Source organism: Ylistrum balloti, unplaced genomic scaffold (assembly GCF_031769215.1).
Source record: "Ylistrum balloti isolate Yb309-2 unplaced genomic scaffold, AGI_CSIRO_Ybal_v1 Utg370124, whole genome shotgun sequence".
In the NCBI taxonomy this organism is placed as follows: domain Eukaryota; kingdom Metazoa; phylum Mollusca; class Bivalvia; order Pectinida; family Pectinidae; genus Ylistrum; species Ylistrum balloti.
Window position 1 is genome coordinate 1131323 of NW_026782139.1, and position 136178 is coordinate 1267500.

Genomic DNA, 136178 nt, shown 5'->3' on the forward strand with positions numbered 1-136178 from the left:
TTGACCAATTATAATTATGTTACATCGATATGCTTGGTTTATAAATCTAATTATATTTCATAAAATTTTAATTTAAACACTTCGAGCTGCTGCTGTTCTGTTTCATTCTTTTATATCAGCTACTTTTCTCGATATTTTCCTACAACAAAAACCAAATGGACAATTTTCCACCAAGCTTTACTGTAAGTGTGATGATTGCAATTTCCCTATGGTGAATTTTCCATTTCTGAATAGCAACATTCCGATATACCCAAACTTTGGTGCTAATATGTTGCAATTAACTCGATACTGAAGAGCATGTCATCATTATAATGATTCATCTGCAAGAAATCGGTCAACAAATATACCAGACAATGCAGGTTGATGAACAATATGGAGATATTTTGCAGTCATTATGACGGTGTTATTGAGAAGAAATGGAAAACACTGGACGTATTTGAGCTTCGTAAGTTTGCCTGTTTGTTCCCGTTTCATTTCAAAGCGTGACATTGCTTACTTGGATTATTTACGTGACGGGTGTCGTCGATGGAGCAAAGGTCGCTTACTCGTCCGAAATAACCCGTTCTTGTAATCTTTCTAGTGTTTTGGTGCAAATCTTTCTTTTGTTTATATTTAGACAACGTTTTGTTGAATATAGATTTTGATAATAATTCTGTTCACATGCTGGCATTTCTTGGTTGTTTTTTTAAACTTCTATTTGAGGTTAATGTTGGTTGTTCTTACTTGAGATTCCTTACTTCGTGTTTTTGGAAAGCACATATTTTAGCCTATGCTAAATTCTTTAGATTTATTTTCGCACCATGCCGAGAAAAAGGTTCGCTCAAGTCACTGATATAGTGATATTGTGATGTCATAAATACTTGAGGCGGCAAGCAAGAACTCAAGGAGGGATGGAGTTCCAGTTTAAAATGCATAGGCAAAACAAAACATTTTTAGCGCTTCTGGTCCGACGGGCCAGGAAAACTTATTCCCTGACGCGGCGTCCGTAATCCGTCCGTCCAGCTTCAACTTGTCCATTTAAACAACATCTTCTCAACAACTAGCAAACCTAAAGCCATGGTCTTTGGCTGGTATGTTGCTGAAATGAAGACTGACAAAGTATGCGAAAGGCGATGACCTTGATCCATGTTCAAGGTCATAGGGAGTAAATATGCTAAAACCTTAAAACGACAGCTTCTGACTACCAAAAGGTGCCGAAGCATCGTATTTGTCTGTAAGGTTGTTAAAATGATACCTGAAAATATTTGTGAAAGGAAATGACTCATATTAAAGGTCACAAGGATCGAATTTCTGGAGACCTATAAAAAAACTTCCTTTGTCCAAGAAACAGGACATTTAATTAACTAGTAATTTTTTGGTCAGAGCTCAACAATTTCTTAAAAAGAGACTGAATTTGATTATAATCCTGGTGATAACTGCCACCGTTCAGAGTTGACAATCAGAAGCTATTTGTTATGAAAATTGGTTTGAATTGATTGGATGTGCTCTCTTGGAATGCCGAAAATGCACATGTCAATATATTTGTGATATTAACACCGATTCTATATTTTATGAACATTATATACAAGGCAAGCGATGCAGACCTATTGGGCCTCTTGTTATTTGAATGATAATAAATGTCAATTAAGTTTAATGCATGAGCATGCAAATGTTATTTAAACGACAATTACATTTGTTTTCATTCAAAATGAATTCGTCAGTCACATTCACATTCCAAAATGTTTTCCAATAATCTTACAAGCGTCCACTGTGATAGCCCCTTTGTTCGCCTCTTCTACAGTAGCAATTTAATTTTAATTGGGAAAACGGTTGAATGGTGACACCTGGGTGTGAATACCTGATGATGAATATCATATAAAAGTCAAAACATCCAAGTTGCAAGTCTAGTTACTGCGTGTCTTGTTCCGTTAACGTTTGTAAACAAATGTTATTTTAACTATTTGTAAGGCCACATGAGCCTTTAAATCTCTCCTTCGGTATTGTATACTACAAGCAATGTAATTCGCCGTTCTTGAAGAATACGACGCAGTAATGTCACAAATTATAAAAACTGTAACATCATACCATTTTGAAGCATGAAGACAGAGATAACACTTGCCGCATCATTTTTTCTATTCACCTGGAAACTTCAAAAAAAAAGTGGAATGATTAATGTTTTATATCATTGCATACGTAACGATATCAGGTGTAATAATTGGCCGGCGAAAATGTGTCCGGTCCCGTATATTGTAAGAATAATCCCGTCCTCATACTCAGTCTTATCAGAAACAGGATGGCGAATATAGAATCAATTGAGCGAGCTTATTTTGTCGTAGATATCCATACCATAAAGTACATAGAAATCGCCAAACTAAGTGGTATTATATGGCGAATACCGTAGCATAACATATAAGATATATATTTCGTTTATATTATCATTATCTCATGGAAACATTATATTCTATCGAAAAACGCACAAAACACACAGTCACTAAAGGAATAAAACGTTCCCGGGGGCGCCCTGCTCCTTAATAACGCTAACCAATATTATGACGTCACAACATATATGTTTACACAGGCATGACCTAACCCATATTCTCGTTTAAGTCCAACAAAACCCCTTATACTGTAAACGGTTATTAGCATGCTTATATCATGACATCAGAAAGAAATGTTATAAGTTTGACACAATCTGGGAAGCACAGAGTACTAATTTTTTGACATCTAGGCTTGGGGACAGAACCCATATTTTTTCTCACTGAGGCAGGGCATCTTGTAGTTCCGCGCAACTTGGATATCTGTTATTTAGCCCATCATCGGAAGTCTTTGTGATATTTGATAGTTTGTTATCAGCATTTTATAAAACCCACAGGATGAACCATGTTAAAAATCTATGTTCACAGTCCTTATTCCTATGTTTGGTTTAACAATACGAGAATGACGGCGGTCATCAGATAAGATTCATCACTACTAAGGTGATGAAACTGAAAATCTATATTTATATATCTAAGGTGCCTCTTGGAAGTATTTTGGGATGAATCGATTAAAAAGGCCGACACGCGTCCATCATTGATTTTAACATGTTCACAGTGGTAATTTGTTCTTGCCACAGATATTTCTAAACAAGACGGATCTTTCTCGGATGTAGACTCTCATGTGCATATTTGCTTCCATGGGATTCTGGGACCAATTTAAATATGAACATGCCTGATAGGGAAATCTTTGATTTCGAAAGCTAACGATTGTTATTGCAATATCTCTAAATGATTCGGTATTGATAAAAAGTTAGTGGATGTTTTATTCTCAAGCTTTATAGCGCGGTTTGTTTTTGTCCTTAGTTGTGCATCTTTGATTTTTGTGACTGATAAGCAAGGTAAAATGGTTGGCATTTTGTCTTGTAATTTCATAATTAGTGTTTGTTAGTTCCTTAATAGTGCTGAATAAACCATACTCAAATTTTCTAAGTAGGTTCAAAATATTCCCTCATAGTGCATATCTGTTATTGTGATTGATGTTCGGGAATATAAAGTGATCTACAGGCGACAATCTTGAAATGTTCTGCAACAAGGTCATTATTTCTATTTCTCAGAAAAGTCGTTGAACTATTTGTTTTTTTTTTCTAATTTCATTTGTAGGTTATTTATGGTGCATTTACGCCCATTTCGAGATTTGTCGGAAAGGTAACATTGCCAACAAGTAAACATGCTGTTTCATGCTGTTTTGAAGGTTGTTTCATCGAATTCCCTACGTTCCAGCAAAAAGGTAGTTAAGCTCGAAAGTATGTTTCGTTTATATATGTATCTAATGATCGTTATCGCAACAATGTTTCCCTTGTGTTATAACAATGAGACAAATAAGAGGAAAGAAGAGAAAAAAATCCAAGCAAACAGAGCAGTAACGGATATACGTTTCTGTCCCCTTTCCACAGTTCAGTTCAATTGAAAATCTAATGTAATTTGTAAGTTCATTGTAAAGAAACGATAATCTGAGGTTTTCAATTTTGAAAAATCCTCCCGGTATTTTGTGTGTAAACAAGGGATGAATTGAACCAATGATTTTTATAGTTTGACGTCACGGTTGTCAGGGTTGTCTCAAAAATTGAAGTCATGTATAAATGTTACATATTTCTGTCAGTGCAGCTAATGCATCTGCTTTCAGCATGTCATTGTGTAGTGGTAATTATATATATGTTCGATTCCCAGACTAGGTACTGGCAGCTGACTAATATAACCTCTTGACTGTTTAGAACCATAGAATAAAAAAACATGTTGTTTAAGATACGCATTAAATAGATAATAATGTTCTCTGTATAGGCACTTGTTCTTTTAAACATTTCATGCGTAAACATGTTTACTGTTATTTACAATGACACTTTAGTGCCTGTAGAAACATGCATCATTTGCCATGCTTTTAGGTCTGCCTGAGTCAGCGACATTTAAGTTTGTTTGTTTGAATGGTATAGTTTCTTACGGTCAATGAATAAAAGTCAAGTTTACTATCGTTACCTATCAGTCAAACCAAAGTGCAGAACATAGAACCAATACTTAAAATGGTATAACAGTATCTAGTAAAACGAAACAATCCTTATATTCTCTGATAGGTTGAAAAATGTTTGGAAATAAATGCACGGAAAGAGAGAGAGAGAGGGAGAGCAATCAGACTAGGAAGACCCAATCCTGCAGGGGATCCAAACAGTCGCCTGCTACGGAACATGCAGTAGAATACAGCAAACCCCTTTCTAGGATTATTCGATGACCTATAAACAGGATTAGGCGCGCCGTAAGACAAGTAATGGGATACTTCAAACATATTTTCCCCTCGCTTTCATAGGTAAAGTTAAGGGGAATTCCAAGTTATTCGAGGTGATAATGTCACAATTTCAACTGAGAAAGTTAATAGTGAATCCAACAGGTACATTTACATCTACATCAATTAAGCGCGAATTTGGTGCTAAACTATTTCCTCTTTATACCAAATATTGCTAGAAATTGATGTTACGGAAATCAGCTCATTTTGTGTTGAAAGATATATAGATAATCTAAAAATAGATTCCAAATTCTTGTATTCAGTGTCATATAATGCAGTACAAAGAAATCAAAGTGTAAAAAAAGAAAGAAAGAAAAAAAATGTTTCAACGTTCCCACGGTAAAAACGAAAGATGATTCCTTCGGTGTTGCTTGTCAAGCTATCAACTGCTTAAGTCATAAACACACATGTATAATGACAAAATACAGTGACTTACAGGTCATCTTGAAAAGTTCACTTATAAACGGATTAAAAAGGAAAATTAAGGCCGTTTTTTTTTGTATTGGAAAAAAATAACGAATGTACAGACACACACACACACACACACACTCACACACACACACACCCACCCACACACACACACACACACACCCACACACACACACACACACATTTATATATATATCTATATCGCAATTACAACAATTTTTAAGGGTAAATCAGACAACATGGAAAGGTTTGCAGCAATGATCTATTAGAGGAACTGTGCACTTTCCATCCGGTCTTACCACCAAAGCCCTTTTTGCAATAAAGTGGCGATTAACAGGCATTAAACACACGCCAGCTTAGTGTTATAGCATCGTGGTGCATCATTTTGGCATATGTCACCTTTTCCAATTAGCAACAGATTGCGTCATGATCCTGGCTATATCAAGTGTGCTATAAAACAGCGTCAAAAAGCTATTTTGCGTCGATATCATAAATCACACCCAGTTCATGTAACTGAAATGAGGTGTACTGATACGATCATTGGTTGAAATCTTCTAACAGCCATAATTTTAAAGTGAAACATTTTGGCAATATTTCAAAATGGCTTTTAACTCTTAGAAAAAAATGACTTGATGCTCGAAATCACATCAATTGGTGTTTTCGGTTGCAGTAGATGGTTCAATCGTGCACTTGCAAGGATATACAACGGATTCTTTTGACAATCATGTCCTTAAAAAGTAACACAGCAAGGGATAATTTTACAAAAAAAAAAAAAATGTATGTATCTGTGTTGTTTTCTAGTTTAGTTTTGTATATAGGTGAGATGTTGATCCACTTCAACATTTATTATTCGGGTTTGTAGACAAAGAAAAGGACCCTTGAATAACACATCTGACACACATCAAGACATAAACAATACACTTAACCAAACAATTCAGCAAATTTCAAAATAATGTCAAGAATCAAATTGTGTATTCTGGCGAATTGAAATGTGACATGTAGGTTGACGTAAACCTCGGGGACTGCAGTCAATTAACCACGTCTGTCAACCTGTTACCTTGAAGAGTTCGGCACGCAAGTTACGTACAAAAGTCATTAAAACATTGCTCAAAATTGTTCCGATACTTCACCTTTGCGTGAATGCACAATGATCGATTCGACAGAGGTAATTCATATAGACTTCACGTTTTGGTTTCAATGTAACCTACTACCATACCGACATAACCTTGGCAGTTGTGGGGACGTTTAGCCAGAAACAAACGGGTTATACTAATGAATGGTAGGATAAGTGATCGAAATAAGGTTTTGTGTGAGAATTACATTACATCTGCTGGTTCGATTTCGTAGTTAACCAATTTCGAGAGTTTTAGTGATCTTGAAATATATTTATAGCGCTGCTTTTAAAAGGCTTAGCTAAGTTAGTGACAATTGATCAATAAAAATTTCAAGGAAGCACTGACGTAACATGGATTGTCATTTGTAATGGGGTCATTCAGTCAAGCTAGAAAAAATCAGTTCCGCCATCAGACTATTTCGTCAGTCGATGCTCATAGCTGGTTTTAAAAACATGTGACGCATCCCTGTTCGTGTTTACTGGAGGTCTGCAACAAAACATTTGGTATTGCTTATAGTTAAATCTTGGAATTAACTATTAAATATTTGAAAGCTACAACCAATACTGGCCTAGCTATCGAGCAAGGCAAAGGAATAATCGCACCCTGTTTCTTGATAGTTTATGAATGACTATCATCTCAGAAAATCGGTCATTAGCGTCATTGGATGATGAGTAAATTCATTTGGGTGATGCAGTGTAGTAATCCATTTGAATCTGAAAAAGTATTATCTTTCCTCCTGCAGATTGTGTTATATCCATTATGTACTCTAGATCACACCTCGTTTATTTTAAACTAACTCAGGTTTACCTAAAGCTAATTTAAAAAAAAGTTGTGTGTATTAACTACGTTACGTTTATCTACCTTTTGTTTTCTCTGAGAATACGATTAGACCTTAAAATTGTAACATAATATCTGATGTCAGGTCTTATTCAACAATACGCAGAACTATACTACTGAGCTGATCTCTCTATATATAGGTTTTTTTTGTCAAGTCGATAACTGCAGGTATAGGCAATCGTTGAGGAAGTTTTTTTTCTTACCTCGTAACGTTTTATTTACGTACTCCTGGCGGCTCGCAGTATTGCAATAAACTGAACAACCAACATAATAAAAACAAAATAGACTATTGAAATGGGCCAAGATTGGACCCAAGATAAAATGTCTGACAGCCACTGAATGGCCAGGAAATAATAAAGATATAGACCAGATATGTATCCTGATAGATTGTAATCATATATATATAATGCCGAAAATACTTTTGGTCAGTCTAATTGAGTTTTTGTTCAAACTTATGTTTAATATAAGTAACAGGTGGAACATTAAGAATCTTTAGAATATTTACTGCGAAATGAATCAAATTTCAAATATATATATGTACGTTTGTTATAGAACATAATGACAATATATAAATTTTATACTCTAGATCATTACACTGAGGCGTATGTTAAGTCAACTGCTTTGATGTCTCTAAATTACATGGGTAGTATCGTTGAGTGTAAATAATATATCTCTAAGCAGTTACTTGCTAATGATTGAATAAGATAAGTAAATATAGCCATTACATATTATCAATTATCCCTTCCAATTATATAAAGTAACGCGTATCTATTCGGTAAAAGGTAAAAACGTGTATCCGTGTACTTACTCGGTATTTTCAGCATATGATTACTGTTATGTTTCTTATTATTCTCCCGTTTACAGCATTTGATACAAGAGATAACCACATTCTTAAAGTGTGGGAACTTTCGCTGGTCGTAAGTTCAGATTATGGAACCATTGTATGATACACGTTCCCAGTGTGACCGTTAAAAAACTTCGAATTGCGATTTCCATCTACATTCCTGACCTGACGAATAGTACACTAATTCATATACAAGAGATGTATCAGAAAAGTGTTCAATAAGCTGTTAACCTCTGTAAAGAAATGTTTCAGCGACACATTTGAGAGTGGAATATTTAACATCTAGAGAAAAAAACATTAAAATGAGTGGCTATTATGTTTTCTGTACAAACAAGTATGCAGTACATCCTGTGATAACGGTTAGTAAGCATACATAGTTTGATTCCGTACTTTGTCTGGGTAGAGAGTCTGTAAGTAGACACTGATGTGTTTCACACGGACGGACAGTCAGAGCGACATCTAAAGGGCGTTACCCAATATGTAGCGGGGCATAGGATCCCTTATCAACAATTAAAGTTTAAAAAAATCCACAAGTCTATTTAAGTCCGAACAATCAATCTTGATATAATTATAAGAAAATTGCTGAAATTGTTCTTTGTAAAACGTAGCTTTACACGAATCCCTCTCGGTTTAGTCTACAAGTAGAACACGTACGCAATAGGCTCAAGTTCACATACAAGTCTTAGAGTTTGTGGCAAACAGATGTGTTAGTTCATTTTGATTAAATGGTAAAACATAGGAGTAAGGCAGTTATATATTGTTTGGCAGTGGAGTAAGTACTGCCTTATCGACTTTTTCATATCTGCTAAATTCAACATGATTGAAATACATTTTATTGAAACTATGCAAACATGTTCGTAGAGTTCCTAAATATACGTCGAAATGTAAAGACAACTCATTTGGTTACAATACACAAACTAATGATAATAAAGTCAAGCTGAGCGTTAAATGGAAAGTACTTACATGTACTTCCTTTTTTAAGTTGAAGGTCTCGGCTATTGGACAGAGCCAAAAGCCTTCCTAACAGGGACGACGGTTCAACTTAGGCGTAAAAGAAAGAAAGTGTCATTGAAGACATTAGGATAAAGGGCTATTTAATATGAAAGGGGCCTTATTTGATATATACCCGATTAGAAACTGATTAGCCAAGTTTTCAATTAGAGCATATCATTCACCGAATAAGCACAACCCTGCATGACAACACCGGAATTTTAACATTTTCCAACATAGATTTATTATCTTAGTTCATAATATAGAATACAGTACACATCCTCGTGTCATAAAATAACACAATAAAATATCAACATGTCAACATAATCAGTATCCAAACTCAAAGTCTTGGGCAGAAAATTATTAAAACGATGCTTTACAATGACAGTCATGAAAAAGTATAAGGACAATGCAAGGAAAGTGGCACCACCGTCAAAATTGTCTGCGCTTCATTAGGTTTGATATCTAGTTGCTTTCTGGTTCCAATAGAAGTTAAACACAGATCGCAGAATACACGATAACATGACAGACGATGTTGGTTGAAATGTAGATGCATGGCAATTAGTAAAAAATCCATTCTAAGTTTTATTCGAACTTTCATGCCGAATTTGCTTTTTGTGTTTGTTGACAGAGTTAGCGTTATAATTAAAATGCCATTCATTTAAAGGGATCCGACATAGGGAAACCTGTATATAACTTAACATGAGAGTCGCTCCGGAGAATTCACAACTGTTGTACAGAAGGTGCCGTCATTGAATGATCATATTGCAACAACGTATTCTGATGAATGCGTTAGTGATCAGCGGGCAGAGGAACATCATAAACTCATGAAGCGTGTTGCATTTGTGAAAGGAGACAAACTGTAGTATAAATCTTCAATGAAGTCATTGTTCATTTAACCTTACCTCTTGAGCCTTAATACATCAGAGCAGTAGCGTTAGGAAGATTTACCTATTAAAGCATTGACGAGAGGAAATGCGGGAACTGGTTAACCCAACCATGGTAATGAAGCATTCCCGTCCTTAACAACACCACATGATTTTTTTTCTTTTTTTTTTTGTGCCGCGCTAATGCCTTGTCTGTCTAATTACACCAGAATAAAGTATAATGTCAGCCTTTTGATTATTCATAACTAGGCTACTCTTCTAGACTACCACGAGGTAAAGGGATCACACTAGAGGCCGAGGAGACATACTGTGAGAGGCTTGTTTTGCTTTCAGACACATCATCATTACTAATGTCATGATTACAAAAAACAATGCATTCTGGTTACGAGAATAGCAGAACCACATGCTGTAATCATGTAACCGATTTCAGTTTAAGTGTCAACATTGCCTTTGTTTTGTTTAACAGTTATACATGTATTCATTCCGTCACATTAATGGCATTATCGTAAAAATCCTATATCAGGATTCTGTGTGTGTCAATTCCGCTATCTAAGACGTTCTGTCAAGTGATTTTTTGAAATTATTGTTCAGGTTAGAGAGGAATATGTTTTGAAACTACGAAATCTTTGACCATTTATTCGGTGAAATAGATTTCTTTTCTGAAATATTATACCGAAATTTGCTTGAGTTCTGTATTAAAACAATTCAATCACTGTTTTTCATTAAATACAACATCTCAGCTCAACTGAGTGTCAAATGAAAAATTGTCATTAGCTTAAAGATTTGTAATCATCCTTAATTGCAACCTATTATGATAATTTCTCAGCAAAATGCGAGATATACCTTTTTTTGCATGTATTTTATAAGATATAATGATATTATTCCGTCTACATTCACCAAGCTATTTTAAACATCCTTATTATAATCCCTGTTTAGTTTGTGTTTTTCCCTTGACGTCTTTCTCTTGCAGTTCACATTTGTTTCAAGCGAAGTTGTTCATTCTTTTCAGTCTGATCAACCAAACTGCTAGCTGTCCTTAATGATACAATCATGTCAGCTATGAAAATGATTTGCATTCCGTTCAGTTTGTCTCTATAAATAGCACAGACTTGCCTCTGTTATTTTGCATCTTTGTTCGCCACTGAAAGACACTAGAAAAATATTGTAACTGTCACCGTAAAGACTCTCCTTTTAGTTGCATTATATGTCTTATTTATAGCATATTTTATTATCAGATGTGTCGTTTCCTCCCCCTTGCCCATTAGAGATAACATTTTGAAATTCAACATATCATTAATCATTTGATATATATAAGCACGTCATCCACAAAGGCCGTAACTCCAAACTGAGTTTAAGTTTTAAGATAAGGGTAAAATTCCTAAAACCAAAACCGGTAGAAGATTTAAGTGTGACGTTTCGATGACTATATGGTCCCCTTCATCAGACAAATGACCACTGTGAGTCATGCTGGCACTGACGTATGTAGCGTGCGAGATGGTACTATATAAGATCATCATATCTCTATGCAGAATGTACAGTTAAGATTTTGAAACTTTGAAAAATGATAAACACAGAAAATTGCAATGTTTCTATAAACCAACAGAAGAAAATACCATGATAGTCGATTAGTTGCAGTAAACATTATATTTACAGTCTGCACTCTCGCTTTGCTTATTAACAGTTGTAAATGTAGATATTGAAAGTGTCTCATCAATTGCCTTACCACAAGGGGTTATAAAAAACAGAATACAAATCAGTTCAGTTACCGACAATGACTGCTACACTGAGACTCATGAAAAAGTATAAGGAGAAAGGCCAAGAGTAAGCGCCATGTAAACCTTGGTCATTTCAAGTAATTAACGTCACGTTCTCAAATAAAAACAAGGTATATAACAACAGACCCAACTGGCAAGTTAACAAGCACCAAATACGCTCAGCGTCATATTACACCAGGAAGTAGGCTATTTCTCAATGAGATCACTATGGTGACCATAAAACTTCCCCATAATTGCCATCAACCGACATCCTTTGAACCCCTGTGTTATGAGTTTGTTCGTCAGCTGACGACTTCATGCACGGAAATCGTGATAATGAGAATGTGAGAATGTGAACACCATAGGTTGGAGATGCATGGATATTGCTATCCAGAAATTCAAGATCCACAGTAGGGAAATTGAAATCATCACGTTTATCATATAGCTTGGTGGAAAACTTTCAATGTTAGTTTCGATGTAGGAAAAGATTGAGATATGCAGCTGATGAAGCAGAATCTGTCTTTGATTTACTATCCTGGGGATATATACGAAGGACATAAACAATTTTTTGTTAAAGACAAGACGTCATCAATACATCTGAACTTAAAAATCAAACGGCTTTGCGAGGTCTTTGCGACCCGTTTTGTATAAATTCAACCTCGTATGAAAACAAAAACAAGCCAGGCAAATGAGGGGAGAAGTCAGTTCTTATAGGAATGCCAATGGTCTATTGGAAGATATTACCACTCGACAAAGAAATTGTCAACCTAAAATTCACAAAATACGCTTCAGTATAGTTCACAACCTTAAACTGTAAAGAGGGCTGCATATTTTACTACATCTAATGATGAATTATGAGTAAATATAACCCAGGTCAATACTAGTCGCAATATACCACTCGGCAAGGGGTCCCGGGTTTGATTCCTAGCGGATGCATAGAAATACATAATGACCTTTGATACCTTGAAACTACAGTTTTAAATGGGTTTCGTCGCCTATAGGAAACAAAGACTTAATGATGGAATGAACCGCTATTGTAATCTAAGTAAATACAGACTGACAAAATCGAAATGTGTGCAATTGAACGGAAAGCAGTAGATGGCACCACATGGGCATTATTGACGACGTCACGACAACAAAATTGAATTGATGTTTTGGTTACTATTTGCAGATATATCATGCATAACTCTCTAAAATTTAGAAACATAAGCAAACACCGCGCATCAGATTTCAATTAATGACAAAACCTGTAGAGGTTGATGCATACAGACATTGTCGTCTAATAACATCATCTAGAGACTAAACATTCTGCTTGTAAATACATCTATAGGCACTATAAAATAATTACAAGTAAAACAGATATATCGAGAAATATTTCACTTTCAATTATCAACTCTTTCAGCGTCTTTATGGGTAATTTGTTCATATGTGAAACTTTTTTGGCGGAACATTTAACACGTCGCGAAATATCAAAGCAATGTGTGCTGATAATGATTTTACAAAATTTACAAGCACATAAAATTTATTCAATTTAGTTAAACAAATTAAAAAAAAAAATAATAATGAGTTCATTGTTCCTAACATGGGAACATAATAAACACAGCTTACGCATTTTGGAGTCGCAAAGACATAACTAGATTTAACACATTTTGACTATGGAAGGTGTTTTAGTGGCGTACCTTGTGTACAATCTTCTAGGGTATAGGTGCACTTCATATCACCTTAGGAAGTTATGCGAAACCAAACAAACCATTTTGATGCAAGGCAAGTTACAAAAACAGATGCAAATGACACATTTCAATACAAATTTAAGATAAGATACAGTAGAGTCGGCTGATAAATTGTATTTATTCTACGGGTGTGTTGTCTTTATAGGACTCATTAGTAAAGCTAAGGACAGAAAGCTGAAACCTAGGGGGCAACTAAAGAAAAGCATAATTACTTCATGTATTTTTAAAAAGGTAACTTCCATATATTTGATATTACTTGAACGTCTTTTGCAACGTTTCACCATTCCAATGAGTTAAGTCATGGCATGCAGATAACTGCAAACCTTGGGGACTAAGACTCCTTAAATATGGTACCGTTACAATGTCGGCTTTAGCTCTGCAATTTCACAAGGAGGCTAACGCGAACATATGGCGGCCTCCCACATAAGCATGCATTCACCTCGCATGGAGTAATTCCTGAGATGATTATAGCCAATGATTAGGCAATTTTAAAATCATATAAACTGATGAACAAACTTGAGTCGCAAAAAGAAGAAACAACGTCCGTTTAAGGAAGAAAACTCTATCATAGCACAAACAAAAATACACAATACTCAACATTCAAACCGGTGTAAAAAGACATTATAATATCTCTTGCACAGCTTATCATTATTAAACCAGTGTGCGCATGCTGCTGCGACATTTTCGGACACACTAAATGACTCACGCAGCTTAATTAATCACTATTTGTTATTACTTAGCATTTAATCTAATGGCGTTAATATTTGAAGATCAACACATGTAACAACTGTCTAGATTCCTAGCAAAAATACCCGTCAAAGGCTAGAAATGGCATAATCTAGTAAGTTGAATGGTATATCGGACTGGCATCGCCTTAAGAAGCCAACAAGTGGAGGTTCAAAAGTGAAACTAACTAACCACTAAGTGAAAACCCGGACATTTTATACCTATCAAAATCCGCTTCATACATATTAAAATGTTTTAAAACTACACATTTTCGAAACCAAAATAAATGTTAATTTCTTTCATATATTTTAACTATATATCTATACCCACAGAGGCAACAATGTTTTACCAAATCTCAATTTTGGTAGGTACTCTACCAACGTAAAACAGAATACTGGTCATTCCCGGTATCAGTTCTAGACCCTATTCTCTTTCATGAACGACGTTTCTGATTTTTAAAGTCCTTATGACATGGCCCAACATTCGTCTATTGAACTTCTAGTAATAGACGATTGAGTTTGATCAAATTTTGTCACAGGCATTCTTTGAGGAAGGAAAATCAATTTTGTATAAATGGAAAGTTTTAGGTGGGCACAATAGGGGAAGTCAACGATAGGATTTTGTCGAAATATGGCCAGAACGATTTTCGGTTAAGAAAAAGACAAAACTGTTTCCTCTTTGGGTCTAAGGGTCGAGGCCATAAAGGGATTATTTGAAAGCTATATTCTGTAGGAATGACAAGAATTTCTGAATGGTTTGGTTAGAACATTTTTTTTCTATATAAACTGAGTGATTGTATCGCAGATGCAGAATTTTCTTCAGAGTAAGGAAACAGGGCATTGTGGCAAACATATAATTTCCATAATAACGTCTTTCTAAATATTAAAAATATGCAGCGTGGATTCATCATTGTGTGAAATTACTAAACGTCTTGTCAACAGGTAAGGCAAGTACGGTCTGAAATGGAGAGGATGTATAATTGAATAAATAAAGGAGACGTTGATAATTCAGAACTTTGGGACCTTAAAAAGTATCTACACGCTGCAGAATATTTCTTTATTATGAAAAATGAACAAGGGATATTCTAATGCCTTACAAGGCTCGGTGTAAACAATGCTCATCAAAGTACACATAACATTGGTGGAGTGATAGCTCGACGTTTAGATGTAGGTCTAGATCTCATTCATTAAAGGTACTGTTGAATCTCACGATACTTTATTTTCCGTTTTCCCAAGGACCTGACATTGAGCTGTAGGACTCGATAACAACACATCGAACAGAGATGACAAGAACACGATTGTTCGTACTGAAAGTAATGTGATTCTAGAGAATTCATCGAGACACCCGCAATAAAACCAAGTAATTAGTAAGTCGAGAAAAGTCTCAAATTACGCAGGGAAATTCGATCGTTACCGCCTCGGGAGAATGCTGTCACAAAAACAAAACTAGATAGGGATATTTTAGACACAAATCTTCATTCTTCTGAAGTAAACCACAAGACACGCTTTCAAAGCGGCCGTTTTCTTAGGATTGTGTTAATTCCTTTCCATGTGAAAGTCAAATAACAAAACAAATGTTTGAAGATATCGTTCCTAACCGCCTGTGTTTAGTATGAAATGTATTTGAACATACGTTACAAACGATCAATTACTGGATTAAAAGAACAGAAACAACAACGTTCTCTAGCCTCTTGATACCCAATATAAATAGTTAGGGACCGATAAAACATCAAAATGATACAGAAAGATCTGGAAATTTAGCGAACTCTTGTTTCCATCACCTTACATTTCCTTCAATTACCCCTTTGGTATATTGTCATAGCGCAGTCAGCAAAAGTTTTGAACTGATATAGATTATATAGCGGATATCTAATCGTGTCTTCAGTAAAAACAAAGATATTTCACATGCGTGCCTGTGCTGTGCACTCGTGAAAGATTAAAAATCATTAGAAAAAAAGTTTGATACTGGATTTTGTTTTCATATCAGAAAAGAGTACATCCTTCAAATCCTGCAAAAAATCAAAACTACGTTGTGCCGATATCAAATTTGACATGGATGCTTTCGCGATATCTTCAAGAAAAGAAATATATATTTATATTAAACATTTTTGAATAGCCTCGTGTGGGTTCCTTGTTCCAAACAACCTGCCACTACAATAGATTAGACAATTTACAGCAGCAAACATACCAGATATTTTACATTTTGGGACCAATGTCACGATCAGCATTGCATAAAACTGGATCTTTTATATTCAGTTATCTTGCTTGGGGTAAACATCCTTTGAAGAGATAAGATCATATGTAGACGTTGATTTTCGATTCATGAACCAAAAAGTATCAATTTAACGGCTTGAATTTGTCGCTATTATGGAACGGTACCTGTTAGTGCGAAAATAAAACAAATAAGGTCTTGAATTTTCTACGAAAACGAAAACTTGGCAAAAAATCATAGAAAGTCACCTGTCTGTTCATTTGTTCTGTTAGTTTTTATTCTTTGGAAAACAATTCTAATGTGTCCTACCAGTCACATTATTACTACTTTTGTCCTCGACACGTGACACTGGAAAAGGGTACAATAGATTTTTCGTCTGCCTGTCCTATAGGATTTTTCAAACTTTGGTTTTGTCATACCTACATACTCCCAAAATAGCCATTTCCTGAAAATAATACTTTAGTTTCTTACATAATAAAACAGTTTTCTTCCTAATCCCTTTATCTCGCATGATATTACAACAGACGTCTTCTGATAGGCGGACAACGGAGAGCCAAAGGATATGTAGACTCTATTCCACTGCATAATGCTATACCCACTTCAACTGGAAACGTCTTTCAAGTTGCCACCCAGGTTGTCATTCAAAGAAAATACTTGCGTTAATTTCCTTTAAGTATTTGCCTGACCTATTTTCAAATTACAGATTGTAGAAAAAGGTATAAATTCAGTCTGGATAGACTATAACCCCAAAATCGGCAGATCATAACAAAGTTTGATATTTAAACTTTTGTAATAATTCGTCATGAAATGAGATCCCTTTCATATTGCTAATCGAATTGATTAATGTGACCAAAATATCGTCTTCTGTTTTCCACAAATCACTTATATTTAGCGTGGAATTCACTTTCGCGTTACTACGCGATGTCAGTCCATCGCAAATTGCAGTCGTAAAGTCCTGGTATATATGACCATATTCGCAAACTTATAGTCATTTTTAACGTTCGCGAAATCATGTATTCGCGAATGTGTCTGAAAAGGTAACGTCACTTTATAAAGTATCCCCGGAATCGAAGTGTTTTACAGTATCTTTATGACATTTTTGTCTTCGGAGCGACATTAAAATGCTTTTGAGATATAGATTATTTCACAAAGGGCTCCAATTGTATTAGCGATTGCTGTCCCTCCATTTCGCTTGTTTAATCTTTCAAAGTGACACGAGTTCTGATGGATTATGATGAAATGTCGACTTAAGCTGTCGAGTTAGGATGGATTTGAGAAAAGCCCTTGAGAGAAAAGTCTATTTTAGATTGTGATGTCTCACTTGGTATCAATCATCTTCTAAATGCGACAAGATGTTAAGCAATTTGTGGTAATCTCCACGCCATGAATGAATTAGTTGAGAAGAAAATGGGATGATGATTGTACAATTAACGATAAGCTCTTTACAAATTTGAACAATATCATGTGGCGAGATTTAAATGTCGTAAATATTGAGACAGGACAACAAGAGAAGTCGAAGATACTTTAAATGGGAAAATTTTAAATACATGCAAAAATCTGTTTCTCCATTTTAAGAGTCATACATCACAGCTACCATTATGCCAACTCTTTATATGCAGGTAAATTTAACTGTGTAAATGTTAAATCCACATTGATGTTAAAATCAACAAGCTTTTTTAATTCTTCATAATTAGAAAAAAATTCTGACAATGGTGAATAAAAATGTGACATGAAAGCTTAAATATATATGTATGAGCGATGCAGGCCCTTTGAACATCTTCCTCACACAAAGACATCGAGAAAAATACCAACATGTCATTATTATCCAAAATCATATCAACTAAGGCAAAATATGAACAAAAGAAATATATCCACGGAGATTCCCGAAAAAAAGTACAAGGAGAAAAAGACCAGGTGTTCCAAAAGAGTAAGATATATCGACGACACTTGCCATTTAAATATCGGCCAATCCAAATATGTAATATCACGTTCTCAAATACAGTAGGGTAAAACATCATCAAAAGAAAGATTTAAATGGGGAACCTGTAGAAAAAGAGTAAAACGAGGTGGTCTGCACGAGTAAGCATCCATTCGCTTTATTGACGACATCTACCACTTAAATCGTGGTCAATTTGAAGAAAAGGTTTCGGTTTCCAAATTAAGAATAGTACAAACAATATTTGAAATATGGGTATACTAACGAGCATCCAACACGCCCAACTACCTATCCCACAAGACAGCAGTATATTCCCTATGTACAAGAAACATCTCCTCTGGCCTCTTGCTGTAGACCTCAGCCTTTCTCCGTTATGGAACGAAACCTACCTCAAGAATAAAAATCGTTTATCTAGATATTATAAGCAGAGAAGTCATTAACAAACGTATATGCATTGATGTTAGAGAAGATGGGATAAAGGTCAAAATGTGACAATTAGTGCGGTATAGCAGCATATTTACTTCAATTATTATTCCTTACCAAAAGGGAGAAAATCGCTTGGGTTGATGGCTAGGAGGCCATTAAAAGGCGTAAATATATCCTAGTTAACGGCAAGAAAGAATAAAGGTTTCAATCTGACAATCATTCCAGAGATTTACTTCAGTTGATATTCCTCGACAAATGGAACACAGGCGAATTAATTGTATTCAGAAATTATAGTATCGTGATGTTTGTTGAACTGTACACGAGTGCAATTCATTCGAATAACGGTTGGGTTCAGAATATACACATGAACATAGAGGAGTTCCGAAATAATCTGATAAATAAAAAAGACGATTTTTTTTTATCTGTGGGGGCTAGTGCACCTCCCTATCTAGATTTTGACTTTGGATCAATTTGAATTTTCCTCAGTCGTCTCCCAGGCTTCAAAATCCAAGCCCTTGTTGTCACTTTCGAGTCTTAGACGGACGAAACATCTGTACAATGCATTAAATTCCTTGTTTGGTTCTACCGCCAGTGTTATTTTCTTTAGTGGTGTTTGTACAATCTTTGTACAGACTTTGAACGCATTTTCCATTAAGGACACCTTTGACAGGAAATGCGTCCATTATATTGGGAGAAGAAATGACCGGATACTGTTTCAAAATCGTGACTATACCATTTATTTTTTATTATACGTCTATATATTTAATGGACAAATGATGAAGTAAACAGACGAGCATTTGATTCAGAATATAACCATTCCAACAGCTGATGTCATGAAAACTGTATTTATTTATGAAGGGGATAGAGATGTCGTTCTTCCGGTATCGACAACGTACTGATAAATCATTTCCAGAATGTCTGTTCTTTCTTTCTGTTAATCGGTTTCCACTACGGGCGTCCCTCTTAACACCTGACAAACGATTTTATACTGCTATCATATTGGAATTAAATTGTCGTCCTCACCAGATCAGATCCCATTGGCAAGGGAATTATGTATATCATTAAACAGCTGACTGACAAGCACGACTGTCAATAATTCGCTTATTTCAGAGCGGATAATTAACTGAAAACTGTTAAATATGTTTGTAAAGTGTACTTTTTGAGGAAAACATAGTCGTGCAGAAATGCACTCTGAACCATAACTAACAGAATAAGACAAGGAGGCATCGCGAAAAAAATGCTTATTTTAACCTCAAAGATGTTAATGTTGACAAATGCTGATAAAGATGGCACTGATAAAGAAAAGACATCACATTTCTTAATTAATTGAAATATTATAACATGTATTGATTTTTTCTTTCTTTTTTTTCTTTTTTTAGGGAGGGGGGGAGGTTGAGTTTTTAATCATCACGACACTTCATTTAATGATATATTATTGTACTTAATATCAGTGGGGAAAATATTTCATGTACCTTGCATAAAGGAAATTTAATTTGGAGAACTCATGAAACACTGAATGGTGTTAGTAGACAAGCATCTAAAATGGATTAACTTCTAAAGAAAACAAGTAACTGTATTAATGGTACGTTATGCAGGGCAAGGCAATTGTTGTTTTTATCTCAGTGAATTCCAACTCCAGACATCTAAATGTGTGCCATGTGGTCTTTCTTACCATTGGAGCGATAAAACCAAGCGAAGGTCAGTTTAATCATGCCTTATTAAAAATGGTAAAAGATGTGTATTTAACATTCACATCTATATTATATATCCAGAACAGCAATGGAAGTACATTTCAACCACATCCACCGCCATACTAACACATATCAATGTCATCTAAAAAAAAGCCTTTAACACACTTTAAATCATCGTTCAACTTTTCTTCCATCGCACTGGATGCAGTTCCGCGGAAACTGTATTCGTCAATAATTTGAATTTTCATCAAAAGACTTTCTAGGAATCTTAATCAGTGGGATAATTCAGAAAAAAACCTGTCTGGAATATTTGCATATACACTCTTATGTCTTGGGTTTTATGTTATCGCCCGACTGATAACAAATGAAGGCTGTATTTCATCATGGTTTTCCATTACTTTACGTATGTTATATACGTGACTTTCGATTTAAGACCTGTCAAGATGTTAGAACTTTTAAAATGTCTGCTAAAATGCGCCCCCTTAAGGAACGCATACGTAAGTATATTCGTCTGGTCAGTCATTTAATTACGTAGTTTATTTGAAGGTAGACACTAGTTCAGCTATATAGTCAAAACCAAAATAATCAACTGATGTTGTGCAACAGATGCTCTCATCCAGTATATTAGGTAAAATGACAAGGGATTATATCAATATACCACGTAAATCAATCAAGTTGCTAATGGAAATGTTGAAACGTATTGAACGTTAGTGAAGATGATTAAACGAGTCTGCCCTTATATCGCAGGTTTTTTTTTATGCAAATGTCCGACTCGAACAAACAAAGTTTGCGTCTTAAACAGTTTATTTAGGCAATATATTTTATCAATATACACAGATAATGAAATTGTCTCGCACGTGCGTAATGATATTACATGAATTATGGACTGCTATGTTACGTCATCGTATTACACACTAAACTTGAATTTTGCGCGGTAAAATATCTCTTTAGAGTTTTCTTTGACATTCTTTGTCATTTAAATAGAATAAAAGTTGGAATTTCATAAAGCAAATTAATTAGAATTATTTGAGAAATATTAGGATGTTGATGTTTCTTTGCTGTGGTAACAGAGAGTCTAAGACATCAAGCTGTTCCATGGTGGTAGGTTTCTTAGAAATGAAGATTGTTCAGAGATTTAAATAAGATACAGGAAATTGAATCTATAAACTAAACTGCATCATACAGCTATTTGATCCTTCTAGGACTCATCACTGATGGACTTAAAGATTAGACGAAGGAGGCGATTAAGGAAGAACATCATACCGCTGTTTGATCCTTCTAGGACTAATCACTGATGCTACGGACTTAAAGATTAAACGAAGGAGGCGACTAAGGAAGAACATCATACAGCTGTTTGATCCTTCTAGGACTCATCACTGATGCTACGGGCTTAAAGATTAAACGAAGGAGGCGACTAAGGAAGAACATCATACCGCTGTTTGATCCTTCTAGGACTCATCACTGATGAACTTAAAAATTAGACGAAGGAGGCGACTAAGGGAGAACATCATACCGCTGTTTGATCCTTCTAGGACTCATCACTGATGGACTTAAAGATTAGACGAAGGAGGCGACTAAGGGAGAACATCATACCGCTGTTTGATCCTTCTAGGACTCATCACTGATGGACTTAAAGATTAGACGAAGGAGGCGACTAAGGAAGAACATCATACAGCTGTTTGATCCTTCTAGGACTCATCACTGATGCTACGGACTTAAAGATTAAACGAAGGAGGCGACTAAGGAAGAACATCATACCGCTGTTTGATCCTTCTAGGACTCATCACTGATGGACTTAAAGATTAAACGAAGGAGGCGACTAAGGAAGAACATCACACAGATGTTTGATCCTTCTAGGACTCATCACTGATGCTACGGACTTAAAGATTAAACGAAGGAGGCGACTAAGGAAGAACATCATACCGCTGTTTGATCCTTCTAGGACTCATCACTGATGCTACGGACTTAAAGATTAAACGAAGGAGGCGACTAAGGAAGAACATCATACAGCTGTTTGATCCTTCTAGGACTAATCACTGATGCTACGGACTAAAAGATTAAACGAAGGAGGCGACTAAGGAAGAACATCATACAGCTGTTTGATCCTTCTAGGACTCATCACTGATGCTACGGACTTAAAGATTAAACGAAGGAGGCGACTAAGGAAGAACGGAGTGATCGAAAGAAATGACAAAATGTCTCGATAGGGAGAGGCACCAGCACAATAATTGTATGAATGTTGTAATTTCCATGAATCTGATAATTTTAGAACGTCAAGTACATGTACATCTTCTGAACCGTGAATTTTTTTCGTTATTTTGTGTCTGTTGTAAACTTTAAGATAGATAAAATCCCAGTGGTTTTTAAGGTAAGAAAAAATAAATTGCTAGTAAAACATTTTACTTTCTACTTTGTTTAGGTTATTGAAGAAAACTACAACTGAACAAAAGAAGCGGTTAATCTTTAAATAGCCGCTGTGTCGTGTACACTGTTTTCTATCATTTCCAATACAGCTATTCAATATTAAGGTTATAGCTTCATGTTTAGTTTCGGTTAACGGTCAAAACCAAGAAATTCACCGAAGTACCTTTCACAGTTAATTTAATAATCTACGTCAAGAGAAATATGTATTTACCAATATGAGGCATACAATCGGCTTGCAGTATGGTGACCCAGAGAGAAAAAATAAAGCATCACATCGATGTCCTAAGTGTTAAAATGGGGGTCTAGATATAGAAGCAAGGTTTAAAATATACACATGTACTTAAATAATGAAATTTACTTAATTTTAGGGAAAGTGCACCTACCCATCTACTTTATGACATTTCTTTCGAGATCACTTTGATGTTCTTCAGTCGCCTCCCAGGTTATCAATTAAGGCGTTTAGCATCACTGACGAGTTCTACCAGGACGGAACAGCTATATGAAGCAGTTTACTTCTTTGTTTGGCTCTACTGTGTCTTGTCTTAATTTGTCTTTAAAAGTGCTATTCACTCGTATGTGTTTTGTACAATCAATGTCATTTCGTTGTCACCTTCCTAGAACACGGAATGATAATCTCGATTTTGCGCAGTGAATGGTAAAGGGCACGTGAATCGCCTGTCAACATCATGCGCTGTTTATATTACTAACGATCCCAATTCGGTATGGAATATTTCACTTACTCAAAATTCAGAATAACTTTTAAAAAAGACTTGGATCATAGGCAAGCATTTTGGAAACCAATAACAAGTATGACTCTGTTAGTAGTATCAGTAATTAGTGTACTCGTAACATTTCAGACTCTGCAGAATGAATAACAGAAACCCCGTTTCTACAATCAGAGTTGTATAAACATGACTTTCCAATCCAGCTGCGGAAGACTAGTTGGCGACATTAATACAATCGCTTAATCTTATCTATTGACATCTAATGGGTGTGTCCCCATTATTTCAGACTCTGTCAGGTATTAAACATAAAAAAAGTATAATATATGGGTAGATGTCGTAACCCAGATATAGCAAATGTGATAAATGTGGTGATTCTAAAATAAATTGGTGTTTGATGATGAAGGATATGAAATAAAATCCGAAATTGGTTTTGTAGACTGTTTGGCAATAAAAAAAAATAAGACAAATTAGGACTTGGACGATATGATTACCGGTGCAACGCTAGTTTGATACGTTTAAAGAGAGGTAGACAGGGTTACACACCGTGAAATTTCTGTCATTCCCAGTTGAGTATGCAAAGGTCGATTCTTTAGTTTGATTTGGTAAAAATGGTTTACGAATATTTCTGAAAAAAAAACTAATATTGAGAAATGAAAATTAAACGACAAACTAGAGTAGTTATGAGCAAATAGCGATCCTGAGGGTAACAGCTTAATTGGTGATCATAAATGTCATTTTAAAATAAAAAGTTTTCGTAAAAAAGGACTCGACCCTGAATTAATTCGTTTTGCCTGCGTATAGCTTTACAATTCAGAGAGTGACGAGTGGTGTGCCTCGGCCAAAAGGGGTACATATGTGACAAGTCCGGATCCTCACCAGTTAGGTATCCCATGTAACAAACACAGCTTTTAGAATTTACCCGTGTATATATTTTTTTTACAAAATGATATAAACATGTGAGTAATACAGACGTAATGAAAATGAAATGTCCTTCCTGAGAGTAAGAGATTTTAGATGATTTCTTGTCGAGCAAAGAGTGACAACCATTTAATGTTTACATAAACAATGTATATATAATGAGTGTTCACTAAGGTTCGTCACTTGTTACCTGTACACTTTGTAAACAAAACACTAAAATTACGAGTGTATATAACTATTCAGTCGGTATTTACATCGATCCACATGTGTTCAATTTATAGATTAATGGTTTTATTTGGAAATAGTCTAAGATGTACCCATAACATGGACAGCTTTCCACCAAGATAAACGTGATGATTTGTCTATTTTGAATTTTCCATTTCTGAATAGCAATATCCTTGCATCCCCAACCTATGGTGTTTACATATCGCAGTTGGTTCAATATGCACGGACAAAACTTTTTTAGCGATATGAATCTAGACGTGTTTGATGCTCGTTAGTTTGTCAGCTGGTTGCGTTGTGTGATATGAAGCTAGACGTGTTTGATGCTCGTTAGTTTGTCTGCTGGTTGCGTTATTTTATACCTTGTTCTCATTTGAGAACGTGACGTAACTTACACGGATTAATCATTATTTACATTGTGGCTTTCGGTGATGAAGTACACTACGTTTATTCTTTCGCAACACGTGGTCCTATTTTCCTTGTACTTTTTCCCATTGAGTTTCCATTTAAAACCGACAACTGTATATGTTCCTGTGAACATTTATTGCTAGCAATACAAAACTTATTCTTATTCACTCACCAATGCCTTAATCCAAATTTGGACAGAATCCTGGCATGTCTACAGAGGAACAGAATTTGAAACAGTTGTCACTATTTCATTTATTGTACCCCATCTCAGGAGGCAGAGACCAAGCGTTTGTGCAAAACTGATTTTCATTCTTCGGAGCATGCTTCAGACTACATTGGGAGAAAATCCTGGAGGAAGAAATTTTGAAAACTTGCGATTTTTTTCTCCTGGATGAAGAAATTCGCCAGTTATACAAAACGTATGTCTTTGCACAACACACCAAAGGCCATCAGTGTGTAATATTTGAGAATAACTCTTTCACTGCTTCTCGAGAATTAGTCTCAAAGACATACAAACTATGACTTCCTCTAAGCATTCTTGTTTCTTGATCAATTCCAGAATTTAAATACCACTAGTAAGGGTAAAGAAAACATTAAAGAGACTCATCTAGTATCTCTCTTGCAATAACAAAAATGTATGATTCAAAAGTCATTTTGCTTTTAAAACCGACTCCAAATGAACAAGGACTATGTGTAACCTTGAAATTTGATAAAATATGGCAGCCTTTTAGCTTTTTAGTGACAAAATTAAGAGGGTAATATATAGGATCAAGGAAAAATTCCATCTGATACACAAAAAAAGATGTAATTAAAGCGGCAGGAAGTAAAGTTGTGTACTTAATATACAGTCGATGGCGCAACGAGTTTTAATTAAAACGCAGATCTCGTAATTTACTTTGAAATAATGATATATAGGGAAAGCAAGGATAAATGCATTTCAACAAATATATTGAACGACTCTCTACAGGTTTTATGTGCGCACGCATTCACAGTCTCCCTTTGGGAAATTCGGGGAACCATGCTTATGCAGATACATAATTCATATAATTTTTAAACATGAAATAAACTATTTGTCTACGCCGATTATTGACAGTGTTCAGAAACATGCTAATGAATCCGAATAACTGACTGTAGCTACAGTCCCATGAAAGTAGATGTCAGAATATAAATTTGTCCTTGTTTAAAGAAACCATTACGAATACAAGCGAGAATTATGATTCTGCATTTAAATCAGAAAAAAAATTTTAAATAAGATTGACGAGGACAGCGTTGTCAAATGTTTTACTACTGAAACATTTCATAGTACAGTATAACATTTAGACACTTTACTGAACGGATGAGAGGGGCACTGTCGGACGCTTCTATAATGCTACCATACTGAAATATCAAAACCTTGACACGAAAGCAGGTCACCCACCAGGTCGCACTATATTTTTATCTTTTCAGTGTGGCGTTGGAGAACAATCGATTCTTAGCGACAAACATAGATTAGTTCTTTGATAAAGAATCACACAATTTCCGCTTAGAAATATAAGAGTAATTATTTCAACCTTTCGAAACATTTAGGTTATTTAAAGATAGTGTCTACTTGAACTCAATGATATCCTTATAGTGCTTTCTCACTAAAAATGTGTCGCAGACGCATTAGGCATAACATCCCTTGTGGTCACGTATAACGAGACCGGAATAGGCTATATTCAGTAATGATACTGAACATAAAGCCAGGACCGGCCGTAAATTGAGATACATGAATAAAACTTCGAAAAGCGGCAATTACTATTATCAGAACAGTTTAATCGAAACGCGATTCAAAACAACCGGACTTACGAATGAGAGATCACTGACTGTACCAACAAGAGGTCAGCAAGGACTGCATCCCGTTAGCATCATGTAACACTAGCAATCAAAGTGTTTCCAAAGATAACCTTTGAAACTAGCATATAATTGTGTATGATTGCGGTGCTTATTCCGTATGCCAATGTTATACAATTTATGACGTCAGGGTTTTATAATGAAACGACGGCATATAGTCATAGATTACATTGTGACGTCAATATTCAGCCCATAGATACGAGATGACATCATGTCTTTGCCGGGTTTTTATCTGTGTATTGGAAAGACTTGAAATTTCAGTCGATTGCATCCATTGTGGCAACACCCCTTGGGGCCCCTGCGGATCAGCCATGGTCAACATGTGCATACCATCCACCTGCCTCCTTCTCATACTGTTATAGAAACAAGAGGAAAATGTAATGAAATTTACATTCACAAAAAATATTGAAATTAAAGTCAATATGACCTGATTAGTCGCCAGGGTCAGGCAAGGGTTACAAAGGTCATACTAGGGTTATGAGCAAAAATATTCATATATGACCTCTAGGATCTTCACCCCAAGAGAGCATGGTGGTCATAGGAGTGCCTTTTTTACTTTCTTTTTGAAAGGGTTAGGGGATAGTGGGTAGCATACTTATAAGATGAGTCTACTTAAACCAAGGGCAGCCGAGGTTGGTCGAGATGTCAATTTACTACAATTACCGTGTAATTCGACCATTCCTGCAAAAATTGCATTTAGCTTTAGTTTTACATTGTAGTACTTGCATTATCGTCACAAATGACATCACAGAATGCAATAAAATAATAAAAAACACCAAAATATACTGACGTGTAAGTTGTTGCAGACTACGCTCGGCAATTGAAAGAAAAGTATGTCATTGGAATGTCAACATTGCCAAAATGCAGCTTTTTATGAATATATTATGATGAGGCGACGGCTTGGAAGAAGCAGTAACTATCATGAGTAAGGTTAGGAAATACAGTAACCCAAGGGATCATGAAGTCACCGATGATGCTTGATTGGCTCTTTAGCAACGTGGTATTTTTCGTTCTTTCTTCTTATTTGCTCTGAATTGTGTTGTATGTACATGTGGACCAATCAAATGGTGATTCAATAAAAAAGGAAATCCAAATGTATGATCAAATAGATTCAACAATATTAGTGAACATCCGAAAAAGTCCACTCTGCAATTTCATTTTCAGATTGGCGGCAAAAATGAGCATGAGGAGTTCAAAATAAAGAAAAAACTTGACAAACGAAAAATGATAACAATTCATAAAATCCTTTGTGAAAAATAGAGATGACAAACGTTATCACCTCCTGGTGACAAGTCTTGTTAACATCCATATAACTAAGGATAAAAGAAAATATTCTTAAGACATTTAAGTGACACCATTCATACAGAGTTAATAACACTATCAAAACTCACGGTTGATGGCATCAGTCATGCCACCAATAATACCTAAGGAAAACACTGGAAAATGTTTCCATGATGTTTTCTTGGTTACAAACGCAAAGCTCTCAGCATCTCTGACCATTATTTGGTCCTACTCTGAATGGTATTGAAAGGCACTATTCAAATGTATGTCTGTCGGTCTTTTAAACAATCGTTTTACACGAGAAGAACTAAACTCCACGATCTAATCTTCAGTATGTGAATAAAATTATCCGTAAATATGTGTAATTCTTGAACGCGCTATAGTTCCAACAGTAGGGCCATTTGTCAATAGCAGTATGTATCTCTTTCAGGTAAAGCGAAGCAAACAGATATTTTGAACCGCCTATAAAGAAATGTGGTCGTGCTCCAGGACAAAGCTATCCAGGTTTGACCCAATCACTACTAGCATTTACGATGTCTCGTTTTGTTCTTGTCATATTGTGCTGTAATATATATATAGTTGGTTTGGAGAGACAACAGAGTAACACACATTGAGAAGTATGGTGCAGTAGGTAAGATAGATTTTTCATCTTTGTTCGACATGCAGAATCCTGCATCTGGTGTAATGCAAAGAAATGCAATAACATAGCTTTACCATCAGATGTAAGTCGTTTTCTTTGCGCTATTCATAATATCACAATCATCTCCTCAATGATCTTTTTCTCTCTGATAATTGGAAATAAGTTCGGTTAATATGGTGTGTATTGTTCAAAACTGCGATCTTCTATCATTATCTGTTGTATACTATTTGCAATCGTTTGCTGTAAAATGTATACTTCGGAACATAATCATACAAACGAACCACTTCTCTGGACATTTAAAATCGCTGAATATCGGATGAATCCGACTTGGTTCATAATCAGCAATACCCTACTGGCTGATATTAATTCTACCATTATATCCTTGATTCGGGCACAGAAGTGCTAACGAGAATCATTGACGAACGGAAGGACATTCAACCTTTCGGCATTAGCCGTTATTCGCCATGATTAAATTCATATTGTTAACAAAACACTCTTATTGATTTAAGAACATTACCCTATGAAAACGAAGCAATATATCTTTCCCTTGAAACTAATCAATTATTGAGGTCCCACTGCATCATAAACTATGTCGATGTGTTAGTTTACTCTCCTTGAGATGGAGATCTGAGTAAAATCAAACGCTACCGAATCTCCTACATTTTGTTATTCAAAATGAACTTCTCGTCAAATGTTTAAACATACTCAATCATGCTTGATTGAACGAACGCTTTCCTAAACCAGAATATCATATCAGCTTTTTTCAGAGCATATCTCTCTAATGTCTTGAGAGCTGATATTGTGAATGCAATGTGCGATCCCCCGTCACCATACTTCAAAGCAACATACATTCGTAAACAGCGTATTAGTACAGTCCAAAAATCTTTTTTCGTCTCTTCTTGATTTCAGAATATTTTATTGTCTTGGTGGTATTGACAATAGGAATTGGGCAACAGGCAGAGCCTATGAAAGCCCTCTCCTTACACTGCATAAACAAGTATACAGACACATCAATCAAAATTAAAGATAACAGATAATAATAATATTAGGAATAAGAATGTAGAAGATAGATTCAAATGGATGATTATATAACCGAAATGCAAAATAGGCATCACCATCATTTTTATTATTGAGTTCCAGAACAGTAACATAAACTAAAAAATACAAATTAGGTATCACAAGATATTACAAGACTGGGTCAAAATTTGTCCATTTGTGGTGGGACAGGCTGCAGGTTCAAACAGTCCATTTGCACACAATCCTGAGCTGAGTCCCTAAAATGGACAGGCGGACCCACATTTAAGACATCAAATACAAATGAAAGATAGAAAAGATAGAAGTATAGAATGGGATGTACATTTGCTAAAACTGGCGACCAGTGTCAGTTATGAATCTCTGAACTATATCAAGAATAAAGCATCAAGTATAGGAGAACCTTTAAGAAATGTATCTATTGTAGGAGGCATAGAATCACTAAGGTCAGAAAGGGAATTAAAGAGGAGTTGTCTCTGGTTAGTAAAGAAGGGACAGTGGAAAAAGAAGTGAATACAATTTTCAACTGGGTGGCCACAGTTACAGGCAGGGTTATCTTTAAGGTGGGAATTGAATAAATCAAAATTCAGATTACTTGCAGAGTTTCTTCTCTTCTTGCTCATCTTGAATATGCAAATGGAGAATTGTTTGCGATCTAGTAGGCCATAAGCAGAGGCAAAACGAGCAAAAAATAACTAGAAAAAAACAAAGACCCTTCAGTCATAATTAATGCAGCTAATTCGTTTGGTCTATGCTTTTGGTATATGAGCAATAAACGATTGGATTATTTTATCAAACAATAAAACACTCTTGAACAGGGCATACAGCCTAACTGTACAGGAATTCTAACTTTACAATTAACAAAATAATTACTGGAATAAATCATCTTATCCGTGCGGCGTCCGTCAATTTAGAATAAAAAAAGGCTACTATATTTTGGTGATGAAAGGATTTTAGGCAAACGTTGGAAATAGAGAAAAATCTTTAAAGCGCTTCTCCCTTAGGAATGCTTGAATGCTTTCCCAATATGGTCGGAAGTATTAATGAGTGAAAGGAAAAACGCAGGTTTAAGAGTGAAAGGGAATAGGGTTCATATGAACTGTAGCTCTCGGTCAATATGGGCAGGGCCCATTATGGGAAATCGACCATTCTTTTCAAAATCCTTTATTTTCTGTCGTGAATGCCTAAATTCTGTTCTAATTTGGTCTAATGTATGCTTGGCTGAAGGAGACAAAGATTGTATAACGACGGGTTTCGTCGGAGGGAGTGCCCAATAGGAGAAATTGCGCAAATTCTGTAAAATCCGTCTTCTGTTGAAATTACTCAATTTTTGTCGTATATTTGATATGAAGCAATTTTGGGTGAAGATACATTTCCTTGAGTTGCAATAATGTTATTTCAGCAAACCGATACAGCTCCTATGAGTCTCTTATGTTAAGTTAAAAGGCGGGTAAATGGGAACCATGACAAATAAAAGTATTGATTTTACCAGAACACTGTAGTATGACACCCCATCCGGCCATTTTATACCGACAACGGGACAAACAGTCATTACCTCAAACTTGAAGCTGAAAGTTAAGCAGAAAGTGGCAATAGGTTAGGTATCATAATCATTAACCTACTTGCTTTGACAGATTACGTGTCTTCTTTATGTTCTATAGTTAGTCGATATACTGTCTTTTGTGGTTCATCGTTGTTTTGATAATGAAAATCAAGTGTGACTTTTTGCCATTTTTTTCCAGTAGAAAATGTAATTTACCAGGTCAGTTGAAATAAGTCTTTCAGTGTGTCTCAAAGGGAAACTTAGACCATAAAGTTTGCCGTTTCCTAGTGATCCGCAATTCAATTATCGAACAAAGTTCTAATGCATACGACCGTAATTTCTAGGGAGACATAAAAATAAGTAATTATTCTATCGCCAGTCAATTTTGTATTTCGACACATAAATGCCTGATTCTGAAGCTTTCATGACATAAAGTTGTTGCAGTTGTCTGATTCTATTAGCAAGCTTAAACAAGTATTGATGCATTTGCAAAAAATGCCAGGTATGGGAATTTCAGCTACAGACCAACAACTACATACAGTTTGACGTTACATAAACAACATAGTTATATAACCATTAAGTACACTTACCGCAGTAGTTAGTCGATGTACATTGACTGCGTTGGACTTCATGAGAACAATACATTTCCCAACAGAAAATAACTAATGATGAAGAATGCAAAATACAGCCACATAATCTAATAAGACAACCAATTTGAAATAAAGGGCTGCTCTAATCATCCTTGAAGTATTTTTTTTGCTACTGCGGTAGAAGTACTGGATAGGTGAGTATAAAAAATAGACATATAGACACATGGAACGTCGTAGGATATCATAGTTTACCGGGAAATGTTTGCTACCGTTTATCTGAGAAGACATACATATACTTGACGTTCTTCTAATTTTTTTTCAGATATATGGAAACCTACTTATTTATGAGGCTAGTACATCTCCCTATATACATTTTGACATTTCTGTCGATCACTTTGAAATTTCGTTAGTTGCCTCCATGTTTAACAGTTTAGCCCATAGCATCACTGACGAGTCCTAAAAAGACAAAACAGCTGTATGAGGAAGTTTGATACATTGCTTGACTCCACTGTATCTTAATTTGACAATGTAGTGAATGTTTCACTCTAACATATGAATTGACACGTGTCTTGAATAAAAGATACACGAATGAAGCTTAAAACATGTTCATAATGTTCATATTCAAATTCAAAGAGTAATTAGTACCCAGTACGTGATAATGTCTTATTTGAAGCAACTAGTATGCATTTGGTCAAACTTGCATTCACAATAATTATATTTTCGTCTTAACATTTAATAAATGATGTTGAAGCTGTAATTCATTATTTTCTATTGATACACCTAGTGTAGATAAATTAGAGTTATCTGAAAACATGTCAGTCTTGGATTTCACACGCAGAGGTAAGTCATTAATAACAAGAATACCTCAGTTGCAACAATATTCATGAACTATTGTATTGGAATGAGGACAATGAAATGGCAAAAACGAATCAAGATGTCAAGTGCTACATGATAAAAGAAAAAAACTTCTGTCAAAATCACCAATGAACACGACACAATTACATTTTCATTATATGATTGAATGAAAAACTGTTCGCAAGAACCCTATTCCATATGTAACAAGACCGACAAAATATCCCATAACTGTACAGGGAAGTCACAGAAAGGCCAGGTCCAGTGTGTTCCTTCCAAGGATATGCAGGCCGCTGCCATGTTTGAAGGGTTATGATCATGCGAAAGTTAAGGAAATTGATACTACATAGACCAATGTACTGACAACTTCATGAGAACGTCCAGTAAGCTATGTTATGCCAATGATGAAAGGGCACGTTGCTGATCGTCCTTGGTGGTGCTTAGAAACACTGGCTGAGGAACAGCTATCCGGAATTGTCTTGTATTTGATGAAGAGTTGATTGGTGCGATGCAGACCTGTGTATTGACTAATGGTGATAAACTCTCTGTTCATATTGATGAATTATTGATGGATTTTCCTATTTCACAAGAACTATATCTGCTTAATGTATAAATAGCCACGTATATGACTTAATATAAGGAAACAGTCCTAGAGTTAGACACGCCAACGATCCATACTCAGACTGGAAACCGGCGGAAGTGATACAAGCAGTTCAGACAAGGGCCCAAGCAAAGAAGAATACGCTCATATGCCGGTTGTTTACATATCCTTACCACTCTATGTGCAATGTTTAGTAGAATGATTCAATACAACGAAGAAGGGAATGATGCGGAAGATATGTGCTAAGCGTCCTAGAGTCTTAGATACGCGCCATTTGAGTTGCTATACGGTAGGACAGTCAGGGGACCAATAATGATCCCCAGAGGGCTTTGGACTAAGAGGTTCCTGACCCAAGTACGAAGATCACCTATTAGTATGTGGTAGACCTCAAGGATAAATTAGAAGAAACGTGCCAGCTTGCCAAAGATCAACAAAAAGGCAAGAGCTCTAGATGAATCCTGGACAGAAGGGTTTTGGTTCTTCTACCGATCAAGAAAAAAAATGCAATCGAGAACGACCATACGTAATCAAAGAGGTATTGTCAGTCATTTGCGTTGCCATGGTATCAGACGAGGAAAAGAATGGCGAAGATTTGCCTCCAGGGTATTTTGTCACCAATCCTCCACCGACACAGGACAGAAGCAGCGATGATATCACAATATCAGATGTACTGACACTAGATTTAGAAACAGATGTGAAGTCGATGTTGGTGAACTCTGATGAAGTATTATTCATTGATGTTCTAGGAACTAGATAAGATGTTACGAGTAGGTGTCATCGAGCCGTCGGAGTCGTCATATGCGGCACCTGTTTTGATTGTACGGAAGAAGGACGGGACATGCTGATTTTGTATCGATTTACGCCAACTGAAACCGCGTTACGATCTTTGAAGCCGAACCGATTCCCAATGCATCTGATATCTTTGCTAGAAACCCTGGTCTCTCGTCTAAATTTGGGTAAAAGGTATTAGCAAGTACCGATGTCAGAATCTGCCTATGAGAAAAAGATTTACCACACCATTCGGACTTTCAGTTTTCAGTAATGCTATTTGAACTTATAAATGCACCAGCAAAGTTTTGCCGCATTTTGAGAAAACGTCTTACAGGAATGGTCGGGGTTGAAAACATCATAGACGATGTTTTTGTCTACTGAAGCTTTTAGGGATTTCTTCACTCGTCTGCGGAAGGCATGTCTTAAAGCCAGGCCTACAAAATGTGCACTTGGCAATGAAACTCTTGAGTATCTTTGACACATTGTTGGAGACAAGCGGCAATTGCCCAATCCAGATAAAATAAAGGCTATCTTGAGCGTTCCAAGACCTGAGACAAAGAAGCGAGTGCGTTCAATCATGGTCATGGTTGGATGTTATAGGAAATTTATTCCTGATCTTGCCGTAATATCTGACCTTTAACAGACCTAACGAAAAAGGACCAACCACAAAAGATTATCTGGGGAAAAACACAGGAGATAGCGCTTGAAACGCTAAAAAAATCGTTTCTTCAAGGCCTATTCTGCAGTTGCAAAGTTAAGAAGGCGACTTTATTCTACCGAAGGATGCCTCTGACTACGGCCTTGGTGCAGTACTCCTTTAGGAAGAAGCGAGAGATCATCTCCCAATCACTTACACCTGTAGGAAACTCAAGGTTGCTGAAACTGCCCATGCTGCAGTAGAAAAGGAGTGCGTGGATGTCGTATCGGGAATGCTCAAATTCCAACAACATCTAAATGGACATCAATTTTGTTCTTGAGACATACCACCAACCTCTGTTGTACCTAAATTAGTTCATGGGTACAAATTCTCGTCCAATGAGATGGGCATTGTTATTACAATCTTACAGATTCACCATCAGAGCAATTCAAGGTGGGGATAACGTAGGAGTGGACTGTTTGAGTAGACTGTAATTGTGAAGATATGTGTTGGACAATACGCATGTCATATGATGGAGCAACCTATGAGATGTACTATGAAATAAAATTTGTTCCTCAGTTTTATTTCTCGAGGCCGGGACATGTGTCATATACCGGTCGAAAGCGCATCTGTGGTTTTATTGTAAGTTTGTTTTGTGTTAATTTATCTCATTTGAATTACGCGCCGTTTCGCGCCTGAATTTTAAGAGGTGTTGGCCGTGGGTAATACACAAGGAGAAAAGTAAACGAGCAGGCATCTTGATGAGTTTACGCATTTGCAATACCAAGAATGCTTCCAGGAGCGAGAAAATACAGTCACGGTTAGTTAGAATATTATTATCAATATGACATTCTTCACGGCCTGTTAACACATGAAAGGTGATTAGGGCCATCAACCGGTAAAACACACAACGATCCAAAAACGAAACATCAAACAAACCAAAAGACAAATGCTAAAAATCTCAAATAGGTATATCATCAAAAAAGATCAAAATGGCAAGTCACAGTCCATGACCAACATCCCTCAGATAAATCAGAATATCACAAATCTCAAAAGTTTCAAAAAAGGTCCACGGACCTGTAACGCTACGATGAAAAGAGCAGATTGAAGGTCAATGCAGTCAAACAAACAATGTTCAACAGTGAATGGCTTATCACGTCACATTCACCAAGGACCACCTTCGCCCCTCAACACACATAAATGTGTGCATGCATGGCCTATCCGAAGATGGCCAAGGACAACCTGGTATCGGTGGTTGTCTCCAAAGCACGGAGCGCATTCACCGATGATAGGTCCCACGGAGTGTAACTCATTACTGGTATACTGATTCTATTCATCCCGCCACTGAGCAGTCAAAACCTGTTTAATAAAAGGTTCAAAATCAGTAAAATGAAGTTCAAAAACAAAAGTTGGCAGCGATCCGCCCACTTCATTGCCTGGCAATCCCATGTGCCCAGGAATCCAGAAAAAAACAATATGAAAGTTAAAGGCAAGTTCATGAAACAGCACTCATGCAATACGAAGGAAAACAGTTTTGACGTTTCCACCCTGCTTGCCCGAATACATTTAAGGGCAAGGCAGACAGCTCGCGCCTCCGCCGAGAACACTGAGGCGCTACGTGGCAGCCGGCATCCATAGGCCTCATCTTGCTCAAACACGGCCGCAGCAACCTCATCATTATTCTCAGAACCATCTATTCACAAACGCAGAAATGCTTTCTATTTCAACTGCGATTTTAAGAAGGACGGACGTAAGGTGAAACTGCCCTATTTAATCACTTCATGAAGTGAAAAGTCAACTTCAGGTTAATCCAAGAGCCAAGGTGGAACTTACATCGCTCCAAATGACTGAACCCGGTCAACATCAACACTTGTGCCCTGCAAAAGAGCGGAAATTCTAACACCGTATGGTTTAACGGTCCTTGGTTTGAATGTTTTTATTTCAGATACAGGTTGTTTGCACATTCATTAATTCCTCTGAATTATTTCTGATTTACTGACATATTTCATTCAGAAATATAAATACTGGTTTGAATAAGGGGTTTCATTTGCTTCAAGAAACAAATTCATTTCCAAAAAAATATATATAACATTGCTTTTTATATCCATGAAAGTGTGGGACTATATTTCCGCGATGAGCAACAAAATTTTACAATTTTACAAGGCACAATTCAGCGTTACGTAAATGCGAGGGAAAAAGTACCGAACAGACTTTAATGGTTTCGATAGTCTGATTTTTCAGTAAGTGTGGCTGTGTTAAAAGTGAGGCCGTTGACAGACATACTAGCAAGACTTTGATAAGCCACGTTTGTCTTTCTGTCTCGAGCCAAAATGCAGCTTATCTTAAGACTGACCATGCATTCTCTATATATCGCAACCTCCCACAAACAAAGAAGGTAGCATATGAATTTACTCCTATACATAGCCGGGCAGCACTTAAATGACCATGAATATTGCAAGAGCATTAAAAAATACAAACATAAAGAAAAACATACAACAATATACAAAATAACTGGCCAATATTTTCAATATTTAAAATACATGACAGTAGAAACGAAACAGTGATGGAATCAACGTCTGAGGGCAACATTATTATCAGGCCTCAGTCATTCTATAGTGGTTGCATTGAAATATAGTAGAAACATCCGGATATTGTAGGATCAATCTGTCTGATGGTGCTTCCCCAAAATTGTTAATTACGGAAGTGGCAAGGTTGACTCAAGTTTTTGTCGTTATTGCTGCAATTACACATTCTTCAGTGATGTTTCCTTAGCCAGGATATTTGATAGGGAAATTGCCTTGTTTAGACAGGTTTCAGGAAAGAACAACAAATTTCATGTAGACCTCGCGCTTACAATCCATCTTTTTTTTTCTCTTAAAAAAATAGTTGTTTTTCCTTCTTTTCTCCTCCTGAATCTGGTTTCTGTTCGGACTTACATGTCATTTTTTTTTCAGGATAACTGACAAGTATTAAATATAAATCAATTTAAAAAAAAAACAAGAGCGAAATTGTATTTTCAAATACGAACAATTGATGATGAAACTGGATATTTATTCTATACATTCATTGACAAGATGCTATTAATGTTTAATACAAATTATTGATATGCATATCTAATTAATAAGCCATGTTCGTGATATCATGTATTAAAACCACTTGTCACCGTGGTTTCATGGTAATATGAGGATTTATTTTTACACATTCCAACCACTTTTTAACCATATCTTTGATTATGAAAACACTTTAAATTTTGAATTTAACAAACATTTTATAGACAGCCACGATCCGCATTTTACTATTATAGAAATATGTATTCCCGTTTTCTGTAATAGAATTCTGCAAATCAATAAAAAGAATATCTTTGTTGGGGTTTGCTCTTGATTATATAAGATTTGAATATTCCTCTTAGGAAATGCCAATAAAAATGGACAAATCAAAGATAGTCACAACTGGTGTCATTGTGTTTGTCTTATCAGTCCCAAAATCAAAGGGTCACAACAAGGGAGCAATGGAAACCTTCATGTAAAAGAAAATAAGATGTACATTTCCACAAATAATGGAAACAGTTTTTTTTTAAATTTGGACTGACGATTTGAATTGCTCACCAATTTCCCGCCTAAATATGTTTTTCCTTCTGCATTACCATTTCCTGTGCAGTGTAACTTAAACGATTTCCTTCATGCATTGAACTTTTCTTCAATGGATATGTCATCAATAAAATAAACAGGTATGCCTATTAGATGTTATTATTATCATTATTACTATCTAAACGACCCATCAACACATAAAAGGTCATAAGGGGCCATCAACTAATGAAATACACAGCAATCCAAGAAGGAAATAACATCAAAGAAACTAACAGGTAAAAGACAAATGCCAAAAATTTTAAATCGATATATTATCACAAAAGATTAAAATGGTATGTCATAGTCTTTTATATATTCCAACATCTCTCAGATAATCTAATATCTTATAAATCTCAACAGTTTCAAAAATGGGCTTTTTTATGTACGTAAACAAAGTTTTTCACGTCAACTAGATCGAGATAAAATGCGACAATTATTAACGTTGCTTTAAAACATTCCTGTTAACCCTCTTTATTCTTGAAATGCTGATTTGGCTTTCCTAGGAAAAACGAAAATAATGGTCCCAATAGATAACTCAAACGAGGACAATTAGTTGGGTTTTGCTTGGCATGAGTGTATGAGAGGCGGTTATTCATCAGACGTTAATGGTCGAAGATATTGACACATTTTGTATTAGTTTGAATCATAAAGTTATATATTATGAACACTAATACGAACTCCAGCTTACAACCAGTAAAACCACATTTTCTGCCTTGTCATTTGTCGTAATTATGCTATTGATATATTTAATTTAAAGTTAACATGTTTTTGTAAAATAATACTGTTAACGGTACTGCAACTTCTGTTTTCATATTGAACAAAGTGGCCGTTATATATTTGTATGTGTTTGGTTGAAATTTAATAATGAACACTTTGTTTATTTAGAAATTGGATGTTTCTACGAAAAGCAATACGGATTCTAAACGGTCTTCATTCTTCTCATTAGTCGATATCTCAAACAATGACCGAATACATTCAAAATGTGCATGTTTATGCGTTATACGACTTCGAACCTGACCTTTGCGATCATTTCTTATCCGAAGGGAAGTTAGTAGTATTAGTATTTTAAAACTATCATACTGCCAGGCGGCTTTAACATGCAACCAGATACAGATCCACATAATCACAAAAAGGCAAAATGGGACTTAATCTGAACACAATTACACCACCGTTCTGCAAAAAACAAAGTTAGCGATACAGGTCCTATTGGCTTTCCTGGTCTCGAAATCACTGAACACTAAGCGAGCTTCAATCTGCTTCACTCTTCACATACACATACACATAAAAATAAAAATGAAACTGCAAGGTTATGACCAATCATTGGAAACGATATTCCCTCAGCTGATGTAGCTCATTCAACCACAAAGTGCCTGTCTTCAATTCAACAAGCAAATCCATCCAAGTCACTAGCATATTGGTCTGGCATTCTAAATAAGTCCGTGGATCAAATATCGACTCCGACATTTCTACGGATAAGAAAAGGGGTATAGACTTCATATACATGTACTTCTTTGTCTCATTTACAAAGTAATTAAAGAATGCAGTTTCTGGTTCGCCCAAATAAATGTTTTAAAGTGTAGTGGAACTCTTGTGATCGTATATATAGTTCACCCCTCGTTCCGCATAATGTCGAGTAGCCAGACGCATTAAGCATTGACCTGACGTCTGAGCAACGTTTGTCAATTACACGTGCTGGGAAATCTTTTAACAGCCGAATGCTTTTCGTATTGTGTTGCATTTTTAAGAAACAATTTTGTATATCTTTTTTCTCTAGACAGTAAAAGCGTTATAAAAAAAGAGAAAAACAAATGTTATCCATTCTGAAAGTAATAATTCTTGTAATGCATTTACAGAGATTTTTTTTTCGTTTCCTTTATTTCAGCGTCTCACAGTAGCATGACACCCAGGCATGCTATAGCTTAAACAGGTACCAATACATAATGCTGATATGCGTGTTCTCTTGGAGGAGTGTCTTATTCTTGAGCACTCTTTATTAGGTCATGTGCCAATAAAGCACCGTTAGATAGGGTAAGCCTTTTATTATCACTTTGCGAATTAGTTTTAAGCCATAATCATGTTTTTAAAACGATGCTAGCATTAATACACGTGTGTCATACGATGTCGTAAGAATTTAACTTCTTTCCTTTTGCATGACCCTATGAGACAACTTAACTTCGGATTTTACTTTTTATTCGCCTTTTTTTAAAGACCATTTCCCCTGATATCTCTCTTGACATCACTTGACCTTTGATAAACGCGCAAAGTTATTGAAACGGTATCCTGCTGGTTGCAAAGCATTGAATGGGATTAACACATGTTCCTGTGATCCCATTGCCATTATACTAAGGCTATTGTTGGCATTTCAGTGTGATAACACTTTCAAGTCGAGGTCTCATTATCTGTTGATAATCTTGTCTTTAAATTCTGAAATTTATAAATATCGCTCGGGCCTAGGATTGATAAATAGGACTGGTTGCCCTGTGTCTGTTACTCGTAGCTGGACCTTTCAGTTATTATTTGTTTCTTGTGACTATAGCTACTGAATGAACTTTAACACGCAAAGATACAAAAAATATAAACAAATAATTTCATATTTAAATACAGTTACATGAGTGCATGTAAAAAATAATACCTTCCCCCATCCAGATTAGATTGGCTGTAAATGACAAAATATGATAGATTTGTTGGTGAAATATACATATGATTTAAATACCTTCTTTAAAGGTTCAGAATATACACCGTGCTTGATCTTCGTAGAAAGTCTTTTTAGTTGTAGATCCGTACCTGATGTTTCGATCTTCCTCATTCATTTCCTGTAATAAGTTAGGTCCTTTGCATCACTGAGGAATTCCGTGATGTAGTGAAATTCGTATGGTTCTATTTAAAAAAAGATTATTATTATCATTATTCTATAGTATCCTACTCTGATTTTTTATCGCAAGGTGCTATTCACATCTGTCTTTAACTCCATCTTGCAACAAACAATAATTCTAAAACGTTTCCGTTTTAAATATATGAAATAACTCCACCATTGTATTTATAACGCACGAATTTACTACCACATGGCTTAGGTTACACGTTTGTTTCTTTCTTTAATTTGAACACTACTCTTATACAGAAATTTAAAATTTGTTGCATTCTGGTAATAAACACTCAATAGCAATTTAGTATTTTAAACACTTTGGCGTTATTGTTTTATACAGATGAGAAACCTTGTCTAATTTTGATAAACTACAAGGAAATCTCATTTTTCTTGCTACACTTATCATCGATAAAGTTTTCACACCAACTCCTGACCATGCGTGCTTCTGTACAAAAATGGCTGACTGCTTCTGTGTCATTGACTTTATAATATCACCAACTTACAGACATTAAAGATTACCATAAAACATGTACGTCCTCGTGAATCGGCGGCAATGAGGTTTGATACACAAGTATTACATCTTATCTATCGCACATGACGGCTTTGAGTTTGTTTTTGTAAAGGAGTACTGATATGTTTACGGTATAATAATTCAAATACAAAGTTGCAAGAAAGACACGGAGACCTCAGAAAACGTACAAGGATAATAAGGCCATATGTCACAGAAAAGAAAGGTCGTTTGCTTCATCAAGCATGTAAGTCTTCTCATTACAAGTAGATAGTGTCACATTTCCAAATGAGGACAAGATAAAGAAATTAAGGAACCACCACTGATAATAAAGAGAATGGAACCACTGAAACAATCGTCAAACGTTAAGGACATCTTCCAGGTGTATGCAAGGTGAGTAAATTATAAGTGCGTGTTTGGAAAGTTTTGCTGTGATCCTGCAAGCTTCTTATGATGGTTCAGAACCGAGGCCGACTCTATAGTGTATCCACACCAAAGCATACTGACATAGGTTTCCAGCAGGACACCTTACTCGGTTATTTTACACTGATAATGTCGTTACACTATCATAATGCCGAACGTTAAGCAATGAGAAATTATAAAGATCCCAAGTTTAATGGCTTCTTACGAAAGGCAATGAATGCAGCATGAGTGATGTTTACACTCTATTAATGAGATCGAGGTTGATAAGGCCCGCTTATATGACTAAATGTATGCATTGCTTGTGCAGGTTAATGATCACCACGTACACAGAATATACTGTCAAAGCAGATTAATGTGACCTGCAGGTAATTCGAGGTAATACCTTCACTACAACTTCATTCAACTGAATGTCAGGAGTGACACCATGATTGGGAAATAAAGCAATAAATGAAACAGCACACAAGAAAAGAAAGGAAAAGACAGACATTCAAGGTCAAATAATCTTCGATACTCCAGAGGTTACCATCACTTTTGTTCTCTGCGACCCTGGCAAAATTGAAGGTTCCTGGTGCGAGACACCTTGTGGACAAGAAGAAAAGGCTAGATGATCCTTGGGTGTATATCAAACGAAGTTCGAGGTCGTGGAACGGTACGTTGTAATGGCTTTGAAGCTGTGTGTTTCTCCTTTGTAAACTTCAAAGAAGCGTATCAGTCTGCGAGTGATCAGTATTTTCTCCTGGTGCCCGCTCTAGACCAATTAAATACTTCGTTTGTGATTAATCCCATCGAGGATGGGTTCAAATAAATCTTAGTCGAGCAGCTAAGCTGAGAGGACCTGTGAACTGTAGCAGGTGTTCCTTAGAAACACTAAAGCGAACATAATGTACATGTACTTTTCAGGTATTCAAAAACCAGCTTACCTTGCGAGAACTGCTTAGTATACACACGGAGCCTGAGTTAACCCAACGTTTTTCAACACCTATTATATACAACCCGACATTTTAATTCCATATGCAGATTGCGAACGGAATAATTCGTTACCAGGAATACCAAATTGATTGATCGACTTAATTTCTATGCACCCGAATTTCAGAAATGTGTTAAATATTGTATTTAAAAACAAGAAAAACGACAAGATTTTACTATATTAAAGCATGTACACAATTTGTACATGTCGTTAGGATAGACAATATTCAGAAATTCGGAACCAATTTGAAGCTGTAGGCTGTTGGAAGAATATCAGTCTTATTCTTGATCTATTGAACTTCTACGTTTGAATTCGGCGATCCCTACAGTAACGGGATCGTTATGGTAACTGAATTTATTCAATAACATATGTGTAGAACATGATTCCACTCCACCACTGAGTCACGTCAAAAGTGTATGATTTACAGGACATTGAATTTACAAGCAATATATAGGAATGTTCTTGTATAGATATCGGCGTTTTTCTACTGGCATAACAGGTTGACTCCAATCTACATGGCGTACATTATTATTACAAGTGCGTCGCTACTCACAACCAAATGCATATATCATAGTACATATACGTAAAAGTATGTTAATATCATATCTATAGTCGCCAATCTGTAACTTAAAAATACACCTCCATGTAAATTCTATTAATATCCCGTCTTGTCAAAATCTCTGAATATAATTGAAACAACCGTGTTTGATTAACCGATCGCAGACTAAAGTGTGAGTATGAGAAATTCGAACGAATTGTCTCTTTCATCGTTTAGCTCGTTAGAATAACAAAACACTAATCTCGTTACAATGAAAATGAAAACATCAAGCCTACATTGGTGAGTTCCTTCCTTTCCATACAGCTAATGCATATCCGCCAAACTTCAACTACGAATCCAATGTCGCATTATATGTTCCAGTTTCCTCTCTAACAACCACCGGTAGAGCAGCTTAAGTCTCTCAATTGACAACACAGCTATAGCTAGGTCACCTAAATGTCTTATTATCGATGACTTACGAGAATGTTGTCACCCGCCCTTGACCACAGAATATTTTATCTTTAGCAGTCAATGTCCGAAGTCTCGGAGACGAAAAGCAAGATTTAAGGTTGACACAGGACGAACTACAACTACAAACGACGGTATTGAGTGTCAACATGTAGGTCATTTCCGTTTTGGAAAACTACGGAAAAAACAGTGAAGAGCAAGAGTGAAATCTAAAGTTGCAGGTCTACAACAAATCAGCACGCATGAAAGTGCTGGTTCCGATTTCGCGACTCAGAATCAGCACACGTACTTGTACAAAGTATAAGTGTAGTCTCTGAATCACTTGTAACGTATATCATTGCTTGTCGACACGACAGTGATACTAAACATTTCTTTAAACACAGAAAAAAGTTTACCTAACAGTTGCTCTGTCGTCCACCTCTGTTTCGTATTATGTAAATTTTGTGCAATAAAATCACCCTGGAAATAATTTATTGAAAACAAGTACACTTAGATTTTGTATGTTCAAGCTGGAGAAGAACTTTTTTAAGTAAATAGATGTGACTTTTCATGATAACATATTTTCTGTTAATAAGTCACAATTGTTAATGTAATTCACAAGGCTCCGCTCCTTCCGATGCAAATGTGACTGACCTACGCGATAAGCCATTCTATAACTGAGTGTTCTGATATGTATGGTTTGTGGGCGCTGGTTTTGCTTGTGACATCACTGTTGACCTGTTGATAGTCGCTCAATACGATTCTAGCACATATAGCCAAAGTCAAAACGCCTATAAAATTCCATATTTTCTAATTTTTCGTGGGAGGAATGTACTTTTTTCGAATTTGGGTATTTGATCAGTAAGTAAAACATTTCCCATCATGTGTTTAATGACGTAATACCCAGGTCGATAGTATTCAGATAAAATTGTCTCCTAGGATATCCTAATTGTAATTATCATTTACCAATTAATCCTTGACGTAATGCATGTACCAGGACAGGTAAGTCATAACAGGGTCTATTATGTATTCCTCGTCATGACAAGATATAATTGAAATCTAGCTAAATTCTTAAAAAGGAAATATCGATTTTAAGTTTGACATCTCAACTAATGCATCTAAATCATACAATTATTTTCTGATTTGTAAGAACCTACAATGCCTTGTCATTTCAATTACCGAATAAAAAACGATAAACGGTTCGACACAAATACACGTTTAATATTTGTATTAAAAGCTGAAACAACCTACAGGGGATTTAGCGCATGTTCGTGATAAAATTGAAATTTACAATATGTACTGGAATGTCGAAAGAAAAGAAATCATTTTAATGAGCGGCAAGATCGGACCACCGAATGTTATTTATAAAAGAGTAGTTAATTGAAGACGATACAAGTTTGCTTGTTAATATTGATGATAATCACGGAATCAGCTCCTAAGTGTATATTTCCATGTGTCGTGATGTTCACAAGGAAGGAGACTTACAAATCAATTATTAGGTCATCTGGTGAAGTGTTCAGTTGTCAGACTGCTCAGATGAATATGGCAGGATTCATGCTCTAATTGGCTTATGTTGAATGTGGAGTATGGCTACTATAAGGTAACGTCGACATACTTCCCTTTCAGATATGTTCACACTGAAACATATGAAAACTGAAAGAGCGCGATACACATCAACATGCTTACCATGGGAGATCCTCCCAACTAGGTCACCAGTAACGTCATGTGACCAGAATGCTGATTGAAATTTTGACAAATAGGCAGAGGCTACTTTGAAGGCATGATAGGGAACAGGTATACCGGAACACCCGCACGTACCCGCTTTGCTTTCAAAATTATTCCATAAAACGTTTAGTTTGTGTTGGAGAAAAAGTTCAAAATGTCTTATGTTCTTTAAGGGATAGCAACGGCACATGAACACAATCGACCATTTTTACTTATTTCAGGGAATAGGGGAGATAAACATCTACTGTTTGTTTCACAGGGATAATGAAATTGTTTTTGTTCAAACGCTTTCGATGTTTTTGCTCGTGGATTTAGATATAACTATTTACATTTTGAGGATCATTTTGACCAAGTTATCGAAAACGTGTCCCTATCTCTCACCTATTTTGTGCATTATGTAAACTATGCAGCATCAAAATCACCTCAGTGATAATATATTTTAAAATTCATATATATAGATGTTGTTAGTTCAAGCTTGAATATGACTGGATGATAAGAATATCCTATGAAGCAAAGATAGCCTATCATAATTCTTTATGATTTAGTATGTTTATGTTTAGATAACGAACCTACCATACTGGCACACTGTCTAATAAAAATAACTCTGAATCCCAAGTATTATGGTCTCGTGATCAGTTTGGTAGAAGACAGGGCCTGGACAAAAACATATAATCTCATTAAGGTTAATCAGTATCATAAGCTATTAAGCTACTATGATTATTAGCACTGTACGAGATAGGGCCCTAAATAACGTTTTTGCTTTGAAGTAGGTCACAATGACCTACTTTTGATATGCGATACATTGTCTCACCAAAATGAACCCATACCCATGAATGAAGTTCCAATAATTGGTAGTGCAGTAGATAGGGCCTAGACAAGATAGCGGAAGGAGGGACGGGAACAATGCAAAACTAAAGTTTCCCCCAGTTCTCGGTAGGGGACAAATATGTAGTGTACTTTTGGTATTTATATGAATGTGTAACATTTACACCTTATCAAGAATGATGGAGTAAATATTCAACTCATATCACAATTAAATATTTGTTTACCTATAGGTAAATTCTTACTTTGAAAATGCTGGTGTTTGTGTAGGTCTTTGTGATGGTTAGATGTAGATAACAAAGATACGTTTTCATCCTACATGATTATTTTGTATATTGTATACACTACACCATTGTTATAAGGTGTGTGCCAATCGTAAAATAACAAATTACATGCATTGCTGTTTAAATCCGACACAGTAATGTAAAGCATGAGGTGATAAACACGGTGCCCCCACCCCCTTTGCTAATTCAACAGAGGTAAAACGAATATCCCATGGCACCCTTTACTATCATACGAAGGAGGCATTAAGTAAATCGACACTGTAGGTATGATTATGATAAGCCAATCATATTCGTCCATTTCTAAAAATCTTCCCTTGCAAGAAAAACCATTATCGGAAACTTTCCACTTCAAAGAAGGACTATAATCAGAAATTCTTCAAAGGAAGATGTTTTGATGAAATTTCCTGTGGGAAAACTTTACAAGCAAACTCACTACACTAGGTTTTATTTTCTAGATTGAAATATCAAAGTTTGAAATATTGTCATAAACATTGTTGGTAATATCCTTGTTATCGTTCGCGGGGGATATTAGTTTGGGCTAAGTGCATCCGTTTGAGGGATTTTTTTTTTTCTGTGCTACAACTTGAAAACCATTCCATTCAACTTCCCACAAATTGTTGCATATATTAAGTTAATGCCTTGAGCTATTGATGACATTTTATCTGTTTTATTTGCCCATTCCGATTCGGGGAAGAAATATATGTGAAACTAAATTTAACGTGTCATGGTTCATTTACGAACGTCTTTCAAGTTCTCCACTAAGGAAGCATCAATTATTTATAAAGTAGTAGAAAAACGGCATTATTTTTATTTATGTTTAATTTGATGAACATGTGTTATTCGTTTTTGATTGAGGTAAATTTGAGTTGATATTGGGGATATTGGGTCAATATCCTCGCAGCAGCAAGAATCATGTGACGGGTTTCATGAGGAATACCACAAGTGGAAAACATAAGACAGAAAGAAAGAGCGAGATGGTAATGAAAGGTGGTTATTAATCTCCAAAGTGTTGCAATGGGAGTAGAAGATCTATTTGGTCTCTTTAATGCCCCATTAGTACAAGAGAATTTGTACAGATGTAATAAGAATATCCCGATGGTAGGCGCCAACATCCCTGTAGGACGTGATTCTGAAATGTTGATAACAAGAAAAATTAAGAACGGATGTCAGGCAACGTACTTGACCAGCCCAACATCTGATAATGGGGAGCTAAACAGGTTGTAGCGCAGATGTAAAATTTGACACCAATTATAGAAAAATCTATATCTTTAATTCGGATCGTTTGACCATTACTCTGCCATGTTACTGCTGACTGCTATATAATTATAAGTACTCTTTTAAGATTATTATCAAGAGAAACGAACTATTGTTATTATTTTTTGTTTTGCTTTTTAATTAATACTCTTGGGTGTATGTGCTGTTGCCTCCAAATAGCACTAATGGACAACTTTGATTTATCGACGACGGAAACATAATTCCCTTTTCAAGGTTTCGTGAACGTACTACTTGGATGTTGTCGCCACAGGGAATAGGCTGTGTCCTTAGAAATGACAGGACATGTTTCGGAGTATTAGCATTATCTGGAGTGTACCGACACTTTTGCAGATTCCAGTAGATTTATGTATATTATGTATATTCTCGCTTCCACGTCTCTTTGAAATATCTAAATTGACGATAGAAATCTAGATTATTGTAAAGCCGCTCATCCCAAGATATAACAATTCATAACCACGATTTGTTTTAAGTATACGCTTCTAATTTTGTCTTTTTGATATGCTTCTTTGCTTTATTTTCTATGATCATTTCCGTGTTTTCCTTTGTTCGATGTTACATTTAAAGCTTTTTATTCGTCATTATCTTTTTGTGGTCGTAATGACTTTGTCAGTGATAAGCTAATAAGACTATAATATAAATTGTTAATGTTTCATAAGAATCATATAGGGAATAGAGTTAATCAAAACCGCAGAAGCAAATATTTACTCTGATACCATGATTTGGATATGAGGTAGAAATCAGTTTTGGGGTTAGACGAAAAGGGGAAAATACACATCGGGATGTTGTCCTTTAATTACCCTGGTTGTTGAAAGGACGTTAAACAATCATACCCAACCCGAAACCTAGCTGCATCGAAGGTATATTAAAGGAACAAATACCACAAAGCAGGATATATATGCATTTAGTAATATTATTTTCTTTATTTATTTTGTGTTTGTGTCTTCATTTGACAACTGCTTCAAGACTTTCTTATTGCTCGCTATTGTTTTTAAAATGATTCTCAAGTACAGACAATCTGACGCTGTTCTCATTACGCTAACGGCTTGAGTAAATATTATAGTTATTGTAATACATCTTTATGTCGTTTTCGCGTTGTTTAATTCCCATCTCGGCTCTCCATGACATTACATTGATTTGCAATGTTCGCATCCCAAAAGCAGTTATTTTCATAGCATATGGTGTCCACGAATTAATGACCCCCTTTTATCCGCATTTATAACGTCATTAAATTACAACGTTTTAACCTGGAATTGATTGAATGTTTGTTAAGCATTTCTTGGTGCATGTGACCTTTTTGTTGTTTATGGCGATATTAATATAATGATGATAATGAAATTGCGTCTCAAGCATGCTTGGGTATAGGTAAATCGGACTAGGTATCAGTACATAGTTTCTCAATACATGTGATAATAAGGGATGTCATCACATGTTCCCCCACAGGCATTGTCAGTAAAATAATGTAAAACGTCTTGCTTTGTCCCGTTCAAATCTGTTCCGTCTCCTACTGACTTTAACTCGTAGAGTGGCTTAGAATAAAAACAAAACATAGCAAATTTATAAAGAAACATGTGGTGGTGGTGGGGGACACTTTCGATCCAAACGCTATTATACATTCAAGGTCGTGATCATATAAACGATACTAAAACAATAATAAAATAACAAAATATGATAGTTTAATTGTGTTTGCCTATTCACCGTCATTATTGAACTGACTGTTGAGAGTTGATAACATTGATATCAGAAAGCAGTAGAAGGTTATCGATAGACAGCAAGAAACTTCATTCACATTCATAGACGTAATGTCCTTTGGGGAAAAACTTATATGTCTTTTCAGTAAATAACATCTCCCAAACATTGAACGTGCAGCGGCTACGGTAATCAGATTAGAAGGCTGTTCTAGTTCGATACCAGTGGTCATTGTCTTGAAATGAACTCTGGCACATATATATAGAGGTCCTAATAAACCTTAGTCTAGTGTCCGTATTCTAGCTGGCTATTAACTGTTAACAAAGCAAATGTGAGTCAGATACTCTTCGACAGTGAACGTAATTAAACGGTATCACAAGCTACCTATATAATATTTATGATTGATCTCATATTTTCCCTTCGCACTTGAAACACATTTTTAGTCATAGATATGTTCTGTCACGTTTCTACAACAAAAAATAAATCACGCCCGGTCTTTAGTTATTTACTTATATTGCCAGATTTTCATTCTCCGAGCGGTCATTTTGTTCAGTGTTATCATAACCTATTTAAAATTGTTTCTTAGCATTTCACTTAGAATAAAATACACTTCGGCTTCAGAATAAAAGACGAAAACCGACATGTTAAAATTTCCGTATTTCTATCTCACGAAACTGAATAAGGTTTGGAGGGACCACAGATGTCTTGGTTTTGATAAGTACATTGTAATATAACTCTTTTATACATTTTGTTTCCGAGTGTATTGTATTTCATGGGCATATCGGCTCAAAAAAGGATGTTTGTTAATGCTTACATCTTACAATCAAAGGACTTACAAGTAGATCATTGAAAAGGTACAGGAATAAGTCTTAACAGCAATTTTAAGTCTAAACGTTTTGAAAATATATCTAATTAACATCAGACGTGCTTATTTTGTCTTATTTGTTTTCATTTCAGATCTACCAAAATGAGGTCAAGTACCAATTGTTATTACACATCAGAGATTAAATATATGTGCGATTGTACAAGTTTCACCTGAATTGGGAAAAAACCCTTTTACATCGGCTACGAAGAATTGCATGGAAACGAAACCCAATTTCAAGTATTTTGCATCTCAAAACTGTAGAATAGTCTATGCCTTTCAGGTATGCTTGTTTAGGCAAAATTATCCTATAATGACCAGTTTAAAGAATTTGGATATATACCTGGAGCATGGAGACGATTCTCCTGAACATGCATTCCACAATTTATGCATCTGAATGTATTGAACTATATATAGTTGCTAAGACAAAGTCAACGAAAAGATCAATGAAGAAAATTCAAACAAATGAACTGGGTTTGTTAATTACTGATTTTGTGAAGAAGAGGGTCAGGTTTTCCTATGGACAATAAAGACTTCAGTTTGTTGTTGGAGATACCAATATGCGTTGCGCGAAAAAACTATATAGATTGTACAAAATATGCATAAGTAAATGGAACCTATAACTAACAAATATTTATAATAATAATAGCCACTCAATTAGTTAATACAACTGCTTTATATATCTAAATAGGGAGACGTGCTACCCCCTACATCCAATACATGTCACAATGTGTGTATACAGTTGGTATGATCATTTCAAAATAACACCGACTACATAAAGTATGTTCTAACCCGAGACGCTACTGGAACGAGTTAAAACGCACGGGGACCAAGATTTCACCAATGGTGTCTACTACCAACAATCTTAAAGATGTCGAAAGACACACAGATAAATAGCAGCTTTAGATGAAACGTCCAGGTTATCTACAATGGAGTTAAACAATAAATTAAAATACAACATCAAGCTGTTTCGTCCTTTTAGGAAATGCCAATGATGTTAAGGGTCTAAACATATAAAGCCTTGCCGAAGGATCATGGGAAATAGTCGTAAATCTAACGTTTTAGTTAAGTCAATCCAACATGGAGTCTTTTTATAACGTTATCGAAGATAGGGCTCAGACTGTTTAGATCGTTTCCTGATGTGAGGAAGGAAGACACTGAAAAAAATGCAACGTGATTGCAAGTAATGTTTAATTCTAAGTGAAAAAAACATTCTGGAAGTTTTTTTCTGAATAACTTTTTTGCAACCATTTGTTCAATTTGTGGATGGAAATTAAAGCCATTAAGATACAATACAGAACACTGAACTTTGTGATTTTCGGTACCGAGTGTATACAAAGAACACTATATCGACACGAATGATGAACAACTCTAAAACGTTAAATCCAAGATTTTGTGGACAATATTATACAGTTTTCATAATAACGCTATAACCCCCAGATTTCGTTAGGCCAGACTGTATAAAGAAGGAGTGCTACGATATTGATAAGCACACATCACTTATTAAATCTAAAAGGATACATAGTTGTTTTGGGCAATGAAATTGTGTTACTTTTATTTGTATTGTAAACTTGACTCTTAGCAGGTTATGCAGTATATTTGTAAACTGGTTTCACCACTTAAAATTCATAGTTCATCGCCATTTCGCGTGTCCGTGGGAACAACACTTTCGTTCACGTTATTTCGAAACCTATCTGTTGTTTCTTCTTTCAAGACACTGAATCATTAAGTTTATTTCAGTAAAAGATATATATATATATATTACTAACGATTATCCAAATTGAAGGAATGAAACACTTGCTCAAAAACTATAGCAATAGTAATTTCAAATATTGATATCCGTGTGTGAGGAAATGTTAGTATATAATTTGAAGTCACTACGACGTTTGCTATAAATAGTGTTGAGGATTATATTTATATGGACGTCATGCGTTCAGCCTCTGATCCTGTCCTACATGATTACTTCAATAAATTGTCAATGGACGACAAGTCATATAGGATTGATCGTAAGGCTTAGCGAAATGCCTTGTATAACAACATAGCTTACACAGAGGTTAAATGATAACATAAAATTGCTTGCTATGTATCCCGTCTGGAGAACCAAATGAACGACCGTCTAAAAGCGGCAGGATTCGTCTTCTTTGAAACTGGCGCCATAAATTAATAGCCTTTCACAAAGTAAATGAATATGGACATCGGTCGTAGCGCTTTCAATATAATCGAAATACGCTCTGTTGCAATAACTGTCTAGTTGCATTTGCTGAAATGATGTATTTGAAATCGACACGCATTAAGCAAACAAGCTAAGAATTAATAACCAGGTATTTTCATAAATTTCATTAGATTCCAGATCTCAGCTAAAGTCATTTAACCCACAATTAGAATATTTCACTGCAGATCTGGGCATGTTATCGTTTTCTTATGGGCGTTTTAAATATTACTTTACACAATTTATACGGAGAAAATGGCTTTTGTATCAGTATAATTCGCTAAGTAAAGCTCTGAGATATCAACAAAATAAAACTGGTCGTAATTTCGAGATGCCTTTATCATCAAAAAACAATTATAGAATTAATGTAATTTCACTGCACAGTTTTAATGTGAAATATCCATATACTGTTTTATGGATATCATCAATTTAGGTTTAATGGATACTAACAATATATAGTTTTAAATACTAACAATATGATGTTTTAATTGATAATATCATTATACAGTTTTAATATGTATAAGCATTATACAGTTTGAAAAGATACTTTCAAAAAACAGTTCATGGATATTATCAATGAAATTATAAAGGATACTAACAATATTCGATTTACAGTTTCAATATATACAAAATTACTCAGGTTACCCTACGTAAAATATCTTGAAGAAATCTTATTGAAATAGAATGCAACTAAATGGAATATCATGCTACCGTGTACTAGTTGTGACATTCCAATGGGATTGAACAGTGAAAGTGTCCTTCAAAGGCCCCATCCTCCACTGGCATTGTCTTCATATGACTCTGTTGGTTTAAAAATTTGTTTTAAAACTATACTCATTTACGAACGGCATTTCCGGTGCATGTGAGATAAGTACACGTTTGTAGGTTTACACCGACATGAACCCAGAAAACGTGCCTCCATATAATAACATACACGTTGCATTGAAAGAGCATTGAAATTATACCATTTTAATCGTTCACACAACAAACCATTGTCTCAGTAATTACCATCTGTTAGAATATATCGTTTTACCATAGATTACTCGGTTATCCCGCCATGTTAGATCCTAGTGTTGTCTTTAGATAAAAATAATGCGTGTACTATATACATCTTTGAGGCGTTCAAACATGATTGGTAGGTGCTCCATCACACCAGGAAGTCTGCCGTTCTTTTTATGTTTTAAATTATATAATCCACGTGTTAAACGAAATTACAACCCAACTCATTTCCAAGTTTATGATATGGAGAGGTGACTTGTGTATATGTAGGTCCTCTTGTCACAACGAGTATTGAAAACTTCATACATCTCTTGTTTCATGTCAAACTAAAGAATTTATTTGACAATCATATTTGAATCTCAAAAAATATGTGTTCCTGATGATTAATCGTCTTCAGCCGTGTAAAAACATATTTGCATTCTTTTAAGGGTCCATAATTATACCATTCTATATACTGCTATGCATGAGGTCGTGAAAATATGAGAGCGACAATATTACCTCAATTTTGCAATTTTAAACCGATCACAGATTAAAAATGCTTAAAATGCCAAAGTTGAAAAATTGTGTAAAAGGCAACCTGTACTTTATTTAAACTAAAACTGTGAATGCTGGTCAGGCTATTGGGAAATTACATAGCAGTCATTGTCCTCCAAATGAATCATGGAATAGCGGCGGAACATGCAGCTAACAATTAGCCATGATTTCAAATATCTAAAACAAAATAAGACTGCATTGTCTTTTTTAGCATACATAAAACGTTTTGAAACCATTGAAATATCTCTATATATAAACCAATACGCGCTATGGGATCTACAAAGTATATCAATACGTCAGAGGAGTAATTTAGTCTCATGATGATGTTGGGAGAGTAATTGATTTGCTAAATATCAAAACTGTCATACAAAGACGATAGACAGACTATCACAAAATATATATGGAACAGAAACGTCAGGGGATACAGATAACCATTTCATGGTCTGCACGATCGTGAAGATATTACATTGTACGATTGAGCGTGAGTGTATTGATATGACACATGGTATAGCTCCGTCTATCATATATAGTGCTTGGAAAGATGGCATCATGAGCTTAGATCAGGCAGAGACTACGCCGACGGATGAATGACACTTAACTCTGTCACATTATTCTACGGGAAGCCGTAGGGGTAATAAGAAATATGTAGGTGATATACATTCAATTACAATAGTTTCTTTGTTAATCATATCACAAAACGCCTGCAATCTCCGATTATATTTGAAATTATTGAAATAAGTGTACCAATACGTCTCACTGATGAGAATGAAGATGATAGGATAGGGTTTAAGAACTGCTGTGAAGCAGATAATATATTTATATTTAGATATGTCCGAAGTCATTTCAGTGATGCATCTCACTCAATTCAGTAATGTATAGATAAACAAATAATGCAATTTCTTATCTAGAAGGTATGGATGTAAAAATATTTTACACTGTACATGTGTTCATTTTATTCCTCAGTGAATATTGTAAATGGTGCCCTTCAAATAAGCTTTTGTCAACCGTAGATTCTTATAAATAAGTGAACTATTAGTGAGTGAAAACAATGAGTACAACAATGGTAATATATATAGTGACTTGGTCACAAGTATGCAGGAAATCACTAATTAGCGACATTCTCGTCTCTCCCGTGTGACAAACACAATGTAATGGGCATGTAGTAGGTCATATCATTATGTCGACTACAAGAGTCTATTGTGCTGCGCCAAATTCATAATTTCCATTGAATTAATCGGGGAAATTGCTTAACTCATAAAGAAATTAAACAGGAGTATCCTGACGCGGGAGGGCTATAATTTTAACTTACGTTTGGACTCAACCGCTATTAAGAACACCTTTAATTGCTTTAGTATTAAGCGAGTGTGAAACTGCTTGTATACCGTAAGTGAGCTGCCGTTTTAAACGCCATATAAAGCTAGCATTATAAAAGCATCTCTATTCAATAAAGTATTATTGTATTTAAGAAATTGGCATTTAATTATTATCTGTATGTCCAGTTCTATAAAAATAATTATCAATTAACTTTGATAAAAAGAGGCCCGATGGGTCTTCATTGCTTACATGTTTGTTAATTGACATTAAGTCGTGTAACATTTAAAGATGAATGAACAAGTTTCCACAAACTGTTAAGAATTAACAGTTTACCTCGTGATGTTGAAAGTTTTACACGGTTCTGCAGCTGAACAGACTTGGAAGCCATCACATCAGCATGTTATTGGTGCAATTTCAATACCTAAGGTTTTCTGGTTATACAGAAGAAGTTATATATAGTTATAAGTCGATATAGCATTAAGATGGGGACTCTGGGTGGATAGAAAATACGAAAGAATGAACATTGACTTCACTAGATAGTATCGTCAAAAAGGTTTCAATTTTAATGTTTCGGTCAGCAGTACGGGGTCAATCGTCACTATAAATAAATATGTACAATGCATCTATTTACAATAAGATGGAGAAGCTAAAGGCCATGTATCAGTATCCTGGGCCTTTTGTTTATTAAGAACTCCTTTTAATTTTTAACACATATGACAATGTAACCTTGAAAGTGTGTCAAGGTCAATCATTTGAACAAATGTTGTAGGCCTTCATCCTACAAAGCCACAGGCCATATATCAGTATCCTGGGCGTTTTGGTTATTGGTAAGAAGGTCTTTCAATATTTTAATGCATTTGGCCATTGAGACCTTGAGAGTGGGCCATGGTCATTCATTTGAATAAAGTTGGTAGCACTTTACCTTAGCATGTCACAGGTCCAACATCAGTACTCTGTGCCTTTTAGTGAATGGCAAATGAGTTGCTAGGAAATGTTCATTCATTTGACCCATGTGACCTTGAAAGTTAGTCAATATCATTCATTTGATCAAACTTGGTAGTACTGCTTCCTAGCATACCACAGGATCAATATCAGTACTCTAGGCCTTTCCCAGTATGATATAGGCCCAATATCATAACCCCTGATATTTCCTTTACTGAAGAAGTAAGTTGAAGGTTTTTAATACATTTGACACCCGTGACTTTGAAAACGGGTCAAGGTAATTCAATTAAAGAAATTGGCAGCACTTTACCCTAGCATGTCACAGGTCTAATATCAGTACCCTGGGGGTTTTGGTCATTGAGAAGAAATGTTTTAACACATTTTACTCTTCTGACATTGAAAGTAAGCCAAGTTCTTTCATTTGAACAATTTTGGTAGCCCTTCACCCAAGCATGCTGTATGCCTAATATCAATACCCTCGGGCTTTTCGGTTATTGAAAAGATGTCGTTGAAAGATTTGAATATATTTTACCCCTGTGACCTAGACAGCGGGTCAATGTCATTCATTAATACAAACTTGATAGCCCTCCATCCCAACATGTTACAGGCCCAATATCGGTATCCTGAGCCTTTCCGTTATTGGAAAGAAGTTGTTTGAAGTGAAAAGTTGACGCCAGACGAACCTCAGAAGGACGGACGTCGAACACCACACCACCTGCGGGCCAAGGAGTGAATAATTATCAGAGAAACTATATTGATCTTACCCTATCGCTCTATTTTATGAGTAACATTGCGAATACCGTCTGCTATTCCTACGAGACGCGGAATATAGATAACATTTGTCCCTTACATGAATATTATATCTTAAATTGTCCTCATTAGCTAGATAACTTTCGAATGTAAAAATAGGGAAAGGAACACTATAAGGACATTTCAATAGCTGTAATTATCAAAATACCGGATTTGCAATGTGTGAGAAAAAGGAACTTTTTTTTAAAGAATGGACGTGTGAAGAGAATTTGATTGACTGAGAGGAATCATGTGACCTGGTGAGAAAGGTAAAAAAGGGAGCGTGAATGACATTCCTGTCATATAATCTTTATATCACAAAATCTGGGAGAAAACTCTTAGTTCTAGGTGCAGTAGAAACTCGTTGTCTCGAAATCGCTTGAGTCGGGCCATCGTACATACAATATACATACTTAATCACTGGCGAATAATTACCAATTTAATTATCAATTTAAAAGTTGACTTCTTAATACCTGTTGTAATGACATGAACTATTATAATAACTGCTCCCTATATAATATCTAAGTAAGGGATGCTCCCCAACAATTTCCGCTTCCGCCATAGTCAGCATGGCTACCACACATGTAAATGACCATCAGACAGAATACAGTCATATCAGTCTTTAAAACGGACTTGTTGAGTTATTGCATGGTGTCAGAAGTAACAGTAAATGTCCAACGTCAAGGATGAGTGATTATTTTCCTGCGCCGAAGCCATTTTCCTTAGATGGGAACATTTCAGAAAGTTGGAAGCGCTGGCTACAACAATATGAGCTATACATGTGTGCCACTGAGAAGGATAAGAAATCTGAGAAACTACAATGTGCCACTCTATTATCGCTGGCAGGAGAGCAAGTTATAGAGCTGGTAGGTACATTTAACTTCGGAGAGGAGGAAAAGGATAAGATAGAACCTTTGAAACAGAAACTTTCTGAATACTGCATTCCGAAAAAGAATGAAACATATGAGAGACATGTGTTTAATAGCAGGGTACAGAAATCCGGAGAAACATTTGATCAATTTCTAACAGAGCTCAAAGTTCTTTCAAAAGATTGTGGTTTCGGGAATCTGAAGGAAGGTCTGATTCGAGATAGAATTATAGAAGGGATCGGCAAAGATCAAACCCGGGCACGCCTGTTAAGGGAACGCGAGCTGAATCTGGATAAATGCATTGATTTATGTAGAGCCGCGGAAAGAACTGACGTACAAATGAAAGGTATCGTGTCAGAAAACACTACTGAAAAGAAATCCGTAGATTTGATAAAGAAACAGTCTCAAAAGAATCCCAACCAGAGTTCATACAAAGGAAAAGGCCCACGAGTCCCGAAACATAATACATCTCGATGTCAGAAATGTGGAATGGATCATAAAGGAAGTCCATGTCCAGCTAAGGAAAAAACTTGTTATAAATGTGGTAAAACAGGACATTACCAGAAACTGTGTAGGACAAGAACCAATTTTAACAACAACAATTTGAAAACGAAACCAAAACACCAACAGAAAGTACACTCAGTCGAGACAGATCAACAATTCTTTGTAGATGCAGTACATGACAGCAACAAAACTGATGATTCATGGATAGTTAACATTGATGTCAATGGATGTGCTATACCGATGAAGCTCGACACAGGCTCAGATGTCAACATTATGGGTATTGCAGATTTTAATAGGATCAACAAGCAATGTCATAAAATTAGACTTCACCAGTCAACAGTTAAATTGACAGCCTACAATGGAGGATCTGTCCCAACCAAGGGACAATGTGTACTGGACATAAAATACAAAGGTTTTACAAAGAAAGCGCTGTTTGTCATTGCTAGCAGTGTTGTTAAACCTATCCTAGGTAGAAAGCAGTGTGACAGTATGGGACTTGTCAAACGGGTACTGATGGTGGAAAAGGAGGACAGTGTAAAATCACCAGATATTTTCACAGAGTACAAAGATTTATTTGAAGGGCTAGGATGTCTTGCCGACAAAGTAAAGATTAAGTTAAAACCTGATGCAGAACCAGTAGTGGAACCCTGCAGAAAGGTACCATTTGCACTCCACGACCAGTTGAAACAGGAGTTAGACAGGATGGAGGAACTACAGGTTATAAAACCTATTGAGGAGCCAACTGAATTTGTAAATTCCATGGTAATTGTACATAAAAGCAATGGAAAGTTGCGTGTTTGCCTGGACCCCAGAAACTTGAATAGGGCTATATGTAGAGAACATTTCAAGTTACCCACTCGTGAAGAAATTATGGCGAAGTTTGCTGGTGCAACAGTCTTTTCAAAGCTTGATGCATCAAGCGGATTTTGGCAACTACAACTGGAGGAAAAAAGTTCCAAATTATGTGCCTTTAATACTCCATATGGTCGATATCGGTTTCTTCGTTTACCATTCGGAATCTCCAGTGCACCAGAGATCTTCCATAGAACTATACACCTTTTGTATGAGAACATGAGGGGCGTGGATACATCCATGGACGATATCATAGTATGGGGAGTTGATCAGGCAGACCATGACAGAAACTTGCGAAACGTGTTAGATAAAACGCGAGAAGCTGGGTTAAAACTACAGCGTGAGAAATGTGAAATTTCTGTGCCCGAGCTAACATTTCTTGGAGATAGAGTTACAAAGAACGGTGTTAAGCCTGACCTCGAAAAGGTCAAAGCTATTCAAGACATGGAAAACCCCAAGTGCAAAAACGATATTCAACATTTCCTAGGGATGATCAACTACTTAGCGCGTTTTATAAGAGACTTGTCAACGCATACAGCACTCTTGAGAGGTGTGCTAGATAAGAAAAACTGTTGGGAATGGACAGATGTTCATCAGAAATCGTTTGAGAATTTGAAAGAAATTGTCTCAAACAGTCCAGTACTTCAGTACTACGACCCCACAAAGTTGATCAGGATTTCTGCAGACGCAAGTCAGAAAGGACTTCTACAAAAGCACAACACCGAGTGGCTCCCTGTTGCGTATGCATCACGGGCATTGACGGACACAGAATCACGATATGCATCGATCGAGCGGGAAGCATTGGCGGTTGTCTATGCATGTGAAAGGTTCCACCAGTATGTGTACTGAGCAAAGTTTGAGGTCGAAACAGACCACAAACCACTATTAGCGATTTTTACAAAAGGTTTAAATGATTGTCCGCCCAGGATACAACGATTCCGACTACGGGTACAAAAATATGACGTAACCTTATTACATACACCAGGAAAGTATATGTACACTGCGGACACGTTGTCGCGAGCTCCAGTTCATGGTGAACAGTCCACAACCGAGAATGACGTTGAGGTATATGTTGATGGAGTCATGGCAAATATTCAAGTCGCAGATCGTAAACTTGAAGAGATACGTGTACAAACACAAAAAGATACAGTGCTCATTAGCTTAAAAAACACCATTATGGATGGATGGCCAGAGAGTCGCAGTGACTGTTCTTATGAGATACGACCATTTTGGAACTATAGAGATGAACTGTCAGTGATTAAAGGGATAGTATTCAAGGGATCCAGAGTGGTAATTCCTAAAAATCTCAGGAAAGACATGTTACAGAAAATACATGCTGGACATTTAGGCATGAGCAAATGTAAACAAAGAGCACGCGAAGTGTTATTTTGGCCTAGCATGACTGAGGACATAGAGAATTTGGTGAAAATTTGTGAACCATGTCAAGTTCACCAGAACAAACAGATGGCTGAACCATTGTTGTCACACCCGATACCGTCAAGACCATGGCAGAAAGTCTCAACAGACTTGTTTGAACTGGATAGAACCCCATATATTGTTGTCGTAGATGCCTTTTCTGGCTACCCTGAGGTGGTACAACTAACCAATCAAACCTCAACAGCGGTGATCCAAGTCATGAAGACTACTTTTGCTAGATACGGCATACCTGAACAGGTAATGAGTGATAATGGCCCTTGCTATAGTAGCAAGGAGTTTCTTAAATTTGCGGAGGAATGGGATTTTCAGCACGTGACTAGCAGTCCAGGATATCCGAAATCCAATGGTATGGCTGAACGAGCAGTCCAAACTATGAAATCCATTATTCGCAAATGTAAACAAACCAACCAAGATCCACACCTAGGATTATTGGCATACAGAACAACACCTATGGAGAATGGATTATCTCCTGCTGAGATGTTAATGGGTAGACAACTCCGCTGTAATTTGCCCATTGCAACTGGAAAACTAAACAAACCCGAAGACCACTATGTCATGTCGTGGAAAGAAAGACAGAGAAAAACACAGAAGTATTATCACGATCGGGTTGCAGTTAAAACGCTTGAACCACTCACAGAAAATACAAAGGTTCGACTTTGTGAACTAGGAGAAAGGAACTGGAGAAAATATGGAACTGTGATTGGTCCGGCAGGACCAAGGTCCTACAAGGTTAAGTTGAATGACAGAACAGCGAGACGAAATAGAAAGGATCTACGTGTAACAGATCCTAACCTTGAACGCGAACTTGATGTGGAACGTGAACCTGATGTTGAACGCGAACCGGAATTTGAAGTTGACTGCAAACCAGAACTTAACCCAGAGCCAGAACTCGGCAATAGTGACATTGAGACGAGTAACATGTACAAAACACGCAGCGGTCGTGTCATTAAAGCCCCCAAAAGGCTGATTGAGGCCTAAAGGAACTTGCCTTGTGTTATAAGACTGTATATATGTTAATGTTTTAGTAGTTGACTAGATAAGATAAATAACACAGAATACAATGGTGTAAAATGAACAATTTTAATTCAATTTGAATCATTTAAAATATTCATCATCTAGTCATATGTGAGCTTAACTAGTCAGTTTATATTGAGTTATTGTTAAAGTAGTTAAACCATGTTAGTTATTGTACATCTATTGACTGATTGGTGGCCATGTTTGATATTGTTAATAACATAGATCTTAACTTGAAAAAAGGGAGATGTAATGACATGAACTATTATAATAACTGCTCCCTATATAATATCTAAGTAAGGGATGCTCCCCAACAATTTCCGCTTCCGCCATAGTCAGCATGGCTACCACACATGTAAATGACCATCAGACAGAATACAGTCATATCAGTCTTTAAAACGGACTTGTTGAGTTATTGCACCTGTTACTATCATGCTTTAGCTTGTTCGCGTGCATCTTCAGGAAGAATGCTGTATATGTGATTGATCAGTTAGGGTATTGTACACGTGTGCGGGACGGAACGACGTGAATACAAATGTATTTGATTGGAGATGTTGCGAGGAATAAACAATAAAAGGAGAAAGTAGAAATAAATCTATTTGTGTATTTACTGTCATTTCAAATAACAGATTTAAACTACGCTGTTTGCGTGCTTTCGTAGCCCTACTTTGTTCAACCGTAAACTGATTTCGTCAAACTTATACCCTTCGTTTGTGTCGAAATTCGGATACGTCGAAATATTTTCCAAGGTTCCTTGAATTTCGAGATAACGAGTTTCGACTGTATGTTGATAAAGTTGTGTAGCTCTGTAATTGTTTCATGATGTTGATTTATTATTACATAATATATTACATATATATTATTTATATATATATATTATCAATATTAGGGAGTCAAGGATACTTAGTACTAAAGTAAACTATGACAGAGTATAACCAGTACAATTCAGGATATAGTAACTGTTACTGATATTTCTATATAAGGAATTATATAGTGTTCTTATTCTTTCATGATCTTTTCAGTCGATAAACAATTATATATACGGAGTACATGAATGCCTCCCACCACACTGATTTCTGACAGTATGAGTGATGATTGGCGATTGGCAATATCCCTGTTATACACAACATTATCAAATAATAGAACTACACAACGTGCGCACAGATGTGTGATAGGTTATTTCGTCCAATTTTCCTATCCTGCAAATACAGTGTGTATATCTTGTAACGTGTGCGATTTCACAAATTTACTTCCTGGTTATCGCAGTCAAGAGGTAACTTAGAGGTGCTAGATGCCTTCGGTAGAATACTCCAGTATGATAGCATTATTAAATTGGCTCTATTTCCGCACGTTCAGAAGGAAGCATACTTGAACATATTACAGCCTCCCAAAATCACACACGTTCACCATGTACTCTCAACGCATGCAGTGGAATGACGTCTTTTAAAGACAATTTCATTTTTTAGGACGCCAAGGGATATAAAGTAAAACCAAACGTTTGCATGGTACAAGTGACATAAATGTGAACACGCCTTTCACTAAGGCCGCAGCAAGTTTTTTTTTTTAACAATAAATTTCCAAGGGATACTAGCAATCAGTTTTACACGAAATGGATGAAGTAGACTGCATTAAGATTGTCAATGAGGCTATGTTTGAGCTGCCCTATCTGAACCAACGACAGACATGCCCAAAGAGATTATTTCATAATTATTTCGTGAAATTATTTCAACCTTTCGATGGTTTTTTATGTTGAACTTTGTATGCCTTCGTTTATAAACGATAAAGGTGTGTCTGCATGAAAAGGAACGTGTGATTTAATAATCATATTGTAAAAGGATTAATAGATGCGTAAACATTTATACTTCCGGATTTAAAAAAATCTTGTTTGGACGAACGCTCGACACTAAATAGAAAACTGACCTGTCGCCAAAAAAACAAGAATATAACGACATGTCAGCAACATATTAATTCAAACTCAAAAACGATGAAACGAAAGATAAATATAGAAAGAAAGAAGCATTCATGCAGAGACCAATGGAAAGTCTAGGAAAACAAGATTTTTTTAAATCCGGAAGTATAAATGTTTACGCATCAGTCATAAAACCACGTGGAATGTTGGGAGGACTAATCACAGTAGTAAGGATGAACAGAAGATACGAAAACCCTTCATGTACATTGTCATTTACGATTATTATATTCTATTACCATACCAGCTGGTACATACTACTTGTACTGCAGCCACGACTTAACTCTCGACAATACAGCTGTAGTTTCCCTCTTTATGCTGTAAGAAACGGCTAATGCCGGAACACACTGCCAAATTGGGAATAGTGGTGTACTTAAAATGATTGTGCTTTCGCGGTTTTTATATTTCAGATAACTGTTCACTCGTTAGCAGTTAGGGAAAAATAAGCGTGTTACATCTGCATGCAATTTCCATTCAAATGGAAGCGTTTTTGACAGTTGAAGCGATCATAGGAACTTACCAAAATTTGTTATTCTTTTGGTTTTACATAGAATATACCTTGAACGATCTGTTGTGCTAGACTACATCTTTTTACCGTCTGCCTTACTTGAAATATTTCTACTTTATCTTGAGTTAAGTAGCCTCCATATCTTCGAAGACTTTAGGTCGTCTAAACCATTCTACTGAAAATGTTTGACGACCTCTGTTTTTGTTGTAAGCTTTCAGGGTATAGTTAGTTATTACGTTGCCAGTGTAACGCGAGAGGGTTAATTATGTAACCATTTCAAGGTTACAACACTAATAGATGATGCCACTTTGAAGAGAAACTCTTGATTTTACGATGTCTGCCAGTCGTTAACAAATATTACACACATAAAAGGTCCTATAATTGATAATTGCGGGATCCTCGAAGTTACATTAGCCCATTATGAGTTTTCTCTATTCACTTTTTAGCTCTTGCCTATCAAACAAGATGAGATCCATAAAATTATTTGATATAAGGAACGGTATCAAATGCCTTTTGGTTATCCATAAAAATAAAGTCTATTATTTGCCCATTATCTCATTATCTAGGGATTCAGTCTGTTTATCCATTACATCCAGAAATTTCGACGAAAGATAAAAATTGCCTATCATGAATTGAAATATGTGTTCCCTTAGAGCAGTTTCCATGGCGTTGCCATAACAGACATTAGACTGACCGAATATCCAACGTTTATCTCCGTTTTTTAAAACAAAATCAATCTTCTGGTGGCATTATTGTTGATAATGATTGTAAATATATATAAGTGAATCCGATATTTCACTTCCTATGAAATTTCTTTATTTTGACCTCGTCCATCGTATATGCAAACTAGAAGTTCAAATCAAAGACTCTTCTCTGTCAGCAACTTATCTCGATATTTTTCCCTACAACGAAACCAACATAGACAGCATTCCACCTAGCTTTATGATAAACGTGATGATTTCAATTTCCCTATTGTATTTTTCCCACTTTTTTGGGAGCAACACCCCTGCATCTCCAAACTTTGGTGTATAATCGTTGGCAGTTGGTTTGATATTCTAGAGCGAGCTCCGATTATCACAAAGTTTAGGCAGAAAAAAGTCGTCAAATTACGGACAAACCCGTGATACTGGTGTTCGTATTTTGCTTGTACTTTTGCAGGAATCTAACCATGGCCATTTGCTTTATCAAATAATTTTAGCAGTTTGCGGACTGCCTCCTTCGTCATAACTATTGTCATCGTTTCTTCTTCCATCGTTACATTAGATCATTGTTGTTTCTCTGAAGGGCAACTGCAGGAGATGTGGTGATATGCTATAAGTCAGCCTTAAAGTCGAGGAGGAATTCTGTTAATCCGTAGTCGAGGAGGAATTCTGTTAATCCGAAGTCAGTTGCATACATTTGGTAAAAGCCAAACCAATACAGGCATAACTTTTGTGTTTATATGTGTAATGATCTTTGCTCATGTTATCAAGACACTTTCAACATTTCCTAATGACATTTACAATTAACATATTACAATGTATCCTCCATTTCCATTCATGTTTAACAAATAAACAGCAGGTAACTGATATATAGCTCTCCAAACAACAGGTGAGATAAACATGAAACATAGTCTTATTACAGTACAAATGGTTATAGTGGTGCATTCATCTGAAACTCCCATCATACATGAGATTTAAATACAAATCTATCCCATCTATTATAAATATATAAAACGTTCAAGTTTACAGTAAGGAAAATATGCATACAGTTTTGGGCGTCAAGATATATATGCCTCTTCTGTTTTACTTGGATCTGAATTCGACAAAACTAGCTTAACTACATTCGAAAAGTACTGGAAGGACATTTGCAATTAAGAGTATAGGTACACCAGTAAATCCACATGTTATTTTATGAGTAATCCGTGTAGTGTAACAAGTAATAATAGTATCTGTTAGTAGAAAAGAGGGTTGTATTTAAGATCTTTTCAATATAAAAAATATCCAGTTCAGTTAATCCGTAGTCGAGGAGGAATTCTGTTAATCCTTAGTCGAGGAGGAATTCTGATAATCCGTAGCCGAGGAGGAATTCTGTTAATCCGAAGTCGAGGAGGAATTCTGTTAATCAGTAGTCGAGAAGGAGTTCTATTAATCCGTAGTCGAGGAGGAATTCTGTTAATCAGTAGTCGAGGAGGAATTCTGTTAATCTGTAGTCGAGGAGGAATTCTGTTAATCAGTAGTCGAGGAGGAATTCTGTTAATCCGTAGTCGAGGAGGAATTCTGTTAATCCGTGGTCGAGGAGGAATTCTGTTAATCCGTTGTCGAGGAGGAATTCTGTTAATCCGTTGTCGAGGAGGAATTCTGTTAATCCGTGGTCGAGGAGGAATTCTGATAATCCGTAGTCGAGGAGGAATTCTGTTAATCCGTAGTCGAGGAGGAATTCTGTTAATCCGTCGTCGAGGAGGAATTCTGATAATCCGTGGTCGAGGAGGAATTCTGTTAATCCGTAGTCGAGGAGGAATTCTGTTAATCCGTTGTCGAGGAGGAATTCTGTTAATCCGTGGTCGAGGAGGAATTCTGATAATCCGTAGTCGAGGAGGAATTCTGTTAATTGGTAGTCGAGAAGGAATTCTGTTAATCCGAAGTCGAGGAGGATCTATTTTAATCCGTAGTCGAGGAAGAATTCTGTTAATCAGTAGTCGAGAAGGAGTTCTATTAATCCGTAGTCGAGAAGGAATTCTGTTAATCCGTGGTCGAGAAGGAATTCTGTTAATTGGTAGTCGAGAAGGAATTCTGTTAATCCGAAGTCGAGGAGGATCTATTTTAATCCGTAGTCGAGGAAGAATTCTGTTAATCAGTAGTCGAGAAGGAGTTCTATTAATCCGTAGTCGAGAAGGAATTCTGTTAATCCGTGGTCGAGAAGGAATTCTGTTAATCCTTAGTCGAGGAGGAATTCTGTTAATCCGTGGTCGAGGAGGAATTCTGTTAATTGGTAGTCGAGAAGGAATTCTGTTAATCCGAAGTCGAGGAGGATCTATTTTAATCCGTAGTCGAGGAAGAATTCTGTTAATCAGTAGTCGAGAAGGAGTTCTATTAATCCGTAGTCGAGGAGGAATTCTGATAATCCGTTGTCGAGGAAGGATTCTGTTAATCCGTAGTCGAGGAGGAATTCTGTTAATCCGTAGTCGAGGAGGAATTCTGTTAATCTGTAGTCGAGGAAGAATCCTGTTAATCCGTAAGTACGCATACGTATGAAAAATACTTTGATGCATAACGAGAGAATAATTATGGTATCCAACAGTCCAACAGATGGGTGAATGAATCATTACGCATGCTACGTTTTGAGGGCTAATTATGGGTTCTAATGAGACGTAAAGCATTTTTAAACAGTACTAATATGTAGTGCGACTGTTTGTGGTATTCACTATTTTATTATCATGCTGTTACATACATTAAATTTTATAAGACAATTGTTAAGTCTTACTAGAGACACCATCTATATAATCTAGTCGTGAACACAATCATAAGTTGGAGTTTGAAAACCTCTTAGATTTAAATTTCTTTTAAAATATTGCGAATATGCATGATGGAAAAGAGAAGGAAGTTGTGTAGAAAAATATGCAGATGTAGTAATTCATTGGAAAGTAATCATATATATAAAGATTCGGTTAGATTGGTGAACAGCTTTCGGATGAGGGGTGCGTACGAACAGATAGGATGGATATAGAATTACTTACATATGTAATAACGTTGAGGAAAATGTCATGTAGAAAGAATATATATATATTTTTTTAATTTATAATTTTTTTATTCATATTTTCGTCCATACATAGTACAATACACAAGATCATTAATATTCCTCATCAGCATTTACACACACTTTCACGCTACACATCGTAATATCCTAAATTTTAAAGTTGTACATATGTATTTCATGATAGAAGAAATTGGAAGAATATTAGCTGATAATTGACAACTTTTTACTGAAAAGCTTATTAAACATATAGGTGTTTCGTTCATTTAGGTAAAAAAAGTGCTGATAATTTCACTTAAAAATCCTTGCCATTCTTCATCAGAATTAAGCGATGGCATGCAAGGTTAAAACAATGCGTTATCATAACTGATCAAGAAACCTCGAAGTCTTGCATGAGGTGATAAAATTATATGAAGAACAAAAGAATGAAAATACTGAAAAAACGAATTTATTGCTCAGGAAAATTTTTCCATTTGACATTAAACTTTCGATTCTTTCTTTTCTAAATTAAAACATTATTTATAACTATGCCTGAAAAATGCTGAAGATCTGCAAAACGCATCAAGCATGGAAATATGATTTAAAACTGATATTTTTTGTGGAATAGACGCCTAGCACTAACGGCAATAGCTGAGGAATCAGTTTCTTGTCGCAACCGTTAATGAACTAATTGATCTTAAAATACCTGCATATAATTGAACGAGAATCTGCTTGATCAAATCTCAGAAATACACCCTGTAGGTGTAGAGCAAAAATGACGCATAGAGCACTCGTTATCATTATAGTTATGCGATATCACATTTCAAAAATGGATCCGACCCGTACATATCACAGTGATATGAAATATAGTGGCGTCATATACACTGCCACATTACGGATTTTCTTTCGAATTTTTCGTCACAAATTAATCATATTACAGTATACCAATTCGATGTTACACCAAAATAAAAACTTGATCATGTATCAGTAGATACGTTGACAGCAATATTGTCATGTCTATGAAGGTAATGGAACCCCAATCGTAATGAAAAAGCCACCATTATACTTTTAAAAATCAAGACACTTCTTTTACAGCTAAAATGTCCTTCAGAGCAGACTGAAGATTGACAGAAATCATAAAAAGGTGATAAATATCAGCGATTCCGCATATATGCAATGTTTTCATGTTTTTCTAACTGAATTTCGTATGGTGTAATGTTATGTCCCAAACAACTAACATGAAATAATTAGCTGACTTTTCCATTGACAAAGGCGGTCGGAAACATGGCATAGGAAATATATCAATCAGTGAACAAGACAACTTAAATGTGCAATTATCTTTTCGCAACATCTTCGTTATGAATACAAGATTATGGACAGTTTAAAAAATCCGTTATATATTACAAATAATTAGCAGTCATCAGTTTTGAGTATCTTACGTACACACATGTTAGAAATATATGTTATTATATTAACTTCTATATCAAGGGTACTGGTATCATCTACATGTTTAGCAACCTTTGTAAAACTGTGTATATCATATATTTATATATACAATATATAAAATTAAAATCATTAATCATACACGTTATATCAAAAAATGAATGTCATAATTCCATTTAAAATATAAATGAAACTAATTGTTGAAAAAAGATAGTGTATACGTTAACAATTCTTTAATATATCACACTTGATGGTGTCATGTATATTTGAATTAGAAAAAGAGAAAAAGGCATGATAATATAGGCTAATGGTGACTTGACAACGATATCACATATCTAAGTTTCAAATATAGAACAAGAGGGACAGGAAACATGATGCAGAACGTTGCCGATCCTTGTCGACTTCGCAATCATACATTTCCAGGTACGTAATTTTTTTGAAAATAAAAGACAAAGTTCGTGATTTGTAATTACCTTGAATTTTACTGCGTTACTAGCCGACAACTCAAGTAAACGGTTTTTTATCAGTTTGTCTGGGTAAAAGCCAAACCAATACAGGCATAACTTTTGTGTTTATATTTGTAATGATCTTTGCTCATGTTATCAAGACACTTTCAACATTTCCTAATGACATTTACAATTAACATATTACAATGTATCCTCCATCTCCATTCATGTTTAACAAATAAACAGCAGGTAACTGATATATAGCTCTCCAAACAACAGGTGAGATAAACATGAAACATAGTCTTATTACAGTACAAATGGTTATAGTGGTGCATTCATCTGAAACTCCCATCATACATGAGATTTAAATACAAATCTATCCCATCTATTATAAATATATAAAACGTTCAAGTTTACAGTAAGGAAAATATGCATACAGTTATGGGCGTCAAGATATATATGCTACTTCTGTTTTACTTGGATCTGAATTCAACAAAACTAGCTTAACTACATTCGAAAAGTACTGGAAGGACATTTGCAATTAAGAGTATAGGTACACCAGTAAATCCACATGTTATTTTATGAGTAATCCGTGTAGTGTAACAAGTAATAATAGTATCTGTTAGTAGAAAAGAGGGTTGTTTTCAAGGTCTTTTCAATATCCAAAATATCCTGAACATATTATGGATATCGTACTTTATATCTTACAAACGTAAAACAAATCGAACGCAAAAAAATATAAAGAATCTGAATATATGGTATCAAATATAAAGCTGCATCTATACTGATACCCTTATCAAGATGTAAAGAATATGTGGTTTTTAATAGTTCATGTCTTAAATATATGGGGAAAAAACCCCAATATATTCCGTATAAAATGACAGGCAGGTAGTTATGTAAGCTAATTTAAAAGGAAAAGAAAACAACATAGCTATCAGCATAAAAATAGTATGTAATCTTACGAAGCAGATTTTCGGGTTATCGATAACAGTTTAGTATTAGCGGGATACGAATATTCAGTTGCATTTTTGTTTTATCTAATCAGCTGTTGCCAATGTCAATTTCCGCAGGAGTGTCATTTCATTATATCTAATATGCATCCATTGTGTGACCTTAATGACCTTTCATAATTAGTTTGCATCTGACACATTATCACTACTCATATTGGGAATAATTGCAAGTTATTGGGACTGAAATCTCACATAAGCTTTAATGTAATATTCTCCAGTAACTCTTTTCAAGAATAGCTTGAACCCAATTCCTCATCTATCTAAAACATGTCGCGTGGCCTTGAGTTAGACTAGTAATGACATGTTTTCATGTAGCAAAACATGTCCCTAGATTCGCACATTCATAATTGGCCTCAGGCAGTGGTCCAGTTTTCCAAGGTTATGAAATGAATAAATTTCACATTATTACACCATCCGTGGCTTTTATGCGATAACATTTTGGCTTGATTTCTACGATCCCCTTGTAATCAAATATTTTGGCGGTCCGTCAATTGGCATTTAATGCAAGCAGTAGTTTTTGAATACAACACATTATGTAATCTCGGTGTGATTTGTCATATAAAACAGTGTGATGACGCAATTTGGCTAATTTTCAGCGATTAAGGCAAATCGAGTTTCGCTGATGCATGAATTTCCTGAAAAGTTAAAGGGCCTTTACAATGTTGTTATTCTTAATTTCGGTTTGTTTGCATGATTATTATTACGTAACAATAATTGGTTCAAAGCAGAAACGTAAGGCTCAAGCTACGTGATAACATGTAGTCGTGATTTTATAATTAACAAAGTCATGTAATAAGCTGTAAGTATGTCATTGAATTTCAAAGTATATAAATGGAGGGACGTGTTATTCTTATTAAATCTTAAAAACAATTTCGATGTAATTGCGAGTTAGTAAGATGACGAAATACCAAGATGACACAATGGTTACCATAACTGCGTTACAGTTGTCAAGACTGAACAGAACTCACACGATACGCTGTTACGCGAAACACGTATCTTGCACATATTTTGTTAAAATTTGCATATAGTAGTTCAGGGAATCTTTGAGATACAAAAGTCATTATACCATACTAAATCCCTAATATCGTTGGATAAGATTTACAAAATCTCAATGAATGTTTAAATGTATGAACACCTCATTTTGAATATTGGAAAAAAATCGTTCTCAAAATAACAAAAAATAAATCGTCCTTTTCCTTTTACGATATATTTAGTAACGTATATATATTGCTTCTTATCACATACGCATGTCGATATTAGATGTGTACCTTGTGTATTGCTAAGGGAGATAACTGTAACACAGGGATAAGTATACTGGATAAGATAACATTTTTGACTAGCTTGTGAATTTGGAATGTGGAATATTTATGTTGGATTAATTTCTTTCATCAACCACATCATGAATTCTGTCATTTGTGTTTATGTATCATTCAGATCTCCTCCTACGCTCCAAATCTTTCATACATGACATTTGTCGCCGTTCATCAATGGTTCGTTCGTCTTTAAATCAACATCATTGATATCTGGTTTTGATTTTCGTGGTCTGAAAAGAAATTAATATATAGGCAATGAAAACGTGGGAGTGTACTCATAATTAATTATGAATATATTAGTAGATGATAAACACACGATCAACACCATTATCACAAAATCAACGATTCTTTGGTGTCCAACAAATACATGGCATGTGTCAGCTAAAGCCATAAGCATTTTATGTTCAATGTTGTCCATAATGGGTTTGATAAAGTTACATTATCATTACTTATGTATCACAAAGAGGAAAGACTTTCATTGTATTAAGATATCGTATAAATATGGACACTGAAAAACATGTAAAACTAACATATCCAACTAAGGCAACATCTCTATATCGGCTATTCATATTGTAAATAGGCTGTATTGGTTTGTGCAGTGCATAACCCTGTCCATACATCTTTCAATAAGACTAAATGGGAACATATTTGATAATCAAGACAAAAAAAAAAAATTGTAAAAATACTTTAAGAGCAGTTGTATTGTATCGTTTATTATTTAGCTATACTATATCAAACTCAAACGCAGTCCCCTCAGTTTGCCTTAGCCTGCCTTCCATGTTTTCATTCATTCGAATAGTGACACGGGTCAGCATAAACACGTCTACTGGACGTTCTACTGAAATTATCAGGGTTATGAGAATACAAAATTAATTAAAGGCCTAGTGTACCTCCCAACATAAATTTGGACATTTCTTAGTATCAATTTTGATTGTTTAAGACTACGAAATTTTAGCATTATCATCACTGAGGATAAAACGAAAAAAAACCAAGAGGCAGTTTATTTCAATCACTGGCTGTACGTATTTGCTCTATACTAAACGGTGATATTCACTTGTGTTTTTGTACATTATTACCATTCGTATGTGAGTCTTTTGTGCAGTCTTTGAATTGTACGGTGCGAAGTGCTAAATATAGGATACTATTGTACAATACTTTCATTAGGAAGGAAGTTTTTTCATGCATTTGCTAACTACTATCAGTCAATATAAACATATATTCTATTTAACTTACTGTGGCATAGAGTCTGCGATAGTCTCTGGTAGATTTTCATGCAGTGTTTCTGGAAGGCAAAATGCCAGTAAGCCCGATATTATTGCTCCTAGACCGAATACGACCATTGGAAGGGCTCGTCCGACATCTCCTTCTACACTTTCAACCTATAATCATAAGATTCGTTACTCTTTGAGTAAAAAAATAAGTTTTTTTTTTTTTTAATACAGAAGAAGATTGATGTCCGATGGGTTTTCATGAATGTCAGTGAAACCTGAAGTGCGATTCGGAAAGCCATTTGTTACTTTAATAAATATGTGTATATCCGAATATTTACAACTACATCAAATAGATACAATACCAGCTACTTGGTTCACGTTTTGTCTCCCTTGGTATAATGTACCATTATCGTAGATATGGATTGTTATGAGTTTATGTTGCGTGTTACCGAATCAAATCACCTTGTATTTTTGTTTACTGGTAATATATCTATCAAACAAACACCCAAAACAAATCTTTGCTTTTACAGTGCTATTACAAGGACCGCATAGCAATCACTACTTCTCTGATGTATTACAAAATTACGATCGGACTAGGCCTATTTCATCGTCTTTGATGGTGACTCATTCATTCGCTGTCCTTGTCTTTTGTTAAGATGTTAAACAAGCTTGCAATACATTCCCGTGTGTGTTTTGTGTAGATCACACATGCTTCTCATCCTTTTGTTTTATATAACTGACTGAAGTAACCTGCTACCGAGTCCATGCTTCAACACGTCTATGAGATCATAGTTGATTGTCGGATTAAAGAAACTGTAGCACAATTTGACAAATGAAAGATTAATACCGAAACAAATTTAAAGAAAGAATCAGTTAAACAAATGAATGCTAAAAAAACAACTTCATTTTACAAAACAATATTTGCAAAGGACATGTATTCTGCTTCGCGTTCTGATTGTGTAGGTTTTATTATTCTAATTAAAGTAGAAATGCTTTCATGTTGTCGACACTAAGTATTTATCTAACGGCAATAACTCTGTAAGTACACCAAGCATCGTCTTAGTTAGACCAAATTATGCACCAAGTTTCATGATGCTTGCTTAACTTTAATACATGAAAAAGGCGATGTTTTCAGAAGAGTATACTGCATGGTGTTGTGAGTAACGAAGACGTCCAAGTCCTAAGCAATAGCATCGAACCTCCCGTCAGAATCTAATTGTTTGGACGCGGACAACAGCCAAAATCAATACTTTTACACCGAGATATCATCAATATTAATATGTAAGATAGTGCCGCTGTTAAGGCTAAGGAGGTTATGCTGTGATAACAAGAATTTTACTCACGAGATCTACGATATAAGGCGACAGCATCCCGCCGACTCTGGCACAGAATGAAGCAGCCCCCATAGCGGAATTCCGGATGACTGTAGGAAATAACTCCGCAGAAAACAAAAGGACGGTAGCAAACGCTGCAGAGGCCCCAACTTTTCCGATCGTTGCTAACAAAATAGCAACCCATTGTGTCTCTGAAATAAAGAAAATGATGTGTTTAGTGAAAGGAATGACGATGAATTTCGCTAGCGGGAAGTATCTTTTCAGTGTTGACATGAAAGGGTAGACAAATTGTGACAGCTTGTTAGATATTGCTTTTAAACGTTAAATTTCTCTCCCAGCAGATCATCTCCTGCAGTGTTTGGTATCTTGAAAAAGACCGTCAAGTTAACAACAGGAATATGAATTAAAACTCGGCGAAACTATGGCCAAATATAAGGTTAAAAGGAAATATTTACACGGACATTCTCCTGCTTAATTGACGACAAACGCCATGTAAAACTTGGTCAATCAAATAGTAATGTCACGTTCTCAATAGAAAAGAAGGATCAGAGAAGTAGGACTCTTAATGATTCGTTAACAAATTGATTTATACAAAAGTATAGATATGAGATACAAGCAAAGTTTCAGGTAAATTTTATCGGTAGTTGTTACTTATCTAAAGACTATCAATAATAATAATCAAGATTAAATACATAAATAGTCGGGATCGTTAAAACAGCTCAGACCTGTACAAAACCTATCTTTGTTCTCAGAATTTTTACCAACAATCACTACCAAAACGTCTTCTATCGGCGTTTGTACGCATTTTAATGTATGTGATTTCAGTGGTTAATGATGAAGCTAAAAACGTAAATTATACTGCTCATACGCAAAATGTATTAACCTAAAGTATCAATGAATGTACTACATATTTATCAAAGACTTTGAGGTATGATAGCCAGAGTTCTGTAGGGATCCCCGTACTCCTCTAAGTATGTAACGAATATGAATAGTGTTTGTGAGATTCTGTTAACATGTATAATCCGTATACTGATTGCTTGAATTCGTGAGTTTGTGGGTTTGGTATTGCTTTCGCTTGCGCGAACAAGACATAATATACGGAAATGAAAGAAACACACTGAATCAACACTAATTATGTGATATATCTGGGTATAATTGGCGGCATCAATCAGTCAAATCGACCAATCTAATTTTTTGTTAACAATAACCCACTTTATTTATCATTTGTACTTATGTTTACGACTTAACTGGACACGGGTTTCAAAACAGTCTGCTGCCAAACAGGTGTGATAGGTGCCCGAGGAATACTACGTTTTACGCTTAGCAATCAGTGTTGCCGTCTACATGTACCCGAGTTATCCAGGAAGCCACACCGTCAAAGACATGCATTCGTTATCTTAGATTCGTTACACACATATGTATTTGAAACTTTACATGCGAATGAGAAATCCAAATGAACCATGTTATCGGCATTAATTCGCTTTACCGTGTTCATTATAAACGTGTTTTACTGTATAATGTACCATGTAAGCTTATTTACATCTAATTTTCATATTTTTATTATCCATTGATGTTGTTCCTATCATAATGAGACGCTGGCTGCAACGGAAGCAAATCTTACAGAATAAATCGATCAAAACGCATATTCTATCAAGCAGAAGACCTTTACTCTTTCCAAACATCTGACCTGATTTTAAAACAAGGGTCGTAAACGTTCTTAAGTTTGTCCTATTTTCATCTGTTTTGAGTATGGATTGTGATTGTTTTGATGTCGGTAGCATTTGATGATCAGCTATGATGAAATGCAAGCTCAACAGATATTTCTCAACCAGTGAAAAATTTACTCACGTTGTGCTAGTAGTACCAAGTTTCAAAAGAGTCATTTCAAATAACAGCTGCTATACTGCGTACTTCAATGTTGCATGTGTTGATATTCATACACATTTTCGTCATCCACATAGCTATACAGAACGCCTGATATTTGAAACGAATTATTCAAAATAACTTATATGGAAACCAAGAAAAATGACACACGAAGTGCCACGAAAAGTTATATATAGGAAATATCTTTAGTATTTAATTGACATATGTGTAGTATAACATGGTTCTCCTGTAGATTTATTCTTCCTAAGGGACATCAGAAAAAATATCATTCTTGTATTTCAATACCATACATTCTCAGATCAGTCTTCCTCTGGGACATCAAGCACATGGACTACAAATAAGCCTCTAACCACGCGATCGTTAAACCTGTCTTTCATATGGACACTGGACAATCCTAAGCTTTCTATTTGAGAGTTATATGCAAATAACATATTAAACATCAAAATGTCTCCATCGTTGCCATTGTAGCATCCTTCCGTGCTTTCACACCCGTTGTCCGCTTAACATCCGTCTTAGTATGACGCCAATTATTGTGAGGGAACAGGCATAAATACATGACGTTACCCAGGATGTTTTTATGTCATGATAGATAATGGAATTCGATTTCCATAATTAGTTGTCGCTTACATCAACCTACATTCAGTACTCCAGTGGAAACTGAATCTCGTTGTGATCAAACGGTTAGGTGAACGAGTTACTTTTGAATTACTTTGTTTTACTTAGAAAAGACAATAAACAATTAATCTAGTCGTATACGTGCCCTGTTCCCGCGACAGTGAGAAAAGGTGTTATTTTTGTGAGAGTTACCTCCCTTCTATGACCGTAATATCATGCTGTGGAACGACCTCTATCTCCAACTACGTTTTATTATACTAGAATGTCATTTATTTTTCATTCATACAGAAAATTTATTACATTTGCTCTGAGTATATTTACCAGGATATATGGGGTTTTTTATTCGGTCTTTCTGTTTTTCACTGGTTATGTAAGTATCCTGTTAAATGAGGATTTACAATTTTGCAATCTGGAACTGATTGAATTACTAATTCAACGAAACATCAAAGGAACTTTGTCTAACGTCAAAATGATGACAAAACAGTAATGCAGTCGAAAACTCATATAAACGATCAACTAATCAATAATTAGATACAAAATTAGATTTACGCTACGAGGTATGATTCTTACTTTTCATTTTTTTCAGCCCGATATATATATTTTTTTTATTTATTTATTTTATGCCTGGTTATGTGTTTGATTTCGTTCGGTTCGTCATTTCTTTCGGAGTCTACTTCTTTAAACGAAATGTTGATTTTTAACCTTGAATACAAGTACAACCATCAACTACAGGCAAAGCTGAAATCTTACCTGCTTAACCAAAAAAGAAAAGAAATAAAAAAAATCGAAATAGATTCAAATTGCGCAATAAACATAAAAAAATTTGGAATGTAGTTTTCTAATATCAGTTATGCTAACAAGGCAATAACGTGTCATAGCACATATGTCTCGTTACGCGTGTCATATTCGTCAAAACGTCACAGATCATGGAAACAGATGGAGAGTGGTGAAGTCATCTGAGATGTTTTTCTTGCGGCATCGAAAAAAACTTCCAAAACCTTGGGTCCAAATTTAGCCCATTAGCATCACTGTCGAATATTTAGAACGTCGAAACAGCTGTATGGTTAGCTTTCTTCATCTTTGGTTCACATGTATCTAACTCTAGATTTGAATAAAAAAGGTGATGGTATTCACTTGTGTGTTTTTTACCGTCATGAACAACTCATGCATGTCATTTTATTCCTTTTGCACAATTTGTCCTATTATTACCGAAACAAAGGGCTTGTAACTATTCGGCCCATAACAGATTATCGATGGTATTCAAGCATGGTATTCGGCATATCGTAGTCAACATTGATGCTGCTTAATTGTTGTTTAATTGGTCACTGGTAATAGATAGTCTTTTGATTGAGAGAAACATTGCACATATTTATTCTACTTTTATCGCCTCCCTTTAACAAAAGAAATCTATTTACGTATTTCAGCCTAGAACCTGACAGGGTATTAGTTATCATTGCCAGTGTGACAGTTCTAGATTTGTGTTTTTCCTCACATTATCTTCCGACCTTCAGATAATGAAAATAATTGAAGGTATCATAATACGAGCAAATGATCAGATAAATACGTCAAACTTATCATCAATACAAAACATTAACGAATCTCTGCAAAAAACAATTCAACTGCCAACAATTAATCGTAAAATACGTCATATCGTAAGGTTAAAGTGCATTAACTAAAGAAAAAGTAAATCTTACGTCACGGAAATATATAGTCCCTAGTATATATTTCAATTCTAACATCAGTTTCCCGTTGAATTCTATGTAAACCAGATGGGAGTTTAACAGGCTATGATACACATTCCGCGGTCAAGGTGAGACGTTCACCAAAATGTAATATACCAATGTAACATTATTACTATATCAAATTGTAATATATGAAACTAATACTATGATTTACAGTGATTCGGACCCAGTCGGTGTCAGAATAAATAAATCTAGATGTCTCCAAGGCAAACAAACTGAGTGCCGGTACTTTCAGGATCAATAGCTTATACGGTGTACTGACCTATCCGAAGCTGTTGGACGTTAGTACGAGGCCTTCACAAAAATCTGTATCTTTACTAAGTTATCAAATTATAACAGAACAACTTCCAGACAAACATGTACTTTTGCCACAAAATCGCTATCATTGCAAAAACATGCGAGATTACCAGGGTTGTCTACTTTGTCTGATAGACGTCGATCTGACAGTCTTAATTACAAATGTCCCAATCCGTTACAAACAGGTCACTTACTGACAGGATCGACTTACATTTATAATTCATAATCATATAAATCCACCTGACGACACCAAAACGTAAGCAATTCCTAAACACTAGACACATATCTCTTTGTGAAATCGGACAGAGAGCCGCTTCACCCTTTAAATGAATTATCAATGCGCAATAAACTGCTTTTATTTCAAACAAACGAGAAACAATAACTTTTTTCAAACAATTGGGATACTGTACACTGTTATATCAACAAATTTGTTACCATACTTTATCATTTGATGGCCACCTATGATAACATTCTTGAATTTGAGCTTGCTAAATTAAACGACGTATTCATGGTTTGATTTTTTTTTTTTTTTTTTTTTATAAATATTTAAACATGAATAATAAAATGTTAACAGATGGTATATACGACTGAATACCTCATCTGCTAACAGCTTAATTCCCCGATCAAGAAAACACATTAAAAGCCAAAATTGCGTTTTGAGTGCACATAGAATCTGTCAGTGCGGTATCACTGGATGGTGTATTGTCATGATAGGTTACCCAGGTAATGGTATCTAAGTATGCTGTCGTGATACCTTCCATCAATATATCTTCAACATTTGCGACTAATTTGAATTTCTTAATCAGCAATTTTTCGAACCGAATAATCCACAGACAATATCCGTGTTTGCCTTCTGCTGTTGCGAGTTAGTTAACGGAACCCCAGACATAGACTCTTGGTGTTCATCATCAATATTTAAGCTTTTATCTAGTGCTTTCGATCAAGATAAATCAAAAGAATCGTCATATTACTTACCTTGAGTGCCGAATATCACAGGAAATACTGTGCATATACAAAACACCCCGGCACTAACAACAGATGTGATGTAGACTGGCCTCCGACCAAATTTGTTAAGGACGAAAAGCAGGCTGAGGAAGCCAAGTAATTCGGCCAAACTGATGAAGAAGAAGTTGAGGAATATGTTTCCACTGATGTTTCCAACGTTAATGCTAAGTCCGTAAAATACCATACTGCATACCGTCCTGAAGTCAAAAGGAGCGTTCATCAGTAAAAACAGTGTTACACATCCCTGTACTATCTGTTAACAGGAAGACTGATTAATCATTTTTATCTCTCAATCGCCTCTTGTTTACCCTAATTCAAACTGACCTATCATCTTCACTTGAAATCGTAATCATATTATCGGCATTTTCATATTATCGGCATTTTTTTTTTTTTTTTTTTAAATATTTACAGTTTTGAAACCAAAACTCTGGAAACAAAAGATGAAGGCTGTCTGTACAATTGATATTTCGACCGTTGGTCCTTCAAATTTGTTTTCTGTCTGAAATGTTTTGGAAAGGAAAGGGGGGATTGTAAATGTTTAATACTGAGATATCGACAAGTAAATAACTTCATATATCTTAATAGATATTTACTTCTTTCTTTGTTTCTTGGTTTTATTTCTTAGTTTTCATACGACTGGAAGAGGATGGCTGATCTACCGCAACTTTTGATTTTGCTGTTTGCAGTAAACTCTTGTCACCTACACTAAATGCAGCCTGACACTGGCGAGAACACAGCAAGACCGGTCGGGCAATATCAGGCTGTGTTAGACTGTAAATAGTACTGCTGGTAATGATAGCGAATTTCAATTTGCCAAATGAAAGCGGAGAAAGAAAAAATAAGACCACCAAAATGTTTTAAATATAGCGAAGCATACGATCTGATCAGGTTAGTGAAGACGATAAACGTATTAATCTTTATAACGGAATCCATGAGTTATGGGTACGTTACAGCAATGTTGTTCACAGCATCATGCTTTTCCTACAGGTTTACGATCACAATCAGTAAAAAAGTGAATAAGTATTAAAAATTCAAATATTGACATTAACGTATCAGTTCACAGGGAAAAATATTCAGTCTAGTTTACCTTAAGTTATGACCTATCTAGATATATTCCTCTAATTTCATAGTTGAATTTTCACTTTGCCGAACAATATCATGATCCAGTCATCTATCGATGCAGGTTATGATAAAAAATGAAGGAGAGATCGAACCCACGTGTGTTACTTAAATAACACATAACTAGTACTAGATTGTTCCAGTGAGTTGCCTTATAAAGAAAACTTCATCAAGGACACTGGAAGGTTGATAAGATAAAATAATTGTAGATAGATGATAGAATGTTATGATCAATTTAGTCTTTTAATTATGAGTCTGTACTATTTTTAAGCTGGATATCTCCACACGTCTGAGCTCCTCTAAAGTAAGCCATCGCCCTTCAGAATATAAGGTTTGCACGTACATAAGCATCAGTGATGGGCGTTTTAGCTTTTTCTTGTTATCCTTTAATATACTACTACAGATCAATTCTGATGTCCTGTAAGACGGGAAAAGTGGGTTTGAATTAATTAATTTTCATCTAATGGGGATTTGATTGAAAAGAACAGAACAGTATTTCAATCATTTTTAAAACTAATTAATGGAGAAACATGATCATATTCTTACCAATTAAGGAAAATAATCAAAGACCGAATTGCCATTCTTTTCGTCGAGAACAGTTTAAAGACAGGGAAACATGAGGATTCGACCTGCTTTTCTGTCTTCTCGTTTCCTTTCTCAAGTATAGTACTGGGTAGATGTACCCCGTTAACACGAGCTGCATGCTGAAGTATATCCATTGCCTCTTCCTTTCGGTCTTTTATTATTAGCCATCTGACAGATTCTGGCATGATCCTGTAGACAAAGGGTTGACATGTTAGCAAGGAAGCTACACATGATTTTAAACATGTACCTGCAATATTTTCTTTTCTCATAAAATTAAACTTAAAACAAAATATAGTTAAATTGTATTTAAACATTGAAATAATATTGCCAGGACAAAATGAAGTTCACTTAACAAATAACAGTATCGTGTGTTTCTTGAAATGTGATACATCGAGAAAATAGAACGCAGAAAAGAGTAGATCTGATCACATCAACGCCATTGTAAAATGAAAATAGAAAATAAGTTTTTTCTTAAATGATTTCCTGAAGAAATCGACGAAATTTACACGCTATTAATGAAGATATGAATTGATAAATACATATGTGTATATAATGTACGTCACTATTGATTTGTTATTATTTCAAATAAGCATGTTATGTATAAATGTGAATATGCTTGGTTCATATCCATCAAATAAAAAAAATGCATTATTGTGGTGTTGGGTTAAAATATCGCATTTCGTGACAAATAAAATGTAATTCATTTTCTTAAAACTTCGTTTATGTCGTTTTGAATGAGCAATGATAATGCAGAAAGCTGTATAAGAACCCTTATAATAGCCTTTAGTTACTAACTTCCATTACACTCAAAATTTGTCAGCAGCAATCGGCTGCATGCAAGTAATAAAAGTGGAAATAGCTGGGTTATAAAACACCAACATCCTTATGTATATGGACGCGGTTATATGCAGTGTATAGCCAGATAACCAAATGTGTCATAGACGCCATGCGATATTTTACCATTATTTGCGTTTTCTATTACACTGACGATTTAAATCGGCTTGAAAACAGCCGCCACGTGTGGATTCTCTCTTTATTATCATATGTCCAGTATTGCGTTAGAATGCCGATACAACAAGTAAGTTGTCTCCCTTATCCCATCAAACAAAAGTATTGACAAATGATTAAACTATAACCAAACACTTTCCATAAGACAATGTGAGGAAAACCACGTGACAACTCTGATCAGTCGGAGATATAAGACAAATGGTTGTAGGTACGGCACTTTTACTAAATAAATAGGTAGTCACTAACCATAAGCAGAGAAGAGGGGTCAGTTGTAGGTTCTACACCATAACGACTAGGGTGCTATAGAGAGTCAGTAACTGATCCTACAAGACTGTTCAGGTTTTAATGTATAATTTACTTTAGGAAGCATTGTTAGTAGTCCTGCGTTACTATCCTAAGACTGATATCACCTGGATGTTACAAATCAATATGGCTTATTACATCACTGGTTTCGATTGTATAACAACATAATTACCTTAGTACAGCACGTGCTCAATATCAATACTTTATCTTTTGAATAGGACCGGATTTGTTACATCATTATATTTTTAACGTGATATATTTAATTAACATGACAGTTTTTTTACAAGTACAGTAGTCATATAGTTATCTATTACAAGTACACAATGTTAAATCCTTGACTTTTCGTCTGTTGTACCATTCCACCTCTAACTTATCATTATTTAAATTCATTTTGCATCTGTGCCTTGAAAACAGAAATGAATCATTTTTATTTATAGTTTACGAAAGGGAATAGCTCTGATGCTTCCTTTTCAGAAAGAAGTCGCTTTAGGTTAAGATGTGGTTTTGAGTAATAACTACAGATGCATTATTTTAAGTTAGAATGTACAAAGGGGAATAACTCTTAAGAAGTATCATTTCTCTGTAAGAAGTGGTCAAAGCTTAATACATAAACAACGGGTTACAAGATAAGCATCTATAATTCTGTGTTATAAGAAGTGCATAATGTAATATCAATCTATTCATTGTACAGAAAACAAAACATATGTGCATAGTATAGCATAGCATGTTGTAAAATTACCATATATATGATAAAAACAAGACTGGCGGAATAGAAACGACAAGATTGAGATATTTCCAATCGCGAATAAGGTAGGCGAGCAAGGCAAGCAACATGGTCCCGCTGGCCCAGAACAGCTCAATCACAATTCCAGCCCACATTCGCTTGCTAGGGCCTACAAACTCCAATCCTGTTCAAAACATAAATATGACGAATCTACACTTTAAAACTTAGTTACTATGCATTGTAAATATTAAAGTCATATTGATATTTAAAACTTAAAAAAAAAATAATAAATTTTAAAAAAAAAAATCCCAAAAGTAAGAAGTAAGCATGCAAGTTTTGGAATTCAAATTCTAAAAAAAATAAATTAAAAAGCATGATAAAACGCATGTACTTATATCCCGGTCCATTTGATTAATAAAGGTTTGTTTTAGTAAGTGCTTGATGAAGTAAGATGTCACTAGCGTTATCGAGACTTGTCAAAATATTCATGGATTAAGATTTGTCTGCAACTATTAAAAATGACGTGAAATTTAATGTGTCCGTAGAATCCTTTATTCCATTGTTGATTCTTTGACAACTGTATGTCTTTTTGGAATAAGAAAATACCAGAAACGAAGGTTAAAAATGATGTTTATGTAAACATGCTTTTGTTTAAGATAGAACGTCCTCCCTGTGCTGTGACACTCGTTTAGGTACGAGACATTTTGGCTTTTCACTACACATTAAATTGTAATTCAGTAGTTATATCTAAAAAATACGTATGTACAGTACGGTTGTGGTAACGCAAAATGCTCCGAAAGCGTCACGCGCAGATCGTCCGCACATACAAAATGTACGCACTATCTAGTGTCTATCGCACAAGCGTGCGATAGTAGTTCAAATTTTGTGCAGTTTAGTGAAAAGAGTTGGCTAATATTGGTGAAAAGGGTTGGCTAATACCATTGCATGAAAATTAAAACGGAAAACTCGTGTAGTTATGAGTAAATAGCGACCACAGGAATATCAAAACTGATCGGTGACTTTAAAAGTAATTCTTAATTCGAAAGTTTTCGAAATAACACCGGACCCTGCATTCATTAGTCTTTCTATTGAGAGTGGAGAGTGGTGTGCCTCGGACAACAAAGTGTACCTGTATACTGGCATGTACGTGAAAGGTGCGGATCCGTACAGGCAAAGTTTCCCGTGTTACAAACACAATACTTCCGATTTACCTGTGTATATATTTCTTATTTACAAAATGACAGAAAAAAGAGAGAAATTCAGAAGCCATGAAAACAAAATTTCATTTCTGACCGTATAAGATTTTATACGATTCATTGACGAGACAAAAAGAGACGTCCATTTAATGTTTACATGCATGATGTATATATATGACGGGTAACTGACCACTTTTTGCACTTTTTAACAAAACACATTGAAGTGTAAGTGTACAAATGTCTACAAATATACAGTAAGTATCGGATCTACGTGTGTCCAACTTATACATTTGTGACAAAATTAGGAAATTTGCTAAGTTGTACTCATAAATATATATTTTAAAAAAATAAGCCATATCAAACACTTATGAAAAGGTAATTTCTAACATACAGAATCACACACCTATATGATAGAACTGCAACATGTGCGCACGTATGTGCGATACCTTATATAGTCCAACTTTCCTATCGTGCATATATTATGCGTCCATCGTGTAACGTTGTGGGATCCCACAAGTGTTTTCCCGAATCGAACTTGCTCTCGACTTTTTGGGTTTTTCAAAATCAACACTGAATAGCTTTGCCAGGTAAGCGTGGTCTTTGTTCTGTGTTTTCGGGCCGTTGACAGCATTATAACAATTTGAAAGGTAAGGTTTAAAAAAGGGCCATTACGGATATCAGGTGAAACACGTATAATCGACATCTATCAGTTACTATTACGAAAGCCTCTTTATTGTGAATGTAGGTTTTACATATCTCAAACCTGTTTAAATCCTACAGGTCTATATATATCAACTTCTTTGTTATTGCTGGCGACTGGTCAGGACAAACTTGCCGACCCAGAATTAGTCGATATTTACAAGTCTGTAGTTTTTCGTTTCATTGTACATAGCTCGTATAGTATTGCATTTTGGTTTTGAACGTGCAAGTGCGATTAATATGTATTGTGTTTCCATACCGAGACAACACGAGATCGTTGAAATTAATTTTGTACTTGTCAATTTCGGTTTAACGTTCGGTGTTAAATTGATTTATTTATATATAGCTTTTGTTACTTTATACAGGGAAATCTACAGTGATACTTCCTAGGGCCCTCTACAACTTTACATCTGTCTCAGCCGGAAGGATCTAAACCCCAAACCAAAGAACACAATATTGCATGGTACTAGAATTAAAAAGCCAGCTTATCCATTTTTTTCACGATCACAATTGTAAATATGTTCTAAACTGACGATTTTTTACGGCCAGCATAAAGCTCAACTGGGCCATTTTATTTGGTTATACGTGAAAAAACGTGATTATTCAAATCGCATATTTTAAGATGGATCTACTTTTCATCGGCCTGATATCCTTAATCCATTTACATAAGTTTCACTGTCAAAACATTTGACAATTTGCTTTCTTTTCTATTCTGTTGGGCATTTGTTCGTCTCTGTCAGCCGGCCTCTGTTCGACGACACTTTGGACCGCGTACATCACCAAACTATCATTGTGTGAAGGATGTGGTGATATATGATTAATTAATTAAACCACCCCGATTACGTTAATGAATCTAATTTGAGTTTAGTAAACATAGTAAAAAAACAGCATCATTACCATGTTTGTTTTCTACACGAGTCACCAATGTTTTAAGAAATACGTCAATGCTGAAATTGGAGTTTATCATTTGTTTTACGATCAAAGCACTAAACAATTCATCTATTAAGGTCGATGTTAGCGCTACATATTCTCCAAACTTAAGTCTGCTATTATTGGTTATAGCTGTGTGTACTGAAATGTATCCCCTTACCCATAACAAATCCAGTCCCGAGAAGACCACCAACGGAGGCACCCGACAGGAACCGACAAGTGACAAACAGCTCGAAGCTTGTGACGAAACTGCCACTGATGTTTGGAAAGATATACAAAACTACACTTAGGATCATAGACCTCTTACGTCCAAGTCTGCAAAAGAAAGATTATTTTTTTAACATATTGTAAATGTAATTGGTAAATACAGGCTATTGGTTCAACAAAATCTTGAGAAAACAGACAAACATTATTGAATAAAATAATGGAAAGTGTTATATAGGTTTCAACAGTCCAACAATGCTGTTAATTCGTTTGTATTGTTAGTGTTACTGGCTGGTATACAGTTTTCAGTCTTTTATCTTTTTTGTTTGTCATGCTACATAATTATTCATTCGTCTTTATAGTAAGATTTGAATGGGTTTTCTTCAAGGACCGTGCCGTATTGAAGCTATCTTAGTGTCTTTGTTTATCAGGGTACGTAATTGATGCTCCCTACTTGAGCCTCTGCACTATGTATGAGACAAGCTATGACTGACTGATTATGTCAGTAAGTAATGACTTGAGAATGATATTATCACGCAGACGCAACATGATGGTAACACTGAGTTATGAAAGGACTCATTCCAATTAGCATGGCCTTTAATTTATCACGATACGTAAAGGAGGATTTAAATGGCCAAACTTTACAAAGTTGACCAAAATACTACATTTTTTCTTTCATAATAACGAAAGTTATACAAAATGTGTGCACAATTCATTTTGGTACAATATTTTTTTAGTTATAGACAAGTCTCCTGATCACTAACTCTGTTGGTGTCCTAATTCTCAAAAGACCTTGAATGTTTCGTGATCAATTAAGAATAAGCCAGTAGATTACAATTTGAAATATGACCGTTTCGTATTCAAATCTTTGTAAAGAGGGTCATTATCTCAAACTGATTTGACAGGTAAGTTGTTAACGCTATCTACATTACTTCTCTGCCTATATCTATATATATATACACAGGCGATACAAAACGTTGCCTATATCGTGGTGTCGTTATTAGTTACTATATTACCTTACTGTACATGACGGTGCAAAACCACATCTAAACAACCACGTCGCTATGTGTTTATGTCTGAAACGGTTGTATGATCAGCAGTACTCTTTAATCTCTTATTGATATCTTTAAATGTCATCAGACATCGCTATTCTCATGCTACACAATACATCGTTTTTTTTTTCAATAGAACAAGGGAAAATAAGCTAGACAAAATGTCATGTAACCACCATAGAAACCGGAAATCGAAATAAAATAGAAGATGTTAACCCATGTTAAACAGAAGATACCTCGCCATTTAATACTAGTTTGTTCTTTAACGGCAACATGCATACGTCACATAAAATACGCGCATGCATAATTAGATATAGTTTCTGCATTTGATAGTCAAAATTTCACATATACATAAATAACCATGTTTAATTACTCGTAGTTTCTTAAACACACGTCAAACCCCTAAATGCACATATCTAGTTGACTTTACAGTCTACATTGTGTGCATACTGTACATACATCGTTCTCAAACACTCACTATACAGCATCTAGCGCACAAGGATCGCAAATTTGTACGGTTTGGTGAAAATGGTTGGCTATTATTGGTGAAAATTGTTGGTTAATATTACGGATTTAAAAATAAACAGAAAATTAGTGTGGCTTTGACTGATTATCGATCATATGCTTATTAAGATTGACCCTGCATTTATGAGTATTTCTATCGCATAACTTTAGAGGGGGGAGGGGGGGGGGGGGGGGGGGGGGTAGTGGTGGTAAAAACATTACAGGCCCGGATCCTTACCAGCAAGGTCTCCCGTGTAACAAACATAACGCTTGAGATTTACTTATATTTTTTCAGAAAACGATAGAGAAATGAAATCAATTCAGAAGTCATGAAAATAAACAGTTCTTTCGTTATGTGATTTTAGATGACCGATACAAAACTATACATTCATTTAATGTTTACACATGTAATGTAGATATTATGACTGACTGTAAACTAAGACTGATTACCTGTGACACTTTGTAAACAAATTAACTGAAAGGACGAGTGTATGAAATTAACCAGCCTGTATCTGGTAGATCTAAATGTGTCCAATGCATAGATTTATAATTTAATTAGGCACTCTACGTACACGTATTCATAGATATCTAGAAAAAAATAAACCCTGACCCAGACTTAATTATAAGTCATTTCTATTTTATATTGACAAAGACAGAATCGCACATAGAACCACACAATGTGCGCACATAGCTTATTGGATAGATTATTCCAATCGTGCGCACAATGAGCAGACATCTTGAAGACTTCGTGCACACAATGTACAGACATCCTGAAGACTTCGTAAGCATATTGCGCAGATATCAAGAAGACATCGTAAGCACATTGTACAGACATCGTGAAGACATTGAAGAACAGCATGAAGATTTCGTAAGCACAATGTACAGATACCATAAAGACATAGTGCGCACATTGTTCAGACATCGTGGAGACATGTAAGTACATTGTACAGACATCGTGAAGACATTGTAAGCAAAATGTACAGACATCGTGAAGACATCGTAAGCACATTTAAAGACATTGTGAAGATACATTGTGCAGATTGTACAGACAGCATGAAGACATCGTAAACACATTGTACAGATATCGTGAAGACATCTTGCGGACATTGTACAGACATTCTGAAGACTTCTTAAGCACATTGTACAGACATCGTGAAGGCTTCGTAAACAAAATGTACACAAATCATGAAGACATCGTAAGCCCATTGCACAGACATCGTAGAGACATCTTAAGCACATTGCATATTGTGTAACGTGGGTCGATCCCACAACTGCAGGACGTCTTATTTGAATACGGTTTTAAGCATGTAGTTAAATCATTATCTTCTTGAGCATACTACCCAAACCGATTACAACCTACACCCAGGACAAAGGATTTATGATTTCCTCCGTAATTAAGGTGTTAAGGTACGTTATACGTCGATAACATAAGTAATATCACATGAACCCTGCAAGTGCAAAAATATACAAATATGTAGAAAATCTTTGTCCAAACATGCAGGCATATTTTGACAAAAACCAGTTTGTTTTTCACGGTTGGAATCTTATACAAGAAGCGATTAAAAATACATCAATAATTTTTCAACGAGTATTTGTTATCTTAAGGACTCGCGCACAATTAATTCTAGTGACATTTAAATGGATCCGATCAAACTTTTGTCGTGGTTTTACACCATTCGAGGTCGGATTTGGAGCTATAACCGATCGTTGTTCAACTAGTGAGACATTTGTAGATACAAAGGACCAAAAATAATAATACTTTCTTGATGTTGTAACCGAAGAATGGGGTTTTCAATGTTTACTTAGCTGTATTTCTAAATATGCAATAAGATATATACAACGACAAAGCTAAGACCTTTAATATTTTAATGAATCTACGACTCATTCTTCAGGTTTTGACGCGTGTGTGTTCTGAAATGGAATGTCCATATTACTGGACAAATATCTGATTGCTCACAGAAAAAAATATTTATAGGGCACAAAAATTCAGCAAATGGCATTGAATCTTGTATTTAATAGTTTAGACGCTGGATTATGTGAATTGCATATTATTTTATTATGACGAATGTATACACCAAAATTGTATGTATCATAGTGTAGATAATCGCAAGTAACGCTTCGGATATATCTTTCAGAAGGGGCAAAATATAATCAATGGGTTGCATGTTTTAAATTTGGAAAACTGCACATTCCTTTAGTATAACAGGTAGAAGACCCGACATTTATACACCGCACATTGTCCTAGTACGACGAACGGATATATCAAGTTTTATTGTCCTAGTATAATGCAAGCGAAGTTATGCATATGCATCGGACACGAATGCTTTCAGCAAAGGGCAAGGGGTTGCGAATCCTAGCTTTTGTACAATGTACTTTAATGTAGTATGACTAATGCATATTCCTAGTTTTCATGTATACAATTTCAAGTTGTGCTTCGGATACGCAATTTTAACAAAGGGCGGTAATTCTGTAAGGGATTGCGGGACCTGAACGTCGGACCGTACAGCTTTATGATTAGTTCTATTCGTCTTCAGTAACTTCTCTGGAGTAGATTTCTTTCAACATCAGCAAATTTCACTGACCAGGTCTCTGGAGTATTTGTGAGTTTAGATGTTCATTGCTCATGGAACCTTTCTACAATATTTTATTGACATTGATACAATTGTTTTCAAAATTTCGAAAATGTGAAAATGTTAATGAACGATGGTCGACGGATGATCAATGACCTTTGCGTTCATGTCCGAACCAGAGGAAAATCACTTAAGATGATAAAACTCTTTATGTTCTTGTCACTGTCTTGTTCTTTTCAAACTTCGCATTGACTTAACTTGTTTATCATGTAATACAATCGCAAAGTGATCGATAAATGTATATGACAGACATATGTGTTGAAATTATCTACCCAATTCTTAAAGGTTTTCTCCAATGTTCCTACAACATTGTAAAATATATTATTTATAGCACTGAGTGTGTTTGTTTGTGTATATACCATAAGGCAAAGTTCCTGTAGCGCTTGTCTAGATAGACTGTTGTTGAAGTGTTTAGGGACTCGCCATACTGATTGATGAAGTAAACTGGCGCTGCATAATTACAAGCATTGCACTACAAAGTAAAGACCTTAATGTGGTCAAAAGAGTGAAACTCTTTTATATCCTCCTAGAAGCCGAGAAGTCGTCCTGTGTTAACACATGTACAGGAGCCGTAGATCGTAAACACGATATGGACCTCTAAAACATTAAATGAACAGCATTTGCACAGCAGGAGCACCGTTCATGTACAACGTTCCTGTACTACATATTATCATATACATAAAATAACTTGCATCTTGATAAATTGCTAGCTTAACCATCAAAGACCATATACCTGTTTGATTCCTGTAGATACATATCATAGATAATTCATCTCCACAATCACACACAAAATTAACAAAATATGTAATGCCTATGAAAGTTCATAAACATTCAGATAATCATATTTATGATTTAACCAAAAATAAAAATCTAAATATTTTGATCAAGAACCTGTTAAGCTTGTTATGCTTTTGAATCTAAGTTCAAAAGCAAATAATAACATAATAGTGTCGGTGTGTGTTCTGAAACAACGACAGATTTAATGCGAGATAATGAGTGGTGTGATTGCAAATACTTTGGTATTTACATATTTGCACAGTAACAACTCATGTTTCAATCAAAAATAAATAAATAAATAAATAAAAAAAATAAATAAAAAACCTACAGTATGAAATGAGGATAAACCTTCAGAATATCTTTTTATCATATACAACACAAGGATATGTCTCCTGAAACACCTGGTACTCATATGACCCGAACTATTACTAGGACATGTCGCAATTAAAAACTTATTTAAAAAAATATATAGAATACTAATATATATATATAATAGAATATATGAAAAAACATAGAATATATCTATCTTAAGTGAAATGAAACTATATGGTTTCCTGATATGATAGTAGTACTTTTTATCTCTTTTTAAACTTAAACTTTAAATTTAGTTAATATAATTTTAAAGGATGTAATGACATGCTTGACATATTGCTGATTCATCACAGGATTACCAACTTTTAAATATTCAAACGTGATTTTGCACTAAAACCATATACACCAGTAGTTTTATCATTCAAAATATGACATTACAAAAATTTCAAGTCGACCGATGTTTGAATGACACTTTTGCATGCCTAAAACTGAGAAAAGAGAAAAAAGATGACATCGGCATAGTAATAATTCATCATTTTTTCATCATTTTTTTTTTTTTTTTTACTTCTGAATTACATGTATTATTGTTGCCCCTTGATTCCGTCTTTATGGATCAATTGACACCTCCCGTCAGCTCTTCTGTTAGCCATGTAATTATGCACTGTTATGACATTCTAAATACCGACTTTATCAGGGTATGCTAATAGACCAATTTATCTATCAAAGCTCGTTTTAAAAAGTAAGTTGTCACGATACTATGAAATGTATTTTTTTGTCTTGATATATTTCAATAAAACGCGTCTGTAGAATTGTTTGAAATCAACTGATGTACTACAAATTGTGCCAAACAGAGAAAATATGAAAGAAGCTTTTAGTACAGTGTGCGTCATCCCATCGTACATATGTAATTATACCGGTTACATCAATAGCTTTACTTATGTCCCCTTGACAATTCGACTGAGTTAAATCCCTGGTCAAAAATATAGTTTTCCTGCTTGTCACTTAGTGTTATACACGTACCATGTGAACCTTCCTCCTCTTAACGACTTCTTTCCGCAAATGATCTCTTTGACACTGCCTCATTTTGACCGTTAGATAAGCGTTCCTCCAGTGAAGAAAGTTTCTGGAAATTTCCCCATGTCACGACATACTGAACACTCAGCAGAATAATAGTGTACCGATTGGGTCTATAACGTTTTGAGACCGGATAACATCAGCTACTAGGTGCAATATTTCGATATAAATACGGCTTCATTTCCATTATACCAAATTTAATTAACACACGTGCTCAAATTATGCATTCACCTTTAATTATCCTGTGTGATCATCCTTAAATAACCATAGACATTTAGGACTCTGTAAAAACCTATAAAACCAAACCTCGTTTAATCTAACATTTTAATGTTATTTTTTTCTTATTAAAAGGTGTTATTTATTGACGTGTTTTTGTAAAATCTTAAATTATCTGTACAGTTCAATTTCAAGATTTTTAGTTTTTTCTTTTCCGTTCGGGCAAGTTATTTCTATACACTCAACAGGGAAAATGTTCACAGTCTCATCGACAATGACTAATGAATTGGTCTAAATGGTGACTATCACGGATGATTGACTTCATACAAAGTGTGACTGGCACGGATGACTGTACAGATTAAAGTACAAATCTTTCCACCTCTAATAAGCTTTTTTTATGATCTTAAATGATTGAATACCATTCTATGAGAACGCCTCGTACATTATTCCTATATATCTTCGTACTTGTTAATATCTATTCTGATATACATCTGTTATGACATTACAACATAACACCGTGAGATCGTTCTATGTTATGTTTCCATGCGTTACACATTCTTTTGCATCCTACTCAATTCTTTTTAAAATTTTTGTAATATAAACCGTACTTAAAACGTGTGAAACACGTAGAAAGTAAAAGTAAAGTTTCTTTTCAATGGAATAATCTTAAAAAATATGTAAAACACCTTGTCACACCCGGTATCATTTACATTTCTAATCCAACTATTTCTAATTTTCGCAAGAAGGGCTTAAGACTTGTGCCTGCTATACCTATCCATGATCAATGGGAGGTAATTAATTTGAGATATTGCTTGTCTATCTAAATGACCAATTATACACTAATCTATTACTTTTCCTCGCGTTTGTTCTGTAGCTGAGCTTCCGAAGCTCTCGTATTATCCCGTGTTAAAGACATACTATTACGTAAACATAGCAGTTCAACACACTGCTTTACCGTCACTATTGTAAGAGGGTCACGACGGGTTCGTCTGTTGTCTACATAACTCTATCAGTTTGGATGTATTGCTGGGGAGTTCCGGAAGTATACTTCATAGTAGTAGCATTATAATGTCGACTACAGTTCTGTATTACCACCGGGGGATTTCATAAGTCAATCTCCTATAAATATACATTCATCTCACAAACATGGGGAAGTCATTAGATGCGTATTGCTGTTAATACGCTGTTAAACAATTGAAGAAAAATATCATTACTGTAACAAATAACATGAATATTCATGACCGATATTGACCGAGTATCACTATAAGAATGAGTTCAATATATTATATTTCTGGATCTTTAATATTCAGGCTCTTTTCCCCACTTTCCACATCGTATCGTTTTCTCAATAACTGAGAACGTCCTGACAGCCCTCTATAAATAATGTGCGAGAATAGCAGAGACATTCTACCGTGTCAAGGTATTTTAGTGAAACAGTTCTTGAATTCACGATGTCATATGTTCTGTCATCTGTGACAGCTGGTGCGAGTCAATAAACTGGTTTTTTAAATTGAATAATCTTACTTCCATTTTTACCGAGATATTACACAAATACTATGTAACACTTTTTGGTTCCGGTTGGAATATTAGATGTTGATATCATCATTTTATGCAATATGTTATACACTTTCAAGCTCGTGGACACTGATATGTAATATGATATTAATTCCAACAGGAGAGCCCAGCCATTTAAATAATGATACAGTGTCATTTGATATTAGCTTTGTGTTGTGTTTTATGTAGATTTTTGAATACCATTTACTATTCAACTACCTGATTTTAGTCATTCGTTTAAATTCGTGGTGTAAAGTTCCAGACAGCCGTACAGCATAATGGTGTCCATTGCTCTGAATTAAGATCAAATTGTTTTGAAAGTTGAAGTAATCTTGTCTAGTAATCATGATATTCATTTGTCAGCAATATGCGCTAACGGATAAGGACGACACCGAAGGTAATATAGCTACGAAAATTTAACAACTTAAAAATGGTTTCACTGTCCAGATACATTGTTTATAAATGGTGAAAAGTGACGCATTAATGTACGAATGAACGAAGGTATAAAAATATTGTAAACTCATCCAACTTATTTCATGCAATGTGTAAACTGTCACATTGTGTATCAATGGATTACTTGTGCATAGTAATTTATCAATGGGATCAATTAATTATTGCAAATTTAAAACGTCATTATACTGATACAATGATTGACTTTCAAAGGCAATCGTAATGAGGTTTGAACAACTGCTTAAATTTCATTGTAAAGGGAAACTGATGTTGATTGTTTACCATTTCAAATATTGATCATATTTGTGAAAGTGAGAGTTTATCGCCCAATAAACAGACAGGGTGATTTTGAGGCGGCATCTCCTTGTAGTAGCAGATGCTGGTTGCCTTACTGAACACCATTCAAGAGGTACGACACAAGTCATGCAGAGCAAAAAGAGTCAATTGTCTTGACAAAGCATACATCGCCACATTTCTCAGCTTTCTGGCGAACACAAACCGGCACGTTGTAGGGAGCGTTGGATTTCTAATTATATAGTATATATCATAATGGCCGTATCAGTGTTTATCTGCCACTAATATATCTACTGTACTGATTCGATCGGTTTAAATCAGGGAGATATAAATATTATTGTAGTGGTTGGTGATTTTATCAGATATAATATCGTATTTTAAACAGATTATTTGGTTGTTCATAATTTACATTTGTACCAATACACTACCATCTGATTGCAACGAACGAGTTTCTCAAATGGATGCACTAGTCTAATTAATCGTTGTAAATCATTTTCATAGTTAAGTATAACCCAAAAGTCAGAAGTATTGGGCCAGCTGACGTCGTGATTGAGGTTATGGCGTTACATTATTAACTCTAATTTGGATTTGTTTGTAACTAAACGAAATTCGTGTTATCAAACCTTTATATTAAACTCTAGATCGTTTAATGATGACTCAAATCTAAGTTATAGTTTGTAGCAGGGGTAGTACAGAATATGAACGAAATTGATATATGTACAGGTCCTTGTGGATTTTAAGACAATATGCGCTTTAGCTTTCAAGCTTCCTGTCATACTGTATATGTATCATCGTGTCTTACATCGTCATTCAGTGGGAAGATAACAATAGAATGGTTGGTGTAAATACTCACACATCTGCCATTATCCCAAGTAACAGCGAGCCAACTGTGAACCCAGCCATAAAAGCCATCGTGGCGTGAACAATATATTTCTTTCGTTGACAGACAAGGTTGTCCTGAAATAAAATTTGCCACGCGAATCAGATATGTAGTAAGTACACTGAAGTGACATTTTGCTATTTCTAAATCTATCAAAATACACAGATGAGTTCTAACTGACTACCATACACAGACAAAATAGCATCTTGTGATTAGATTCCTGAAACGACGCTGATGAAATCAAAGGACCTTTGCTAATGCTTTAGGTCAAATGATTTATATTGCAAAACATTCAAACGACTTCAGACTAACTGAAATATACGATACGACCCTGGTCTATAAATATGAAACAGAATCAAATTATTCGAAGTTCAGAAACAGGACATCGGTTGGCAGCTACATGTGATGAAGTCGCAGAAAAGATAAAAAAAAAAAAAAAAAAAACATGTTTGCAAAAATAACAGATTTTTTATTTAACAAACGTCAAATAGCGCAAATTCGATGAAACACTGAAAAAGTAACGCTAAGAGCAATAAAAGCTACAATGTTTTGTTTAAAACTTCCTTGAATATATTCGAACAATGTGAACTAAACGAAATAGCAATCACATATCCAAGGTCACTAAGATATTCAAAGTCACTAAAGCCAAAATCAAAGCATTCAAACGACCTCCGATTAAATCAGTCATGAATGTATAAAACACGAAGTATAGATAAAGTCAACTTTCCTAAATAAATAAAATCAAATTTTAGAAGAAGTGAATATACATTCAACATCGTAAGCAGAATTATAACACCAAAAATGATAAGAGCAGTATTACTTGAAAACGAACAATGAGTCGCTATGTAAGTAAATGGATGAAAAGACGTCATGCTGTCTCACCTCGGTTGTGAAGGTACTCTGGAATATTGTTGTGTCAAATACGAAGGAATGACACTTGTACGTGACGATAGATGTGTTTCCCCCTGAACTCGCATTTGATGGGACGATTCTGTTGATGGCACATTTGGAATATTGAGCGACTGTATGTCCATATTGGTCCTGTACTTCTTCGTATGGTATGGATATATTGAGCAAGCTATGGTGTTGGATGTTTTGAACATGGAACGTGTCGTTCTCATAAAACGGAATGCTGCATCTGAAACATAATAACATTAGTAAGAATTATAGTAGGTACAGTGTAATAACCTCACAGACATAATCAGATATGATACAGTACAGATACTGTACAATTAACAAGAACACCACGCCTATCGGTGGTATATTTCATTTACATACAAATTACACTTTCTGTGTCCCATTCATTGATTGATAAATTTTTTTTTTTTTTTTTTTTTGGTATTTTTGATTTGTATGTTTATTTCCCACCATCCCAGTTAATTACAACATGTTTTAGTTATACATGTCCGTACGAATTGAATTGATGTCGTGGGTAGAGAGCATCACCATAAAGAATTTAGGAGATAAGGATAAGTGTGACAGGCTCCTATAAGTAGAGCTTGTGATTCCGAGAGAACTGTCCATTTAAATGTCAAATGTTCAAAACCAAGTTACCAGTTTTATTCTCACTCTAACAGTACTACAGTTTTGTAAACGACATACAAACGAGAATAATATAAGTGTATTATATCATTGATATAAACTGGACTCCTTAAACGTTATGAGGTTATTTTATAGATGATAATGAGGTTCTCGATCGCTTCACTGCCGACGAGAGTCTTTTATATGAAAATCAAGCCATCAGCCAACTATATTCGGTAGTGGAAAGACTCGCCTTAATTATATACAAGCAAGGCAAAACATTACGTGTAATGCATAAGAAGTTACTAGTATAACTTATATAGGTTGTGTGTCTCTCATATCAGCTGAAGTGTTTGCTCTGTTAAACACTGTGAAAGGGTATGCCATAGATTACTTGTATAACTATGTATGTATCGTTTTCCCTGCAGTATAAGTTTGCACTTTCGTGTGTGTTCGTTCACGCTTCTCGTTTCGTGTTGTTCTCAATTGTGAACACCGTTTTCGTACATATCGGACGACACCTTTTATTTTCGCTAGAGGATATATTAAATACATGTCATTATACTAGACGATTATATATGTACTGTAGGCTGTGCGTCTCTTAATAGGTAATCATAATTGATTGTTATCTTGTTTTTCTTTTTTTATGACAGTTCAAAACGTCTACACACTATTTCTGAATGGCACTGTTTGTTACCGTAATTCAGTATATGTTTTATGAAAAATTTTTATCACAATAGTGTTGTAGGTATATGATAATTTACCTGTGTTCCGGAGTGAACAGAATGAAAATAGACAGACATGTTTGAATGGCGCTGAAGATTTGAGGCACACATTGCATAAGATACACTCTTTTCTGGTACGTCCCAAATTCACCCAAAACTTTAAATATGTCATCAAACGACATTGTCAGTCTCGAAGTTGTCACAACACGTGTTAGGCGTACATAATCAGAACGACTTTTGTTATGAAAGTTAGAGTTTTCAACTGCTTTATATATAGGCTTCGGTCAGAATTTTGGCTTGTGTCTCACTGAAGTTAGTTCGTGGTTCGATTCATGGTGGGTTTAAAACATAGCTCCACTTCACTTTTTGCTCCAGTACCACAATCTGTAACAAATAACACATTATTAGACAAACATCATAGTTTATTTAAATCATTATGTGCAGACTGAAAATGTTGATATGTATGATTACTTTATAAACGTGTCGAGGTAACATTATCCAACACCGAAGCTTGACATTCCTCTCTAGGAGATGTTTGCTGTCTCTTAACCTCGACACGAACTCATTTACTTGAATATAAATTCCAGACAAACATGTAGAGGGTTGTATCGAGTAAATGCAATAGATATCTGTCGTTTATTGTAACATTTTACTGACACATTATGACTGAAATGCACTTGCCTGTTGTTCTTAACATGGGACAATGTGTAATATGATCTATTACCACTTCAATAAAAATGGGGGTTGGGGGGTTAGTGGCTTATTTCTGTGCGTACCAACGTATCACAGAACAGTTTAATAACCTGTAGCATACCTTGAAATGCGATAAAAATTAGCATCCTGTTTTATTCTAAGCTACTATGTGAAAGCATTCCAGGAAAATTTGCGATATTATTTTCAGAATAATCTAATACGTGTCAGTGCGGTTATCTATGACATTCAACCTGCACATTCACAATACGTTATATACCACTACAAATAAAGTTATTTACTTGCAATGCACACAGAATTTACTGTTACATACATTGTGTATATCTGATGTGTCCTTGGTCCTTTGTAATGTCATATATGTCAGATTGTAATTTAAATGACTCCTCGATTTGATGTGATCACCCCCAAAGGTCCTATAAAACCTCTTTCCGTTTTCATATATGCTTCTTTTTGATAATTGTGAGAACTGGTATATAACATAGATCATATAGGCATAAGACTGTCTTCATATGCATTCAATAAAGCCGTGTGATATTTTGGCGTAATACATAACTAGTGTGTAAACTATTGTGACATGACATACGCCACATTGATTTCTATGAGTACCAATGGAAACCGTAGAGATACATCTCAAAATTGCTTTGAAGTGATGTAGGACTATCCGTTTTCTACAATATTTATCCGGAATAATGGATTATTTGATACGATAAAATATGAAATGCACCTTTCAGTTAAACTCGCCAACTGAACATGTCTAATACTGGTTTCTTAAATTATGTATTTAATGGAGAATCGTTCATGATAGTCTATATATATTTCTACAAAAATAAGTTATATATGTGTAATTTCAACATATCCAAATTTATTGTATTGATCAGATATGCCAAGTTGATGTAATGCGGTGTGCATTTCTGCGGGGTCTTTTTTCCTGTTCCGTGTTTGTTGGCGAATTGACGATTGTACATTGCTGTCAAACATCTACATACTTTTTATTTCCCTCTGTTGTCTTTTTCATACTCTAGTATGATAAATGACAATTTTAATCAAGGTATCCTCTGGAGTATGAATTTAAATGCTCAGTATGTTTAATCTTTGATGTCATGATGATATGCAAATGAGAAATAAAGCAATTTTAAATAATAATAGGAAATTGATCATTTTAAAATATCCTCTGAACTTGCATATTGAACAATTTCTCAAAACTCATATTCAGGATATAAATGGTAATATCTTTCGGGTCAATGGATACAATATTAAACAATCATATCATTTTTTTAATTTGGAAACGGCATATTGGCACAGTCATGGGGTTTTTTCTTAGCTGGCATGGATACCGTTTTTGTTTACAGACATTTGGGTTGAAATAACTTGCAACGTCACTCATATCGTTGTTTATAAAGCCCATTGATGCATGTGTCTGTTTCACTGGTTATACCACTTTTCTTTTTAGAAAACAAGAGCAGATATATATTTGTCCTGCTACAGCTTTCTATGTAATTATAATATTACATTATATATACATAGCCAATATAGACATTTACAAATGTATCATAGTGTTATCTGCGACACAGTTGGGCACCACCTGTGATCGTGAAATAACCATAAATCATTTATGTATATAAGAGATGTTGTACATTTCTGCCTTGGAATATTCCTATTAACACAACTCAGTACATACATCTATGTATTGAATTTTACTGTAAATGTTCTGGAAAACTTCATTTACAATTTTTGAGAGATTCTTAAATAACAACATATAACATATCGTTAACATTTTAAACATCAATATTAAAACAAATATATGTTCTGTAAGATTTACTTTGAAAATGATTTCAGTCTGGTGGTTTAATGTTGATAACTTGATACCGGTTGTGTATTAAAATGCCGGTGTTACTGCGCCTTTATTCACAGTACTTAACTTTCTTAATCGTTGTCATTTCGCTTTGTCGACATCATGCAAAAAATATAACCGAGCATTTGTTTGGCAAATGACGGATTTGATAAATTTGAATAATTATACATTCAACACCTTTATAATATAATGTTTACTTCAATGTACTGAAGTAAATGGATTTTTCAATATAGAATAAAACAAAAGGTTTTCTGTTGTGTGTGAAATCGCCATTTATGAATCAAGCATAATCAACAAATGAATGATATTCCTTTGTTTTTGAATTATATGTATCATTTTATCCATGCCCCCACTTCGAGCCTCAAATATACACTTTCGATCAGCTGTCCTTCACTGTATTCATCAAAGAAAGAGTCCACCAATGAAACTGTCAAAAACATCCATACTGGCATTTATCCTTTGCTTGCATCAACTGCATCACTGTTTGTTTACGAATATGCATTTATTTGCCCATATTCAATCGATCGGCATTTATCTGATGATGATTATCAATGCATTCGTATTGTGTCTGTATACATTAAGTAGATGAGAATCTGAGTTCAAACATGGTTGTTGCTGAGGTCGATTAATTATAGATGGCACACACGAGTATCTCACTATCAAAAGCTCCTGCGTCCAAATGAAAATTGATCTGAACTTAAGATAAACGCCTACCTTGAGTGTATGACCATGTATTCCTGATTGATTTGAAAGCGATTTTCACTATGTATATCGCAGATAATTAACGCCGTCTAACTTTTGACCTAAAAACTGAAAATATGGTATTTACTATGGATAACCCACGGCCTTCTCTACGACAAAGTGTATCAATTATAAGGCATACCATGTTTCTCGTATGTAATAATAATCCAATGCGAGTCTTATTTACAAATATCAAACTCAATGAAGACTTTATCAGTTCTCTATCAACATGATTTGAATAAATTCTTCGTAACAACAGCAGGTTAATAGATGGGAAAAACGAAGCCTGAGAACGGCGTTTCAATTATCGGTGGTAAAGGTAAGGATTCGAGTTCGCATAATGTATCAAGATTTATAAAAGCGGTGCGTTAATTAAATCGTCCGGTATGAACAAAGGAACGAATACATGTCCCTTTCACTAGCTCCAACACTTTAAGTCACATACAAAATAGTTTCCACAAGTACTTACGTGTTTTCCTGGCGAATGTGAACGTCTGTGTACGAAAAATATATCCTTGTAAATATTTATACACACAGCATACGTATGTGAGGATCACGTGAAGTTAGGACACGCCCCGTGCACAGACTCGGGAGCACTTCAAGCATGACGACCAAATCAATAAGCAGACTTTCAGTTTGTATAGGGATATTGCGGTTTCTATTATAAGTCGTGGTGTATGAATGCAATTATTAAAATCATGCTGCTGTGAACCTAAGTGATGTTTTCTATTAGGTGCGTTCTATTCGCTTTTTATATTTATCGGTGTTGGTAGAGCTAATAGGGACGAAACACCAGTCAAAACCGGCGTAAACCTGTTTGTGCCGGATATACAGTGTTTCGTTATGATAAAAAGACATATCATACAAAAGATATGGTGCACAAAATGTTCATTATTTGTTTATTTGTTAATGCGTAACGACCCACCCACTTTTTCACGAGAGATTTAAAACTTTTAAGTGTCTTCCCGTACAATGAAGGTACGGCTGTTTTGACATTAAAGCCCTGAAAATGCTATCTGGAAATTTTTCACCCACTGGATATTAAGATTTTTTGGACAGACACTGTCAACGTAAAGCATCGCAGCCAGCTAAAAAGGTTTTGACTGCCTAGTTTTGTAGGTACAGAAACTATATATGAACGGAACTAGTGCATGACCAGAATATAATGAAAAAACAATCGTGAAAGTTTAAAATAAGCTCCAATTTGGCAAGACTCCTGTGGGGTTAGATATGTGGACGCCGTCAGGTTATTTTTTTGACCAGATCATGCCTCAAAACACATATAATTGATCCAAGTATGACTGAATGTGTTTCAAATAACTTTTTCTGTAACTATATAGATTTCATCTAGTTTGTGCTTCAAACCTACATGTTGTTCCTGCTTTTACTCAATCAATTCATCATGATCTACTTCCTCGTGTATAGTGTTATTCACTTGTGTGTCTGTTTTCAGAATCTTTGAGTATTTTCCCTTATCTACTAGTCAATCCGAGAAAAAGAGCTTCATGTACATATCAACTTTGATATTAGTAGGAGATCATCAGTCTTTCTTTTTTTTCTGTCGCAGCGAGAACATATAATTTTTGTCTGTTTTGCTTTTAAATGAACATGTTGCGACGAAGACACAGAGAGTTACCTTAGGGTTAAGATACTTGTTATAGTATGTTTCTAAACCGTCATGTTAACATTGGTCAGGTGTATTACCACAGCCGATCATTAGTAATGGCCAAAATGATATCATAACAATGTTTAGAACATCGATACCACATCGTTGAAAAGGAAAGATAAATAATTTGAGTTGATTTTAGGGGTATATTATGACGCCCCGTCATTAATATTCAATTCCTGTATCCCATAATCTTTTAAAATATTTTAAATCTTTGTGCAGTCAAAATACTTCCTTTACATAATTTGAAAGTAAGCGAAATATGAGTACGGTAGGGTCATCCTGAGGTCTTCATGCATTACCATATTTGTGCATGGATAGATAAATTTCGACGTAAAACATCTATGTTTTTTTTTTCATTTTTTTTTTACATAAGATACATATTTGATACACGCATAACATCGTGAGAATAGTGTGGTTTTGGTAAAAACGGTTGGCTAATGTTACGGATTGACAACTAAACGGAAATTTGTGAAGTTATTACAAAATACAGATCACATAAACATTAAAATTGATCGGCGGTTAGAAAAGTTATTTGAAATTCGACAGTTTTCGAAAAAAAAAAATAAAAAGAAAAATACTGGATCTGCAATAACTAGTCTTATCGTATATAGTTCGAGACAGTGGCGAGCAGTAATGCATTCGGCAACAAGAGTTTACCTGTATACACGTGACAGGTCCAGAGCCGTACCGTCTGGGTCTCCCGTTTAACAAGCACAACACTTAAGATTTACCAGCACACATTTTTTGTTTATAAGATGAATGAAAAATGACAGTAATACAGAAGTTATGAAAATAACATTTCCTTTTTTACGTTATGAAAAATTTAATTATTCATTGCTGTGACATAAAGAGACGTCCATTTAATGTTTGCATATATAATTGATATATAATGAGTGTCCGTTCACTAAAGCTGGTCACACGTGGCTCTTTGTGAACAAAGCACTTGAAATTACGGTGTATCTAACTATACAGCGTGTATCTGATATATCAATAATAGTCCAACCTGTATGTTAATGACTTAATTAGGAAATATACTTAGTTGTATTTTCATATATTTAGAAAATAAATAAATCCTATCCCAAACTTATATGTAAGTCATTTCTAAACATTAGTGCGATAGAACAGCACAACGTGCGCACAAATGTGCAATAAATTATTTCGCCAATTTTCCTGTCGTGCGCACATCATGCATACATCATACGCAAATCGCACATGTATAACGTTATGCGATCCTACAACTGTATAACAATCATTCGGGCAGTGTCGCCATCTCGCGACCGATATACAAACAAGTACTATAATGTGATTCAGTGCAAAATCTAGAAGGGATCCGAAACTTGCAAGGGCTTTCGGAGACATTTAATTTTAGTTAGCATTATTTTTCAAAACATTTTACGTTCTGTTACGGGAGTCGGATCAAACTTGGCAGAAAATATTCTGATGGTTGCTCTACCAAAATCTCGGCAAGGCAGCCATTTTGTAATATGATTTTCTTGAACAACACCTTGTTGTAGGAGGCAGCTCATGCATGCCAGAAATAGTCCTGACCATGTGTTATTATTTTTCGTCAATAAAACCCAATTTGCATTTCCACGATCAAAGCTGGGTGTATGTCGTGTTGTAATGTAAATGTCATTTTGATATTTGATATAGAAATCTTTGACCGCTATTTCCCATGAAATTAAGAGAAAAATCTCAATGTCACTATTTCAATATGTCCTGAATCTGTCTTAGTATGACCACTAATTGTCATTACTGTTTTTTATGATTTGTCTCATTTTACTATTATTATTTATAATAAATATTTAACAAAAATAACTAATCATTGTTAATATGTAGACAACCAAAAATCGATTCCAAGCAACAAAGCATGCAATAACATAAAATTCAACAAGATTTAGTGGTAACGGATATCAGCTAAGCCTATCTCCAGTACACTAGAACAAATACCTGACCTTAAGTATATATCAACAAGAGCAAAGGCACTCATGCATGACTCAGGTAAACCAGTGACCAGTCCGTGGACTCCACCAGACGACTCTGGACGATAGATATTTACTTATCTATTTAACAACGTTTACGACCACAATTACAGCCGTTCGGCCTTTCAGTGCGATGACAGATAATAGGATGTGGAGATGAGAATGATAACGTTCATCTGTACCATGATGATCTGTGTGTATAATACTATAGTTTTAAAGACGACACCCATGGTCAATTCATAGTCCTACCCTAAATCTCACTTACCACGCCATAGCAAAAGGACTGGTTGTAGACAGAGAGAAAGAAGATGAGGAGCATAGTCTATTTAAATGACGACATTTTTACAATATTTTTGGAAGTCGGATAAAATTTCTGAATAAATTGTCACTAAAACTGACCTCATCTTAACCTCTGCGTCAGCGTGACCACGTTTGATCTTTTCTTAGAGACCGCAGAAAGATCTTTAATGTGCAAGTTGGACATTTACATACGGTCCACCACTTTATGTCCCATCCGATGGACTGTGTGTTAGTGATCATTTGTGAGTAAGGTGCTAGATTTACTATTTTTTGTTGTCCATGTGCAAGTCCTTCTTCCATATCTGTCTGTCAATCTGTGAACTGCTTACTTAAACATTGTCCATATTTTCTATACATCTACACTCTTCCTGGCATCACGTAACTATTTACACTCCGACGTTGATGTATTTATGGTTTGTGACTGTGATGTTAGAATCGGGAGTGCTGAATGAAATTAAAAGGGGTGACTTAGTGGTCAATGATATAGACTTGTTATGAGGGTTCTTTAATTCACCTCGTAGATATAACGGAGCAGTTTAGTTTTTAAAAAAAAGTGGGGGATGATGGGGCTGAGGGTGGGGGTGCCACAGGAAAGAAATACTACGGAGAGAAGTAGGAGAGAAGGACCGATAGGGATATAAATCAGGTGAGGTCCTAATTTTCCTGGGGTTGGATGGGGATGAGGCTGTTGTGTCTACTTCAACTTAAACGATAGTGTGTGTGGGTGAATACTGTTCTTCTTTTAGAATGGCAAATAAGTACACCTGACTAAGCGATGAGCCTGTAAATTGAGATTGAGTGAGATGTTGAGGTTTGTTGTACTATTCATTTTGAATATGCGGTAAGTAAATGCATTTGACGAAATTAAAACCCTGGAAAATACACATATAACCATGTAAGGTCTAAGGTGGGTACGTTGTTTGTGTGGTTCCGGGACCCAGCTTGACCTCCACAGTATCCCGTGTCTGGGTCCATATTAGTACGATGGTGTGGTGGTGTTGTACAAGATAAGTATGATACACCTATAAAGTCATTACCATCCTCAGGAAGAGCTGGAAGAGCTTTGCAATACACCATTAAATATATGAATCATTCAAAGTTTAATTAATATTGGCAGCCGTGTTAGTTGTTTGGTAAATAAACGACCGATTGAAACGTTGTGTTCCTTATATTGGACTACATGTATGTGTTAATTTTCCGATGATCAATTTGGACATTCTAATTTCACATCCTGTGGCGGCCATCTTGGATTTAGAAAAATAAATGTCTCAAACAAATCTTGACATGGTCATCAACACTCACACCAAGTTTTTTTTCAACCTTTCCAACGGTTTTAAATCAAAGTCTATTATATGTAACCCTCCGCGGTCGCCGGGAGGGGATGATAATAACAATACTATTTCTGTTTTTGTTTGTTTTTTTTTTTTTTTTTTGTCAATGACCGCAGCGACTTTAGAACAATTGATCAGAGTACATATTGACTAAATTAGATGATCTGACAAGACGAGAACACTGTACAAGATTTACTTGCCGTAATATTTGCTATTAAATTCCAATGTCCCCTGTTCGTCAAGATCGTCATTGTGTTTAAACTAGATCCGATGCACGTTTGAAAGAGACAGTACTGCAAAGCTTCTAAACAACGTGGAAGTTCTTCAAAAATCATCGACTGCTTTACTGTGGAGAAACCAGTCGATAAAGACATGGTACCGTAGCTAAATAAATTTATACAAGAAATTTCGTTAAGTCTTGGGGTTCGAATCTCAGACGGGGCAACTTTTTTTTTCCTCGAGTCGAATAATGGTTTACTATGAAACTTGTGCATGCCAAATCATTTACGAAAATCGTTTCCCAGCATACATGTCACCTTACCCCTAGGCCAATGTAAGGATTATGTAAGAAATAATCATCTCTTGAACATAACAACATTTTCAATGCACTAATATGTAAATACGTATTGACTGTTATACTAAGCAGTAGAAACGATATTGTTTTGGATGACTAGTTACCATGGACACGAGTAATTACAAATATCCAAAAGTAAAGGAAGGGTGAATTTTTGGGGTAGAGCGCTATGTGGTCTCTGTGTATGAATAGAGTGTGTGGTCTCCTATGAATTCTTGTCAAAGACAGGATAGTTTGGAATGTGTAAGGGCATGTCAGTTCGGTGATACTTGAAAATGCAAACCGATTTGTATGAATGCAAATTAAAATTGAAAATTGATTTGAATGCATGTTATTTAGTTTGTTAACAGTGGTATCTCTTATAAACGCCAACGGTTGTTAACAGCCCAAGATTCAATAAAGATATATTATGTTCTTGAAGGAGCAACCTGCAATACCAAAGATCTCACCTCAAAAATGTTGAGTAATGTTTTCTTAAATATAATGACAATTTGGTACGTATACCAATTAATAACCTTTGAAAGGATTGCCATCCATGAGTAGATTAGCTGCTACAATCATTCTATCCTAAAATCAAACACTCAATAGACATGTGAAAGATCTGTGGGTTTAATAACACTCACGCAACCCTTGAAAGTGCAAAATTAAACGACGGACTATTTTTAAAAGTCAAACTTCCAAAAACGAAATCCGCATGTCTACCCGTTACAACTTCAAAACTTGATCAAAATTCTAAAGATAGTATTATTTTAAAAAGAACGTGACCGGTAAGATAAACAACATGATTCACTGAAGAAGCATATGTATACAGAATTTCAAGTTGTCATGATATAATTGCTTGTGATTCGATATAGAAAAATCCAGCAAAAACGAATGAGATTATTTCAATTCCATCCTTCCATTTCTGTGTGAATTATATAGCAAACAATCGTTACCTAGACAATGCCAGATATTATAACATTATCTTGATGGAATACTAGAGGGGTGAAAATTGGAAGGTTTCGAGCTTGTTCTGTCGCTATCTTGGGAAGTACGTTCTAAATGCTATGCACATCATACCTATTACAGTGGTATGTAGGGTCAGTCTTACTATCGTGTGAAGGTTTTTGTGCAGTAAATACAGAAAAAACCAATCACAATCTTATCAGATACATATTTTATAAACGTTAAGGTCAACGAACAAAGAAACATTCTACTTCAGCAAAATTGAAAATCTTCATGATTTCCTTATAACGTTAGATTTCTTCTTCCTCTAAGCTGTGACTCCCCATTGTCCATTGACCTGCATGTTCGTTTGAAATCTAGATAATGTTTTACTCTTGTCCTACCGTTTTGTTTGTTTGTTTTTTCATATGTTGGTGTTCCTTGATACTGCTTTCCGGTTTTCTATAACATTATTGCTTTCATGTGGTGACGTTCAAATGAAAACACATATATTTGTAACATACGACAGCTTGTGGCGTTAAGCACTGCACACAACGAGATAATGTTATACAAAATGCAGATTTCACTTTCATCGTTCATAAAAAATCTGAAATAACCTGTCATCATCGAATATCTATTGTAATTTGCCATACAATTCATTGATCTATCTTTATAGAGGGAAATCTTTCCCACGATTATGCACGTGTAAAACATTAAGGTCGACAGTTTTATAGAATGTCAAAACTAATTGAAGGTTACACGAGGATATTTCCATAACCTGACAGCTCAAAATGGCTGTTTTCGTTTGCATGTATCCGATTACCTTTAATACTGAATATTCAACAGTTTGTGACAGACGGAAACGTATATCGCTGGATCAGTTTTATTGCTATTACCATCTTATCCCAAAAGTGATCTCTCGAATTATTATTGTCTTTATTGGGGCAATTAATACATACTTTACAATCAATATAGTTTTGCTTGGCTAAACGTTTGTAGTTCTACAAAAGGTGTATTTTTGTTGATACGTTAATTTCTCCGATAAATCTTGATCGGAAAGTCTACTAGTACAATGGTTTATGTTAATTTTAATCTGTAACCATTTTGTGGACAAATCTATTTTTGGATTAAGAATAACCACGAATTCGACGAAAATACACCCCTCACCTCCTATGCAATGGATAATTAGTCCGTACGTTTAACTCTAAGACACACATTAATAACACCTTTTAATACTAGAATTAGATATATACAGCCGGAGATCAGGCTGATTAGCAGTCATCGAGGTTGATTGTGCTTTGTACCTGCCTGATAATCAACCCCAAATACTGACTCTAGAGTAGTATGAGTTATCTTTCCCGAATGTAGGGTTTTGTATGGTGTGGATTTTCGTGACAGAATGTTGGACATGACCTTTTTTATGGTAAATCCTCAGTGACCAAAGCAAATCTTGGTCGTGTATCTAGTCCATCATTAATCCGTAAACACAGCCTGAAGTTGAAGTCAACAAAATGTGGTCTGTTCTTTAATTTTCTATATTTTTTTTTTTTTTTTTAACAACAACATTTGATGCAATCAGTTATAAACAAATATACGATTCGGTTATACCGCATTACTTAGGTGAACCCATAACCCCCGTGTATGTAGTTTCTGCTACAAGAAATGTATCAATCTCAGTGTTTGATACCATCCCAGTATCTGATTAACTATCGTTACCCGGGGTCATTTGGTACACTTTTAGTATAAATGACAATGCTTGGAATAACAACTATCATGCTGTTTTGAAGTGTTGTTTCATAACCGATGCTCAGATTTCAAAAGTGCGCGTTGTTCAGCTCCTTGTAAATTCTCAGTGCCATGACCTTTTCTAATCATAATTTAATATTTAATGAAACATTAGAGTCGTATAAAATAGTCCTGTTTCTTCCTGCCCAAGCCCTATCATCACACGATCTATCTGCTATGTATTTTGACACCTTCCTAACTGAAATGTCTATATTCTTCGTTTCTGACCATTTTATCTCGTCAATAACCAACCAAAACCAACAGATACATAAATAAGTAAATAAATAAATAAACTAAAAATTGTTTGTAAACTAGTTAACGGGATTTGCACCTATATTCAACCTCTTACCTAAAGGTAAGTAGTTTCCACAAACACGATAATCAACCATTCAAGTGATATGTATGCTACATGCTCAGACTCTAGATTGTACAATTTCAGATTATTTGTTAACACGAAGAATTGCCTAAGTGTGACACCTTCGGAAAACCGGAAGTTGGTATTTGGCACAATATTTTCTCACTACTATCAATGACAACTGAGCTCAATATGCAGATGACCAGCTATCATCACGAAGGAATGCACCTCTTGGTTAACTGAAGCCATTAAAACATTTTAACGAAACTGATTCCTGTGACCTAGGAAGTAGATAGATCAAGGTTATTCAATTTATAAAACATGGTACCTAGCGATCGGGATGTCTTGCGTGTGAAATATCAAGATTCTGGACCCTTTGTAACTTGAAAAGAAGTTTTTCAAAGTTTGTTAACCAGAATAACTCTTCTGAAATTGAATCCCTTTCAAAACCGGAAATTGACTTAGTACAATTTCTTAAGCCAAAGTTTCCTATTGTAATTGGCCGTAGTGCATATGTATGTGACTTATCAAATATCATCATCCTATGACTCTTGGCTATTTAGAAGAAATTATTTGAATATTTTAACGAAATGAATCCTTGTGACCTTGAAACTGAATGAAGGTCATTGATATCAACAAACTTGATAGTAAATTACTAGTGCCTCCCATATATGAATTATCAAGGCTCCAGACTTTGTAGAGCTTGAAAAGTTTTTCTAAGTTTGTTGCCCAAGATAGCAATTTTCAAATTTTACACTTATCAAAACATGAAGTTGAATTTTCAGACAAGATTTTATTAATACATTCAAAAGCAATTGATCACAGTATGCTACTGACAAAATTTCATCACCGTTTGCCTCTTGGTTACCGAGTACATACTATTTTAAGTTTTTAACATAATTGAATCCTGTGACCTTGAAAGTAGACCAAGGTCATTTATATTATCAAACTTGGTAGCAAATGACCAGACCTTACTGAATATGAAAAATCAAGGTTCTACGCATTTTTTACTAGAGAAGAAGTTTTTGAAAGTTTCTTACCCAAAAAAGCAATTTTCAATTTTGACCCCTGTCGAGAACCAGAAGTTGAATTTTCGGACACGGTTCTATACATACATTCGATAGCAATTGACACTAGTATACTACTGGCAAAATTTCATTACCGTGTGCCACTTGGTTATTGAGGAAAAACTATTTAAATATTTAAACATAATTGATATATGATTTTGATATAATATAAATAATCATTTTAAATTGTCAAACCCCTAGGCGTAGAAGAACTTGAGAAGGTTTAAAAAATTGTTCCATTTAATTTCCAATTCGAAGTTTGACCCCTACTGAAAACCAGAATTTGACATTTCACGAAAAATAACTATTTTTGAGAAATACTTTCAAAGTAAATTTTCAAAATGGTGTCAAATAGTTAAGCTAAATGAAAAAAAAAAACAAGATAAAATCTAAGGACACCAAATTCATTGGAATGACGTTCTGTATCGATATGTAAAAGATGTAACGGAAGGAGTGTGCTTATATGTGCACCCGTTCCGCGTAGTGTGTCCGGTGTTGTCCGGTGTTGTCCGCCGTTGTCCGGTGTTACCGGACCAACCGTTAATTAGATTTTATTAACAAATACAGAATCAAATTACAGACGTGAAGACCAACCCCTTTACAGTGATGACTTCAGGTTGACACTATATCACCGCTTTTTCTATCATGTTATTCTTGTTATGTTTTACTTTGATATTTTACAGTATAAACATATTTACAAATTTATTATTGAGTTTAAGTGTTTAGTTATACTCTTTATATCAAAGTGTGATATTCACTTGTCTTCTACATTTCTTATTAAAGCATCACAAATATCAAAAATAAACAATTGCATTAATCAATCTGGTCCCTATAGTGTAGCTTGCAGTTGATCCGAACAACACTACATTGTAGTCGGACAATCATTAGTGTCCGGTTAAATAATAGACAAGCTGTTATCTCGGCGGAAGACGTGTGGTGTATCCACTGGGCCATCTAAGCAATCATACTTCCTGACTTTTATATACACTGTACTGCATCTTTTCGAGCGTTACCGTTTATACATATCTACTGTAATACACGTTTAAAAACAAGGTCGGTTATATACAAATCATATATGCATTTCGAATTTTGCACCAAATTTAAATATTTTGCATATATTATAATCTAGGATTATAGCAAAAATAATGGACAAGTAATGTATCGAAATAGCATTTCATTATTTATTTATTTTTTTTTTTGACTTTCTCAGTGGTTTTCGTCATCCCATTTATAGTGTAGTATTAAGATGGTGTCAAACAAGTGAAGCGTTATCACACTGAAATGTCCCCTAAGTGGATGTTATAGCATATAACGCTTCACCCTGACACATCATACAATACTTCACCCAGACAAATAATACAACACTTCACCCAGACACATCATATAACACTTCACCCAGACACATCATACAACACTTCACCCAGACACATCATATAACACTTCACCCAGACACATCATACAACAATTCATCCAGACACATCATATAACACTTCACCCAGACACATCATACAACACTTCGACCAGACACATCATATAACACTTCACCCAGACACATCATACAACAATTCATCCAGACACATCATACAACATTTCACCCAGACACATCATACAACACTTCACCAAGACACATCATACAACACGTCACCCAGACACATCATACAACACTTCACCCAGACACATCATATAACACTTCACCCAGACACATCATACAACAATTCATCCAGACACATCATATAACACTTCACCCAGACACATCATACAACAATTCATCCAGACACATCATATAACACTTCACCCAGACACATCATACAACACTTCACCCAGACACATCATATAACACTTCACCCAGACACATCATACAACAATTCATCCAGACACATCATACAACATTTCACCCAGACACATCATACAACACTTCACCAAGACACATCATACAACACGTCACCCAGACACATCATACAACACTTCACCCAGACACATCATATAACACTTCACCCAGACACATCATACAACAATTCATCCAGACACATCATATAACACTTCACCCAGACACATCATACAACATTTCACCCAGACACATCATACAACACTTCACCCAAACACATCATATAACACGTCACCCAGACACATCATACAACACTTCACCCAGACACATCATATAACACTTCAAATTCCCATATATGTGGTATAATTTACCACAACGGACAATATAATTTGTTGAGACAAAATGAGTATTTATTTATGTCGATACGACTGTGTATTATGCTCCCATTAACAAAAATATGCCTGGATAACACACATTGTAAGTAGTGCGGTTTAAAACGGATGCAGAAAATAGTGTCAACGCCTACCGCTTTCCTTTAGATACGGGCGAGGTTTCACAAATGTGATATACAGATGGTTTCACGATAGCAAAAATAATAACAACAGCACATTTTTTTTGAAATAGCACCATCTTAGTGTACCACTGCGTAAATAAAGATAAATATTATACTTATATATTCACAATTACACTATATAAACACTAACAAGAAAGTTTTGTCATTTTTTTTATATTTCAATTTCTAACCAGCGTATACGCATCATGACGTTAGCATTGTGGTTGTTCCACGGATCACAATGTTCATAATGAATCATTTCTTAGTCCTACTTCGGGAACCGGGGAAACTATACTTTTGCATTGTGGCCGCTTGTCCTCCCGTCTTTCAGTCCTTCCGTCCGTTCAACTTTATCTCGTAGATTACATGTCACAGTCAGTTGAAGGTAGAGGTATCGGTTCGCTGTGTTGTGTATCAAGTCACTACGGCCTACATTCACACGTTTGACTTTATTCAGAGATTTTATTTCATTAATTGTTTGGCTTCACTCTAACTTTCTACAGTGCTATACACTCGAGTGTTGCAACAATCTTCTATACTTACAGTCACTAGAATGTCATACTTGGTACATAGTTAACCTTGGCGAGGCAATGTATCGTGTAACAAAGAAAACAGATGTTTTGTCCCTAACGCCTACACTATAAACTACTAGAATTTCGCCATTAAGGTAAAGTTACACCTTGGTGATGCGCTATCAATGTATTTCGAGACGTGATTTGTCTTACAGAGTCTTATCACGACTTTTGATTAATAAAACTGCAATGCATATGCCGAACAATCGGTACGACGCATTTCAGCAGGTCCCTTCTCATCTACCACCTGATTTTCTCATGGTATTGCGAGGTTAACGAATCAAAATGGCTATCAAAGAAGATTTGGATTCTGGTTTACATTCATCTGAATGAGAAGAAGAAAAATAAAATTTTGTCATAAATAGACGTCAGTGAATAACATTATTGAAATTTGCAAATATAGCAACAAACTTGATGAAGCGTAACCTTTCATTTCACAGTAAACCTTTATCGATGAAAACATATATTCATATATTGAACTGGATGGTTTCAAATGAAGGAATTAAAAGGACAATAAGTATATTATGTAGTTATAAAATACTGTATACATATTCTTTTAGCCACCGACGGACGGATTTTAGGGAACCATGTATCCCGTCGTGGTAGTAATTACCTGTATGTTATGGATCTACTACACATTCAGGTAGCCGTGTCTATTGTGAGGCAATACCACAGTTAAATAAAATATAAAAGTATGACAGCTGCTGATAAGAGAGATATTTTTTCACACAATTTGTATCCGTAAAAATGTCTACAAAAAGCTTGTTAAGACCAGGATATAGAAGAATAAAATACAAACGTACTCTGCATGGACTGAGAGGTGTTTGGTGTAGGCTTATCTGAAACTGTTATTTTGTGACCTTAGGGGCATACAGTAACCTCTTGAAGCAGAGAAGAAGACTATTAAAGGTTATACAATATATTAAAGTAATACAACAAAAGCTAGGACAGATGACCTTAAAAGCACTTGGATGTATGAAATCTCTACAGAATACAGATACAAGGTTTAGGATCAGGTGATTAGAACCATCTATTCATGTTGCCTAAGAAAGCCATCTAAAAGAGCTATAAAACACAAACTACCTGACATCGAATTATCAATAGTTCATATTCTAATGAGCAATTATAGTCAGATAAATGCTGACGTCATTTGCTTACCTATATCTTAGTTGCTATAAACATCATCAAAAAGACGAGAAGTTCGGGTTTGTATTGATCATACAACCATGCTTCACACATTGCAGTTATATAAGTATGTCAGTTTACTATTGCTCTGATAGAGAGAATGTAAGCATTGTACCGTCTGTGGCTCCGGCCAGATCCGTAAAGTTTGATTTCCAAAATGTCTTCCTTGATCTTGACTTGACGATGTACCACTGTTGGTTTTATTATGCAATTGCCGACGAGGAAACGTTACATACTGTCCCTTTACTTGATACTTTCTCAAGTCTTTTAAAGTGGTAGTCACTTCTAGCTTAACTCTTCACATTGTGATAGTGTTACTAGTGGTTTTACAAGTTTCAATTCGTGACTGGATCAGTGTCCTTCCCGGTGCCCTTGGTTGATTGCTTCAATTTGGTAACACTATGAAGTCGGCATCAGCTTCACACCATCACAAGAAGGCGTCAGTAAAGACCTTTCGCGTCATAGACATATGCCCTTAACACATGTTCTTTTTTGTTTCCTTTATGACTCTGGTCTAAATCATCATGTAATATAATCTCGTTGACTATTCAGTCTGTCATTAATTGTGATTTCAGCATTAAGTAGGAGAAGACTATTGTTTTTTTCTGGATAATCAGTTTTTACGTGTTTATCATCACTGTGTCCCAGGACACAACATCTACATGGTGCAGTTTTCATTCACTATTTGGCTCTGCTATATGCAATTCTAATTTTTAACCAAAGGTGCTATTCATTTGTGGTTTTATAAATATTTGAATACATTTACTGAAACCACAACAAATATAAAGAGAAATTTGGTATATTGGCCCGCAATTAGAGGAACTGTCTAAGGATGGTAATTCAATAACACCTACATGTAGCTATGAATAAATACACTTCTACAAATTCATATGATATGCTGGGAGAGGTTGTTACACGTAATCATGCTCGGACGCACTGCTGGTGGACAAATCATCCCGTAAGGAAATCGCGATATCGTATGGATAAAAAGCGTTCAACTGGAGAGGTATTTATTACAACAAACAGAGTCATGTTATTGGGGTTAGTCGTTAAATGTCATCCACAATGATAAATTAACTGTTGTAACGCATGTTGCAACGCACGATTGAATAAAAAAACATAATGTCGTTACACACGACTCTGTCGTAGTAATATCTATCACAACAACATGCATCTCATAGTAGTGGTTGAACTATAGACAAACAGTTGATCAGAGGTATGCTCAATTTGAAATCAGTATAAAACAAGTATTTCGTAATCACTTCCTCAGAAGTAAGTCCAGACCTAATATGGTGTCATACCTATATGAACTTTAAATCACATGCCTCCATAGAGCAACCATAAGGATGCAAAATTCTGAACACTTCGTTATAACAAGTACTGATCTGAAGACTAAGACAGCCTGAAAATTGCTTCGCAGTTATAAAGTAATTTAAACCGTGGTTAATGCTTAATAGCACCACTGCTACACGGCTTTAGCGTTGTGAAGATAATGCTGACCCGTTTATTTGACAATCAACCAATACCCAAGACGTGTTACAACGAGATTATCAAACATAATAAAATCAACAGTGACAGCTTACATACAACTTTTGACAAACTCTCGATCATAATCGTTTAAACCATTATCGATAAATATGGCACGATTTGACAGTATTTTGCCGTGTCAAAATTGTACAAAAACACGCAAAAGGATGTCACTATATGATGAAATAAACTACCTATTTTTTTTCTTCATTCTGGGACTTGTCAGTGATATTGATTTCCTTAATCGTCGAAACGAACCCTAGATGACGGATGAAAAAATCTAAATATGTCGAAATAGATATTTAAAACCAGACGAAAATGTGCACGATATCTTGTATCGATTGAATACAAACATGTCAATGGTAACATTGAGCTAAGTTACCAAGGGGGCAAACTGTGATTTGATGATGAACTAAAACAAAGTGAAATAAAAAATCACCGCGACTGAAAAGCTGAAAAAGGGAAATAACTCCCTGCAGTACTGTTCGCGAAAACACAATCTTCTGTTAAGATTTTAAAGAAATTGGTTAAAACCGTGAGGTGTAATTGAACAAGTTTGAAATGCGAACTCCTTTATAAATATCATTGGATCGAAATGCTGTTCAGGAAAACATAATGTCATATCGATTAAGCCGGCGAAATCTGATAGAAATATTTAAAATATCCATTATAGGTCCTTTCGACAATTTTGAAAAGTATACACAGAGGCCTGCTGTGTCCCATCCGATTACATATATAGAATGCGTTGATAGGTGATAATGCATCAGCTGATGTATTTCTGTTTTTTAAGTTTTGTCTGTGCCACAAAACAGCAGAATACCGTAAATGAGATCCCTCCCCACAATAAGAAACTTTATCAGTGCATTTTATAGTAGTATTACGTCAGGTAATATAAGCAGATAATAGTGCAACTTTCTTTTTCATGTACTCTGTCTATACTTTGTAGTGGAAGCGGGACCTATTGACCGAGCATACATAACATATGTGACGTTAGTAAAAACAATTTGGAATATTTTGGTGATTGTATATACTTTTTATATAATATAAATGGAATTTATTTATTATCTATTCTATATTTATTCATTCTGGGTTTATCAATGATAAACGTAATTTGAGAAAACGTATACAATATGTATAAAGCAATAGTAGTGTTGCAATTGCGTTCCTTATGATATCGATTATAAATCTGTTTGTGTACTGGTAGACCTCAACTCAAATCATGTCAAATATTTTAGCGTTATAGCAATTTGAAATCATTAGACATAAAATCGGAACTGACCGCTTCGCTACAGCAAAGCACTATGACCCAGTCTATTGAGATATTAATACCATTTCATGCTGATGTCAAGGGTGTCAATGACTTAAGGATTGTCCGGTCATCATGAACAGGACAAAGCCCCGCTGACCAGTCAGTAGCCAAAACACAATGTAACAGGAACACCATCTAACCCTTTTGAACTTACCATGTACCTTCCAAAATGGACGGAAGATAAATGGGATGAATGCCAAGTTATCACATAGATTACTAACGCATACGTAAAGAAAATGGCGATACAACATGTACCTAGAGTAAATCAACATTACAGCTTATTAGTTTCTAAACAATTAGATATCTATTACAAATTGTCATATTTCTACATTATTCTAACATTATTTGAACAAAACGCTTTTTGCCAGGTTTTATTCATAGTTTATCTATTCTACAGATACTTAGTATATGTGTTTATAAAAGTGTACTTACTACATATGTGTGGTCGGGAAGATTTCTCCTGACTCTTAGTCGTGTTAAAGCCGTTTTCCTTCCTATTCAGCAGTCACACTAGTAACCAGCGTGAACAGCTGGCTGAGACTACCGGCGTGTGATGAACCGTTCACTATACGTGCGTTGGGTATGTTACAGCTATAAATAGGAAAGAACGGTGGGCAAGGCAATCAGGTTATAGAAGATATCTTGGTAATATATTGTTTGTACAATAGTAGAATTTCACAAGTTTTTTTTTTGCAGCGAACAATCGCAAAGTCGATAAGATAGATTTGATGTATCAAAATGACCTAAACATAAAGGCATGTAGAGATGATATTCATTGTGCGAAAACATGGATATAGGTAGCATTAACTATATACTGTCAATTCTAGTACAGTGCGAACAAACACGACATTGGTAATTAACACAATGGTGCATAGCTAACGTTCCTCTTAACGCGTATAAATTTACATAGACTAATGAACTCTTTATTCAGTATAGTAACCCAAGAGAAATCGGATGGGAACTTTCACAGACTATCATGCTTTTATTTGTTTTTGCACCGTATTTTAATCAGTCGCCGCTGCATTGTAATGCTATGTTTTTTCCTGGGTGCTACTTATTTTATTTAAGGATTGAATCTTGCGTATGTAGATTTCATGGGATGACGAATTGAGTTGGCCTTAAGACAAATTTAATGAACTGCGAAGCACTTCATGTTGAATTTGTCTCAAGACAAACTCAATTCATCATCACATAAAATCGACATAAGCAAGATTCAATCCTTATATTTCAATTCACGCTTCTGTTTTCTATAGCATGGGAACTGACGCAATTTATCTTCTACTTTCATTTTCGTTACCTGTCATCATATCGTCTGACGTCATACAAGCAAAGTCTGTCATTTGAAGACAGATTATTGTGACAGGTTGAAATATATAGTGTGCAACAAAGACAATATGCATTTTCCCCGCGGAGAAATAACGTCTAGAGGTGGTGCGCCGGTTCGCAAACGAAGCGGAGAGCAAGAAATATCAGGCTTCTGTCGCTTCACATCTTTTGAAACGTAAAGTTACAGTTATTAAATGTTGAATTAAATGTTCATTTTGATGTTTTTTAAATTTCATACTTGTGGAATATTGCCAGTGTAGTAGAAGTTGGAGAGATTTCTCCCCTTACCTAATATTTGTATTCATACGCACTGGCAATGTTAATCTGGTCAAATTCATTAGTAAATGAAACATATCACATTTAGTAGTTTCATTGAGTCTGATTTGGGTAGAAATTGAAATATATTAATTTGTGCAATCAAGATTGACCCACTAACAGTCGTTATAAGGATATATTGGGGCGATAATTAATGGACGATTAACATCACATATCTTTATCCCAGCTAGGTATGTCGTGCCCGTGTGAGCAGTCTTTCGATACGGCTGCTTGACTAAAAGTGAAATATTCAAAGTTGATGATCATATAAGATCTACGGTCTAGAATGTAGGTCTACCGCCTTGTTATCGTGAAGACACATTCGTACAAACACTTTTGTGACGTCATAAATATGGCAGATATTGATGACGTTACATGATTGTCTAAAATGTGAAAAATATACCGACCACTTTGATAGGAGTCTGTATTACAGGGAGATTGATTTGCGAGTTGTCGATTTTTTTTCAGACTATTACGTGCCGATGTAATATAGAATTCATTATCACAGACACCCCGATAGGATCCTTTATTTCTGAGCAATGTTAAATTATTTGTTTATCTTTTTATTCTATTGAGAAAATAGAAACCAAAGTTGATGTAATAATTGACATTTTCATCTTGTTTGCATTTTCTAATTCATTACTCTATGTTCCAGATCATCGTAACAATATGAGGCACGGACATATCATCATGGACACGTACTTTATTTGAGCCGTCTCGTCCTTCTGTAGCGATATCGTCGTAGGCTTAAACGTGTATACATTATATTCAAGCAAACCAATGTTGTTGCAAGCAGACGCCGGGTTTTGCTTTCACACTTACTAAACACCCACACATGTATAACACGGGTAATGAACGGAATATGGACAGAGAATATTTCATATTGTAGCGTGTACCATTGTTGCCTTGTATTTTTAGGTTAATAGTTTGATATTATCAGAGTTGCGGAAGTTTATTTCGTTATCACAAATTTCGCGCGATGTAGCCAGGCGTTTGACTCTTACTTACAGCGCAATCGACACACTTCACAGTCTCAAATGTTTTTGTTCTTTGTGCAGGAACTCAGTAATGTGGAGCGACTGGATATTAAGTGACCGAATAGGATGTCCTGCTAAAGTGTGGAGGCAGGTTTTCCTTCATTTACTCTAATCATAAGGGTATCAAATAATTTGTAAACTGAAAATTGACATCACTAATAATGGATAGATTCCAGCATCTCAATACCATTCCGTTAAACACGTGAAAATATCTACATAAACCAGTGCTTGTACAATGAAGGATAATATAAATACTGAATGACTGAAATGGAAACGATATTTTAGTCTTTTTTTCAGGAGTATTTTCTTACAGCTACCAAAAGGTAACAACAGACTACATTGGACAATTTATCTGTAGTGATCATGACCACAATTGTCCCTTTTACGATAACATACAGGTGACTGTGATAGCACTCTGAACCGGGCTTAGTTCCGCTCTAGCACAGAAGACTTATAAACCAAAAACTCCAACAAACATTCAACACGCACACTTGCTTCGCATATATGGGGAAGTGGTCATGAAATTACCACATGAGTTGAGGAATGTCAGGGACAGTAGATTGTACAACACACATGTGAATACTACCTTTACATACAAATTTATATAGGATGCCGTAGAGCCAAACATTGAAGTAGCAAGCATTATACAGCTGTTTCGTCATTCTAGGACTCGTCAGTGATGTTGAACTCAAATCTAATCATTTATATATTTATTTATAATGCGTAATCGATATTTTTACCCAATTTGACAACAGAAAATCTTATGCTTCAATTGGGATGTCGAATCCTATTCTATCCTAATTTTTTATCAGAGTTGTAGCTCCATAACAGTCACAATACACCACTGTAAACGGCTCACGGACAACCAATAGTTCACCTGACGGTCAAGGTTAATGTGCGACCTCGAGCATAATTCTAGCGGAATCCCTGACAACACCAACGGAGGACAGGGCTGTAGACTGTCATGTATGCCACCGACCAGCATTAAAAACATATTTTTGCTTTTTAACAGGTTATTTGCCAAACATTGAAGCCCAATAACCATCAGTTATCACTGATAACACAGTATTTAAACATATATCACGTCGATAGTTGAAAAGATGAAATTGCAAAATGTAAACACAACGGCTGGTGACTTTTAACTCAAAATTAATCTTCCGCGATATGAAAGTGTTTATAACCATATAAACTAACGTAGTCCTTTACCAGATGAACAAACATCTATTTTCAAAGTAAATGTACAAATAGGAAAACAGAAAACATTGGAATACTTTATTACTGACATAAATACGTTATTTCAAGAAATTGCACGAACCGTTTACTGGTGTGTTATTGAGTTACCACATAGCACTTAAGGTGAGATTGCTATGACTACTGAGTAAGAAATCAACAAGAAAATACTAACATCCGCACATAATCATAATCCAAATTTAAATTCAGTAAAACTAGGGCAAACTATTTTAACTAAACACACATTTACACGGCGACTCATGAAAACGTACAGCTTAAACGACCTTGGGGAAATCCATGTAAAGTCCTTAGTGAACATTGAACATATCAGATGAGACCAGGAAAGTTCTGTGTCTTTCTCTCTTTCTTTTTTTAAGATATGTAATGCATCTGTTCGTGTCCCGCTAAACGCCTATTCTCATTTGAAGCTGGTTGAACAACTGGTAATGCAAACAATCCGCTAAACAATTGTACCAGTCTGTTGCTTTATAAATCTATTATTACTAATTACATGTTGTTTACAATTACAATTGTTTCTTTGTTATGAATGGGCTCTGATATCACCAACAGAAATTTGTGAAATCGCGTGTTCACTTGAAGGGACTGTGCACTCTTTATAGAAATTCCTGTTTGCAAGGTGACCTTAAGAATTAAGTTTTATTACCAAGCTATTGGATTTTCGACCAGAGTAAACAGCGAACTGACGAGTTTGACATTTTATTATTAAAAATAACGAAATATATACTTACTCTGCACCGCTCCATTTAGTTATCTTTGTTCTTTATTTAATAAAGTCAACATCGACTTCCTTTTGCATTTTGTTTCGTTATACAAGTAGGAAATAACAACCGTGATTTCCCCCCGACCAGTAGCGTTATGTTCAAATAATGTTAGTTTAAGATGACTAAACTCAAATTTATAGTCGTTGAAAATACAAAACGGCTGTTTCAAGTTTTATGATATTGTAGAAAGTGAACAGGGAGGTGGACGTTACAATTCCCGAAGTTTACCGTAACATATATTGTTCATTAACGATTTTATTCATACACAAGTACTTGACATAGTTAGAACTTATCATGCATATTGTGCAATCATGGATAAGTGCACATCCCCATCCGGTTTTTCACGCGATTTCGACGAATTAAGATTTACTTCCGCCGTCTTCAACGCTTCAAAAGTAAAGTATATTGTCGATTTACGTCCTATTAACAATTAGGTTCATTTAAAGATTTTATGTGTTAGAGAAAAGTGTTGTTATGATTTTAGGTTTATTTTGTAAATTTATTAGTTTTATATATATATATATATACGTTATCAACATTGAAGAAAGGTACAATGTACGGTGACATATACCATTGTGTCTACAATGTACAGTGACATATACCAATGTGTCTACAATGCACAATGACATATACCATTGTGTCTACAATGCACAATGACATATACCATTGTGTCTACAATGTACAGTGACATATACCAATGTGTCTACAATGTACAGTGACATATACCATTGTGTCTACAATGCACAATGACATATACCATTGTGTCTACAATGTACAGTGACATATACCAATGTGTCTACAATGTACAGTAACATATACCATTGTGTCTACAATGTACAGTGACATATACCAATGTGTCTACAATATACAGTGACATATACCATTGTGTCTACAATGTACAGTGACATATACCATTGTGTCTACAATGTACGGTGACATATACCAATGTGTCTACAATGTACAGTGACATATACCAATGTGTCTACAATGTACGGTGACATATACCAATGTGTCTACAATGTACGGTGACATATACCATTGTGTCTACAATGTACAGTGACATATACCATTGTATTATCAATATACAGTGACATATACCATTGTGTCTACAATATACAGTGACATATACCAATGTGTCTACAATGTACAGTGACATATACCATTGTGTACAGTTACATATACCATTGTGTCTACAATGTACAGCGACATATACCATTGTGTCTACAACGTACAGTGACATATACCATTGTGTCTACAATGTACGGCGACATATACCAATGTTTTAACAATGTTAAATGACATATACCATTGTGTCTACAATATACAGCGATATATACCATTGTGTCTACAATGTACAGCGACATATACCATTGTGTTAACAATGTACAGCGACATATACCATTGTGTCTACAATGTACAGCGACATATACCATTGTGTCTACAATGTACAGCGACATATACCATTGTGTCTACAATGTACAGTGACATATACCATTGTGTCTACAATGTGCAGTGACATATACCAATGTGTCTACAATGTACAGTGACATATACCAATGTGTCTACAATGCACAATGACATATACCATTGGGAATACAATGCACAATGACATATACCAATGTTTTAACAATGTACAGTGACATATACCATTGTGTCTACAATGTACAGCGACATATACCATTGTGTCTACAATGTACAGCGACATATACCATGTTTTAACAATGTAAAATGACATATACCATTGTCTACAATATATAGTGACATATACCATTGGCTAGGTAATATTAGTACAGATAAAATCAAGTGTTGTATTCCTGTTAAGCAGACATGGAAAATGCATAAATAGCTCATCAAATTCAATTTATTTAATTTGACAATACTTATTACATATAGTTTAAATTCCGGATACTTGGTACATTTTTTTTTTCTAAAATTACAATCTCCGCCAATCCGGGGGACCGTTATTATGATTTTTGTTTATTATGTTGGACTGAGAATAAAATGGAAGCACATGGTTCAACAAATTTATCGCCTTTTGTGTTTGCTACACAAGGTCTTTGGTGAACCACATTTAGATGGTCACCTGACTGCAGACATCGATTATTGGTTAAGATATTGAAACAGCAGTGTCTTAATACACGTTTCACGGATGAAAATATTTCTTTGATAATTGACATTTTTCTGGTGGATTTACTTGAGCTAGTGTGTGTTATGCTGTAAACTATTTTTATGCTGTAAACTATTACAACAGAGTGTTGATCTTTTCCCAAAATTTGGTCAGCTTCTGAAACATGCTGATAATTCTGTAACTCATTATCGGATTTAGCCCTCCTGTTAAGTTTATGGGCTGTTTGAAGGATGAAACATAAGTTTAGGAAATATATCTGATATAGTAAAATTACTTCAAGATGTCTCTCCACATGAAATAAGCTGTACTAAAAAATGTAACTTACAAAGAAGTACACTCTGCATAAGAACGCGCGTTTAATGCGTAATACGAAGACATAGCTCATAGCTGAGAGAAAAATAGCGTTCGTGATGTCCTACATATATATATAACAGAGCAAATCGGAGATCAAACTACGTACAGTGTTTGTAATGCAATATAATGTGTTTATTCGTAAAGCCTTTTCACTTATAACGTATAATATTTAACATTAAATATTTCTATGGCATGCTAAAGTTTCGAAAAATGATTTTTGTTAATTGTATAAGCATATCTAATGCACTAATAGAAATAAGTCCTTGCATAGTTTGAAATAGATGAATATTTCAATATAAGGTCTGCATACTTTCAGTACTCTGAAAAGTTATCATGCCTAAACCAGGCAATGTAGTTTTGAAATGCTTCCACATCTGTTGCATCTGAAATATTCAGTAAGTTTGAATTTTTTTCTTGTGGTTTTAACGAGTTGTTTGGCTGTAAATTACTTTTGCTATTGATAAATATAATCAATTAAGTGACCATTGAAGACATTCTCACATTATACGAAACAGGCTAACCGTAGCGACTATTTAATATTACCAATAAGACAATACTGAAGACAATAGAGGAATCTAACCCGGAAGTGCCAATAAAAGCGACAATATAGAACGCATTAACTCTTCGTACAATGCATGTGGTATTTTGTCCTTGTTATTGCTAGCAACTCTCTACTGTATCACACACAATTTCAAAATTTGCCTGCCATTTTTTTAGACATAGAGGTATTGGTTTTATCCCACGGTCAAAATAGACAATGGAAAGTACAGATTTTTACTTGACGCTCATAGCGTGTCGAGGAGAGACTAATTTTGTGGTGGTTGAGCTCATCATTACAATGACGTTAATTAATCGAGAAACCATCTGTGGGATGTATATTGTACTTCCTACGAACTGGGTGTATATCTGTTTCTGTGTCAGAGATCGAGTTCAACAGGACATTAGCCGAACGAATCACAATCTCCTTTCTTTATTTTGTTTGGTTTTCACTAGGATGAATAAAACTACTGATGGTGAAGATGTATATAGACAAGACAAACACTATTTACTCCTACACAAACTTTGTCGGTTTACTGGACAGATCAGTGCACGTGCACTTAACATGGACGGTGTCCAAGTCTTCTTTAACATAGATTGGTGAAAAGCATGCCATCTTTCACAAAAGAATTTTATGCGCGTGTCCTCATGTGTTTCGGTTACATTCATGAAGTACGTGAAAGTGCATATGTATCTTTGTATGTGACATGCACATTCTTATAGCAGTTAGCTAGCACGTATTATACAATGTATGTACTTTTAACAGGTGTATTTAGGTACGTAAGAAAATGGTTGTTATGTTTCTCTGCTGGATGCTTTATCTCTAATATATATACTTTAATTTAATGTTTAAGTAATAAGTTTAACTGGACCGAAGGGACAGTCACGTGAGCTATAGGAGGAACTCAAAGGTTACATACGTAGAAAAAGGGAGACAAAATTGTTATATTCAAGTCTGATTGTGACGTCACCGGAAATGGAATAATTTATTACGGGATTTAAAACATCAGAGGGCATTATTGTTGAATATCGTCATCATTGATATACTACTTTCTTTTATGACGTCATAAAATTATTAACTATATTGGAATTAAAACGTCAACACGTTACCGACGTCAGACGTTCCATGACGAAAATCAGTTAAATATGATTCCTCATTATCAAATCAAATGTTATGATATGTCTCCTTACTGTGTACATGATTTTCAGTTATGTTAAAATTATTTTGTCTGAGCTAAATAACATAAAACATAAAAATTGGAAACTAAAAAATCTGCTCTGGAAATATTTCATATACGTTGTTCAAAACTAAGAGGATTGTGACGTTATATTTTGTTATGAAACATATTCAGTGTTCGTGAATTATGGTGTACACGAGGGGCGCAGGAGCTATTTGCCTTAACGTTTATAACAATGGACGTTGCAACAGTAATTAAGTAAAAGGTAAATATAAATATTGTGAAATGGATATGTCATGTATGTTTTTTAGTTTCTAATTTTTTTAACGAAAGCCTCAAGCACAAGCACATCGCAAACAGTTTACCAAACATAATTCTACGATTATTGAAACTAACCATCTGTTGTAAAATCAAAAACATACATACGTATTGTCTGCTGGTATCTGGTATCTTTACTTCAAAATTATATATGTCGCCCTGCTTTCTTGTATGACGTGGTTATGTGCATTTATAAAAGAATGCCAGTCAGAGTTCAGCTAACGACTTTGGATAGGTGGAAACATGTGTTAGTACTTGTGATGTTGTGTGTTCACAAGATTTTGCCACTGTTCCAGTGTTACCCCGTGATATAATGAATATACATCTGCTTGCATTTTGTGATAACACACTGCTAAATGCAATAGTCAGAAGTAAGATTATACAAAACACGAGAAGGCCACAATTCAATGCAATTTAAAATTAGAACGAGCCGAATAATGACATAAACTGTATCACACTGTTGTTTCCCTTCTATATATCGTCAAAGATACAAAATGCATACTAGCTGAAACTTAAGAGGCAATTAAGTAAGATCGAAATGGCAAAACCCAGCTAAGGAAGTGCATTTATACCAAAAAATAGATATATTCCATAATTTTCAATATCGGATGTCCTGGAAAGAATGAAACACTCGGCAGACTTTTTTCTCATTAACTTTAAAACATTTATTCGAACGAGCATGCACCAACCAAATTTATAAGAAAACACACGATATTACCGTTAGTTAGATTTTATTGACAAGTCCGCTATAATCGCCAATAGCGATATACATCTCGTGCAGAATAATTACAGGAAAATAAACCTGTTTCGTTATCCCAGTCACAAGGTTTCATTATTTAAAATCTTTGTAATATTGACTTCTATGGATGCTGTTTGCTCTATTCCCGCGATTTACGGATTATATCATGAAAATAGCTCGATTTTTTTAAAGTAAGGACAGACCGATGAACAAATCTTCACTATCGTCAAAATTATCGTTATTGAAACATCTACCTTACCTTACCAAACATCTTATCATAGTTTTGCAAACAGCCTGATAAGCAATTAAATCAATTTTCCGTAGTCGAATCCTGATAAAATCTACAGATAAGCCTTCCATGTGTTTTGCTGATTAGAAATGGGACCGTAGGAATCTATCTTCACACACAGTTTGATAAATTTTCTGCTGGTACTTATCAGAAAACTTTAACTGTCAAATCCAAGATGACCACCGAAAAGTGTTTTTTTCATTGACCAGACTTTGATTTTAACGAACACAACAAGGGACAGTGATGCAATGTAACGAGGATTGTTGACGTACAGACAAATGACGAAGGTCGATTTGCAAAGCGACAAAAATAATTAATTAAACGGCTAATACTAGTAATTTTGATATACTACGGAGATTAACTTGGATCTAACTAATCAATCAATATAAAAGACATATTCTAACATATGTAGCTTACTTTGGTGTAACTATGTTTGAAGCTAAAATTATTACATTACCAAAAATTAATATCATAAGAAACCTTGGTCCAGTACCACGATAGTGGTCTATACAGTGTGTTAAATGCCCTTAGTGACGGTGATGAGACGCTTGTCTATTGTATTACCTTCGTACACAATACTAAATGTATTTTAAACAATCTAATGGTTGTTAACAAACACAAAGCATAAAATGTTTAGTAATCATAAAAAACCAACCTGTATTTTTAAAGGAGTAACCCAAAATCGATCTTTTTGTTTATTTTTATTTTATCCTTTCTGCCATTTTGATTGATACGGATAATCATTTGGTATTTTTCAATTATGAATTTTCAATTTCTAGATAGCAACATATCTATATCCCTAACTAATGATGTTTACATGTCATAGTTGATTCGCCATTCAAAAATTGGTTCACAACATCGCGAGTTTCTTGAAAGATGTTGGCCACTGACAAACTCACGAAACAGGTTTCGAGAGATGCAGATTTATAAAGATTACAGGAAATCTTTACGGTTGTCATAGTGATATCATCGGGAGATGATATATGTTCTTATGCGATATGAAATCGGATCACATTACGTTGGGAAAGTAATAATACTTAGATTGACCAAGACTACCATAGAACAGTGTTTGATGAACCTTTGCAGAATTGTTCAGTCACTTGATTCAAGACCACCGTACTTATACAAACAAGAGCATGATAAAATGATACAGGTCAAATGGAACATGGAACAGCTATCAGATAACATTGAAGCAATAAAAAGATATGTTTAGTAAAAATTTGTTGTCCTGTGGTATACAAATATTTCGAAGGTCACGGTCAGTAACGCCCATACAAAGGACGATACAAATGACACACGCTTTGGCAGGGCCTTCAATAGATAACACACATAAAATTGTATGAAGTGAACTGTAAATTTTATTAAAAAAATGTACAACATACATTTCTTCGTCAGTCTGTCAGTCGCCTGTCAACATTACTGCAAGGTCATTCAATACAAAAGATAGCATTTACATAAAAGAAAATTGTGTGATAGTTTTTCAAATTACTCTATTAAGAATACTTAAAATTCTCAATCAGAAAAGATCTATTTAGTCGAGTTTTCTCGTCATTTTTACACTTAATTTAACCACAAACGCAGAAAATGACACAAAATAACGACAACCAAATCCATTCAAAATCTAAATATGGGAGAGGAATCAGCAAATGACAGATGTACACGATGACACTGGAGAAAGGACGGAGATAATACGACAATGACTTTTTTTTTCGTTTATTTCGTGAGTATTTTTAATCAATCTTATGTTCATGAACAGTTAAAAACTAGAATTAAAAGATTAAATGAGTTATATTTAGTCAGATAATCAAGTAACCATGAAATAGCAGCTGCACGAAAATATCTGCTTTCATAGTTCATATCATTAGAAACTTTACTGTACTGAAACATAAGTCCGTAACCTACATCACCAATGCTATCAACTTGTTGCATTACCCCTACACCAGTAGAGGTAGCCTCCCTTGAACATAGGAACCAATAATATGCTCCACAAGGAGAATGCTGCAAATCCATAAACTTGTCAATCAACTGATATGATTATATTATTATCCAAAAACCGACCAAAACCTACTGACGAAACAGTCTGGTTCTTTCTCACTAACTAGTAGACCTAATTCCCGCCCTGTACAGTACTGGAAGAGTATACTATTGCCAGAAAGTGATATCACGTTTTTTTCATTTATTACATCGTACCAACGTAGTGTTGAATGGATCCTGACAGGTCGCTAGCAAATCACATAACACTAACGACTTAACTATTGAGTGTTCGAGTACAATTATTTTTTTTTTTTAATTTTGTCATATCATTTAAAAATTTGGAAACTTTATGAACATGTACTTAAATGACGATGAAGTATCACGTGCTAACATTGATTTATTGTTTAATTTCAATGATCGTCTTGTTGTTCATTCGAACATGTACGAATTCCCGGCTATAGTTGTTGGTACTATATCTTTAATTCTAATAGACAGAAACTACAGATTAGAAGTAAACTGTATTTTGTTGATATTCTGTTCGGAAAATAGAGTAAACATGGATTTGGTACTGGTTTATACGTTGACGTGGGCAATGATCAGAAATACACAAATCAAATACATGACGATGCGTAAATATGAAATATAAGGTTTATATATACATATACTACAGTTTGTAACCGCAAGAGCAGTAAAATACACATTTACTTTTCGGTAGTGTTAATATGAAGGGAAACTCACGATGTTTGCTGTTGCTTTTGACGTTCCAGTTTTTCTCATATATATCTGAAATGAATAAAAAAAAGTATGCAGCAAGTGTATTTTTATATTTCATTATTATAATGTACTGGTAGAACTTTGCTTCAGCTAGCAATTTTATCCAGCTGGATCTTGTTATAAATTTCCCATGAAGAGAGTGAGTTTGCATACACCGCATGTCAATATCAAAATTTCAAAGAACGATTTGTTATTTGATACGATGTTTTATAGATCTAAAATTAGAATGATTAAATATCCATTTATGAAAAGTTATTCGCGCGGTAGAGTTTATAGATTCATTATAGATTGAGGTTGTCTCATCGATGTTAAAAGCGTTGGACGTCGACTCACTTTTATATTGTGGTTGTCTCCCTTGCAACATTTTCTGCACTTTAACACTAGCATAGACAATGTACCGGGATTCCACACTGAGATATGAAATGATGGACTGATACAATGTGAATTGATTTTGCAGTAGTGTTGACAATAAATATCATATCGTATTTATTTCTTACTTAAAGTAATAATCATTGATTTGTGTATTTGAATACAGAAACAACATGCAATAATATTATATTTTCTAGTGTCTCTATGTACTAGCCACCATTCCAATTCTGTTCCTTTCTACCAAGCCATTAAATAGTGTGTAGGGATGGTATTTGCGTTACTCGCGGGGCATAAATCTGACCATATGAATTACTATTTAGAAACTATGATAATTACTCAAAATATTTCAATTTTATTTCAAGCTTAAGTTCAATCATCAAACGTACATAAACACAATAGATTTTCTATCCTAAGACGTCAGCGTTAATTATATCTTCATATAGAATAACAGCGACATGAAAGGAATTCTGTGATACTAAGTAGAAACAATCAACACGAGGGGAAAAAAATCAAAAATCTGTCACTTTGGCTCTAATTAATCAACTTCTTAACATTTCAAGCGCAAAAGCTTCCTTTCATTACCTGTTATGGTACATTTTCATGAATTGGTTTTTATCAATTCATCTACACTGTTATTATCAAAAATACCTTCAGGAATATAGCTTACCTCATCACTGAGGACACTTCACTCCTATATGTTGTGTATACATACCAGATCTCGTCATCCATTCTTAATCTCAAAAAGTGACGATATCCTCCGTCAAACAAAATTAGGAACGGGTTGTGCAGATGCATGCCCTCCGAACGTGTTATGCGTCTTTGTTAATGTTTCTACGCTCACATAAAATAACTGATTCGCTAAATATAAAAACCGTAGCGACATCAAATGAAAGTGATTCCGTGAATTAAGAATTTTAAGTGCCCAAAATGAATTGTTTGATAATTGAATTTTCATTGTTTTACAAACTGTTGTGAAACATATTATATAAACTCATATCAATCACTCCTGTTGGCTCGGATACATTCAACATAACCAATTTCTAACGGCTGTGTCACTTTAGGTGGTGGATTTAAACCGGAAGGTTTATATTGTATGGTAAATGATAATGAGTCAGTTCATCTCATGAATATCGTTTTCAAGTTGATTTTTTTCTGATTTTCATTGGATTTCCGTAATCTTACCTTAAAATGTACACATTTCAATTTATTCCTGTGATGTCATCGTATTATTCCTACCTGACTACTGAACACCAAATAAAAAAGATAAAAAAATCATCAATTTTGTTCCTTCAGGTGACGTCATTATACCTACACCGTAGAATAAAACGAAAGATAAAGGACAGGCAAAACTTGTCATGTTTATTGTTGATGAAATGTTTCATTTTCATGTGTCTCATTCCATATCATTTAGTAGAAACAACCAACACGAGAACCAACAAACAAGAAGAAAGATGACAGAAACCGGAAACAGGAAACGGGCAATGGGATGCATGCTGGGTACTTACTGTGATCTTCGGTAAATCTTCTCTTTTTCTTGTGAAAATATCGTCCATCGATTGAATCACAACACACATGTTTCATTTCTTCATTTCAATATCTCCACACTCTACGAAAATGACAGGTTTTCAGATAAATCGGCCATACTTACAAATACATACCCTTCAGCCATCTTCTCTTTCACTTCCATTGATCAGTTCGTGTTTTACTTGGATTGGGGAAAGAAAGTTTTAGAAAAAAGAGAAAGACATATATTCCTAACGTATTGTATTTGTCTTGTCTTGTATTGTATTGTATTGTATATTCCTAACGTGAGTGAAAAATGTACATCCTTCACTTATCCTGTTTATATTTTACTATTTGTAAAGTCAACGACAATGCAACTTATGTCATTTTAAATTAATCCCTTATTACGTTGATGCTGTGCTAAAAATGAGATATATAGTATTGTATGATCAGTTAGTATTATACACGCATAACCCCCATAATTTGTAAAACCTCCATTATCCTCTGAAACATATAGACTAAGGAATAGATGTACAAGTTTCATTGGGGTATGGGACCATGCAAGGAGATTCACATTGTTCTTCTTCGCTGACATATGACCCTCTATGATTTCACCTCTTCGGGTTCCTGATAGCACTAATGAGTCCAAGAACAATGAAATATCTATTTAGGTCTATCAATAGTTTATTAAAGTATACTTCCTTGTGATCAGCTTTAAGTCAAAATGCAGTGTTACCACTTAATTTTCATTTTTCATATATAAAACAAAGCCTCTAAATTACGCAATTTATAAACTAATTACTAGGAAGGCATCCTCGCAACAAAATCACTGATCATTTACCTGTAAAGACGACGTCATTTGCGGAGGAAGCTAACCGGATATTTTCTTTGGTCGTACGGTTGGGTTATCTGATCTAGACATTTTTTCTTTGACTTGTTAGAATATCACAACAATCAAATATCACAATATTTTTGGATTATTGATTATCCAAATTCAAATAAAACAGACAAACAAAAGAATAAAAGAATTCAGATCAATCGCACACACACCCACACACATGTTCATACACAAACACACACAAACACACACACACACACATATTCATACACAAACACACGCACACACACACCTTTCAGCAAATCCATCCCTATTATCGTCATTAGAGTGTAGGATACTGTAGGACAACAGACACCGATGACATCAAGCAAGTCCACACGAATAGTTCCTTTGTCCTGGTAGAACAGAGGTTTAGGGCACCACTGAAATAAAATTAGAATATGTCAGCATTACATGATGATGAATCTGTCATATGTGACTTCAAACAATAACGAAAAACAGCAAACAAAAACATAAAAACAAACAAAAGTATTATGAAAATAAAATTTAACAACAAAACAAAACAATAGCGAAAACAAAAAACAAAAACAAAAAACCCACAAAAGTAATGGTAGATG

General features: G+C 35.1%; 4 protein-coding genes across 4 annotated transcripts; 2 read left to right on the forward strand and 2 right to left on the reverse strand.

The window, feature by feature from the left end:
• Positions 1-58376: 58376 nt before the first annotated feature.
• LOC132550458 (uncharacterized protein K02A2.6-like) lies at positions 58377-60764 on the forward strand. The gene has a single exon (XM_060214526.1). It carries the CDS (start codon positions 58377-58379, stop codon positions 60762-60764), a length of 2388 nt encoding a protein of 795 aa, XP_060070509.1.
• Positions 60765-60908: 144 nt separating this feature from the next.
• Positions 60909-62330, forward strand: LOC132550459 (uncharacterized protein K02A2.6-like). Its single transcript, XM_060214527.1, has one exon. The coding sequence runs from the start codon at positions 60909-60911 to the stop codon at positions 62328-62330; it is 1422 nt and encodes a 473-aa protein (XP_060070510.1).
• A 4497-nt stretch (positions 62331-66827) lies between these two features.
• LOC132550460 (putative uncharacterized protein ENSP00000383309) lies at positions 66828-68090 on the reverse strand. The gene has a single exon (XM_060214528.1). The coding sequence runs from the start codon at positions 68088-68090 to the stop codon at positions 66828-66830; it is 1263 nt and encodes a 420-aa protein (XP_060070511.1).
• Positions 68091-68683: 593 nt separating this feature from the next.
• Positions 68684-120321, reverse strand: LOC132550429 (organic cation transporter protein-like). The gene is made up of 11 exons (XM_060214498.1): positions 120303-120321; positions 99648-99992; positions 98245-98500; positions 97336-97439; positions 87576-87730; positions 84606-84774; positions 82517-82744; positions 80822-81048; positions 75318-75499; positions 73997-74142; positions 68684-72993 (listed from the first exon to the last, which is right to left on the reverse strand). The coding sequence occupies exons 2-11, from the start codon at positions 99788-99790 to the stop codon at positions 72909-72911; spliced, it is 1695 nt and encodes a 564-aa protein (XP_060070481.1). The 5' UTR covers positions 99791-99992; positions 120303-120321; the 3' UTR covers positions 68684-72908.
• Between the last annotated feature and the right edge of the window lie 15857 nt (positions 120322-136178).

Coding starts and splice junctions, on each gene's coding strand:
- LOC132550459 (XM_060214527.1), top strand. CDS start 60,909: ATGTACACTGCGGACACGTTGTCGCGAGCTCCAGTTCATGGTGAACAG.
- LOC132550460 (XM_060214528.1), bottom strand. CDS start 68,090: ATGCATCAAAGTATTTTTCATACGTATGCGTACTTACGGATTAACAGG.
- LOC132550429 (XM_060214498.1), bottom strand. CDS start 99,790: ATGTCGTTTGATGACATATTTAAAGTTTTGGGTGAATTTGGGACGTAC. Junction 98,501..99,647: donor CTGTTCACTCCGGAACACAG/GTAAATTATCAT, acceptor ATTATGTTTCAG/ATGCAGCATTCCGTTTTATG. Junction 87,731..97,335: donor CTTGGGATAATGGCAGATGT/GTGAGTATTTAC, acceptor TTTCTTTTGCAG/ACTTGGACGTAAGAGGTCTA.
- LOC132550458 (XM_060214526.1), top strand. CDS start 58,377: ATGAGTGATTATTTTCCTGCGCCGAAGCCATTTTCCTTAGATGGGAAC.